This window comes from Nuphar pumila, chromosome 2 (assembly GCF_984573655.1).
Source record: "Nuphar pumila chromosome 2, dmNupPumi1.hap1.1, whole genome shotgun sequence".
NCBI lineage: Eukaryota > Viridiplantae > Streptophyta > Magnoliopsida > Nymphaeales > Nymphaeaceae > Nuphar > Nuphar pumila.
In genome coordinates, this window is record NC_143250.1 from 45,789,449 (window position 1) to 45,924,145 (window position 134,697).

General features: G+C 38.6%; 1 protein-coding gene across 1 annotated transcript; it reads right to left on the reverse strand.

The window, feature by feature from the left end:
* Positions 1–13,922: 13,922 nt before the first annotated feature.
* EMB2411 (DNA replication helicase) lies at positions 13,923–109,765 on the reverse strand. The gene is made up of 36 exons (XM_089987796.1): positions 109,469–109,765; positions 109,196–109,363; positions 108,241–108,480; positions 108,016–108,078; positions 107,628–107,837; positions 107,452–107,505; positions 107,300–107,361; positions 89,114–89,246; positions 88,861–88,971; positions 88,632–88,728; positions 55,310–55,392; positions 39,550–39,615; positions 39,072–39,227; positions 35,670–35,725; positions 35,471–35,528; positions 33,315–33,425; positions 33,178–33,234; positions 32,329–32,463; positions 31,982–32,239; positions 30,334–31,197; positions 19,045–19,119; positions 18,691–18,812; positions 18,518–18,590; positions 18,326–18,430; positions 18,000–18,167; positions 17,390–17,459; positions 17,156–17,307; positions 16,740–16,817; positions 16,557–16,649; positions 16,317–16,454; positions 16,090–16,129; positions 15,888–15,961; positions 15,183–15,320; positions 14,962–15,081; positions 14,199–14,348; positions 13,923–14,006 (listed from the first exon to the last, which is right to left on the reverse strand). The coding sequence occupies exons 1-36, from the start codon at positions 109,763–109,765 to the stop codon at positions 13,923–13,925; spliced, it is 4,959 nt and encodes a 1,652-aa protein (XP_089843922.1).
* Positions 109,766–134,697: the final 24,932 nt, after the last annotated feature.

The following is a 134,697-nucleotide window of genomic DNA, read 5'->3' on the forward strand; positions in this document are numbered from 1 at the left end:
TTCTCAGCTTCGGGTTTGGGGGCAAGAAATGCATGCTTGTGGGTTTCGAACTTGTGACATCTCTTTAACTTTAACTTGGTAACCTTCCAGAGTGCCCTTTACCCGATGAGTGGGGCCCACATGTGCTACACCGGACAATTTTTGTTAATGCATAATTTTGGGCATTATAAAAAAAATAAGGTGACCGATTGAAAATATTTGGAGTTCATGATTTTGGTCATGTTTGCTTGATGTTTACAAGGATTTATATTGTTATGCTTTTCACAAAAGATCGTGTAGATTCTGCCGTTCATCTTTTCCCAAGCATGCACAAACCATAATTTCACAAAAAATGGCTATATTAAAATTACTAAAAAAAGAGAAAAAAACATAGCAGATGTTGAATGGATGGTGCAACCATTTGTTGTGGCTCAGAATTAGTAGCTTTTTAACTAATCTCTTTGGCTAAAATAATTCTCTTTCTTTTTACCTAAGGTTTTTGGGAAATGAGTTTTGAAGGAAAAGTTAACTTTATGAAATTTGTTTAGTCTTACATTGAGTATTTTTTGAGAAATAAGTTAGATTTAAAATATGTAGAGTTGACTTAGAGGGCAAGGCCTTCAGGGAACTTTGGACTTGGGTTTAAACTTCGATTAGGCTTAATCGGGTCTGGTCTTGGTTTTGACCAATATTTTTCACTCTTTTTTTTTTTACTATTTTAGATCTCATAAAACCTTTTTAAAAATGATTTAATAGCTTCTTAAAAGAAATTTAACACAAAAAGCTGCTTGAGAGATTGACCAACTAGTCAAGGAACATTCTAGACCAACATTAGGTGGGACACCCAACCCAAGCCTTAATATCTAGCCCAAACGCTTTGTTGATGTTAGTGGGTGCATGCAACCAACATTCTAGACCAATATGTAGTGTTCTACCTAGCCTTAATGGTTAGCCTTAGCTTAAGTAAGTGCATGTAAGGCTTTGAGAGCCATTAAGAGAGTGCATGAATGGCTTTAAGAGTTATTACGAAACATGCTAAATGTTGTAATAAATGAACCTCTGAGGGCCTGTTGACTACTCGACTAACTCTAGAAGTTCCTTTAGTTCAAAGAGATAGAGACTTGGCATAGCTTGAGTACACTCCTTTCTTCTCTTTTGTTTTTTTTTTACTCTTGAATCAAAGTTGCTTTCTTTTTCTCTGTGGAGCTGTTCAGGGTTAGGGATGGCAGTGGGGCGGGGCGGGGGACAAGGTCTCCACCCCCGCCCCGCCTCAAGATTAGAACCTCCATCCCCGACAGGGATGGATTTTAACCTGCACCTTCATCCCCGTTTCATGTCCTCCATCCCCAGTTTAAACGGGGATGAGGCGGGGCGGGGCGGGGATCGTGGCTGGGACGGGGCGGGGAAAAGGGTACGTCCATCCCCGCCTCCATCAGCGAACGAGGATGGATTTTAACCTTTGTCCCCACCTCCATCCCCGTTTCATACCCTTCATCCCCAGTCCAAGTGGGGCGGGCCCCACTTTCCCCCGGTCCACTGCCATCCCTATTCAGGTTAACCATATCGTGGTAGTCAATATGAAATATAATCGAGAAAAACATGATAGGTGCGGGCTTGGAATCAGATCAGGTCATGCTGAAAATGAGCGTTTTTGCTCATGCGGGCATCTTGGCCATCCGATTTGCATTTTAAAAAGCTCAAAAGTCAACAAAACCACGTGGCATTCATCCAAAATGCAAACAGACGGCCAAGATGCCCGCATCAGCAAAAACGCTCATTTTCATCATGACCTGATCTGCTTCCTGCGGGCTTCGTTGTATCCTAGAAGCAAAGTTGCAATTCACCTTTACCCAAGCTTTTATCCCAAAGGGCAACTGTTGCTTATAAGAGAGCATCACATTACACCCCTCCAAATCAATCTTGTTATCACCATTGTCATCATCCAGATAGTGCAAAAATTCCAAAACAACCAACATTCAAAAGATGGTGTTGCATTGTGACACACGCCATGTCATGCTTTTTGCTGAATTATTAGATGGGCGTATCGTTCAAAGTCCCAATGTTGTGTCGGTATCGTTGCGAATCAGCCTGATTCATATCGTATAGCAAAAAAAAAAAAAAACAATAAAATGATCTGAATTGGCTTACTTTATAAATAATTTTAAAAAATATTTTTAATATTTTCCTAACACATGTCATCTTTTGGTTAAAAATTGGCCGATTCATCTCAAATCAAATCGGACATTTTAAAAACCGATTCAAGGTTGGATGATGACAACATCGATTCAAACCAATCCTGAAAAGTCAGAACTTGGAGCATGGCCTCAGCTAAGATTCAAACTTTGAAATGTGTAACGTTTGGAAGCAGGAAAATGCTGGGACAAAAAAGTGGCAACCTTTTCATTCTTTTCAAACTATAGAAAAAATTGTGAAAGAATTTTTTTTATTTATTTTGCCTTGATTTTAACAGGAAAAATTTGTCCATCTCATAGATGGGGGCATTCTTATCAAAAAAATTCAATTTCACTAATCAAATCACTCTGACATTTTCTCAACCCGATTTTCTCATCATCACACACAAAAAAAAGAAAAAAAAATCATAAAGAAAGTCATGAAGCAGGAAAAAATCTCGTAGGAAAAGAAAAGTTTTTGTACGAGGAGTTTTCATATGAGAGCTTTTGTTTTTGAAAATTTTATTTATCTTGTTTGTACAACATGAGAAAATCAGGTTGGAAATTTGTTAGTTTTTCTATTAGGCTGAATGCTGCCCTCAAAACTGAAAATCTTTTATATGAAATATTTTCCCCATTTCTAAGTTGAAGGAATTTTTCTAGACAAAATTAGGGCAAAATAGAAAAGTTTACCTTGCAAAAAATTTCTATTGTTTGGAACGATTGCCACTTTTCCTTTTCGAATAGCATTTTTCTTAGCATTTTCCTAATTTCCAAAGTGCCCTCGGATGGATCTGTTGAAGGATTGATCCGATTAAGATCTCAAATTGGTAGATGACCAAGCAAGGGTTTATTTCATATCACGCTAATACCAAGCTGGAAGTTTATGCACATTCTTGTCAGACACATCGCCAAAAGGCAATGGAGTTCATGATCTGGATCACCTCAGCCATGATCCCAAACGTTATAATTGCTGGAGTTCATAAACTTTGTCGTGCTTGCTGGGGGTTGCCAAACGCACAAATGTGCCAACATCTTCCATCTCACACAAATGGTGGGTCCAGGAAGAGGATCCAGGTCATCCATCCCAATATCACAGATGTTGGTATTTGTGATTTTCTTGGCAAGAAAAAAAAATCTCTCAATAAATTCTGAAGAAACGTTTTCTTGGGAAAACCTCAGGAAAATATCAGCACATGAAACATTTAAAAATAAAAGATATAAATTCTTTAAAAATAAAGACTGATAATATCATGATAAAACCAAGCCATTTTAGTAATAATTAATGATTGAAAATACCAAGATTTTACCGGCTCTTGAAAATATCACAATAAATTTGTGATTTTGTTGTGACTATGATACATCCCTTCGTTTCCACTTTCCAGCAACCTTATAACGTTACTCTTTCATCGCTTGAAATGCGTCCAAGTTCATAGGTCCGATCTCTGGTCACCTTAGCGTCATCCAAACAGGATCAGATCATAAATGCAAACCACAATAGGGATACCATTTGGGATCCAACTAAAACAATCAAGATCCTCAAAGCTGATAACAAGTTGCCAGGACCAAGGACTGAGTTTGGTTGGATCTGATCAAAGTCCAATCCAGACCTGACATATCGTAAACTATTCTGTTCTGGGTCAGCCCAATATCATTGAGGGACAAAACAATGGCTAGCAAAAAAGTGGATGTACATTGAGGAGTTTGAAATGGGTCAGATGTATATGAGGTAGATCATGGTTGTTCTGAACCTGAATCCAAGTCCAGATCTGAACTACATCTAATTTATTAACGTTTAATCTGAACCAAAAATTATACGATTGTAACGGATCTGATGGGCAAATAAGTTAGATAGAGGAATTTTACATGTAAATACGCAAACAGATTGAATGTGATTCAAATCTAAATACAGATCCATCCAAAAATACTGAAATAAATCCAAATCCAAACACAAAAGGATCAGATCATATGCATCTCTATATGATACGGATTCCGGACTGTGACCAGGATACATATTCCGATCTTGGTTTAAGGTTCATATCATAGTCATGAATCTCCTTCTCAGCATTTTCTGGGCAAAGGAAAATCTTGACATATTTCTTAGGAAAATCTGAAAAAATATTGGTATACTTAAATCTTCAAAATATATAAGAAAATAAAAAAATATAAGAAAAACATTGAACATATTATTAATGTGAATATATATATATATATATATATATATATATATATATATATATATATATATATAGAGAGAGAGAGAGAGAGAGAGAGAGAGAGATGCAACCATTATGTGAATGGTACCAAGTCCATGATGCATGGGTGTTCTCATTTACGTGAGGGGTGAACCACATCACATGCAACCATGTGAGGTGACTGCCATGACTGATATCATCATCAGATACAACCACCATGAAAATAGAACAAATGGAAAAACACCACTTAGATTATAACTAGTTAATATTCGTGGGAAAGAAATTACTGAAAAATGGTCGTGCTTGTGTGTATGTATATATATAATGTGTAGAAATCACTTTTTCTTCAAAAATTTCTAACTTTTTGTAGATCAAATGTTAAGGATGTGATCTACGTGGTTTGTTTAGTAGGAAACTTGTTTTGAATCACGTGATTGTGACCATACAAATGTTAAAAACCGCAAAATATCGTTTTCCAAAAACTTGTGAGAATTTGAAAAAAAATCACAAATCTCATATTTTTCGGCAAAATCTTGACAATAAAAAATAAATTAAAAATATATAAAATAATTTTCTAAGAAAATATTAATAAAAATTATTTAAAAATAAAAACACATGATTTTTCATGATAAATAGTCATTTAAAACGTAAATATCAGGTTTAAATCACGATATTTATGTTTTTTCATAAATCTCGCAGTATTTTGAAAATCTAAGAAGAAATTGCCATTTTAAACCTTCAAGCAATTTCTCATATTTTCACTATGATTGTGACAAGTAAATAGGTTTTTAAAGGAGTCTAAAAATCAATGGCTCATAATGTGCTAAAATTTCATAACTCAAAATATCACATTTTTACATTAAAAAAGCACGATCCAAGGCTTGATCCTTAGCAAACAAATCATGTTGAACACATATATTCGGTGAGATTGAGTCAAAACAACTTGCACCTATGATTTTTAGCTCATTAGTTCTATACCTTCATTAGTAGCCAATATTTATCTTATATATATATGGCACCAACTGTTTAGTCATGCATATGATATGGATTATTTAGTCATGCATGAGAATATGAACTATTGATATCATGCATGAGAACATGAGAAGGTTATCGTATAAGATAATGATATTAAAATGTGACCTATGACTTAATAATAAAGATAATCGTGAATCATGGGTCCATTTGAGGCATCGGTGAAGTCAAGCTCTTAGAGATGGCTGGGTTGTATCCCAATCTCATGAGATAGCTGCGTCTATCCATTTCTTTTTGTCATCCCAAGAAAGTGAAGAACGATACACACCTCATAAAACATATTGAGTTTTAAAGGGATGAAGGCATCTCTTATCCTCATCCCACGGAGGTTAGGGGATAGGTTTATTAATGAGTCCTAGGTGGTAATACCACAACTCTTTAGAGTTAAGAATACATGCCTGATTTTCGCTGACAATATTGGTTTGGCGCAGGCCAAGACTTGGGACCATGGGTTTGTTCTCCCAACCACTGCATTGCAGAGTTTAATCACTCGAAAAAGAACCAGTTAAGTCATAGGAGGAAAAAATAAAATATATACAATAATAAATACTCATATGATTGTTTCTAGATGTTTATATCCTCTTTTGTTTCAGATGTGTTTGAATAAACATGAGAAACAATGAATTTAATTTTTTAGAATCACTGTTATCGTATGCATAAACATATAGATACGAATATGCAGAGACTACTAAGGTTTGCATATATCATTGCATATGAATTTCACATATAAATGAAAAAGACTGTTTATGGTCATGTGATACACCTGTTGATGCAAGTCATGAGTTTGTTGATGCACGTGAGGTGCTCGTGTGTGTGAAACACACAGAAAAGGTCGAGTTAGGGCATGTTTCTTATATCATTTGAAATACAATATTTCATTGATATCCTGATAATGAGTTTGATAATTTGATAATTGAAGGAGTGTGTATCATAGTCATGAGTATGCTCTTTGGAGGAAAAAGAATGTGAATGCTTATATATGTCTTATTGCACTTGAAATATGCACGTAAGTATGCTGAGATGGTTAAATGAGACTTTAACCTATTAGTCATATGCATTCTTTTAGAAGCATATGCTATATTGTGAGGAACTCTAATGTCCTGAATTTTTTGAGAAGCATTAGCATGAGTTTTACGCTGGACACAGTCAAATGAGATTTGACCTAATTATGTTTATGAAAATATATATTAATTGTGTATTATCATTCATTTTTTGAAATTTATGTCATAAATATGAATGAATGTAATATATATTGCCATGGATGTTAATAAATGCAAATATGAATGTTATGGATGCAAATTACATAATTATGAATGCCATGAAATGAATGGTTATGAATGTTATGAGAGTGCTTGAATGAGGATTCCCTTGACTCATATTTTTTAAATGATAAAAATCACACTTTGGTTTTACCATTACAAACTTGATATGTATTCTTCAAGTTTAGTTTTGGTTTTTCTACAGGCAAATGGTTAATGCCCTACAATATTACAGATAACCTCGTTGAGAACTGAGGCGAAGTGCAGGTTGCTACACGACTGAAGGCTCCACTCTTACCTATTATGATTCTTAGAGGATCCAGATATTTTTTGTGGTTATAAACTTATAAATGATTAAACCTTGTTATTTCACGATGTTTATATTCGAAGACTTGTAAATATTTGGAATGAGAATTCTTATGAATGTCTTTCCATTTATGTGATGATTGCACGTATGCTTTAAAATCTCAAATCTTTATGTAACTTTTTTATTATCTTAAACCTTAAATGAATTTTGTCTTCCACATTTTCTTATGTGTGAAGATTCTTAAAGTAATAATCTCAATCGAGTTGTATCTATGAATGATTCTGTATTGGATCTAATATTGGTAGGCTAATATACACTTGTACTTGTGCTCAGGCGGGGGGCGCCCAGTATTTGAAACGGTTAAAATGTGGTCATAGATAAACTCGTTGACATATTACTCTCGAGAATCATACCAAACTTTATAATAAAAAGAAAGTTTTAATTTTTTCTTAAAATTTGGGGTTTGGAAAAGTTTTTAAAAAGGTTGAATTTTTTAGGGATGTTACACCCAAACCCATTGGCAGTACCGAATGGATCAGGTCTGTGTCTGACTTGGTCGAACCCGTTTCGGGACCCGCACCTGTTGGGGGTTTTGGGTGGACCCGGTCTATGCCTGACCCGATGGGACCCATGACTCAGTTTCCAATCATTTCTGAACCGGATCAAGTCCTTTCTAGATTCGGTTCAGACAAAATTGGTTCTTGGGTTTTTGAAACCAGTTCATGCATCATAAGACCTATTATGAGGTTTTCAAAATTAGTTCAAGGCATTTTAGGACTGGTTTAATGATGTTTGGGACCAGTTCATGTATCCTGAGACCGGTTATGAGGTTTTTCAGAATTGGTTTAGGGAATTTTGGGACTAGTTCAATGGTTCTTTAAGACCGATTCATTCTTTCTAGGACCAGTTAAGGGGTTTTCTGATCGATTTAGTAGTTTTTTGACAGGTTCAGTGGTTTTCTGAACCAGTTCAGGGTTTTTGTGACCGCTTCAGGGCTTTTTGGTTCAGGGTCTTTAAAGACCTATTTAAGTTGCTTTAAGACCTTAATCTCGGATATTGTAACGCCCCAACATTTTATCCCAAAAACATGAGGAATTTTTTTTAAATAGTTTTGAAATCATAGCAGAAATCATTTATAATAAAATTAAATAAAGAGATTAGGTGGGTTAGAGATTTATCAAACCATTTGCTGTATTAGATTGAATTTAACAATCATATAATTAATTGAATTTAGTCCCATTGTTTGAAAGTAACATCAGTCATAAATGTTCAAATATCAATAAATGTCCAATTCCAAAATTCTGTAGTTAAGGAAAGACTTGGCGCTGGTCCCGCTACAAATTTTTGCCATGGCAAAGATCCTCTATTCAATACGTACATGATATATTGGGGTCAGGCTCTCTAAGTTCCCAGTAGGAGATACTATTCAACGCAGTTAAATCAAAACTTGTATACATAAACATATTCTGATAAAATTTACACCATTATTCAGAAAGTTAACAATTTCAAGCATCTATAACATTTCAGTGCATAACATGAATATCATTCATAAACAATTACAATCTTATGCATGAGTAGGTAATTAATATATGTACTCACCGATGCAGAACAGATAACCTTTTCATGCATGAGTGACTTGCAATTTCTTTTCTTTTATTTTATTTTTACGTGATGCATGTCATGCTTAAATAAATTCATAAACAATTGTGATTTTTACTTCTTAACCATATGGGTACTACACAGGCTTAACCTGAATCAGGATTACGACTCAAAAATGTACTTTCAAACAATTTATGACTTAACCCTAGCCGAACACCTTTCATCAGTACCGAGTGAGGGATGACCTAGTCGAGAGAGACTTCCTAACACCAACATCCTGATACATCAGACGTTTCTCATGAGTTTCATGACCTACCATCTCGCAGCTAGTGTGAAGGCTTTCTCTATCTTCATGGTTGAGTATGAGCAACCTTCTGTGCTTAAAACACATTCCACGGAGCCTACAGTACCACTTACCCTCTCATTGTAAGCCTAATAGAATTAATGTTCACATGATTGTTCTTTTAATGCATTAATTCTAATATTTATCTATGCACATATAAAATGAATCTAATCTAAGATTTAAGCCTCCAATTCAAGCATATAAATGTAATATTCAGTGTCAACGATGCTATCATGCCATATATATAATTTGAAACACATCAAATACATTTATGCATTCATTTGTAGGCATTGATCATGATTAATTATATGCATCTATACATAATCATATGAAACAATACAATGCACAACATAGACAATTCGATAGTAGTGTGTACTCAATCATAAGCATACATAAATAATCTTTTTTGATGCCATGCTCATTAAGCACTTAAAATCTGCATATATATAGTATCACATGCTACATTTGCATGCTAATTTAAAATTTTAAAAAATAGATTCATATCAGACATTCATTCTATATGATTAATCGGTTCATAACCAGATCAAGACCCATTTAGGCCCATATATATTTTGTTGTTTCAATAGTCACTAATTTGTGCACAGATTGAGAATAGAGTTTATGCTTCTATATAATGTGTGAAATTTTGTCAGCTTTTCAACACCGTAAATCGTTCATAAAATTTTCTCTAGACAAAAGAGATACCAATGATTTAACGGACAAATGTCTGATCTTACCCACATAAACGTAAATAATATAATTCATGTGATACTGTATAAATTATTTTCTTTTTATATAGACGGCAAAACAAGTTATAATCTAAATCTATATATATAATATATATTGGGTAGAGCCGTACCAGCCCTGTGCTCACCACTAGAACTATTTACAGCCTATCACAGCCTGAATGATAAATACCAATTCCAATAAATAGAGTACATCCCAGTTGGCATGTGCCTCAGACCCCATCCACGTGGTTATCACATCCACAATGAAAACAGGCTGGGCCAGGCCCTATACAAATATGGTTCACATGCGCATGCAAATTTCGGGTACATGGACTGGTTTGGATCGGGTCATATTTGACTTTTGCCATATGAACATTATTGTGGCACATGCCTCTAGCCTTTGGCACAATTAGGGATGTAAAGGGTCGGTCTCAGGTCGGACTGAGTGCGACTTAATTGGGTATGGCCTAATAGGTTTAGGTTTCAATTTCAGAATCGGATGAAAATAGATAAAACTGAATAGGGATCCGACTAATCAAGTCAAGTTTTTGTCAGATTAGGGTTTGGGTTTGAATGCAAAACCCAATACTGAACTCAAATCTGATTATTAAGAGGATACGAATCTTACTATCAAACCTGATTAATGGGATTCAGATTAGGGTTGTATGTCCGGTTATATCTGACCCGTTGACATCCCTAGGCACGATACATCATGGTTATACATTTGCTACTGTAGTTTGTACAAGCAATCCAGTAAGAAAGGGATAGCATTTGCTACCGTCGTGGGTAAGGATCTCTTTAGTTGGAACTCATAAGGGGGAGATTGTTTTTACCAAAATCTGACACCATGGATGTGTTCAGCATGATCAAAATAGCAGGAATAGTCCTTTGGATCATAGTTTTTCAATGTAAAAATATACATTTTTGTATGTTTGAAAATTTCGTATAATGTAGGCCATTGATTTTTCAACCCTCATAAAATCTGACTATACGTCATAGAAAAATGATCCAAAGGACAGTTTATACTAAATTTAAAATGTAGATCACATCTCAAAAAATTTGAAAAAACTAAAAATATTACATTTTTTCTCTAGGGGTTTCCTTACCCACGAGTGTTGGAAACATTACCTTAGTAAGAAACACCATTTAAAAAAAAAAACATTTAGATCTAACCATATAAATGTATAGATGTGATTATATAGTTTCTTTAGTAGAAAACTGGCTTTGGATCATGTTTTTGCAACATGTAAGTCAGCTTGTCAAGGGTTTCAAAAATCAATGGTTCATAACTTATCAAAATTTTATGACTCAAAAATTATATTTTTTCAAGTGTTGAAGTATCAACCCTAGCATACAAACCATGATGAACACATTTGTGAGGTCAGATCGAGTGGATACAACTTACACCTATGATTTTCCAACTACATTGTACATACAGCAGCAAATACATATTCAATTATTAAGGGGGGCTTCGCTTGGTTGGTAGGAGCTGTCAGCCTGTCAGTTCACGCCTCCTTGTGGTGGGACTTTGCAGGTTCAAAACCAAGTAATGTGTTGAATAATAACTGTTGTGGGTTTGCCCAACCCCAACTTGCCTTTCAAAAAAAAAAAAAAGTTCATATATTGCCCACCAAAGTAGGAGCAATATGCCCTATGGGTGAATGCTTTTTTTTTTGACAGAGAAAGCTGGGGTTATGGGGACGCCTACCAGTTATACAACCATACCACTGCTAGGCTTTTAGGCCACATGAAGATTGACCTGCCACAGTTTGTATCTGATTACACTGTGATGATAGTGGTAAAACTAAACAGTGGGACTGCTGAATGGTGTTTGCGATTCTGTTAAGTCCAAGAACATCAGTCAAAAATATCCTGATATTTTGAACATATCACGGTTTTATCAGGATAATTTCAAAGGGTGATATTACCCAGAAAATCACGATATTGTTAAAATATTGCCCATTCCTAGACGATTATTTTCCAAGAGCGAGATGTTTGGTATGTTCAACAAATTTTTTGATAGGCTTTTTATTTTATTTTTATAGGCCGCATTTTTCTATAATTCATGGCATAGGATTAATGGACCCAACTTGGTTAACAAACTTCGAACAATCACTTCATTTGAAAGATTGTAACCAATATGATGGTTGTGTGGGAAAAGCACAGCCTGGTTGTTCCCCCATTAAGGATAGCCTCTTGAGGCCACAGGTCAGTTTACGGCAGGCAGAGCCAGCGTGACTAGGTCTCTGATCCTGAGGGCGGTTTTTCCATGTAAATAAAAAAATTCAGCTTCTAAAAGCTGAGATATACATCTGTAACATTTTTCTTGGGCACCACCCCTTGAAAGAATCCCTCTTGTTCCCATGGTTGGCTTTTATCCCCATCCAATGTTGTCCATCTTTCCATACAACCACCCCCAACAAAAAACAATGTTGTCAAATTCGGCCCAAAGACAATTCAAAAGGACCAGATTTAAGGTCGATTCAGTTCATTCTTTTTAATATTTTTAAGGGGTTAAAAAGAATATTTTAACAATTTTAAATTTTTTATAACAGGTCATCTAATAGTAAAAAGTGGCTAATTCAATTGAAGTCTATTTTTTGGTTTTTTTAAGAAATCGATTCACCTATTGAACCGATTTTAACATTGATAAAAAGTCTAATAGACTGCCTTGAATTGCATTAGTTCTGTCATAGCACATCTGGATATCAACGGCATCCGAAACATGTACAAATGAGATGTTCACCACTTAGATGGGCCCCACCATTTTTTCTGATTCATGTTTCGGATGGACGGCATAGGAGTGGTTTAAAATGAACGGCTCACAATGGGCCTTTACACTGTTTTGATGGGTGTAATTTATTTTTAAGATGAACGACATCCAAGGCGCCTGACATGATCCTCTCTCGTTGTTTTCTTTATGACGAGGAACCTGACTAGGAATGGTCACTCAATGAGTACCTCATGGACAGTAAACCTTGAGTGAGTGCCCTAATCCACAGAAAACACCCTCTGGGCAAGCCACCAGTATGATTACAGGGAAAATCGATCCTGAGCAAGTTGGTGCTCCACGAGCTTACCAAGAAGCATTCTAACCATCACCATTATGCATGTTCCCCATTCTGAGCTTTCTTTTTCACCTAATTGGTAGCTAATCTTGACATGCATTCGCATTTGCCAACCACCTTGATTAAAAGGTTAGACCAGTGTTGTCAGTCCTGAATCAGCCGATACATGTCATACGATACAATACTGACCTGAATCGGCTATTTTTTAATAAAATATAAAAAACATCTTAAAAATTTTAATATTATTTTAATAGCTTTAACACATGCCATGTTCTGATTGACACAATATTTTTTGGCCAATTCAGAATGATTCACTTGAGAATCCAAATTGGCCGATTCACCTGAATAATTGAACAAACGATACAGGTCCGATTCCGACACTGAAACATTGGGTTAGACCCACCAAGCACTAAATAGTTGGCCCAGTAGGATGGGCAATTTTGTCACAGACGGCATGGGGTTAGGATTGGTAACACACTAACACTTCATAGTCAAGAATGGAGGGTGGTGACCTGCTGGTAATGAAGTGCAACACTTGGAAAGGGACTTTGAGTACAACCTTTTTGGTAAAAATGGGGTTAGGCAGAACCCTATCACAGTTTGAATAATCTTTTCTAAATGTGAAAATATAATTTTTTTTTTCAAGTCATAACATTTTGGTGGACCGTGGACTGGATTTTTTAAGTTCTTGGAAAATCCAACTTGTGTTGCAAAAACATGATCCAAAGAAACTATGTATATCACATCAATAAGGTTAGATCTAAAAATGTTTTCATTTTTGTTGACTTGTAAAAATGTTTTCGTTGGTATCCCTACAAAACGTCGGTCAAGCAACCAAAAGATAAATTCATGAAACGACACCTTCTCTGCCATGCACGTAAGGTTGGGTGGTTATGTCCTCAACTCAGAGTTTTACCTCGCAGGAACCCGGGCCCATTAAGTGACCCAGCTCTCAAGAGGGTTTTCCTTCATCATAATAAAAGAAAAACCACTTTTACTTGTAATAGTATTAACAAATTGTATAAAGACTATAAACTTGTGCTCAAATTAATAATGTTACAAACGCACTTGAGAGAGGGAGAGTAGGCTCGCCAAGATGTTGATGCTGAAGCATCCTCTCCATTTGTGGTTACACCAGATAGGAATGTCGTATGATGGGACTTCCAACCAAAAAAAAATGAAAAAGGGAAAGACGAAATCATTTAAAGTGCCAGTTTTGACTAACAAAAAAAGTAGAGCTCTTACACCAAGAGGAAGACAGAACAGGGAAGGAGGATGTACACTGCACCCAAGCCAGCTTCAGAAAGGGTGGCTTGTTTTGCTTCCTTTGGCAACAAGGAAGCCTAATTAATCATCTAGCTATACATGTATAACAACCAGAGGGGCAATACTTCATTCCCCCCTTGGTTACTAGCAAGATAAGACTTAATATTAAGCCGACAGATGAATTTACTGACAACAGCAAAAAGAATGACTACAACAAATGGGAAATGAAAGACACTTTACTGTACACTCACTCGAGCAAATCTTTTGAGATCTCTCAATTGCAGGAGATCATTCTTGCTCATATTTATGGTTCCACCCAATTCATCCACTTTTTCTATCAGAAGCTTCAACAATGGAACTTTTGAAAGGGTTTTGCTCGACCCGACCATGATAAACTTTTTCTGCAACACAACCATCACATTCCTGGTTATCATAATTCAACAGACTAATATAGTAGCAAGGTAATTTGGTTGAATGGCTGACCTCATTTTCATCTGCAGAGATACTATCAAATGATAAATGAGATGACACAAAGGAAAGATCTAAAGCCTAGTTGAGCCTTAAAAGTGGAGCATCCAACTTAGTCTCAGACTGAAAGTGATCAAGATGGGCTAAACCCATTTACCAGATTCTCTACTTTTGGATGAGATCCACAACCCATGACCTAATGTCACAGAGCTTACCACATACGTCTAACATTTACCTCCAGTTAGTTTTGTGCCTAATTACATGCATTGAGAATGTAATATTACGAACAAGGAGACGAACCTTTGGCATTAGTTTCAACGACATAATTTAAAAGGGAAATAAACTAAACCACCAGTGAATGGCATCAGCAAACGTGTTCAAAGTTCAAAGAATAAACTCACAAATGTACAAACAGAGCTTGAAGACACCAAAGAGGCATCAAATCCCATCAAAACGGAAAAAAAAAATCAAGCAAGAAACAAACATGCCATGCACCAGCAAGCACCAAACAGGTGAAAGACTAGGGCGAGAGATCAGGTTTCATACCTTGGCCCGTGTTATAGCAACATTGATCCTATGCCAGTCCCCAATGAGGGAAGATGCACATGCCCGAGGATTTTCGCTTGATCTTACAAAGGATACCATGATGCAATCTTTATCTCTTCCCTGCTCAAACCACATTAAAATGAGATGCTACATATTTGGAACCCTATCCTAAAAGCATCACAAGAAGAATTATCCTTGTCCTGTTTTAATAATCACGTGACCTGATATTTGTCAATGGTATGTATCTCCACTGAACTTGCACACAAGACGTGTTGAATGAGATCCACCTGCGCATTGTAAGGGGTAATGATCCCAATCTCATTCGCCAGTATTCCTCCTTCAAGCAACCTCCCGGTGATCTATCCACATATAAGATATATGCATAAGTCTCCAAATACAATCATCAATGGACAATCTGCAACCCAGTTCTGGGCAGAAAAACACTATCAGAGGAAGTCGGGAATCACCATGACCTTCAACTGGAACCTAGTCGGTTCACATGTTTGATCGGACTTGACCTGGACCACAGTCACAAATATCTGTCTCATGATAGCATCAGCAAAAGTTTTTCTTGGGATACTTCAAACAAATGGGTTTTCTGTGAAAAAAACATGCAACATTTTGAAAAATAGAAAACATAAGAAATATATTTTTAATGAAAAATCAAAGAAAATTTATTTTGCAGTTTTTTTAATTTACAGAAATATTTTGAAGGTTTCTATCCTTGAAAATGTAATAAAAACATCTGATATTTGTGGCCATGAATCAAAGGTTGCCCTGGTCAGCTTTCTGAGCCATAAATGACTGGCTTGAGTCCTCAATCCCTATACAACACATTTCTGTGACAGAGCCATGAGTACTGAACATCCCAAAGTTTGCCATAAATAAAGGAGAAAAGGAAATTTTATCATGATTTGACAGAATACCTCTGATAAAATATTAGCTTCCACAGGATTTTTTATAGTTGTATGCTTTTTCACTTCCAGAGCAGGTAAGAAATCTAGAAAGCAAACGACTAGTAAGAAACAAAGATGGATATAATTTGTCAGGTGAAACCATTCAAGGATGGCATATATAATCATACAAAGGATAAAAAGGAAAAAATATGTAAAAATAAAAAGCATTAACCTGTATTGATAAATATTACTGGCCTGTTTGGATCCAAAGCCTACAGAATTCAGCAAAAGATAAATAAGCATGATTTATGCATATGAATGCACATTAATAAGCAGACAAACAACATTTATTGCAAGAAAAGCTAACCGGCATGCAAGATAACCAATACCTACAACATGTTCAGCCACATGGCACAAAGAGAAACTCATCATGAACAGTATGCCAGATGAAGTGATTACCTCATTTACCCATGATGAAAATGATTTTGCATTAGAAATATTTAGCGTAGCAATGGCTACTTCATCAGATCCACATCTAAGTCTATTCCCATATATCAGAGTGTTTGACAGCGCCATAATTCCAGCACACATACGGTACTGTCAATAACACATTCCACCCAAATTAAGTCTCACAACGTAAATCTAAAACCTTCTGAGAGAACTAACAGCCTTCAAATCAAAATAAATAACAATTAAGACCTGGCATTGCAAAGCTGAAATAGCTTGGGGATGTGCTTCAGAAAGCCTACAAAACAAACTGACCTCCATTCCGTTCTCCCGAGCCTCTGTGCTCTAAATGAATACAGGTACAATAATAGTCATGTAAATCAGAAGGGCTAGCATTTGATCTCTATTCATTTAAAAAGAAAGTGCCATTCATACTTGAACAAGTGGAGGAAGCTGGTAATGATCTCCAACAAGAACAAATGTTGATGCAAACATCAAAGGACCCAAAGAGACCTGCATGTGGGAAAGAAATCAATGAAAGAATATCTTTAGTGAACATGTTTATGAGTCATGCAAAGCTACCTAAACTAGGTAAAAAAGCGAAAAAGAAAAAACAACTACTAGTAATTATAAGTGTGAGGATGTAGCAAGATTTTGCCCATGAAAGCTGAAAAATATGCACTTTAACTATTATTCCTTTATTGGTTATCAGACAGGGTATTTAATCTCACTGCACTATTGGGTACTAGCATTGGAGGTCAAAATATGCATTCTAGGCAACAGTAAAATAAAAGGATATCCAAAACAACACAATATCACGATATCTTATGTCAACAAGAAGAAGCACATACAGGCAGAGTGATTTGTCCAGCTTCATCCATAATGCAAATATCAAACTTTTTGTTTGTAAGTAATGGGTGTGTTATTCCCAAACATGTGACCCCCACCACATGAGCGTCATCCATCTTTAGTTTAAGTTCTTTCACACTTTTAACATTGGCTGCTGAAGAATGAACAAGATCAGATAGAGCAAAGAAAAATCTTGTTAGAGAATAGAATAAATATGAAAACTGAACTGATCCAACCTGATAAACAATAATCTCGAATTTCATCATGTATAGCTTCATCTCTCCCAATTCTCACAAAATGTATGCCCTGCAACATCAGAAAATCACTTGTGAAAGCAGAAAAATCCAAAAACAAGCAAGTAGGATTAACATGATTGCTGAACATGGAACAAACTGAATGTTCCAAGACAAGTGCTGCTGGTCTTGGAGAAACATAGGGACAGACGTCAGTGGTCTGACAAAAGCAACATTTGTTACGGATACAAGGAAATTCAACTGACTGAGTGATAAGGGCACTATTTACATGGTTGACAACCTAGCAAGTCAACCCATGACTCAGCCAAGTCATCCCAAATCAGGACCTAGAGTCAACAGTCACATGTGACTTGGTTTATACCAAATTCATTTGAGTTTATTAAAGACTCGATTTGGTAAGGCCGACTCACAAGTCAATGATGACCCAGCTGAGTCATGTAAAATTTATTTCTTAACATCTAGGTGACAAAATTAAAAAAGAAACCTTGATCAGCAGCACAAAGGAAAAGTAAATACAAAAAGTGTTGGCCAAAGGATGTACATGTTTGGCCAGTAGAAACATGAGTTATAGCAGAGTATAAAATGAAATAACCTGATATTTCAATTTGATGAGCAAATTATCAACGGCTGAGTTTGTATATGATGTAAGTAAAATGGAAGCACCTCGCATCAGCAATGCTTTCACTGCATGCACGAGAGTTGATGTCTTGCCCGTTCCAGGCATTCCTAAAATAAGGGTGTAGTCTCTTGCTGTAAGTATCTGGAAGCATAAAAAAGTTCAACATGCTTCAGAAATTTAAAAGCATCCATCAAGTTACTGTGGGATAATGATATCTACTCACTGCATATCAGAAATGCATCCAGACCATCAGAAAGATATCACATTTGAGAAGAAAATGCACTTAGTGCAGGGAATACCTTCAGTATTGCTCTTCGTTGATCATCATTTAGACTCTTTTCTGATTTGATATAAGATATTGCTGGATCTTGACTAAGTATGACTCCACTTTCAAACCTGGGAACCTGCATACCAGGTCCAATGAATAGTATCAACAGTACCAGGCAAACATGGCTAGGATGACAAGATTGGGCCTAAGCAAGTATATTCACCTCAAGGTCAACAATTATCTTCCTAAGCCGAGTACTTTCATTGCTTGGACCAAACAGTTGCATTAGGTTCGACCTACAAACAAGCACAGGTAACACGTAAAAGATTCATGCCACAAGGAAGATACAAATTATCAACCAATAAATCACAGACAAGGCCGGATAATGGTTGAAACCTCATAATAGCATATGATGATGAAGATTCATTCTTGTCTATCCGCCAGACTTCCTGCTTGAATTCATTAACCTCGGCAGGGAAACAGCTTCCAGGAATCCTAAGCCGCCGAGATAAAGAAACCTATAATATTTAGAGAAAAATATGTGAGGGTGGATGTTACATTTAGGTGTGATAAGTTGAATGAAGAAGTATAAACATATAACAATTTGCAGAACATCTTCAACAACAGGTTTTGTTTTTTGGTTACATCACATGAGATATATACCGTTACGTTGTGATTTTTCGAGCCCAAGCATTTAATTCACATTTTTAGAAGAAAAAAAATTTAATGTAAAAAGAAAAAGGCTCCTACTGAAACATGATAGTTGTCGATGTCAACAATAACACCACTTGCAACAGCCACATGTCCAGATTCAGTGCTTAGTATCTGCATATAAAATGGGAACGCATTAGTAGGTCACAACAGTGACTAAGTAAAAACAAAGAACAACAACAGTTCAAAGCTTATATTGCTAGCATAACATCAGATGAATGCCATATCAATATTCAAACTTAAGGTTTCATAGAAGCATACTAGCATTTACAAGGGGAAGATATCTTGCAGGCAAAATGGATGGTTGTCAAAGAAAAAGCAAGAAAAACCTTTCACATATAAATGCCCTGTAAAATTAACAAAGGAGCCCAATGAACAAAAAGTAGCCCCATGACACATCATCATGATTAAGACATTACCATGTCCAGTACATACATAAAATCTAGAGCACCCATACTAAATACATGCAGTGATCAACGTTGTTGTCCAAACTGATGATCAGTAAGAAGGAACAAAAAGAATATTTAATTTGAATTGACTGAAAGTCCTCTAGAAAATTATGAAATATAACAACCCACAACTAAAATTATTCCACCAAATTTGCATTATTTAAAACAAGCAATGTATCAAACACTTGAACTACATGCTGGACGAATATCCCTCAACTTAATATAGAACTAGATGAACTAGACGAGAAATTCATGAATGAGCCGGACAACCCTATATAGTATGAGCAACACACGAATGTGGGAATTTTCAAGGCATCACACGTAATAGTCAATCATTCTTAACTGTATCGAGCCAACTTATTACCTTTGACACCGATTCAACCAAGGTTGTTAAATGTGATGAGGCGAAGCGAGGCGTTGAGCCTGCGCTTCGCCTCTGAGCCCCTCTCACAACGTGAGACTCTCAAGCAAGGTTGTAAATGCGATGAGGCAAAGCGAGGCGTTGAGCCTGCGCTTCGCCTCTGAGGCGTACGCCTCTCACAACACTGGATTCAACACCAATGAATTTCCCGCCACCACCAAAAAATATGTACCTCTAAAAGATTATGCACAAACCAACATATCATCCAACTAATGAGTGACAAGGCTGTGAATCGATTTATCCCCTCGCCACCCACATTTCATCCACTATGCATAGGTGGGGATTCTGAAACATATTCATTGGTTCTTTCGGGCAAACCAATTCCGGCTTCTATCAAGGAAGGGAAGTCCCTCGACCCTCAAACACTGTCTGTGGTTAATTATCGTCACAATCAACTAAAAAGTTGTTCTAAGCATTGCCATTAGACTTTCTTTAAAATGTGATTTTTCCCTTGTGGATATGGAAATCCCTGCTACTTGATCCTAGTTAAAGCATTGAGTGAGGGCATCTTCCATGAAGCTTCGATGTGGTAGTTTTTTGAAGAAATGTGAATAAAAGTTCTAACCCAAGGCAAGAAAGATACTCTTTCTCCATCTTCAACTAACCCTTCTTATATCCAACATTGGGAGAGGCAAGTATGGCAGCAGGGGGATACAATCTCCTTAGCTACTTTCTAATGGATAAGCGAAAGCCACTCTTTAGAATCACTAAGTCAAATTTGGCTTCTTATATTAGGGGTGTCAACGGGTCGGATTTACTCGGACCAAACTCTATAGCATCCGGGTATGGCGATGAATAAGAAGACTCGATTAAGATCCACATCCGAACCTGAAGCAATCAATGTACCCTTTTCAAGATTAAATAAGAGACAATACAAAAAAATACAAAATGAATATGAGAAGAGGAAGACAATGAGTGATTTTTGTGCAATCAATGTATCATTTTCAAGCCACCAAAAATGTAACGCCCCAAATTTCAAACTTGCGAACCCTTTTCAGAAAAACAGGCAAGAGACTAGAAATATCTCTTTCCTTCAGAGTTTGTTTATGTAATCAGCGAAAGATTTTTCTTTGGTAAATCATAAGGCAAGCTGACAACTTTGGGCACGTTAGCTAAAAGAACCAAAACTCACAAGATTCGGATATCCTAAGGGAAATCCGATACAAACCCAAGCGTCCAGGACGCGAGCTAAGAGCAGGAAGAAGAAGTCTTGAAGCCATCTTGCAATCGCGCCATCGCCCGTAGTGTACCTAATCATCACCTGTACCCATAGAATGGGTTAGTTTCGCGAAAAACTAGTAGGTGCACAAGAAAGACTACAAGGAACTGAATTAAGTACATTTAATTCAGTAGGCTACGCAGTTTAAAGCAGATATGCAGTTAAACAGGTAAGCAATGCAAGCAGGTGAATAGTGCAAACACGTAAGCAGTACAAGCGAATAAGGCGTGCGAACGAGTAAGTAGTGCACGCGAGTAAGCAGTGCAAATGCATAAGTAGTGCAAACAGTAAGCAGTTCAACGCAAGTAAGCAGTTCAAAGCAAGTAAGCAGTGCAACTGACCAACGCAGCATACGATCAATTTGATCGTAAGCTGTGAACTACTACGCAACAAGCTTGTCCTCGTTCCTAGAACGAGGTCTCTGCATCTAATCACCATCAGGACATCGTTTGTCGCTCACTACTTCTAACAAACGCTTTGTCCTGAACAACCTTAATCTATTCTCATCTCTCAAAGTCTTACGCGGCTAACTGTCACCGGTTATGACGCATTAAGGCGTCATACCTTCTCAGAGAAGCTCACCCTTCCGTAGAAGGTCCAAAACATGATCACTAACTCAAATCACTAACGATCTGATTATCACATCTGAGTCACGCATGTAATCATGATAAAACAGAAAGCCGAAACTATGAATTCATAGTTGGCTATCACAAACAATCTCAAAAGATCGTCACAGCTCACCATAACTTTTTATGGTAAGCGAAAACACAAGATCCACGTCGGATCGTTCGGTCCGGGAGTTATACGACTGGACAAGAAATTACCGCCCTAGAGGGTACACCTGATCTTGGACCCTACACTTCCTCACAGGAGTTCACCGTCTTTGCAGCTACCCATTCGTGGACAGTGTACATTCTCACAGAGATCTCCCACTCTAGCCAGGTCACCTGATCTGGGAAATGTATAACCTCACAGCGAAACCTTTGGGAAACCGATCCCCAACATATGCCATATCCAATGAAAATCATTGCGATACACGCATCAACACAAAAGACCGCTCTTGGAGTCGATAGCTACTAATACCAACAACAAGATCAACGCCGGATCACCTGGTCTGGGAAATGTATAACCTCACAAGGAATTCTGCTCTAGATGGTATACCTGATCTTGGACCATACACTTCCTCACAGGAGTTCACCGTCCTTGCGGCTACCCATTCGTGGACAGTGTACATCCTCACAGAGAATCAACCACTCTAGCCGGGTACCTGGTCTTGATCATACACGCCCTCGCAGATAATCCTTTGGAGATCAGGTGCTAGTCATACACCCTACTCGGTGATACACGCATCTATACAATCGACTGCTCCGAACAGTTGACTGCTCTCGAGGTCAGTAGCCATAATATGGGCACAAGCATGCATATAAGCAATATGCATTGTATCACTCCGCGCAGAAGCATATAATCCTACGCATCGTATGATTGCCACGAGGAATATTACAATCCTCAAATAGGCCCTCAAAGCATGTGTAAACGACACATGAGAACGCGCAGATATGGCAATTCAGTTGATTCTATGGGCGAAGGGTAACTAACTCTACCCGTCAGCCAAACAAAACAACTGAATAAGACAAGCACTCATGACAATGCTCGTAAAACATATAATTACCATAGAATGGCTCAGTCCATCAACAAGTAATTAAATTAATCGTAAGGCATAAACCATTACATCACAAACCATTCATAAGCAATCATACGGCAACATTTATATCACAATATGTAAGCAACTTATAAGACAAGCGGCCACATCAATCCTAGTTGCCACCAGTTCGTAGATTACGAGCTGTATGCAATCACATCAATCATAAGAGATGCAAGCCAACAAGTGCTACGCTACAATAAGCACCAAACAGTTCGACCAAAGGATAAAGCAAGTCACATACTAATATGTAGCAACTGGCATAATGCTACTATTATAAGCATTTAACTAGTATGAGAAACTCCTTATTACTCCGCAAAGAACTGCGTAAGCAGTTTAACCAACTAGAGTAACGCCTTGACAGGCGTGCACAGTTCAACGAGTAGCAAACTGAACTATCGAGCAAGCAAACAAATTAGTAGTGCAGGCGAAGCAGTAGTGCAAGCAAAGCAGTAGTGCAAGCGAAGCAGTAGTACAAGTGAATCAGTAGTGCAAGCGAATCAGTAGTGCAAGTGAAACTCACGACCCGTGACCAGTGTGAACAGACCTTATGTTTTGATAATTACTGGCCCGCGGGTACGCGCAGGCAAAACATAGAAACAAATGAGACTAGTTCGGGCGTCTGTTATTCTATGTATTTTTGATAACCCGAATAGCTAGTTGAGTCCGCGCCAAAGGGGACGGCATTAGCCGAGAGAGGATTGCCCAGAGGCTGAAAAGCAGTGCCACGGATGCATCCAACTTCTGCAGAAGTGTTGAGCTAACTTGTGTAGCCCCTATCCCCTAACTCCAATGACTGAGGAGGCCGGATCTTTGCCCGTGGGGTGGTTGTTAACAACCTGTCCATTGGAGTTTTTGTACCGATCTGTCCTCTCCCTTGACAGACAACCAGAAGCGAACAGGTGCGTTAGGGGTTGCTTAACTAACGACCCATTCTATGCTGTGGTCTTTAAACCACTCGAGCATCTTGCCTGTGAAGGCGAATGTGAGGCCATTTATGTGATTACAGCATTTTGCATTTAGCGTTGTTCGAGGTCGCACGACCGTCTCATCCGATCATCGCAGTACAAGACGTGTCGTGCACGACTACAAGTACTCTAGGATGAAGGGGGTATAGCTCCTCAATAGAAGCCTCAACAGGAGTGTTTCACAAAGATGTAAAGTTTATCAACTTTACTCTATCTTTTGAAACAGCAGTACCTTGTGCCAACATGATGCATGTGATTATCTCGAATCACATCTGCTATCGGGGTATCTACATGCTTCACATGACTCGATATCGGCCTCGATAGACGGGATACGGGTCTCTCAACAGAACACCCGCTAAGAAGTTCGCTTGAACCTCCAATTAAGGATCACCCAAGATATGCCAAAAAGGCAAGCAGAACCAGCCAGTCACATCCTTCCAAATGCTTCGATTTGGAGCAGTCTTTGATGCTTTTGCGCAGCTCCCTGAAACCTCAAGTCGACTCTGCAGTACTGCACGCACGAAGAGCCAGGATCCTTGCGAGGTACCCCTGTCCTTAGACGAGGATGTATCGCCAGCTCCCAACTGAACTCTTGTCGCAAGAGTGAGTGATAGATGTCTCTTGCATCCTCCACGAGGATGCCTTTAAGGCATACGCAAAGAGCACGAACCTGCACGTCATCTGCAAAAGCAAGGCAATACCAACACATATGCAAAAGCAAGAGCCTAGGCGCAACGACAAAGTAAAGGCAGTAAGCAGAAGTGCAACGCAAACCCTCGCACAACTCGCGACGACAAGTAAAGACTATAAGCAGGAGTGCAACGCAGAACCTTTGCACGATGCGCAACGGCAAAGTAAAGGAACTGTAAACAAGAGTGCAACACAAAACCTGTGCGCGATGCACAACGGCAAAGTAAAGGACAAGGATCGCGAAACTGCGTCCTTGAGTTAAATGTGTACTCGTATAAATATATATGATATATATATGTATATATATTTATTTAATTGCCCTTTTTAGTTAATTGAACTCAATTCAATTGTCCAAGTCTTCTGTGCAATCTTCCCCTACCTTTGAGAATTGCAAGCTTGCTGTCGTCTGCGGATGTATGCGATTGGGGGCTCGGATCGCAGAGCGCGAGCGGGATCCGTCGTATGAGCTGCAAAAGTAACGATCTTAGCAAGCTAATACCAAAATAGAAAGTCAGAGGCACTATCGCCGCCCTGACGTAAGGGAAACAGAGGCAGGGGCATCGTGCGCACCTGCTATAAGCGCAAGAAGCAGAAGCAGGGGCCGCGAGCCCCTGCTGACTTGCTGTCGGCGGACTCCGAGGAGGCAGGGGGTTGCACCCCTACCCTCATAAAGCGAGGGCAAACAGGGTTGCGCCCCTGCCTGACAAAGTAGAAGAGAGGCAAGGGCAGAGCCCCTGCCTGTCAGCAACGAAGGGGAGGCAGGGGGCTTCGCACCTGCCAGACGACATACAAAGAGGGAGGCAGGGGGCCTTGCCCCTGCCTGCCGAAGAACAACAGAGGCAGGGGTGATGCCCCTGCCTAAAGAGAGAAAAGGCACAGGGAGGGGGCTCGACCCCTCCCCTGAACGACGAGGGCACAGGGAGGGGGATTGACCCCTCCCCTGACCAAAAGAGGAAGCAGGGAGGGTTCGACCCTCCCCTGCTGTCAAAGGGAGCAGGGAGGGGTCGACCCTCCCTTGCTGTCCAAAGGAGACACAGGGAGGAGGGGCTCGACCCCCTCCCCTGTAAACACAAAGAGCAGGGAGGGGGCTCAGCCCCTCCCCTAAAGTAACACGAAGCAGGGAGGGGGCTCGGCCCCTCCCCTGCCGATCAAAAGGGCAGGGAGGGGGCTCGGCCCCTCCCCTACCGATTAAAAGGGCAGAGAGGGGGCTTGGCCCCTCCCCTGCCGATCAAAAGGGCAAGGAGGGGGCTCAGCCCCTCCCTGCCGATCAAAAGGGACAGAGAGGAGGGGGTGAGCCCCTCCTCTACCGATCAAAAGGGCAAGGAGGGGGCTCAGCCCCTCCCTGCCGATCAAAAGGAACAGAGAGGAGGGGGCGAGCCCCTCCTCTGCCGTAATAGGAGGCAGGGAGGAGGGGCTCGGCCCCTCCCCTGCCGTGACAGAGGGAGCATAGAGACGGGACAGGTAGAGAGGAGAGAGAGAGTGGCGAACGAAAGAGGGGGAGGTGCGTACCTGGTGGTCGCCGGCGGCGGCATCGTCGACGTCGGAGGGAGGTCGCAGGTGGCGGCGGGTCGGCAACGCAGAGGAAGGAGACGAGAGAGACCGAGAGACGAGAGGGGGAAGGAGGTTTCCAGAACCTCCCCCCCTTCGTCGCTGCGTGCTTTTAAAAGCACGCAGCCGACTTGTTTACCCGGGTCGGATCCGGGTCCGGATCCGGCCCGGATCCAAACATAATTTTTTTTTTGATTATTACAAAAAAGATGCTAAAAAAAAAGGTAGATGTAAGAGGTAGAGGAAGAGAGACGATACAAGCATCATTCAATATATATAGAAGGAAGGAGATGGATAAAAAAGTGAGGTATTTTTATTTTAATTCACGTCTATTTAAGGCAGTTAAAAATCCTTATAGGAAGGGTTTAATTACTTCACTGGCAAATTGTAACTTGAGTGGTTATGTACCTTCAAGCCCAAAAAGACTACGAATGACAACTCTTGCAAAAGAGAGGGAAAATGTTAAGAGATTGTTAGAAATTAAAAAAAAAATCATGAAAACAAAATGAAGTTTTCATTGTTTCTGATGAATGAACGAATATTCAAAGGCATTCACTAACTAATTTCATTGTTTCTTCACTTAGTGACCCAATATTCTTGAAAGCAGTTGATGCATTTGGGCAATATAAAAATGTTATTTAAAGGGGTTATTTATAGAAGTAATAAAAGAAGTGGGTGATCAGAAAGTAATGCAAATCACTAAAGACAATGCTCCAGTTTGTAAAAGTACAATATTGAGTTTGAAGAGTAAGTATTCTTACATTTTTTTTTACTCCCCGTGTGGCACACAGCTTGAATTTGACCCTCAAAAGCATCTTTAACCCAAAAGAGGAAGAAGATTTGCATGCATATGCTCTATGTTCGTGGAATGAAGAATTAAAAAAAATATCAAAAGCATTAGAAATTTTGTTGTCAACCACCGTCAAGCTAATGCCAAATTTAATAGGCATTCTTATCTAACATTGTTGAAGGTTGTTGAAACATGTTTTGTGTCCATCATTGTGATGATAAAAAGAATTAAGGAAGTCAAGAGTGCTTTTGTTAACATAGTGACAGATGATAAATAGACATTCTATCGTATTTATGATGTTGTCAAGGCCCAATAAATTAAGAAATTCATTGTTGATAATGAGTTTTGAGATAAAGTCATGTACTTGAGTTTATGCAACCTATTTGAGAAATGCTAAGAGAAGTTGACAATGATGAACCTATGATCCACAAATTTTATGAAATATGGGATAATATGATTGAAAAAATTCAAGTTGCAATTTTAAAGCATAAAGGAAAAAATCATGCACAGGATGATTCATAATTTTCTAATCATATACGTTCAATTTTAGTTAGAAGACAGGATAAGAGCAACACTCCTTTGCATTGCATGGCACGTTCTCTCAATACCAAATATTATGCAAAGTGGCAGGAAGGTGGTGTTGGTCGTGTCCGTCCAAATTTAGACCCAAATTAAGGCATAAAAATATGTGTATAGCAAGACTTTATTGAAAATTAGAGTTTGGAAAAAATTTCTCACCGAGGTTATATGGACAGGCATTAATAGCGACAGAGGAAGAGGATATAGATCATATCACATGCTGGTTAAAATATGGATCAGAAACACCTCTTCTCCAACGTCTTGCATTGAGATTGTTATCCAAACCTACCAGTTCATCTTGTTATGAAAGAAATTAGAGCACATATGCTCAAATCCGCAACATGAATAAAAACAAACTCACCAAATTTAATCTTCTAACGCCCCAAAATTTCAAACTTGAAAACCTTTCAGAAAAACAGACAAGAGACTAAAAAAAATCCCTTTATTTCAGAGATGGTTTATAAAATAAGTGGAAGACTATTCTTTTGTTAATTTCAGAACCTGTCTTAACAACTCAGTGTGCTCAGAGGGGTTCATGCGATAAGCGGGAAGGTTGGGTAGACTCGACCCGGGCACAAAATCAATGGCATGTTGAACCACCCTTGTCGAAGGTAATCCATCAGGAAGGTCATCCGGCATAACGTCGCGGAATTCCTCGAGAAGAGGGGCAACATCCGCGGGAATGGACACATGCAAACTCATCACTGGCTTAGCCACCAGGGCATAACAATAGCCATCTTCCTGGCAGTGGTCCAGGAAAAGCCGGTACGAAAGGCCTGCGAGTCGGGGGACTCGCTCGGGTTTGTCAACTGTGGGGAAACCTATCTCCCGGATAGGTAGAAGGACGATCTTATGGCCGTTAAAGATAAAAGAGTAAGTGTTCTTGCGGCCATCGTGAGTGGTTTGGCGATCAAACTGCCAGGGACGTCCCAAAAGAATGTGACACGCATGCATAGGGGCCACATCACACCACACCTCATCGTGGTAGTGTTCCCCCATGGAAAACCGGACTAGGCAACGCTGAGTGATGGGAACCTCATTTCCTTTCTTGAACCAGGCCATCTTATAGGGTTGGGACAACTTTTCGGTGTTGAGTTTCAAGGTAGACACCACACTCTCAGATACCATGTTCTCACATGCTCCGGTGTCAATGATGACATCACAAACGTGACCTTCACAGTTGCATCGGGTCCTAAAAATGTTATTCCTTAGCCATTTCGATGGGGTCAATTCTCGGGGTATGGTCAACACATGACGGATGGACAACAAACTTTCGACGTTGTCGTCGAACTCTATAACTCCCCGCTCATCCTCAACCTCCACTAATGAATTGTCCTCACTATCACTCTCACTTGCGGACTCTACAATCCCTTCAACCAGATGGGTGTTCTTGCTCACGGTCGGACACTTGGACGCGACATGTCCTAACTCTTGACACCTAAAGCAACGAAGGGTCGACTCAGTAGGTTTGGCTTTAGACCGGGTGTGGAAAGCTGGACCTGACTGGTCAGGTTTGCTAAGGTCGGTCCTAGGTTTTGAATCACTAGGGGAGCTTGCTCCCCTGGTTGGGAAACTCGGCTTGGGTCGGCTAGAGGGATCATTACGGGTCGTCCGATATTCCTGCCTCCGCTTCAGCTTGTCCTCGATGTTCATGGCATAACTGCTGGCTTGATCTAATGTTTCGACTGTGACACAACTAAAATCATCAGAGATAGCAGGGCGGAGACCCGAAATGTACCTCGTGACCTGCTGACGAGTTGTTTCTTCGATCTGCACACGCAGGGAAAGACGATGAAACTCCGCGGTGTACTCTGCTACAGTTCGGGAACCTTGGCGCAGGGTCAGGTATTCCTTGTAGGCTCGCTCGGCGTGATCCGAAGGCACGAACTTTGACTGCATCAGTCTTTGCATTTCCTCCCACGACTGTACGCGCTCTAATCCCTGCCGCTCCCTTGATCGTTGTAGCTCCACCCACCATGTCTGGGCTAGGCCCCTCAATCGTGTAGAAGCTAACGAGACACGACGATGTTCAGCAACTGTGTGATAATCGAAGAAGAACTGCACTGCATAAGACCAGTCGAAAAACTGTTCCGCGTCGAATCGCCCCGCAAACTCCGGAAGATCCAATTTCACGCCATAGGTGGAAGAGTGGTATGGCGGTCTCTGTTGTCGCGGCTCCACTATCCCTGCAGGATGCTCATTCCAGAAAATGTCGCCGTCCCAAGCTGCTTCATTGCCCATATGGCGGTATTGCTCGTCGGGATGCTGGTGCTGTCGAACTCTCCCGATGGGGGGTCGGCGGTCGGGGCGCGCCGGTTCCTGCTGACATTGCCTCGGTCGGGTTTGCCCGTGGGCGGGCACCATCTACGGCCGGTATTGTGGTACTGGAATGACGGGAAGTCCAAGGTTCGGGGGAGGGTTCGGTTGAGGTTCTGGTGCCGGACGAGTAGAATTGGTATAAATATGGTTGTGGGTTAGGAGTATGGTGTTGGGCTGGATATTGGGTTGGGTTTTGGGTCAGGTTTGGGTAAACAGGTTGGTTTGGGTAGGGGTATGGGTATGGGGTTTGGTGGGTATATGGATGGGTTGACTCGCCCGATGGGATGTGATTCGGGCCCACTCCTACACTACTCGTCGGACCCAGATATGAGTGGGTTGGATCGAGGTTCGAGTTGTGGGGATAGGAAGCTTGGTTTGAACTCGATCCCCGATCCATAGCATTATGGGTCTGGTTTTGACCCGGCTCAAATCCAAACTGGAGCTCTGTCCGAGTCCGATATGGGTTAGGGTCGGTCTGAGGTATCTGTTGAGGGTCGGAACTAGTGGGTTGGTTCTGGCCTGGGGCTGCCCGCGAACCGGAACCAACTAGGTAGGCTGGGTAAGGGGTGTCTAGACCCAAACCCGTTCCCTGAGACCCAATGGTTGGTCCCAGTGACACAAGCCTGGGTCCTGTTGCATTACAAACTGGATTGGGTCTTCTTGGATCTGGGTCCATCAACAAAGGTTCACCCATTCCAACTCGCACGGATGCGGCTACGGAGCCTCCCCGTGTGGGGTCGGGGAAGGAATGCTCGTCTCTCCCAAACTGGACTGATAGGACCGGGCTAGCAGCAGGGTCCAGCGTGACGCTGGGCCCCTGCCGACTCAGCTCACCCTGCGACACAGCCCGAGCGAGTCCCTGCCACGATCCTGGGCCCGCAGGTGGGCCCAGCGCAACACTGGGGCCTTGCAGGCTCGGGCCGACCCTCAGCGCACTTGTGGTTGCGCCTGGCCACGCGCCCTGGCCTGCAGGTGGACCCAGCGTACCGCTGGGGCCCTGCAGGCTCGGGTCCACCTGTGAAGCAGGCGATCCAGTCAACCTTTGTCGGGAGTGGGGTGCTCTTACCAGGGCATCGTTGTTCGCCGGGATCCCCTGGTGCTGTCGTGAGGTGTCCGGACCATACACGGATGCTGGAACTGCTGGGTAGGCCGGACCCTTCGTGGATGCTGAAACAGGTACAGTCACTCGCTGTAGAGGTATCGGCTGGTGTGATTCAGCCCCTTGGAGGTTCAGATTTGCAGACATGCCATCATCGACGTCAACACCTGGTATTGCGCACGTCCCCTTGCGCGACTCGAGTGCTGCCAAACGATCGTCCATCCCATCCAGCCTTTTCGATAGGCCTGCCACATCCCGGGTCACGCGCAACACATTCTCCTGGATTTTCGTCAACACCTCCATGACACGCAGCATGGGATCTTCGCTGCTCGCCTCACGCACTTCGCCTTGTACCGGATCGGTTCCCTCCTCAAGAGCCATACCGCTGATGAAGTTGGAACGCCCGCTGCTCTGATACCACTTTGATGCAACTGCGTTGGAGGAGGAGTGAAAACTAATGGCCCACCGTGAATCGGTGTGGCTGAACTTCTTTATTAACTCAGAAATGTCCAATAAAACAATGGGAATATGCAATAACAGTAAGGAAAAGTAAAGGGAAAACAACAATCAAATAGAGAAAAGAAAACTGCAGAAGAGAAGTCGGCTTCGGCTGGGGTTGTTTTCAATCTTCAATAATGCTTCACGCAACCCTAGACAGCCTCTTAAAGACTGTTTACTGGACCGGGTCGTGGGCCCAGATTTGGATCCGACCCACAATCTGGTTCAGTCTTCCTTTGCAGCTGGTTCTGGGGCGTGAGAGCTCCACCACGCCTGACGTAGGTGCGCAGGGGTACCTCCCTGCGTCGTGGCTCCGTCCCTGCAGGTGAGTCATCTTCACGGGGTCTTTCATCTGCCCTGTGTGGTGGATCGAGTGGCACGATGGGCCCAATCGGGTCCTGCCCTGCATCAGAAATACAAGTAACGACATTCGCCAAATTTGGAAGGATGACAGGAGGCAGATGAGCTACACACAAGCAATGTCAATACATTACAACCACCGAAACAACCAATATATATACTGCAAATATCGCCACAACGAAAGGTCTTAATTGTTGTATTAATGTAACAAGTTACAAGTATGAATTTAAAATTGAAAAAAAATGATGAAATTAAAACAATCTACATTTATGTAGGGTAATATTGATTTACTAGTCAAACTAAAAAGTAAACAAAAGCAGAAAGAAAAGATCCATACCACTAAGTCTCCATGTTTAAGAGCAGAACCCATTTTTGATGATGGAGGTGCCAGAGACAGCGCATCCAAAGGGCCTTCATTGTTCAAGTTAGAACTGTAAGTAGATAATTCTTGAGAAGTAAACCTATAAATAAATTGGCCATTCTTTAGAGATTCTGTGAGTTTGAGTTCTTTTGAGACATCAAGAATTAATGAAGAAAGGCTAGAGCCACATTCTCTCTTAGAATTATCTACATGCCAAAATTTGCCCTTTAAAACCTGCATTGCAGAACATGAAATCAACAGTAGTATCCAAGACAAAATGCAACCAAATTCTAAACCCAGACTTCCAAGGATGACTATTTTACCTGGGTCTCTTTAGCTTCCAAATCAATCAATCGACCCCAATGAAGAAGGAAATCATAGTGACGACCAGTTAAATGGTCAACATTTAAAGAAAACAAATCACCAAGTCCACTGCTTTCTATATCACCACCATGTGTCTGCAATACTCATAGTACAATAGTTCTATATCAAAACAAACTTCTAGATACATGCAACTGAAGCTTTATCCAACAAAATGAAAAGCAACAAATATTTCAATGACTAAATAAAGACAAGCAATACAGGGCTATCCACATTTGACAGCATTATCAATTTCGCTTGCACAAAAATGTAATATAACTAATAATTAAAAGTTAAACTGGGTATTCAGCATAGTCACCAATCTCAGCATTATTCTGAAAACAAGTGCACTTTTAATGTATTTTTTACTCAAGCTGTTAAAATATCAACTTAAACTCACATGGACATACAGGTCTAGGTAGCTAGAAAACCACAATATGTTGAGAGGTTCACTACTCCGTTTGTATGCACATGGATGCCCTCTAAGACAGAACTTATCTCAACATTACACTAACTTATAAATAAAAATACATATAGATTCAAACATAATCATGTCCCGCTGGCAGACCATGAATAATAATAATAATAACAATAATAATAATGATGATAATGATAATAATAACAAGTTAATAACATTAACCTCTCTTTGCGCATAAAACAAAGCTGACATGAACATGAGTAAGCTGATTGCAATGCTAGGACTCTCCAAGCAAAATGGCATACAAAGAACACCACCAACAAAACCAAAGTAGAATAACATGTTAATAAAATGAATTGGTACCTCATGCCATTATCAAAAATTCCATATTTACCTTATGATATACAGCACACACATTCAAGTGGCGACAACCTTCACAAATTTTCAGATTCTGAAATGGAAGATATAAGATTAAGTGATAAGATAAAAATAGCACAGATTCACTTCCTCAAATAATATCAAACTGAATACCCTTAACATAGGAGGGAGAAGCTGGGTAGCAGATGCCTTCAATACATCACTGGCATGTTCATTACGGCGCATTATCAACCCAACCAAATCAGCCCTCTGAACTGTAATTCCCTGAACAAAATTGAATTTTGTCAAGATTACAATAATTAAAGAAGAAAATGGTATGACCAGAACATGAGAAGAAAATTATAGTATTTTACTGGAATTCAAACGATTTCAAAGAATTAAAATTGATTCTTAGAAACATAAATCATCACAAGCATGACATATTCAATTCGTCATTAGATGTTTGATGCAGCATCCTATAAAAATACTAGAATTAATTAACTGAATCCTGTGATCAGAATACAACATGATTAATTGTAGGGATTATCTGACACAAAATCTACGACACACACTTGAAAGACCATATTTTGAATTGAATGAACAATAGAAAAGAGTCCTAACAATACCATGTTTTAATGTTCTCAAACATGAAACTGGGGGAGCTATTCAGAGGTAAGGTAAATAATTGAGTATGAAAGACTTCAAGCATCAACCACCTTCCAACAAGAAATGGACCAGACTAGCTTGACCAACAAAGGTACATTTGGCCATGGCCAGAAAACTTGACCACGACTAGTGCGGCCTACTAGGTTATTAGGGCTAGGCCTAGCCTTAACCTTTAAGCAGAGTTTATCCATAATCAGGCTTGGGGGAAGAATGAGACTGCTCAAGGTCAAGCCATAACTTTGCCACCTGACAGTTATGATGAGATAACCATAAAGCAGAAAAAGACAGATGAAGAGAACAGAACAAAACACATAAATTCTTCAAATAGGATAGACTCACAAAGTAATAAATAATGAAGACTTAAAAGTCGAATATAACAAATAAATGTTTCTTGTTAAAAGATTGCTGGCATAATCCTGTTGCCAATGTTTTTCCTCTATAAGAGGATAATTGGGACAATACTCAAATGGTTCATGATCAAGTCTTCATGCTCCAGAAAGAAGTTATTTGTTAATTGAAAGTTCAATTCCCTATGCTTAGAAAGTTTTTTTTGTATTCAGATTATTGTCCACCACATAAAATGCAGGTAGATATACTCAATCTTGATTGATTGGTTACAAAAATTCATGTTTTATGTAACGTTCATTTTGCAATCCATTCATGACTCATGTTTATTATTTTGTTAATAATTGACATCTGATTTTAGTTAACTGAGTCCTTGTTCATGGCTGCAAAATGTCATTCATATAATCATATGCATGAGTAGAAATGTAGGAGAGGTTTTTGGTAATCTTAAAAACAGAATAAATACTTTCTTGATGAGATTTGTGTCGACTAAACTCAGCAACTCTATCATTTGTTATTGTTACAAAGAACTGAACAGAAACCTGTGCAAATTTTTGGCATACCAGAAACCAAATATAATTAGGTACAGTCTGCATGGTCATGTCCAAGATGCATACCATCATATGGTGTTTAACATGACACATATTTGACTGTATAGTATTGGCCCAACATCGCTTTTCATATATTTTTCTATGAACAATAGAATGGATGGTTTTAATAGCATGAGTCCACTAATAAACTCCACAGGCCATGGGACAAAAAGAGAGTGATTGGTAGATACCAAAAAATAGAAAAAGTAGCAAAATTAAAATATATAAAAAATTTGATGTAATCTGGTGATATTTTGAAATTATCATAATATTTTTCTGATATTATTGGTTTACTTTGAAATATTGATAAAATTATGATATTTTCAAAACATTGATGATATCAGTGACTATATTTACACATAATGCAAACACTCAACAGCAATCAATCCAGCTGGAGATGCCACGGGTGATTCAAAACAAGCAAAACATAATCAACAAGTGTTCCAACATGACAAGCAACGAGAGGTAGAAAATGAGTGCAGCATATGCAAAAGCCTAAGAAATGAAAATAAGACCAAAGGATAACTAGCACAGTAGTACAAAATCATAAGAATGTATCATTCAGTCAACAGCATGCCTGCATAGGATCAATATCCAAAGAAACACATTTCATGTATCTGAGCTAAATAAGATACTAATATAACAGAAGTAGGGTATACAAAAGGTAATGGCATGCAGCAGCATGTTGATGCAAAGAGAGCAAAATTATGTTTAGCCAATTGACAGCACCTGTGTTTGGTCAGTATTGAGATAATATAGAAGACCCGACTGAATATTGCACATATATCTGGAAAGATGCATCGAAAAAAGTTAGCATAGAGAATCACCATGACGACCAAATAAAGTTCAACCGTACACAAAAGTTTAACAAGTCTTTACTCATGGATTAGGAAAATCAAAATGATAAAGATAGACATGCAGGGCAAACCTGTCAGACATCAGAAGTGTGTATAGGACTACTTGAGCGTGATGTTCCAATGCAGTCTACAACAATAAAAATAAAGAAACACGTGAATAAATATAACATAGAGACAGCATCATAACATTGGCCAGAAAAGAATCTCGGGAAAATGAAAAACATTTCCAGGTTGAAGCAATGTCCCATCTCATGATATGACCTTGAGACCCTTCTAAAAAAATTGAAAGTCAAACCTTTGAATAATTATCCACATCTAAGACAACAAATTAGCTCATTAAGAAAAAATAGCATTTACAGAATAAATGTTAATCGGCTGATGATGCTGCAAAAGGATTAGAGTCATACAAAAAAGTCAAAAAATGAGAAGTACATGAAGAAGAACAAAATTGAATAACCCATCCTTACTCCAGTTAGAAAAATCTCTTATACCTCCAAAATATTGAGAAAATGCCATCAAATCTTGATAGAATTATCTTAAGGGCACTTTGACGCAATATTTCAAATATAGTAGCTTTCCAATAGGCACAACAATAATGACATTGACGTTTTAATTTCTACTTTTTTTAATTTAAATAAGATCAAATCCCTTATTTTGATAAAATATTTTTTCCGTGTTAGGGAGGGGGAGCGGCAGGGTTAGAAGCAGCAGCAGCAGCAGCAGCAGCAAAGCCCCATTTAAACATAAAGAAAACAACAAAGAGATGCAAGAGTAGTAGCAATGATGAGCAGTTATGATGAATGGACATTTCACTCTTACTTCTGTACAATATCTCCTCATATACTTCATAAATATGGCCATATCACCACAACTCCTTACAGTATCTGCTTAAATACTAGTTATATTGAAAAACCTCATAATTATGGCCATATCCCCGCATCCACAGCCATATTCATGTGACACAGATGCATGCACAAACACAAATCGCCTTTAATTTTTTTCATATAAGACTGATACGATGGTGTCCCCCACCAAACTAAGAGCAGCATACATCTCCACACTAAACATCATTTCCTCTGCCTTTCATCCAAGAAGCTAAAAACAAATTTCTCATTCTGATCCTCTGATTAGTAAGACACGAAAAATCTAGCCAAGTTAAAATGAAGATTTTTTGGACAATAATGTTTAAAAGAGGCAAAAAGGTGAGCCAAGGTGGTAAGACTGGTTTAAGGAAAGGCACACGCCTCAAGGAGTACAAAGGTGCAAATGTTTGAATGCACCAAGGCATAAGGCTCAAAAGGTAATATTATAATAAAATCAAGTAGCATTGACCTAAGTAATAATAAAATAAAAAAGATAACAAAGCACAAAGAAGGCACAACTAATCGAGGCATTTTCCAAAATCATAATTCTTTTCCCGCAAATTGGAATGATTTATCTTGAAAATTCCACAAAGTTTATGCTTCTTTAAACAACATATAAAAGAATAATACGAAAATAAATATGATCAGGATTTCTCATTGGAGAAGAAAGTGGGACATCTGCTAACCAACAAAGAAACTATTCTTTTCCATTTAAAGAGTGTCAATTGTTTGTCTAAAGGCACCAGCCAAGCAAAGGCAACAGCCCAAGGTGAGGGTCCCTGACCCCATATATCTTTTTTTGAGAAAAAGATGCCAAGAGCAATTAGCGAATGCCAATAGAATTTTAGTACCAAAGATGCCAGACCTAACAAAGGAATTCAAACCAATCACTGACATCCAATGAGAAATGTACTCCAAGAGATCAAGCCAGTCCTTGATTCTGTGCCAGTTGGGTGCCTTCTCAAATTACCTCCTAGCCCCTGGGTTCATCCAGCAATCTGCAACCTTGTTGTTCCTGCATCTACAAATCTCACAGATGTTGAGGAAAAAGAAATACAGTGTCAGTCCGGGTATCATTTGAGTCAACATTAGAACCACTACCAAGTTTTATCATTATTATCTCCTCCTTGAAAGCACCAAAAGACTTAACCAAGCCATTACACAGGGCAGAACAAGATTCCTAACAACAATTCCCAGCCCATTTCCACGACTGCCCTTTGAGACCATGCTTCTCCTTCAACAGTAATGTCCACCATCCATTCTCCACAGCTAATAACCACCACCAGTTTATTGCATCACTTTGCAGAAGCCCGCAACATATGAACCTTGTTTCACCTAACTTCGTGACAATGATACTTGACCCCATCAAGCAAAGCAAAGCCTCTTAGAGTGACCATAACTATATCAAGAGAATGATTTTATTAATTTGTTGATTCCTTTCAGTTTATTGGAGAACTCTGGAAGTTGTTAACATGTGGAAAGGGATTCAAGAGAGAATGTGTTTAGTATAACAGATTTCCCAGTGATTGAAAGGTATTTGATAGCCCATGCTTGGAATCTACTTACCATTCTATCAACAACAAAATACCAAATGGAATCCTTTTGAGCATTCCTTGATGAGAGGAACTTTAAGCCACTTCATCAGAAGGGATCCCAACTCACAACCACATATAAATGAAATATTTTGAAGCACCTTAGCACTGAAGACCATAACACCACCTTTTTGTAATGCTGAAGTCTGTGAATCATCATTTATGGCACAATGTTAGGGATTAAAGAGAAAAGAGAAGACAAATCTGATGGGCTACCTGGGTGAAGATGTTGGTTGTGATACCATGTGAGAAACCTCAAAAATCGGGCCTCCAAAACCTACAGCAACATGTTTGAGAGAAAGAGGAAGAAAAAGTTGGAACAATGTAGAGAGAAACCCACGATTTCTGTCTCGGCTGAATCTTCTTTTCATTGGTATCAATATTAGTGATTAGGGTTCAGGTCTGACCTGATTACCATTAATACAAAACAAATATTACATAAGAATACATTCTATACAGGGTGGATCGGGTCCAATATGACCCCATCCAAACTGAACACATGTGACTCTATTTTCTTACAAGGTTTTGACGTCAATAAGTTCTTCCAAGTAGAATTATCCATTTGACTTGAATTGTTCGTATCAGTTCCTTTGCAGTACCTGCAACTGATAGACCACAACCAATTCCTCTAGCTTCCTTTACTTCTTTAAGAAATGCACTCAAACCACAACAATGAAGTAAAGGCACACAAACTCCATGTTGATTTTTTTCAAAAAGCTCCCCCATAATATGTCAAATTATGAGTGCAAAATCTAGATATCCATCCACACCAATACAGGGTAGAATAGTAAATGTTTTATCCCAAATGATAAATAATAGGACAGTATCTGAACGCCATAAGGAACATTTTCATTCAAAGATAGCCAAACAACAAGCAACTAACATGATTAGCTCTATTGCATAAAGCTACATGAAACTATGTAATCTCAATCTGCAAGAAAAATCTAACAGGATCATGTGATCAACAATTTATTTGTTTGTTCATAAGCATAGGAAAGGCAGATGGAATGGAACTTGCCTGACCACTAGTTCTCTTTCCAGTCTTGAACTCCAACGGCATGATGCACTCTTCAACCCTATCCATTTTTGGGTTTAATCTAACCCTAACAGAAGCATCAATCATTCCTTTTAACCCATAACTTGGTGACCATGCCATCTCTTCAATGTCAACAACCTTCACAACAAATCAACTAAAAAGTTGTCAAGGAACAAAACAGAAATTATTAGTGAGATTGAAAAGAATTGTGGAATGATTATCAAACTGAAGCAAAACCATGGAATGCATACATACTGAGCAGGATCATACATACCTAGCTAGACAACTACAAGGCATGAATAAGATGCATAACTTTAGCCAAAGTGCATAAAAATTAAAAAATGTTTTTTGTTGCAAAAAAAAAGAAAACTATTTGAAGCTCAAAATCTATGCTTTTTTTTCTTGGGAAAAATATCTATGAAGGTATTTAACAACACAAACTTAGTGAATAAGACATTGCCTCAATTATGTTGACCTCTTTTGACCCATCCTTTGATCCAAAATCAACTGAAGGCGCCTTAGAAGCCTGCAAGCAGTATTTACATGAGAGTCAACAATTTGCTAGAAAAGAAAATAAATAATTGTCATTCTCGTAATCATCATCCCACCCTTAGTTGTCAAAGGCGCAGCCCAACTGCATGGGCGACCCGGTTCGGGTAATGGGGCCTTATATTACCGCCTAGGCATGTTTTTTAGAGCCTAAGTTTTTTTTTTGAAGATTTTTTTTTGAAGACATCATTTGTTTTCTTCTTCAAGGAGGAGGAGAATAAGAAAAAGAAGGAGAAGACATGTTATTTGTCCATTGCTTGTATTATGTTTGTTGTGGAGGAGAAGAAGAAGAAGAACGCATGTTATTTGTCTATTGCTTGTATTATATCTATTGTTGAGAAGAAGAAGACATTATTTGTTTATAGCTTGTATTATGTCTATTTGTTATTTTGTCGTATACATGATTTTATTTTTTGTGTATTATTCTTCACATTGTTAGTTGTATTGTTTGTTTATTCAATTAATTTATTCTTAATTTGTTTGAGAAAGTTAAGGTTATGTAATATAATTGCTTTATAGTGCTTAACAACATATTATTTGTCTATTGCTCATTGTTGAATGATTTTATGTTGTATACATGTTATTATATTTTTTAGGTTTTTTTAATTTTTTTTATTCAAACTACCCCCGCCTAGGCCTTTTTAAGGGATCACTGTAATGAAGTATACGGAAATGTAACCCAAGTATGCTTAATGCATTTACAATGTCCAATAATGAACAAGCACTAAAGCACAAGAGAGAGAGAATAAAGAAGTTCATTATGGGACAATACAAAAAACCTTTAAAAGGCTTAAATGAGAAAATATAGAGAACTTTATTCGAGGAGAGCTCCACAAGCTTAAAAATACAAGGGGGAAAGCCCCTATCTATACACAATGAAAAAGGAGAAAAGGGGGAACCATTAGGGGCTCCCAAATGGTGTCGTTGGGAGCCCCAAACGGTCATATTTATGACCGTTGGGGGTCCCAACGACTCTATGTGGGACCCCCAATGCATATAAAAAATAATTTAAATAAAAAAAGGAAAAAAGTAAAAATAAACTACCTATAAAAATAGTTGTTTCTAGAAACAACTATGTAAAATAACCAAAATACCCCCATCGGGTATTGTGTGTGTGTGCGTGTATATATATATATATATATATATATATATATATATATATATATATATATATATATATATATATATATTAACACCCCCCCTCAAACTTTATGGGGGGGTTGACCGAAAGTTTGCTAATAAGAAAAATAAAACGTGAAGCAGGAAGAGGAAAAAGTCTACCAACTGATACTCTGATGTGACATATGACAGGGTAACCGCTTCTCTCAGATATTCATCACGTACATAGTGACAGTCCATCTCTATATGTTTGGTGCGCTCATGGAAGGTGTGATTGCTGGCAAAGTAAATTGAACTTTTGTTATCGCAGCATAGCTTCAAAAGATCGAAAATGCCTGCACTCATATCTTTGAGAAGACTTCGTAACCAAACTAGTTCCACAATGGTAGTTGTCATAGCTCGGTATTCGAACTCAGTAAAGGATAGCGAAACTTTTTGCTGCTTCTTGCATCTCCAGGCAATCAGAGAATCTCCTAAAGAGACATAAAAACCAATAGTTGATATTCCACCATTAAGGTTTCCTCCCCAATCAGCATCAATATAATCAAGTAAACTTAATGATGAGGATAGAAATAGACCTTTAATGATGGTATTCTTGATGTATCTGACGATTCTTAGCACAACACTCAAGTAAACAATTGTAGGAGCATACTGAAACTGATTGGTAGAGTGAACGACATGAGCAATATTTGGTCGGGTAATGGACAAATAGGTGAGAGAGCCAATGAGTTGTCTGTAGGGTTTGGGATCCTCTAGAAGAGTCCCATCTTCCGGTCTTAATTTAGCATTGATCACTTCAGGAGTTTTCCCCTTCTTATCATCTAAAATTCTAGATTTGCAGCAAGTTTCATTTGAGAAAGTATATATCCTCGGGGAGAGTATGCATCTTCAATTCTTAAAAAATATCTTAAAAATCCCAAGTCAAACATATCAAAATTATCTTTTAACATAATTTTAACATTACGAACACCAATTTGATCATTCCCTGTTATAATCATTGTAATGAAATGGTGGATCTTCCATGAATGCACTCGGATCACTAAAAAGGAAGGGTCTAAAAGACACTTTAAGCAAGACCCATAAAAGGATAAAAGCGAAAAAACATAAATAAATAATGCAACTTTATTGAAGTAGACAAATGCTTAAAAAGCATTTGAAGAAGTGATTTTAAAACAGGGGTTGCACCCCTATTTATACAAGAGCAAGAAGGAGAGCTCATAAGGAGCTCTCCCTTCTAGCCGTTGGACTAGTTCTAACGACTAGATGTTTGGTCAAGCTCCGGTTGAAACTTAACCAAACTATATTATCTAGTTCTATATGAACTAGATAATATAAAATACATAAAAATAAAAAAAATAAAAATAAAAATAAAATGGGAAAATATATATAATATAATAATATTATTATTATATTATTATTATTATAATATATATATGATACATTTTAACACTCTCCTCAAACTTACGTACAATGAGCGAAAGTTTGTCTGAAAGGAAGTAAAATTTGGGAGTTGTGAGAGGTTTGATGAAGAAATCTGCTAATTGGTATTCCGATGTAACATATGACAGATCAATGGTGTCATGCACGTATTCCTCTCTGTCGTAGTGACAATCCATCTCAATGTGTTTGGTGTGTTCATGGAAAGTCCGGTTGCTTGCGATGTAGATTGCACTCTTGTTGTCACAACACATTCGTGAGGCTTGTGTTGCTTCAGCTCCCATATCAGAGAGCAACCGCCTGAGCCAAACAACTTCCATTGTGGTGGTTGTCATGGCTCAATATTCAGCTTCAGTGGAGGAAAGGGAAACCTTATGCTGTTTCTAGCACATCCACGATATTAGAGATTCACCTAAAAACAGAGAGAAACCAGTGGTTGAGTGCCTACTGTTAGGATCATCTCTCCAGTCAGCATCAGTATAAGCAATTAAATCTAAAGATGACGATTCAGACAAAAAAAGTCTGCGTGAGAGAGAACTCTTTAAATATCTAATAATGCATAAAACTGCTCCCATGTGAACGGAGGTCGAAGCATGCTAAAACTGGCTAGCTGTGTGAACGGCATGTGCAATGTCTAGTCGAATGATAGAAAGGTAAGAAAGTACTCCAACAAGTTGTCTAAACGGAGTGGGATCCTCTAGCCGTTCGCCATCATCAATTTTCATTTTAACATTTACTACTTCTGGAGTGTCAACTTTCTTAACATCGATAATGCCAGACCTGCAAACAATATCAAAAGCAAATTTAGATTGAGATATTAAGTACCCACGAGGGGAATAAGCAACTTCTATTCCTAGAAAAATATCGTAAAAGTCCTAGGTCAAACATTTCAAAATGAGTTTTGATATTGGCTACTCCTTATTTGTCACCTCTAGTGATGGTCATATCATCCACAGAAAGAAGAAATATCCTCCACATAAAGAAGAAGAATGATGATACTTGCATCAGATTGCTTAATAAACAAGGCAGTGTCAGTCAAACAAGAACGAAATCCAATATCAGTCATAACATGACTAAATCTGTCATACTATGTTTTTGGTGCCTACTTAAGACCATAAAGGGCCTTCTTAAGACGAAGATATTTACCCTTAGGAAGACTGATACCAGGTGAAGCTTTCATGTATACTTCTTCAATAAAACACTCATTTAAAAAGGCATTTTTGACGTCCATTTGAAATATAGGTCATTTTTTTATAGAAGCTACAACAATTAAAGTTCGAACAATGGTCATTCAGGCCACAAGAGCAAAGGTTTCTTCGTAGTCAATGTCATACTCTTGAGCATAACCTTTGGCCACAAAATTGGGCCTTATATCTTTCAAGTGTCCCATCACTTTTGGCTTTGACTCTATAGACCCATCTACAACCTATAGGTTTCTTTCCAAGCGGCAAGTATTGAATGGACCAAGTGTCGGCCTTCTCTAATGCATCTAATTCAGTTTTCATAGCTTCAATCCATTCTATATGATTTTTGGCTTCAAAGTATGAGGAAGGTTCAACATAGGATCGAATTAATACAAGGGTTGCCTCATACGAAGAAGAAAAAGATTCATAAGAGACGAATTTTCTGGGAGGTCTAGAAATTCTAGAAGTCCTACGAAGAGGAGCTTCAGAAGATTTTTCTAACGCACATGGAGGGTGTTGCTCTCTAATTCTTCGTCTTGAATATTGTAAACCAACATCCCTATTGGTTTGGTCTTCACTATCATTTTCAGAGCCAGTAGGACTTTGATCACTGTCAAAATTATATTTAAAATCCTCTTCGTTGGATTTTGAAGTTAAATCAACTAAAAAAGAATATTCAGTAATATCTTTGGATTTTTCACTTTCAAAGAAATTTTCTTTTACAAGAAAAGTCAAATTTCTTGACACACAATTTACCATTTTAAAGATCATGTCATCTGTACCCTTTTTTATTTTCAACATATCCTAAAAAAGCACATGGGATTGCTCGAGGGGAGAATTTATCGTTCTTGTTTGTAAATACAAAACATTTGCAACCAAACACTCTTAATCTGGAGTGGTCCAGAGTTAGATCATAGAGTTTTTGAATTGAAGATGTATTTTCTAAAGAAGAAGATGGCATTCTATTGATGAGATAAGTGGTTGTTAGATCTGCTTCAGCCCAAAACCCTTTTGTCACTTGACATGCAATTAGCAAAGTCCAAATAGTTTCCATAATATGGCAATGTTTGTGTTCCACAAGACCATTTTGTTGAGGGGTGTTTGGGCAAGATCGTTGATGAATAATGCCATATGAATTAAGATAGTTTTTAAATTCTCCAGACATAAATTCTTTCTCTGAATCGGTGCGAAAGATGGAAATATTATTTTGAAATTTGTTTGTGACCATTTTATGAAAGATTTGAAAGTGAGCAAAAACTTTGAATTTACGTTTAAGAAAATAAATCCAGGTATATCTAGAAAAATCATCAACAAAGATGAAATAATATATATAACCGCCTTTAGAAATAACTGGTGTGGGTCCCCAAATATCCAAATGTATTAACTCAACAAGTTTGGTAGAAACAAAGTTTCTACTAGAAAATGGTAATCTTTTCATTTTTCCAAGAATGCAGTCTTTACAAGCAAAATTTTCATATTAACAAAATTTTTCCAAACTTGAAAAGTATTGAATGGCCAAGTCTTTTGTGCCATAAGTCTGTTTCCAATTTCTGAACATTTAAACAAAATACATTCTTTGGAAGTTCCAAAAAGTCCATGTAATATAGCCCTCCTTCTTTATGGTCTTCCCAAATCAGCTTCCCTGACTGGCGATCCTTAATCAAGCAACCATCAGAAAAGAAGAATATATTACATGTAACGACCCCAACTCATACCTTTGAAAAATGCAGAATTTTTTTTTCTAAGAGTTGCGGAAAACTTTCCAGACACCTGGGATCCCTACAGTTCCAATTTCAGTTGGATAACCACACACCACAAACAAACTTACATTTATCATTCATAACCAACCAACTAAACTCTTTTATTAATGAATCAATAAGAGTCGCATACTCAATGTCAAAAGTGAAATAACAACTTGCAGGAAATAAAAACTAAAAGAAAACAAAAGTAGAGGCACTCTGTCCGTAAATGAAGCCGTATGGGAAAACCAATAAAATGAGAGGGTCAGAAATCCGAAGAATTCTGCGTACAGGTTTCCCTAATGAATCAAATAAGAAAAAGAGCATAAATAAGATCCATGTAATATTTTGAGGAATACGGTTATAATCAATTCATAAGACAATTAACCATTCATGCAGAATTAAACATTGAACATGAGGGAACACGAAGAAGTAACAGTGATCATAATTTAATCAATAAGGCAATTAAATGCAAAAGAGATCAACATCATGCAATGATCAACATATAACAACCAAGTGAACAGATGAACATGCATGAGCTAATGCATAACAAGAATATGCATAATTTATGTGTAATGCATGAACCATTTATTATCTTTCATTTAAGCTTCCCTCTTTTCATATGCATGTCCTATTAAATGCACACAATCTTTAAATTCCTCTTTTTAATTTACCATTGCCCGCGGACACACCAAACGGATACAATCCCTGAGGTCAAGTAAGGTTCCTGGGGTATCTTAACACACAATTTGTATTTTAGTACCGGGTTCCAAACTTAGCCCTCGACCGATATCAAGAAACAGCATCATCCATCGGAACCTTGGAAAACAACATCCAAAGTCGGGGACACCAGGAAAAACAGCATCCACTGGCGCCACTTTATTGGTATACCAAAACAACAACAGTTGTGTCAAAACACACCACCCCCAGGAAAAGTGACGGACTCTCCCTAAAACCGTGGCCAGGAGAAGAACCTCAATATCGGGTTCAGGGGCAACCATACGCACACGGAGTTTTTGTATCCTCACGGTTTTCCCCAAAACCGCCACATCAAAGATTCCCTACACTAAAGCAAGGACATCAAGGAGTAAATGAATTACACTGTTCTTTATTAATTATTATTTTTTTTCTGGTTATTAATTCATCTCCCAGGTGGATTGTTGTCAATAGGTTCTTCTAAAGAGAAGTCTTGAGAGTATCTGTTAATAGCAGGTTGATGTTCATTTCCTAACCGTCGAATATATACATTTATATCATTAAGATTTTCATTTTGGGAAACATTATCATGTTGTGGTATATCATTATAATGTAAAATGTCATCACAAGTAGTATCACAAATAATTGCCTCAGGGGACTCAATTCTAGAAGCTAAGTCAAATAGAAAAGAATAGTCAATGTCTTCCCTAGATGTGTGGATATCGAAACCATTTTGTTCTTCAATAAAGTTTACATTTCTCGACACATATAGTTTATTGTTTCGAATATCATAGCATCTATAACCTTTTTTATTCTCACCATAGCCAATGAACACACTTTCAAGAGCTTTAGGTGATAATTTATCTTGTCCTTGACTAAGTACGAAACATTTCCATCCAAAGATTCTTAGTCTATTAAAATCTGGAGTAATTTTAAATAATTTTTCAAAAGGTGAAACATTTTTTAAAGAAGAAGAAGGCATACGATTTATAAGATATGTTGCGGTAAGAAGAGCTTCGGCCCAAAAGTTTTTAGGAACATTTTTAGACACAAGAAGAGTTCTTGTGGTTTTGATTAAATGTCTATGTTTCCTTTCCGCAAGACCATTTTGTTGCGGAGTTTTAGGACAAGATCGTTGGTGCAAAATTCCATTTGTTTTAAAATAATTTTGAAAATCTTTAGACATGTACTCACCTCCCGAGTCAGATCTAAATATGGCTATATTGTGTTGAAATTGATTTTGAACAAGAACATGAAATTCTTTAAAATTATTGAAGACATCGGATTTATTCTTAATAATGTAAACGCATGTATATCTAGTAAAGTCATCAATAAAAGAAACATAGTAAGAATAGCCCCCTTTGGACATAACGGGTGTCGGTCCCCATACATCGGAATGCACAAGTTCAAAAGGCCTTTTTGACACGAAATTACTATGTGAATATGGAAGAGAGTGAATTTTCCCAAGAATACAATCATTGAATGTAAATGTATTTGTATTACAAAATTTTTCCAAAAATGAAAAGAGATACAACTTCGAAATACTAGGGTGTCCAAGTCTCTTATGCTAAGTCTCAATATCTTTAGATTGAACATGATTACAAAATAATTTGGATGGGAAAGACAAAAAATCCATATAATAAAGGTCCCCTCTTCTATGGCCTTGCCCAATCTGCTTCCCGGACCGGAGATCCTGCACATAGCAATGAGTTGGTGAAAAAGAGACATTACACTCAAAATCGGTAATTTCAGAAACAGAAAAAAGATTTAAATTGAGTTTTGGAATAATTCGGATTTTGGGAACAAAAAATTCTTTGTTTTGGTCATAAGTTTTCTCAAGATTTCCAATGCCTTCAACATTCAAGGATGTTCCATCGGCAGTGGATACATATGATTTAAATTTATTGAGACTTGGTTTTGACAAAAGTGATGCATTTGGAGTCATATGGAAAGAGGCACCCGAGTCAAGAATCCAAGAAGTCATGCCTGGAAAGGAGGAGATGGCGGCACCGGAAGTGGAAGGTGAAGATGATGATGTAGAGGAGTTCATCTTGATAAATTGTTGAAGAGTTTCGGTTATGAGCGATGGACTCATTTATGTCACCATCCTTCTTTGAATCTTCATTGATGATTGGAGGAGTTTCTCCCACGGAAGCCACCTTTTTAAATTTAGGGCAATCCGGACGAATATGGCCCGGTTCATTACAATTATGACAAATGATTTTTCTTCCTCCACCACCATTATTCTTCCAAAAATGTGGAGGTTTATATGATCTTACATTGTTGTCGGGTCTAGACACAGCATGAACTTCATCAACATCTCTTTTCAAGGCCAAACGGATTTCTTCTTGACATAAGTCGGCCAAAATATCACTTAGAGGAGTAGAGGCCCTATGAAGAAGAGATCCTTTAAGTTGCTCAAATTCAGGACGAAGCCCATGAATAAATTGAAAGAACCTCTCTTTTTCCATTTGCTCTTGTCTCATGGCAATAGCACTTCCTTCCCATTGCGGTTCGAGAAGAACAAGCTCATCCCATAAAGAGGATAGAGCACTATAGTAGTCCCTAATACTCATATCACCTTGCTTGGTGGCTCTTACCTTTTCTTGTAGAAAAAAATGCCTAGCAAGGTCTCTTTGGGTGTACATGCCTTTCATAAAAAACCAAGCTTCATAAGTCTTCTTGAATTTTGCAATATTTGCACAAATCTTCAATTCGACATTATTCATGAACCATGCTAAGATTTTAGCATGCTCACTTTCCCAATCTTCCATTTTAGAAGAGTAATTAAGAATAGCTTTTTCTTTTTCTTCTTCGTTCAATGCTTTTTCCTCATCTCCTTCAAACTTAGTTAACTTCAATTGTGGTTCCGGAATGGTTCCACATACGTAACCCCAAAGTTTTTTACCTTTGAGATTATTTTCCATAGAGGCCGCCCACAAGCGGTAATTGGTCCCATCCAATTTGAATGCGAGATCGATTTTTGCATCTTTGTTGGCCATTTATAGAAAAAGAATTTTGAAGACAAGAGAGAGGAGAGATATTACTTGTCAAGAGAGAATCCGATGAAGCCTACTCAACCAAGGCTTTGATACCATGTAATGAAGTGCCAAATGAGAGAGGCGAAATCTCCAAGAGAGAGTATCGAAGCACGCACATACACAAGAGGCCACTAATGGGCAAAATAAACCACAAAAAGTGGTCAAGCACACAAAGAGGTAAAAAAATATATTTCACTCATGAAATGCTTCATAAGAAGCTTGAAGAATACATGGGGCCATGCCCCTTATTTATACACAACAAAGGACCCAAGGAGGGGCTCCCATAGAGTCGTTGGAACCCCTCCAACGGTCATATTTCTGATCGTTGGAGGGGTCCAACGACTCTATGTGGACCCCTCTCAAACAATAAAAAAAAGGAAAACTAAAAAGTAAAAAAAGGAAAAAGAATAAAAGGGAAAAAGAAAAGAAAGCATATCTAGGATATGCGTGTACAAGTGAAATGACATAATTACCCCTATCGGCTATTACAAAATAAATATATATATTTATATATGTAGATAGACACATAGACATATATATGATAATATATATGTGTATGTGTCATAATCTATATATATAGATATATATATACATCATATTTTAACATCTCTTTCTTAGTAAGGGATAGTTTAGGTTCCGAATCGGAACCATCCACAATCCCCCATAAGCCTTTACCCCCATATGTGGTGCTTCATGATTGAAGCCCATGTTACATAATTTGTGTCACTTAATTTCATGGGGAAGATGGTGACTTTATCAATCATCCATCGTTAACAAGAGGAGAAAAAGAAAAAGATAGAAAAAAAGAACAAAAAAAAGAAGTGGGAAGGGAAAGAGATACAATACAAAGATGTTGAAGCCCTCCAAATGATGCAATTTGACGTCGATAATGAAGTGATAAAACACTTCTCTCTAAGTGATGAAACACTTTGCAAGAACAAGATGATGACACACCTTTTGCAGAAAGGGCACGAAAACCGAGACAACTTTCTCCAAGATCTAATAATCTCGCGGCTCTGATACCATGTAATGAAATGGTGATCTTCCACAAATGCACTCGGATCACTCAAAAAGAAATGTTTAAAAGATGCTTTAAGCAAGACCCATGAAAGGGTAAAAGCAGAAAAACACAAATAAATAATGCAACTTTATTGAAGTAGACAAATGCTTAAAAAGCATTTGAAGAAGTGATTTTACAAGAGGGGTTGCACCCCTATTTATACAAGAGCAAGAGGGAGAGCTCATAAGGAGCTCTCCCTTCTAGTCGTTGGACTAGTCCAACGGCTAGAAATTTGGCCGTTGGATAGTTTCAACAACTAGATGTTTGGTTATTATCTAATTCTATATGAACTAGATAATATAAAATACATAAAAGTAAAATAAAATTATATATATATATATATAATATAATAATAATATTATAATATTGTTATTATTATTATATATATATGCTACATTTTAACAATCATATCATCTACATAGAGTAGAAGAATAACAATACTAGTTCATGCATTTATCACAAAGAGATATAACATGAACAAAAACCCATACTAGTCATGACATCACTAAATCTATAATACCACGCCTTGGGAGCCTGCTTAAGACCATACAATGCTTTTAAAAGTTCAATAGTTTTTCCATGTTCAATGTTAAATCCCGGTGGAGGATCCATATAGACTTCTTTATTTAGTTTTTCATTAAGGAAGGCATTTTTAACATCCAATTGATATATAGGTCATTTTTTAGTTGATGCAACAACTATTAGGATCCTAACACTAGTCATTATAGCCACGGGTGAAAAGGTTTTCTCATAATCAATGTCATATTCTTGTAAGTATCCTTTAACTACTAATCTTGCTTTATATCGGTCAAAAGTTTCAGCACTTTTAATTTTAACTTTAAAAACCCACCGACATCCAATAGGTTTCTTGTTGGGAGGGAGCTTAAATACTTCTCAAGTGTTAGCTTTCTTAAAAGCATCTAGTTCTATATTCAAGGCTTCAATCTAATGCGGTATATTTTTGGCTTGATTATAATGTGTGGGCTCATGATGGGAGTGTAAAGTTATTAAGAGTAATAGTGTTTCATAGGATACAAACCTATTTGGTGGAATAGATTCTCTAGTAGATGGTCTAAGAGAGGTTTCTTCTAGAGACTCATTGTTTTGAGAAAATCTTTCTAAGGCACTAATGGGTTTATTTTGCTCACACCGAGTATAAACTTAAAGGTTTTTAGAATTATCAATGATGTCATCACTACTTGGTGATGTTTCAATATTAGAGTTTTCATAATGTGTATCATCTATTGTTTCAAAATGATTCAATGAATCATCACTAAAATGCGTATCTTCCGTTAAAGAAAGATCATACAAAAACATATAGTCAATTTCATCTTTCTTATCAAGACATTCAAAACCATTTTCATCTTCTAAGAATGTCACATTTTTGGTAACATAAGGTTTGTTATTTTTTAAATCAAAGCATCTATATCCTTTATTTTCACCGTATCCAAGGAAAACACACTCAATCGCTTTTGGAGACAACTTATCTCTTTTATGTAAAAGTACAAAGCATTTGCAACCGAAAACACGTTAGCAATTGAAGTCGGGTGCCATGTTGAGAAGGATATTTTTCAAGGTGGAAGATGGCATACGATTTATTAAATAAGTGGAGGTTAAAACGGCTTTGGCCCAACAATTTTTGGGAATATTTTTAGAAATAAGTAATGTTCTAGCGGTTTCTACGATATGCCTATGTTTTCTTTCCGCTAGACCGTTTTGTTGAGGTGTTCTAACACATGATCTTGGATGACAAATTTCATTTAGCTTTAGGTAATTTTGAAAATCATTAGATAGATATTCTCCACCCGAATCGGATCTAAGAATAGATATATTGCTTTGAAATTGATTTTTAACTTTTATGCAAAACTCTTTAAAAAAAGAGAACTTTTTGTTTAAGATTAAGAAAATAGATCCATGCATACCTAGAAAAATCATCGATGAATGTTACATAAAATGAATAACTAACCGGAGATGGACCCCATACATCTGAGTACACCAATTTATCTCTTTTATGCAAAAGTACAAAGCATTTGCAACCGAAAACACGTTAGCGATTGAAGTCGGGTGCCATGTTGAGAAGGATATTTTTCAAGTTGGAAGATGGCATACGATTTATTAAATAAGTGGAGGTTAAAACAGCTTTGGCCAAACAATTTTTTGGAATATTTTTAGAAATAAGTAATGTTCTAGCGGTTTCTACGATATGCCTATGTTTTCTTTCCGCTAGCTCGTTTTGTTAAGGTGTTCTAGCACACAATCTTTGATGATAAATTTCATTTAGCTTTAGGTAATTTTGGATAGATATTATTCACCTGAATCATATCTAAGAATAGATATATTGCTTTGAAATTGATTTTTAACTTTTATGCAAAACTCTTTAAAAAAGGAGAAAACTTCTTGTTTAAGATTAAGAAAATAGATCCATACATACCTAGAAAAATCATCGATGAATGTTACATAATATGAATAACTACCCTTAACCGGAGATGGACCCATTCATTTGAGTACACGAATTCAAAAGGTCTTGATGAAACAAAGGTTCTAGTTGAAAATCGAATAGATTTCATTTTTCCAATAATACAATCTTTGCAAGTCATGTCTTTTTCTTTACAAAATCCGTTCGTAAAAAGAAAAAGATACATTTTTGAGTAGCTAGGATGTACAAGTCTTTTATGCCAAGTTTCAATACTCTTGTCTTGAACATATGTACAAAAGGAGTTTGAAAGAAGAGTCAAATAATACATAAAGCAAAGGTCTCCTTTCCTATGGCTTTTTCCAATCCACTTTCCAGACTAGAGATCCTGAACAAAGCAACCATTACATGAGAAAGATATTTCACATCCATGGTCGGCAATTTGAGAAACCGAAAAAAGGTAAGTTTAGTTTTGGAACAACTCTAACTTTTAGAATAAAAAATTTTTAAGAATTTTTAGAATCTAGTGTTTTTATACTCTTTATTTTTTAAAAGGTTCTATCGACCGTAGACACATGAAATTTTTGAATTGGTGCATACATCTGTTAAAGCATTTTCATGGGGAGTCATATGAAAAGATGCTCCCGAATCTAAAATCCAAGAATACATACAGGGTGATCATGTGGAGGCAATGGCGGCACCCGATGTAGAGATAGCTTTGAAAATTTGTTAAAGTGCCATGGAAATTTGCCTTCATCTTCTTTTTTGGTAGTTGATTCTTTAATGAAAGCAACCTTATGCTTGAAAGTTCCATTCAATTTGGGGCAAGCGGATTTAATATGACCTGGCTCATTACAATGATGACAAACAATCATCTTTCTACCTCCACCGTAGTTATTATTGTTTGTATAGTTACCTTGCCTCCCAAAATGTCGGGGTTTTTATGTTTTAACATTGATATTGGGTTTAGACAAGGCTAAGACCTCATCAACATTCTTACTCATGCCAAGCCGAGTTTCTTCTTGAAAAAATTCGGCAATAGCATTCTCCAAAGGAGGAAGAGTAGATCTATGTAAAAGGGAAGATCGAACTTGCTCAAACTCGGGACAAAGCCCAAATAGAAATTGAAAAAACATTTCTTGTTTCATTTGTTTTTTCCTAAGTTCCACATCCTCAATGGCAACCCACTTAGGCTTTAAGAGTGTTAATTCATCCCATAGAGGATTTACAACACTATAGTAATCTTGAATACTTAAATCACCTTGTTTGGTGGTTCTCACTTTTTCTTGCAAAAAATATGTTCTTGCAAGATGTTTTTGGGTATACATAACCTTCATAAAGAACCAAGCCTCATTGGCTTTACGAAATTTGGCAATATTAGCGGATACCTTGAGTTCTACATTGTTCATAAACCATGCAAGAATCTTTGCATGATTGTTCTCCCAATCTTCCGTTTTTTTTATGTTCTTCAATGACCTTGAGGCGAGCATCTCCCACAAGAGCTTTCTCTTGACCTCCTTCTATCTTGGTGAGCTTTAGTTGAAGTTCGAGAATAGAACCCATTATATAACCCCCAAAGTTTTTTTCCTTTGAGATTATTCTCAATTACGGATGCCACATCATGTAATTCTTGCCATTGAGCTTGAAGGAGAGATCAATCTTAGATTCCATTATATGGACAAGATATGAAAGAGAAAAAAGAGAGCGTTGTCACGACTTCAACTCCAAGAACTGTATGGCTCTGATACCATGTAATGAAGTATGCGAAAATGTAACCCAAGAATGCTTCATGCATTCACAATGTCCAATAATGAACAAGCACTAAAGCACAAGAGAGAGATAATAAACAAGTCCTCTATAGGACAATACAAAAAGGCTTTAAAAGGCTTAAACAAGAAAATGTAGAGAACTTTATTCAAAGAGAGCGCCACAAGCTTAACAATACAAGCAGGAAAGCCCCTATTTATACATAATGAAAAAGGAGAAAAAGGGAAACTATTGGGGGCTCCCACATGGTGTCGTTGGGGTCCCAACGACTCCATGTGGGACCCCCAATGCATATAAAAAATAATTTAAATAAAAAAAAAGAAAAAAATTAAAAATAAACTACCTATTAAAATAGTTGTTTCTAGAAACAACTATGTAAAATAACCAAAAATACCCCCATTGTGTGTGTGTATACATACATATATTTTAATACTCACCGCCTAGGCTCTGCCTAGCGCCTATGACAACTAAGATCGCGTCTATCCCAACTACATGGGGTCGGATTTATGAGCCCTATTTTTTCATTCCTTGGCGATATGGGGCACCAAAATCATGCAGCCTATGTTGCCAAAGCCTCCGCCGCCCTGACAGAAATTCATTCATCATAAACCATCTGACCCTTAAATGCATACCAACAATGAACATAAATAACTTGTGCACATCAACTAGTAGTCTAATAGTTTAATATGTTATTGCAGTTCCTTATAAGTTGATCTATTACAAATCCAAAGATTGCAAAACAGGTTGGATTGATAGTATGTGTACGAGATAGGAAATTCAATGTGTTATGGTAAAGAAACACAACCATGTTGTTCATTAAAAAGTAAATCAAGAGGCAGAGTCCCAATTGTTGAGTGCTCACTTATGATGGAGCATAATGCTATACCAATTCAATGAATCTAACAATCAACAAGGTATCCAACAGTTGTTTCTTTTGCTTCCTCCACTCAAGTTTGAAACAGTGTCTTGATAGGGGTGCAATTATGTACATCAGTGTCATTGTTTTTGTTAGTTGATATATGCCTAATTCAACCATTAATCAAAGATATTTTTAAAATCTTGATTTTGTTTTAAATAATGAATGATGAAAGTGATCATAAGGCATGTCTCATTACCATTGCACACTTGCGCGCACACACACGTGTATAATAGCATACTAATACAAGCAGGGGAGAAGGAAAAAAAGGAAAAAGAAAAACCCTACCAATGCAGTACCTCTAAATCCCTAAGTTGACAGATCCATGTCAGCATCTTTGGAATCGCTTCAAACAATGTTAAAAGTATGTCATTTTCATCAGCTGCACAATCAAATCAGCAAGTTTTATTACAGGAGAAAACAAACTAGAAAATTATTAACATATGAATACCACCAGAGCAATGAGAGATAATCAACTAAAAAACAACAGAGCAGGACCAGAATAAGGTTAATAATTTGAAGACAACCAGAGTATATGTTACATGTATCCATTAGCTTGTGACCAAGAGAGTGGAAACCAGTCCACCTGCAACCCCTACCACACTATGGCAAAAACAATAACAAGAACACAATTGTTTCCCAGTAGTGCCCTAAACACAGGAGGGTAGATTTTGGATTTGTTTTAGACCATCCAACATTTTTTATTGTCATGACTGACATTAACTTGACCACAAACTAATTACCACTGGCAGCATAAGCCGATTAAATTCCACTGAAGCTGGTGTTTGACAATGTCAAGAAACACTGGAGTGCATGTGAACTTAGTAGACTAATGCGTGTATGATTATTAATTAACTGCAATAAATAGTTGTGACTGATGACAACAAAGACACGGTATTGCATCCCATTTTCTCAAACATCGACCTCTACAAAGCTTATAGAAGAAATCAACAAACAATATTGTGTAACTTAAACTTCTAACCCTAGTTGCCAAGCAGGAATGGGAATCAGTAAGCAGTTGTTTCAAATTTTTAGAGAATTTCAGAAGCAAAGAGGAAGCAATATGTGAAATCACGTGAACATAGAAATTGGGATTCCTAAGAGAACAAGATTCCTGCCATGGGCATCCAGATTACTAAACATAGGAACCAGGATTCATTGAGATTTGGGATTCCCATGTAAGGGAAGTGGGATTCTCATATTTGGGAAACAGGATTTCATACTGTTTCTGCTTCTCGCTTTCTAGGAAACACAATTCCTACTTTAAGTGCTTCCAGTAACTATGCCTCTACCACAAAGCTTTTGTTGTCAATAAAAGTTACATCGTAGAAAAAAAACAAACATTAATATCATCAATCTTCAAATATGAATGCTAAAATGGATTTTAGTCCCAATCTTTCTATAATGTCAAGTGGCACATAACAGTCTTTCAAAACACCATCATCACCAATGTGTAAGAAAACGAATTCCTCCTAAGATGTTCACCAAATCATCAAAGTGGATACTCAAAAGAGTTCCACCAAAGCACCAAAAGAACACACACAAAAGCCTCGAAATGAGCTCAGACACCAAATCCACCAAAGGTGGCCTAGATAAGTTAAAAAAAATAATATTTTATTGAGGCTGAATATATGCAAGAAGCATTACAAAATGATGGGGTTTTGCCCCATATTTATACACAAGAATGGAGACCCTAAAGGAGTCGTTGGGCGTCCAACGGCTCTAAATAGAGTCATTGGACCTCCAACGACTCTATCTTTTAACTAGTCAACAAGTGTTGACTAGTCCCATTTTAACAAAAAATAAAACCTAATCTAATTCTAGTTACTACCTATATATATAGATATATTAACACTCTCCCTCAAACTTACGGTTGGATAACCGAAAGTTTGTTCAAGAGAAAGTGAAATCTAAGAGCCGCAAGAGATTTGGTGAAGAATCCGCCAATTGATATTCTGAAGTAACATATAGATATTTCTTTGGTACATAGTGACATTCGATCTCAATGTGTTTGGATTGTTCGTGGAAGGTCTGGTTGCTAGCAATGTAGATGGAACTTTTGTTGTCCCAACACATTCTGTTAGATTTTCAGATCTCCAGTCTTTTACCTGTAGAAAAAAGAAAGACAATAGAAAGAAAGAAGCTACACGAAACAGGGAGGGAACCCAGCCACCTTGGGCGTCCTTTCTCATTGAATATATGGATCTTACAAGACGTATTAGGGTACAAGTTTACCCTTAAACAATAATTAAAAATTACATGTTCACCTATAAGTGACGTTTGGAATATTAGACATAAAAATGATTGAATCTGGATCTTAAGGATCTGGTTCAAGATACAAAACAAACCAATGTTATCTTTTCACCCTCCCTCAAGTTGTACATGGCCTTGTACCATGGACAACTTGCCTTTTTGTATCCAAAATTTGTCCTTTGTTAACCTTTTGGTGAATAAATCTGCTACTTGATCTTCAGTTCTCACAAATTGAGGTTCAACATCCTTGTCTTCTACCTTTTGCCTCACAAAATATTGGTCTATTTCAATATGTTTAGCCCGCCTATGATGAATGAGGTTGAAAGACATATTAATTGCACTCTGATTGTCAGACAATAAGAGTGTTCGTGAAATATGTTGTTCCACTTCAGTCAATATATGTTTGATCCAAGTGGCAACAGCCATTGATCTATATTCGACTATTGTACTTGATCTTGCAACAGCCTTTTGTTTTCTATTGCTTTATGATATTAAGCTCAGCCCAATATAAACATAGTAACCTGAAACTGACCTTCGTTCATCGGGATCTCCTCCCCAATGAACATCGTTGTAGACAACAATCTCATGTTTTGTCGTTCCTGACAAGCTCGGTTTATACAGAAGACCATCTCCAATCGTACCTTTTAAATATCGAATGATCCTTTTAATAGCTTCCATATGCCCTACCCTGGGTTCATGCATAAACTATGAGACCTGATTGACAGAGTAAACTATGTCAGGTCGAGTAAAGTGGGATACTGGAGCATGCCAACCAAGCTTTGATATCGTGTAGGATCTTCATATAAATCTCCATCTTCTGAGCCTAACTTTTGGTGAAGTATGCATGGAGTGCTAGGTTTATGTTCTTTCATACATGCCTTAGTCAAGATATCCATGGTGTATTTATGTTGAGTGAGCATTAGGACATCTGATTTTCTGTCAACCTCAATTCCAAGAAAATATTGCAACTCCCCCAAGTCTTTCATCTTAAACCTTTGACTTAGAAGTTGTTTGACCTTTTCAATATGATCTCTAGAGTTCCCAGAAATAACAATATCATCAACATATATGAGCGGCAAGGTGATTACATCTCCCCATCCAAAAATAAACAAAGAATGATCTAAGAGTGATCGTGAGAAACCGCGCATTTGTATCTCTACAGAAAAACTGTCAAACCAAGAATGTGATGCCTGTTACAATCCATAAATTGCCCTTCTTAACTTACATACATACCTTTGTGGATCTCCTTCAGCATATCTTGTGGTTTGCTCCATGCAAACTTTCTCATTTAGATCACCATGAAGGAAGGCATTTTTAACATCAAGTTAACTTAGTACCCATCCATGCTCAACGGCTAAAGAGAGAATAAGTCGAATTGTCCCCATCTTTATAACAGGACTAAATGTTTCATCATAATCTAGCCCTTGTTCTTGGGTGAAGCCTTTGGCCACAAGCCTCGCCTTATATCGTTCAATAGTGCAATCTGGCTTGTATTTGATTTTGTATACCCACTTTGACCCAACAACATTTCTATTTGATGGTCTTGGAACAATCTCCCAAGTTCCACACTCATGTGGTGCCTCTATCTCATCATTCATGGCCTCAACCCACTCTCTAGAATGTGTTGCTCAATAAAAAGTAATGGGTTACCCATCTCTCAACTGGATGTCGAATTCGATTAGACCTTCTAAGATGAGGATTTTGTGAGGATGCATGACCAAGCATAGTGGTTGTTGGTCTGTGCTGCTCTCGTCGAGTATATACAATGTCCCTGTACCTGCCTAGTTGTGGTGAGGTTTCTGCATTTTCCTGGTGACTCCAATTTTCATGGTGACTCAAATTGTCATGTTGTTCAACCCTCTCTATTACCTGTCTACACTCTGCAGGACAACTGGTATCGGCTTCAGTAAATAATTCTAAGTTCAACCATGGATAGTAGAATTCAACAGCACTCGACAAGGGATCTATGAAGCCTAAATGAGAATCAAAACTCACCTCATCGAAAATGACGCGTCCGAAGACTTTGATGCGCTTTGTCCCTAGATCATAACACTTGTAACCCTTGTAGTCATCTGCATACCCTACAAATCTACACTTTAGAGCATTATCTTGAAATTTGTGCCTTAATGAGCTGTCAACATGAACATAGCAAACACATCCAAACACACGTAAATCATGATAATTGGGATGGAGTCCATGTAGAGTAAAATATGGAGATTTATTTTCAAAATATTCATCGATAATTTATTTATAATATGAATTGCAGTATGGAAGGCTTTTGTCCATAAATTTATGGGTAAATTATTGTCGTGCATTATGCTCATTGCAGTTTCCACAATGTGTCAGTGCTTCCTCTCAGCAATTCCATTTTGCTGAGGGGTGTGTGAGCAAGACACCTTCCTTCCTATTCCATTATTCTGGAGAAAACTAATAAAATCACTAGAAGAAAATTCACCTCCCCCATCGGACTGTAAATACTGAATATTTTCGGAGAAGTGGTTCTTGACAAAAGAATGGAATCTTTAAAACAAGGGAAAAGTTTCTGACTTATGTTTCATGAAAAATATCCACGTATAACGAGAATAGCTATCAACAAAAATGAGATAATATCTAGTACCAGAACAGGAAATGACCAGAGCAAGTCCCCAGACATCTGAACAAATAATTTCAAAAGGCCTTGAAGCTAGAACATTTTTGTTTGTTCTTTTCAAGACTCAGACTCTTCCTAGAAATAAGATTATTAGTGACAAGCTTTTTAACAAAATGATCACCACAGTGACCCAACCGACCATGCCATAGATATGGCTTATTACAATCTGAGACACTGAAGACAAAATAAGAGGAGACAAAGGAAGACACACACGAAGGCTTCAAGGCATTACAGATTGGTCGACGACATGTAGGAGGATCCTCTTGAAAAACGTACATGTTACCATGTCGCTTCCCTTCAATGAATGTTTTCTTCGAGTGGAGATCCTTAACATGAACAGAAGGAGTGAATTCAACTGAGACATGACTATAATCAACAAGCTTGGAAACAGAAACAATATTCTTTTTGATATTTGGGACATGAAGAACATTGAAAAGTTTGAGAATGGACTTGGACATAGGGATAACCGAATTTTCAACATGAGAAATAGAGTGATGGGATCCATCCCCAGTGACTATACAGTTTTTGCCAAAATAAGAAATAGGATTTAGAAGCTTATCTGCATCTCCAGTAACATGAGTTGCTGCCCCGGAATCAACATACCATGTTCCCTGCTCATTCTGCTTCAAATTCAACGCTGCTAGGGCTGACATGAGCAATTCTTTTAATTCTCCATTTGCTCATTGCTGGCTTTTCCCTTTATTCTGTGGATTAAACCAGCAGTTGGTCTTAACATGACCCCTTTTGTTGCATATGTAGCATGTAGGCACGTTTATCTGTCCTTAAGAATTCGGAAGAACATTAGGAGTGGGCAAAAGCCCACGCCCCCCTGATGCGTTTCTGCCCTATCCTCCACGTCCTCCAAAACTGTATCCTCCTCTCCCTCGTCCATAGTTGACTCCTGTAGCAAGAACATCCAGAGTGTATCCTTGCGTATGAGATTCATCTGGCAAACCCTTCAACGACATCTCATACTGTAACAACTTAGCAGGCAGATCCTCAAACTTTGGTAACTCGCAAACACGGCAATGAAGTCGTAAGGACATGATAATCAGCCCCCAATTCACTCAAAATCTATTGAACCATCTCCTTATCGCTAACGGGGCATCCAATGATGGCTAAGTGATAAGCTATGCTTTTCATTTTATTCAAATATTCCATGACGGTCAAAGAAGCATTCATCATCATCTGAAACTCACGCTTGAGAAATACAACTAGAGCCTATGAAATCTGAGAATAAGTGCAAACCAATATGTCCCATAATTGTACGGTTGTGCAATCATCTGGAATGGCAAGGAGAACCTCCTGTGATAGAGTCGAAGTGATATAGGCCACAAGCAACTGATCCCGTTTTTCCCAAGTAAGGTATTTTGGGTTCTTGACGAGAACAATAGACGTTGCCCCTTTGTCATCCTTATCTTCACGAGATACAAATTCTGGAGGGGCTGGCACGGATCCATCGAGATGACTCAGGACACCCTGACTCCTTAGAAAAGGAATTATTTGTCTTTTCCAGGTCAAAAAAATTGAAGTATGTAGTTTTTCAGACTTAAGTTGGTTAAGAAAACTCGCGGAGAGACTGGATTGTGCGGCTGGGAAATCCATAGGAAATAAAAATAATATGGAAAGGAAAATATTGAGAGAAATGCTGCACTTCAACAATATCGAGTTGTGATTCTTGATTTGTCCCATTTTTTGTTGAGAAAAAAAGCAAGATTGGGCGACAAGCAGATCTGATAATAATCAGATCTGGTGATTCTTTGTTGAACAAATACAGAAATACAGAAATCGTTAAAAAAGAGGAACGATATTCAGCGAAAAGGAATATAGGTGCAGAGAGCAACAATTTCAGATCTGGGATTCACAATTCCAGATCTGGAGATCTGACGCAAGAAGAAAACTTTAGATCAGAAATAAAAATCAAATCTGCGACATCCTGGAACCTATGTCACAAGGATTCGGCTAGCAGGGTGCCACACCAGCGTCGACGCGACTCGACGCGGGTGCGGTCAACCCGATCCTGGGTGCGTTCACCGCAACCAAGATATTTAGGTTTTTTTTTTGGATTTTTTTTTTAAAAAATTGCCCTATGAAATGGGCTGCAAATTTTTTTAAAAAAAAAATCTGCAGACATCTGCTGATGGTCTGCGAAATTTTTTCTGTTGATAGCTCCAGTCAGCTGCTAACAGCTCCTGTCAGCTGCTGAGCTCCTGCCTTTTCAAATCCTTTTTTTTGTAAAGGATTTTCTCAGCTGATAGCTCATGTCAGCTGCTGACAGACAGCTCCTGCCTTTTCAAATCCTTTTTTTAGTAAAGGATTTTCTCTCTCCCCTTTATATATATATATATATATATATATATATATATATATATATTTACATTTTTTCCCCTGCCGCACCACCGCACTCGGGTTTTTCGGAAGTGCAGAATCCCCGCACCCGCACCCATGTGACATAGCTTGGAACAATTCAGATTTGAAGTCAAAAACATATCTGTGACAAGCTGAGATGAAAAGACCTTTCAAAACTGCCGCAGAAAAAAAAATAAAGGCAAAATAGAACAGTGAAAGAGAAAAATTTTAGGACGGGAAAAGAAGTTTAATAGAAGAGAGAGAAGACCATGGTTGCCAGTCGAGGAAGCAATACGGGAAGCGAGGCACTTTCGAAAATTTAGGAAGTGGGAAGCGTGGGACTACTTAGAAGCGAGTCACGAACCGTCTCGGAAGCGAACCGGAAGCGATCTAGGAAGCGAAAAAAGAAGAAAAATAAAAAATAAAAGGGAAAAAAGAGGGAAGCATGGGGAAGCGTGCTTCCCATAAAAGGGAAACGTGCTTCCCAAAAAAGGGGTCGTGCTTCCCCCACGCATTTCAAAAGCATGATGTTCCGCGCTTCCGATGCGCATATAGGGGAAAAGTGCTTCCCCTACTATAGGGGCACTTCCGCTAACTCTGGTCGGCGGCAAGAACAAGGCAAGGGGGCAAAGCCCCTTGCCGGAGAACAAATGAGATGCAGGGGGCAAGCCCCTCCTCGAAAACAGGAAAGCAGGGGGGCTTCGCCCCCTGCCAGCAAAACGCAGGAGGCAGGGGGACAGAACCCCCTGTCGAGGAGCAACAGGTGAGCAGGGGGGCTCCGCCCCCTGCCGGGACAACAACATAAGGCAGGGGGTGAAGCCCCCTGCCGAAAAAACAACGGCAACGACAGGGGGGCCTCGCCCCCTGCCGGGAAACAAAAGAAGGTAGGGGGCTTGTCCCCTACCAAGCACAGAATGAGGTAGGGAGGCAAAGCCCCCCCCCCCCCCGCCCCGCCCCCCGACAAAGGACCCCAAGAGGCAGGGGTGAAACCCCTGCCGAAAAACAACAGGGGGGCTGAGCCCCCGTGTCGACCCACTGCAAAGAGGCAGGGGGTAACCCCCTGCCGACAAGAGGCGACAGGGGGCTCAGCCCCCCTGTCGACCAATTGCAAAGAGGCAAGGGGTAACCCCCTGCCGACAAGAGGCGACAGGGGGCTCAGTGTAAAAATCGCAAAAAAAAAACTTGTTTTGGACCCGGGTCGGGTCGGGTCCGGACCCGACCCGGGCCCCTTTTCTTTAGGGTTTTAATAACCCGACACAAGAGAAAGGGTTTTGAGAAAACCCTTTCTCCTGTGCGCCGCCCCCCACCGCGCCTTCAACCCGATAAGGGAAACCCATCGGGGTTTCCCCTTTTGTCGCCCCTCCCCGAGCTCTTTAAGAGCGTTGCGGGAGGGGAGGATCGATGCCCCGCCCCCCTTCTCGTTCCCTGCAGGCGAAAGCCTCGCCGACAACCCCGACCGCCGCCTCTCCTCCTTCCCTGCGCACGCCACCGACCACCGCCGCTGTCAGTCTCCTCCCAAGTACGCCGTCTTCTCCTCCTCCCTCTTCTCCTCCTCACCCCTGTGGGTGATAGGGAAACCGACGGGAGGTCGGTTGCCCCCTGTCACCCCCGTTTCGAGCTCTCTCTCTCTCTGGCAAGGGTTAGCCCCCTGCCGCCTCTCAATCTCCGGTAGGCAGGGGCAATGCCCCTGCCGTTTCCTGTTTCCCGGCAAGCAGGGGCTCGCCCCTGCTGCCCCTGGAGTTTTGGCACACAGGGGTAATACCCCTGCCGCCTTCCCATCTCGGCTGGCAGGGGCTCACCTCCTGCCGCCTCTTGTTTTCTGGGAGGGCAGGGGAGATCCCCCTGCCGCCCCTTGATTCTCGGCACGCAGGGGGCTTGTCACCCCCTGCGGCCCTGTGAATTTGTCAGGCAGGGGTCGAGGCCCCTGCCATTTGTTGGTTCTTCAGGGAGGGGCCGAGGCCCCTGCCATTCCCCGTTCTTCAGGCAAGGGGGCCGAGGCCCCTGCCGTTCTCTGTTCTGCGAGGTAGGGGCCGATGCCCCTGCCATTCTTAGCTAGCACGCAGGGACCAGTGTCCCTGCCACTTGTTACCTTCGTGAGGCAGGGGCCGAGGCCCCTGTCGGCTGTTTCGGCAGGTAGGGGCCGATGCCCCTGCCATGCGTGACCTTGTTTGGCAGGGGCAGAGGCCCCTGCCCTTCGCTTCCTTGTCAGGCAGGGGTCAAGGCCCCTGCCATTCACTTTTTGGCAGGCAGGGGCCGAAGCCCTTGCTATTTTATTGTTCTGTCGGAAGGAGCCGAGGGCCCCTGCCGCCTTGCTGTTTTCGACAGTGGCTCGTCCTTGTCGCCTAAACCTACCCATGTTCTCGTCGCACCATTAATTATATTAGCAAAATTGAATATTTAACACTTGGATATTTACGCAACAGGTCCCGATCGTGCTCCGCGGCTCAACCCTCGTATTATCCTCACACGTAGGCGTACGCAGCTGCACGACATCCCAAGGTAGGGGACAGTTGCGCAAAAAGGGCAGTATATGAACTGAATTAAATTGAAATAACTAAAACAGTCATGCTAGATATGCCTAAGTCATACTTTATTTCCTTCCTGTACTTATCTGCCTTGCGTATTTACTTGCTTGCACGCTTATTGGTTGAGATATAGATTCGTACTGTGTTCCTTATTTGCACATTTACTTGCTTGCTTAGATATGTGACTGATGTATGGTTTCGTACCTCATGCCCTGTTTGCATAGTTACTTGCTGGTTTAGGTATTCAATCGATGTACAAAATTTATACCTCGTGCGGTTTGCTTATACTTCTTTCGCTCAATGTGCGATTTTGCATGTCGAGTATTACTTAGTACTTTGCTATCACACTATAATGTTCTCATGCTCGCAGTTATGGTATACAAGTCGATGCAGCCTTCTATCCTTGCTAATTTTTGAAGGATGCGAGTTACGCTTGTGCACAACAGTTCCTTTTAAAAGGATTCCTTAAGCAAATCCAGTTTTCAGATGCACCGTTTTGCAAAGGCGAAAATTGGAAGTCTTGCAGGTTGCGAAAGTGCGACTAAGTTTTTTCAAGACAATACTTTCGAATAAAATGTTTTACAACTATAATCTGATATTTTAATGTGATTCAGAAACCCTGAAAAGGGTCACAACTTATCAAGGGTGCAACCTTGCAAAGCAAGCTCGAAGGTTTTGGGAGTTTCAATATATATCAAGTAAGTCTCTCAAATTGCCGTGTCTTTGGAGAACGGAAGCTAGACTCGCAACGATCTCCTGCATGCAATGTTTATCGTCACTTCAAAAGAGTGATTCGAGGCAAATCTCGTATCGTACAACATGCCATTGTGTTAATATAAATTAAAAGACTTGATTTTATGAAACAAAATAATTATTGTATCACTTCTCTTATAAAGGATAAATGTTGGGGTTTCTTTTGAGAAATCGTTTCCCCCGTTTATCGTAGTTGTATCTTTTAATAGGTATGGTCGTACCTTTGGACAGGTATGTCATGTTGGTGTTACGATGATCGGTTGAGAGGTATATGGTAACCTCGAAACGTGTTTTGGCACCTTATTGCAATCATGTAATGTTGATGATCGCCTAACAGGCAAGAGGCTCGTGAGGGTCTAAAGGACTAGAACATGACAAATATGAAATTGAATGATTGTACTGTGTACTTTTACAAAGCAGATGTGTTGGGGATTTCGTATGAGAAATCCATTCCCCTCTCATCGTGATTGTACTTTTGAACATGTACGTTGTGTATTACGATGAGTAGGATGAGGGGTCCATGTTTACCTCGAACGTGCAATGGCGCGTATAACACACATAATGGTGATGGTTTCGCCTTCACAGGCAAGATGCTCGAGTGGGTCGAAAGACCAGAGCATGTAGAACGGGGCGGCGGTTAAGAAACCCCCGTCGTGCTCGTTCGACATGGTTCGTCAAGAGAGAGGACGGATGGTACAAAACTCCGATGGACAGGTCCTTTAATGGCAGTTACGGGCAAAAGACTCGGATTCCTCAGTCATCGGAGTTAGGGGAAATGGGCTACAAATGATAGCTTACAGTTGGATGCATCCACAGACCACCTATGCCTTTAGGGATTTACTCTCTTGGTCACTGGCCATCCCCTTAGGAGCGGACTCAGTCAACCATCCGGGTTATCTAAAACACAGCATAATAAACCCCTGGACTGGTCAAGATTGTTTCTATGTTTCGTGCCTTGCGCGTACCCGCTTGGCCAGTTAATATCGAAACATAATTTAAATCTGATCACACAATTTGTTGAGTTATGCCCATATGAAAGTTATAGTGTGTAACAAGTTCAATACTTATGGAATTTCGTGTGTGGTTGATGTAGCATTGTATGTTGCTAGTTAAATTTATTATGAAGTTCTTTGCTTGTAATAGTTAGCCTACTTGTGTTAGTAAAATGCTTGTAAAAATTCTAACATCGTACTCATGATAGTTTTCTCCATGACACTGCTGAAAGCAAATTGCTATTTAATTGCCTGTCTACTTGACATATTAAATTATTCTGCTTAATTATGTTTAATATTGTCATGTCTGTGCACCTACCAGTTTTTAGCGAAACTGACCCATTTTATGGACAGGTAATGGATAGGCAATACAGTCTGCGATGACATGATGGCGTGATGAGATCAAGATAGAGCTCTTTTCCTGACGTTTCGCTCCTGAGGACATGTTGATAAATTTGGTATAAAGTGTGTTTCAAAATTTCTCTTTTATTAAACCGTGAGTTAATAAAACTGTTTTAGTAAGCTTCTTCTTGGTTTCAACAAACGAATTCTCAATTATTGAAACTCCATTTCTAAACCATTTGATTTCAATGGTTGTGCGGGATTTGACAAAGGAAAGTTTACGCAGTAATGCGCTCAAGGTCCATCGACTTGTGGTTTTAAAAATATCATTTTCCGCTGAAGTATTATTTAAACTCTAATTATTGTATGATTTCAAAGCTTTCTAAACTATTCTAAAAAGTTACAAGTCCTGGATTTTTGGGGCGTTACACTCAGCCCCCCTGTCGACCAATTGCAAAAAGGCAGGGGGGTAACCCCCTGCCGACAAGAGGCGACAGAGGGCTCAGCCCCCCTGTCGACCTACCCTACACAAAGGAGGAGGAGAGGGGAGGGTTTACCTTCGAAGATCGCAGCAACGGGGTCGTCGAAGGGGTTCTCCGGAACAGGGGAACAATGGCGGCTGGAAGGGTGTCGATGACTTCGATCGCCGGCAGCAGCAAAGGTGGAGGGCCGACAGCAAGTCGTCGGCATCGGCTCGAAGAGGAGAAAGGCCGACGCGAGCAGAAAAAGGGGATCGGGGCTCACCGGAGCTTAAAGGTCGCCGTCAGCGTCAGTCGTCGGCTGACGAAGGTCGTCGTCAGCATCAGTCGCCGGCTGACGAAGGTCGTCGTCGAGGTCTGCAGCAACCCAGACAAGGGTGGCAGCCGGCGGCGAGTCGCCGGCGTCCTGCGACATAGGAGACAGCGAGGGGTTTTTACGAAGAGGTGGCCGGCAACGAGTGGCCGACGTCGATGGCCGCAGGGAGGATCGTTGGTCTTCGGGGAGGCTTGCCGGACTGAGAAAATGGAAGAGACGAGAGGGCGGAAGGGGGAGTCGATCAGGGAAGAGAGACTGAGAGACGAGAGGAGGAAGGAGGTTTTGAGAGCCTCCCCCCTTCGTCGTTGCGTGCTTTTAAAAGCATGCAGCCGACTAACTTACCTGGGTCGGATCCGGGTCGGATCCGGGTCCGGATCCGGCCCGGATCCAAAAAAATTTATCTGATTATTACAAAGAGGGAACCAAGCCACCTTGGGCGTCCTTTCTCATTGAATATATAAATCTTACAAGACGTATTAGGGTACAAGTTTACCCTTAAACAATAATTAAAAACTACATGTCCACCTATAAGTGACGTCTGGAATATTTGACATAAAAATGATTGGATTTGGATCTTAAGGATCCAGTCCAAGATACAAAACAAACTGACTTTATCTTTTCACATTTGTCATGCTCTTTTAATCTGAATGCCCATGTCAGCCAACAATCTCCTTAACCAGACCATCTCCAGAGTAGTTGTAGCCATGACTTGGTATTCTACTTCAGTTGAGGAGAGAGAGACCTTTCCTTGTTTCTTACATCGCCACGAGATCAACGAGTCACCTAGGAAAACACAAAAACCCATGGTTGAGTGACGGTTATTGTGATCACCTCTCAAGTCAACAACAGAATCACCTCTCATGGTTGTGCACTATGTCAAGTCTCGTAATTGAAAGATAAGATAGTACCTGATAAATTGTCTTTATGGTGTTGGGTTCTCAAGTGGTTCTCCATCATTAATTCAAATTTTGATATTAACAACTTCAAGAGTGTCAACCTTCTTATCAGCTAAAATTTAAGACCTAGCAACAATATCAAAAGCAAATTTAGATTGAGTCAGTAGATACCATTTAGAAAAGTAAGCAACTTCAATACCAAGAAAATATTTTAAAAAATTCAATTCAGTCATTTCAAAATATGTTTTGAGAAGTTTTTTAATGTGTTCAACCCCCGGTTTGTCTCCTTCAGTGATTATCATATCATCCACGTAGAGGAGAAGAATAATAATACTTGCATCAAAAATCTTAACAAATAATGTTGTGCAATCAGAAAAGATTGAAATCCAACATCAAGCATAATTTGATTAAACAGGTCATACCAAGCCTTTGGTGCTTATTTAAGACCACGCAAGGCTTTATCTAAACAAAGAGCCTTCCCTTTAGGAATAATTATATCAGGTGGAGCTTCCATATAAACTTCTTTAGCCAAATTCCGATTAAGAAATACATTCTTAACATCAATTTGATATATAAGTCATCTCCTCACAGAAACAAGGGTCATTAAGGTTCTAACTGTGGTCATCCTAGCAACTGGGGAAAATGTTTCTTCATATCTACTTCATACTCTTGAGAATATCTCTTGGCAACTAATCTGGGTTTGTACTTTTTAATAGTTCCATCACTCTTAGTTTTTACCTTATATATCCATCGACAACCTATGGGTTTTTTTTCCTGGGGGAAGATCTTGGACAATCCAAGTATTTGCCTTTTCTAAGGCATCTAATTTTACCCTCATGGTTTCTACTCATTCAGGATGTTCTTTTGCTTCAGCATAGTCCGAGGGTTCTATATAGGAATGTATTAACGCAATGTAGGCTTGATGCTTGGGTGAAAAAAACTCATAAGACACAAATTTTTCAAAGGGTTTTGATACTCTAAATTACCTTCTAGTTTGTATTTCTACATGGTTTTCATCATTGGTATATTTTTCAAAGGCACATGAAAGTTCATAATAATTACACCTAGAATAGTGGATATAGTTTTGATCCCTATGAGGTTGTTTTCACTCGTCTCATTAACAAGAAATTCTTCTTCACTTACTATATTAATTTTGACTTCCTGATCTTCATCAAAATCAATATCACAATCACCAAACTTTGGAATTAGATCTAACAAGAAAGAATACTCAGTTATTTTCTTAGGATTTTCAAATTCAAAAAACCTTTATTTTTCTAAGAAAGATATATTTCTTGAAACATACAACTTTTTATTTTTAAAATAAAAACATCTACAACCTTTTTTATTATTTGTGTTGAGAATAGGTGGTTTTTAGGTTAAAGTTCTTTTATATTAGAGGTGTTTTGAATTTTTGTTTTCATAAGGACTTAGTTGTATTTTTTCGTTTTAGCCTCTCTCTATTTAATATAGAGAGAAGCCCTACTCCAAAGAAACGAAATAAGTTTCTGTGCAGCCGACTCTCTCTCTCTCTCTCTCTCTCTCTCTCTCTCTCTCTCTCTCTCTCTCTCTCTCTCTCTCTCTCCAGGTGGTTGCTTCCTTCTACATGGTATCAGAGCACTCGATCTCGGGCGTGATCACGAGAGGCTCATCATCACCAATGAAGAAAGAAAAACCCCGACTACGTGAAATCAGGTTAGTTGTTCAGCGATTGTGGAAGATCTGATAACAGATCTGGGATGTTACCCAGATCTGTCGTCAGATCTAAGGATGGAGCTCCCAGCGAGGATTTCCTGGAGCCGTAACCTCTTTTTTTATTTTGGAATCTGGAGTTTTTTTCTTCGTGATCTCCTGTCGTGATTTCCTGGACATTGACGAGTTGTTTTCTGATGTTGCGTGCCTGCCGTGACTGTTGTGTTGTTTATGCCATTGGTTGTTCCTGCTAGACTGTTTGTGTTGTTGGCTGTTTGGGTCAAGCAGCAAGTCTATGTGCTGCTTCGTGCCAGCCGTGATTTTTCATGTTTTTCTGTGTTGATTGAGTGTTTGTCCTGATTCTGAAATTTAATTCCTATACTTGTTGTGTGTGATCGAGATATGTTTGATCTCTTTCATTGTCCTCTGAAGTCTTATTGGCTATTGTGCCTTATATGGTTTGGGAACAGCAGTTGGCGTGATCATCTGTGTTGCAACTTAATATTATCGTGGTGTGTTTGGTTACAGCACTGGTCGTGACTCCCTGCTGTGTCGAGTTTTGTTTTGTGCTTTGTTAGTTCAAGCTATCCCTCTGTCGTGAAAGCAGCTAGAGTGATTCCCTGCTGGTTGTGGGCTGTTTTTTTTAACAGCGGGACTGATTTCTTACAGTGTTGAAAACTTCCACTTGAATACTTGTTGTTCAAATGAACAGTACGGCTGAAAATTCAAAATGTGATTCTAAAATGGAACATATTGGGGAGTATAAGGCTTTTGCCAACCCATTCTCGTATGGCTCTTCCGTAAGGTTGAATGAAACCAACTATGCCAGATGGTCCAGAACTTTTATGATGTCCGTATCTGGACATCGTCGAAAACATATTATGTTGGAAGGAGAACCCACTGAGAAATTGAGAAAATATGTTACTTGGGATGAAGATAATGATATAGTTATGTCATGGATCATGAATAGTGTCGAACCCCATATTGCAGATGGATTGATCTACTATAATACTGCCAAACTAATGTGGGGCAATCTTCGTGATACATACTCACAAGAAACAAATGTGAGTCGTATCCTGCAAGTCGAACAGGAAATATATAATTTGCAACAGGGAGATCAGACATTGGCCCTGTACTATGCCTCTGTCAAAGCTGCGTTTGAAAGACTTAATGCTCACAGGCCTCTTTGTTGCTCGAAGCAAAAGGATCATCAAGAACAAACCATGGTTGCTCGTTTTCTTACAGGTCTTTCTACAAATTTTTTTGTTGCAAAAGTTCAAATGTTGAATGGATCAGATGTTCCCACTCTTGTTGATGCTTACAATCGTCTTAGTAGAATTGCGATCTCTCTGCCACAATCTCAACCTGTGACTCAATCACCTGCTCTTGTTGTCTCATCTGGTTATGGGCGTGGAAATATTCAGAATATCAGAGGACGTGGACGTGGTATGGGAGGCAGAGGAAAGCTTCAATGTACATTCTGTGGAAAATCTGGACATTTAGAAGATCGTTGTTGGGATAAGCATGGTCGGCCAACCTCTTCTTCATCAAAGTCATATACTCCTAAAGCAAATGTTACTACTATCGAGGCAACAAATGTACAAGAGAATATCTCTGCAAATGAAAGTAGTATCGACCTTAGTCGTGCGAAATATGATGAGTTGATAGCTCTTCGACCTTTGAGTTTCATCCCTCCTGTAGCTGGTGTTGCCTATTCAACCGGAAATCATCTTCATCCGACTGATAGTAAGTGGGTTATTGACTCTGGTGCATCCAGACATTTGTGTGGAAATTCACGTGTTTTTTCAGATCTAAAGGATATTAAGGCTCAACTTGGAGTCTCATTAGCCGATGGGAGCTCCTCCCCGGTTGTTGGTCAGGGAAATATTTCTATATCCTCCACATTACAGTTGAAAAATGTTCTTCATGCTCCAAACTTTCCTCAAAGTTTACTCTCTGTTAGTTGCCTTATAAAAGAATAAAACTGTAGAGTAATATTTGATCCAATGGGTTGTCATTTTCAGGATTTGCTGACGGGGAAGAAGATTGGTGGAGGCTATGAAGAAAATGAAATTTACTACCTACATCATCCAATGGGTATTGTTCATGCTGCAGTGGAACACTCATTCAGTCCTGTTCAGTGGCATCGTCGTCTTGGTCATCCTTCATTGTCAAAGCTTCGGTCGATCTTTCCTCAGATTCCTTCCACCACATCATTTCAGTGTGAAGCATGTCAGTTGGGCAAGCATCATCGAAGTTCGTTCCCTTCGAGTCAGAGTCAGTCTAGTAATAAAGTTTTTGAACTTCTTCATGCAGATATATGGGGTCCTAGTAAGATTCCTACTAGGACTCAGTGTCGTTATTATCTTGTTATTGTTGATGATTTCTCTAAGTTGTCATGGGTATTTTTAATAAAAGAACGATCTGAAGTTCCAAGTATTATCAAATCCCTAATTCTTGAAATAAAAACTCAGTTTGAATCTATTGTCAAGATTGTTTGCACTGATAATGCTCTCGAGTTTAAATCAAAAGGTCTGTTACAATTTTACCAAGATCATGGCATCCAACCCCAAACTTCCTGTGCCTATTCATCTCAACAAAATGGGTTGGCTGAGCGAAAACATCGGCACCTGCTTGATGTTGTCAGGACCATTATGATTCAATCCAATGTTCCTGCGTTATACTGGGGTGATGTGATTACCACTGCTTGCTATCTGATCAACCGCATGCCTTCGTCTTCTGTGGGTGATCAAATTCCATTACAAATCCTAAAACCTAATGCCCCACTTTTTTATTTTCTCACCAAAAATATTTGGATGTGTTTGTTTTGTACACAAACTTGGCCCTGACCATGATAAATTAGCCGCTCAAGCTACAAAATGCATATTTATAGGTTATCCAAAAAATCAAAAGGGCTATCGATGTTATGATCCTATTTCTCGCCGAGAGTATGTCAGTGCGGATGTATCTTTCTTGGAATCCTCTCCATATTACTCTATTTTCGGTTCCCCGCTGCGGGTTGATCCAGCTGAGTCTTTTCCATTACCTATACCTCCTTTTCCTTTGGAATCTGTGCCCTCATTACCGAACCAAACTTCATCATCTTCCAGATTTAATAATCCTCCATTGGTATATGTGCGTAGAATTCCACTTCCGCAAGAGCCTTCATTTTCTTCTTCTCCTGAGGTAAGTTCTACTGACAATAGTGATCTTCAGGATGATGATAACAGGCCTATTGCTCTACGAAAGGGGACACGACAATGAATGCTTTAGTATCTCAGCATACATGGGATCTGGTTGATTCCCCAACAGATGCTGACATTATTGGATGTAAATGGGTGTATACAATAAAGTACAAATCTGATGGTTCTGTTGAAAGGTACAAGGCCAGATTAGTAGCGAAAGGATATACTCAGACATATGGTATTGACTTCTTTAAAACTTTTTCTCCGGTTGCACGGATGGGTACCATCCGTCTTGTTCTCTCAGTTGTTGTTCAGCATGGTTGGAGCCTGTGCCAATTAGATGTAAAAAATGCATTTCTATATGGTGATCTATCTGAGACCATTTACATGCAACAACCTCCAGGATTCGAGGTTGAGGGGGAGTGTCAGAAAGTGTGTAGATTGAGAAAGGCGATTTATGGCTTGAAACAAAATCCTCGTGCATGGTTACAAAAGTTGTTTGAAGTGATGTCAAGCTTTGGCTTTAATAGATCAGCAGCAGATCATACACTATTTATAAAGAAAACTAACTCTGACATAGTTGTTATGGTGGTATATGTGGATGACATCATTCTTACAGGAGATGATGTGAAAGCTATTGAAGCCACAAAGGCTCATCTTCAAAAACACTTTGTTACAAAAGACCTTGGTTCACTCAGGTATTTTCTGAGTATAGAAGTTGCTAGGAGCTGTGAAGGGATGGTTTTGTCTCAACAGAAGTATGTTCTTGACTTATTAAAGGAAACGGGCATGTTGGGAGCTAAACCAGCAAATATTCCCATGGACCATAAAGTTCAGTTGTTTGAAGAAGGGTCAAAACCAGTTGATAGCAAAAGCTATCGCTCCCTAGTAGGGAAGCTATTATATGTAACTGTGACCAGGCCAGATATTGCTTTAGCAGTAAGCAAAGTTAGCCAGTTTTTGGACAAACCAACTGAGGTACACTGGAATGCAGCCATAATGATTCTTAGATATCTAAAATCCTCTCCTGGAAAGGGGTTATTGTTCAGGAAAGGTGGAACTCTGGAGATAGTAGCCTATTTTGATGCTGACTATGCTGGATCTGTAGTAGATAGAAAATCTACCACAGGATTTTGTGTGTTTTTGGGAGACAACTTGATTTCGTGGAGAAGTAAGAAACAAAATGTGGTTTCCAGGTCGAGTGCAGAATCAGAATATCGGGCTATGGCCCAAACAACTGCTGAATTGATGTGGGTTCGCATTGTTCTTCATGATCTCCAGGTGAAGTTTTCCTCTACAATGTCCATGATGTGCGATAACAAAGCGGCGACATATATAGCAAACAATCCTGTCTTTCATGAGAGAACAAAGCACATTGAGGTTGATTGCCACTATGTAAGAGATATGATTCAAGCTGGTCATATCACTACCAAATACCTAAAGTCGGAAGACCAAGTTGCACATATGTTTACAAAGCCTCTTGCTAGGCCAAATTTCTCAAAATGTTGTGACAAGCGGAGCATGATTGATATCTATGCTCCAGCTTGAGGGGGAGTGTTGAGAATAGGTGGTTTTTAGGTTAAAGTTCTTTTATATTAGAGGTGTTTTGAATTTTTGTTTTCATAAGGACTTAGTTGTAATTTTTCCTTTTAGCCTCTCTCTATTTAATATAGAGAGAAGCCCTACTCCAAAGAAACGAAATAAGTTTCTGTGCAGCCGACTCTCTCTCTCTCTCTCTCTCTCTCTACACAGGTGGCTGCTTCCTTCTACAATTTGCATATCCCAAAAAGACAAGAAATCGCACAGAGAGAAAGTTTATCATTTTTATCTATGAAAACAAAACATTTACACCCAAAAACTCTTAATCTAGAATAATCAAGGGATAAGTTTAAAAAGTTTTTCAACCCGTGATACATTTTTCAAGGAGGCAAATGGGCATTTTGTAAATGAGATAAACTGCAATTAATGTGACTTCAACCCCAAAAAATTTAGGTACTTGGTTTGAAATAAACAAAGTTCTTGTGGTTTTTATGATATGCCTACGTTTTTTTTTGGCTAAACCATTTTGTTATGGAGTGTAAGGACAAGATTTTTTATGTAACAACATTTAATTCTAAGTAATCTTTAAATTCTTTTGATAAAAATTCTCCCCCTAAATTAGTGTGAATGGTAGATACATCAGTTTGAAACATATTTTTGATCAAATTATAAAATATTTGAAAATATAAAAAAAAACTTTAAATTTGTTTTTAAGAAAATAAATCCAAGTGTGTCTAGTAAAATCATTAACAAAGATTACATAATATGCAAAACCAAACATCCAAATGTATTAACTCAAGCGGTCATGCAGGGACAAAGATTTTTTATTGAAATGGTAATCCCTTCATTTTGCAAAGAATACAATCTTCATATGTAAATTTTTTAAGATTACAAATTTTTTTCATATTTGAAAAATGCTAAATTTTGGATACATTAAGATGGCCAAGCATTTCATGCCAATAATCCAAATCTAGTTTCTAAACACTATAACAAAAGGTATAATTGGGTATTTCCAAAAAAATCCATGTAGTATAAATCTCTTTCTCTATAGCATTCCTCAATCAGCTTCCCTCACTGGCGATCCTGCATTCGACAACCAATAGAAGAGAAGGAAACATTATACCCATGATCAGATAATTAGGAGACATAAAATATTTAGATTTAATTTGAAAATATAACTAATTTTTAGAATAGAAAACATTTTTTAGTTTTGAAAAATATTTTCGAAATTTTCTATTACCTTTATCTCAAGAAATATCCTATCGGTAGTAAATACATTTGACACGCTTGAGTTATGACATTCGAAAAAAATATCACCATTTGGTGTCATATAAAATGAGGCACCTGAGTCAAGAAGCCAAAGAGATTTAACACAAGAAACCGCGGCTTCAGTCGATGAAGCTCCTTTGAATAGGGGTTGAAGGGCTTCTACAAGTTAAGTCAAGGTCGTGTTCCCAATGGTAGACTCTTGTATAGTTTTGAATTCACTTGACTCTTATGTAACCGAGGCAATTATTATCGTAAGGTCTCTTTAACTTAGGGCAATAAGTTTTGACGTGTCCAGGTTCGTGACAATAATAGCAAATAAATTTTTTCCTCTCAAACTCATTACCTTATTTTTCATAGTGATCATTGTTTGGTCTTTAATAGTGTGGTGGTTTGTAAATATGGAATTGGCTTCCCGACCTAGATACGGTTAGAACTGAGTCATCGTCATTCTTAGAAGTCTTTTTTTAAGTCTGTTTTCCTCCCTACTTAGCTCTTCAATGGTATCCTCAACAGAGGATACTTTCCCTCAACGAACAAGAGACGATTTTGTACACTCAAACTCCGATCTTAGGCCATTGATGAATTGATAGAAATGCTCCGCATCAATTTGTCTTTGGCAGAGATTTATATTTTTAGAACAATGCCTTCTAGGCTCAAGAAGAGCCAACTCATTCCAAAGATCGGATAATTCACTAAAGTAATCTCTAGCAATTCTTCCTCCTTAGGTCATAGTACGAATGTAGTCTTGTAGATTGAAGACATGGGCAACATCTTTAAAAGAATACATTCTCTTAAGATAATCCCATGACTTATTTGCACGTTCGAATTTAGCAAGATTAGAGAACTTCTTAATATCAACACTACTAATGAGCCAAAACATAATCTTGGAAAGTTTCATTCTTTATTATTTCCATTTTTTTTAGTAGATGACCATAGTACTGGTTTTCTCAACCTCCGTCAGAGGTAATTCCTTTTTCATCTTCTATTTTAGTGAGAATTAGTTTGGGTTTCGAATCGGACTCATCCACTAATCTGTAAAGAAACAAGTCTTCTAATATCACGCAATATGTCCACCAAAAATTCAAGAGAACAAGCACAACAATTGTCCACAAAAGACACACTACCAAAACCCACACAAAGGGTATTCACAAGAAGACTAAAAAATAAATAATATTTTATTCAACATCAAATGCAATAAACACATTACAAAGAGGAGGGGAGATAACCCCTATTTATATACATGAGAGAAGAGTGAGGGAGAGAGACTCAATAGAGTTGTTGGAGATAGTCCAACAAATCTATTTATAGTCGTTGGACTAGTTCCAACGGCTCTATGACTAGTCATCATAACATTTATAACGACCTCAACTAACTCTCGTAAAAATAGTGAAAAAAAATTTAAAACAATCATGGGAACTTATAGAAGGATCTAGGGCACATCACAGATTTAATATACCAAACCACAAACCAAATTGTGCATTAAATCAACTGAAGAATAAATCAAACTTTATAAATTTTAAATCAAAGAGTCAACTAGTCTAAAACATGAAAAATCGATAATATCAAATTGAGCCATCCTTTCAAAACTCAGACACCAATCACAACTCTCGTAGCCTCCAGCCAGTTAGTCCAGGATATCACTGAGCATCTGTACATGTAAAACGGTTTTAAAAAAGAACCGAAGTCCGCGTACAAATTTTTCTAAAAATCCAAACACTAAAGTAAATAGCATAAACAAATTCATGCATAAATTTCAAAAAACTCACAAGCAATAATTTACCACAACTATTTTACCATTCAAACAATCAAACAAATATCAGAAAGAAACAAATATCATATGAAACTAAATAAGCATGAATGCATGAACTAATGTTGAACAGTAAAATATGCATGATTCAATGCACATACATGAATAACTTATTATGTCATTTATCAGAGTTGCATTTGCATGCATGTCACTATTAAATGCATACAAGTATAACTTTCAGTTTTCCTTAAACCCACGAATACTCAAAACAAGCACAAATTATCGAAGTTCAAATTAGGTACTCAATTGCAGCTTAATACACAATTTGTATTTTATAATTGGGTTTCATACTTGTTCCTCGACCGATATTAGGAATCATCACCTTCTATCGAAAGATTAAGAATCATCACCTAATGTCGAGACATCAATGAAAATCCTCAAACATTGATGTCGAGACATTAATGAAAACCCTCAAAAATAAATTTTGCAATGCATAAATAAAATTAACAACATTTGAAGCAACACCTACTCCGAGCCTACACAGCCCGCAGTGGTTAACATCTGACCACCAACACGTCTCAAAAGTAATTTATACAACTTGAAAAATTTCAATGAACATGCAACACAATGTTTCTAAACATGTTCACAATCCATATTCAAAACACAGAAAATGAATGCATATTAAGCCAAGTACATATGCATGCAAATAGATGCTTGCAGGATACACCATTCATGATCAATTTCATGCATAATCAACCAAACATGCATATGATCACATTCATACAAACATCTAATTAATTTCAAATTCATTTGTATGATATGCACAATTACAAACTGATCAAATCAGGATCAGATTCATGTATCATCTTAAAAGAATACATATTCCAATCAGATTTATGTACATGACCAATTTCATATACTCAAATCAACTATGCAGTAAATTTACCATTGTTGATCCGGTTCATACCATAACGAGATAAGTGCAATCAACGGATCAGATTCATGTGCACGATCAGATTCATGTACATGAATCGACCACTAAATAATAAACATATCATTGTTGGCCCGATAATCAAGCCAATAGTTGGGGCTGATCCATGTACATGGGCCGGCCAGGCTGAAATATACATATTGACAGCATGTTGGTTCATCCATGTACATGATTAAAATCATGTACATGGCTCAGCCAGAATACAAATACTCATGTACCAACCTGCTGGTTGATCCACGTACATGATCTCAATCATTTACATGGGTCGGCCAGGCCAAAGATATATATATATATATACAACAGCCTGTACAACATGTTGGTTGATCCATATGTACATGGGTCGGCCAGACCCAAAAGTATACATATAACCTGTACAACATGCCGGCTGCATATATACATGAGTATGAAACTCGATAATCTGAAACACCTAAATATCCCGAGGCATGAGTATCAACTTGACAAAATCTGAATCTAAAACAAATATTCAGATGCATGAGCATATAACTCCACAAATTCTTAATCAAACAAAATATTCAGATGCATAAACATGTAACTCGACAGATCTGAATCAAAAGAATCTATTCAGAATGCATTGATATATATATATATATATAACTCGACAAATCTGAATTAAACAAATATATTTAGATGCATGTATATGTCCATAACTCAGCAAATCTGAATAAAAATATTCATATGTGACTCAGCAAATCTGAATAAAAATATTCAGATGTGCGAGCCAAACTCGTTAAGCCTGAAACAGTGAAAATATATTGAGATGCATGCATGCTAAACTCATTCAGTCTGAAACAGTGAAAATATATTCAGATGCAGGTATGCTAATCTCGTTAAGTCTGAAACAGTAAAATATATTCAGATTGCATGGACAACAAAAACCGATAAATCTAAATCATAAACTCCATTCAAATGCATGAACAAAAAAGGTCATCAGACATACATACATACATACATGCATGCATGCATGCATGCATGCATGCATGCATGCATACATACATACATACATACATACATACATACATACATACATACATACATACATACATACATACATACATACATACATACATACATACATACATACATACATACATACATACATACATACATACATACATACATACATACATACATACATACATACATACATACATACATATATATGTTAAAATGTATCTAATATATATATATATATATTCTGTATATTACAAAATACCCAATAGGGGTAGTTTTGTAATTTCACATAGTTGTTTTAGAAAACAACTATTTTCAGTTTTCATTAAAATGTATTTTTCTTTTTTATTTTTTTCCTTTTTATTTTTATATTTTTTAAATAAAAAAAAGGGGCTCCAACATAGAGTCGTTGGAGCCCCCAACGGTCACAAATGTGACCGTTGGGGGCTCCCAACGACTCCATGGGAGCCCCCTTTTGGGCTCCCCTTTTGAGGCATTTTGCCTTCTCTTCTCTCCTCTCCCTTTTGTATAAATAGGGGTGATCCCCTTGTATATTTTTCATTCTTGAGAGCTTTCTCTCTTCTCAATAAGAGGCTTTTTATATTGTTGCCTTCTTAAAGGCTTGTGCTTGTATTGTCCCTTTGTGGACTTGTGATATTGTCTCTTTTATTCATTGCTGTAAGTGCTTGCATGCACTCTTTATATTTCCGCAATATCTCATTACATGGTATCAGAGCCACTTGATTCTTGAAGGAAAGGTGTGGTTCGTGTCTTTTAGATATCTTCTCACTTCTTGGCAACATCATGGAGACAAAGATTGACCTTTCTTTCAAGCTCAATGGAAAGAATTATATGATGTGGGCATCGGCAATGGAAAATAATCTCAAAGGGAAGAAGCTTTGGGGTTTTGTCATGGGTTCCGTTCCGGAACCTAAACTTATGCTCACGAAGATTGAAGAAGGTCAAGAAAAGGCTCTTGAAGGAGATGCTCGCCTCAAGGCCATTGAAAGTCATCAAAAGGAAGTGGAAGATTGGGAAAGCAATCACGCAAAAATCCTTGCGTGGTTTATGAATAATGTGGAGCTTAAGGTATGTGCTAATATAGCTAAATTTCGTAGAGCCAATGAGGCTTGGTCCTTTATGAAGGGTATGTATACCCAAAAGGATCTTGCAAGAGCATACTTCTTGCAAGAAAAGATTATAACCACCAAGCAAGGTGATTCTAGCATTCAAGACTATTATAGTGCTTTAAACCCACTATGGGATGAATTGGCTCTCTTGGAGCCAAAATGGGTTTTTATGGAAGATATGGATTTAAGGCAAAAACAAATGGAACAAGAGCGATTGTTTCAATTCCTTTTTGGGCTACGTCCTCAATTTGAGCAAGTGAGATCTTCACTTCTCCATAGATCTATTTTTCCTCCTATTGAGGATGCTATTACCGAAATCACTCAAGAGGAGACAAGGCTTGGCATGAGTAAGCATGTTGATGAAGTCCTTGCCGTATCCAAACCGGGTAATAATGTTAGAACCTATAAGCCTCCTCATTTTGGGAAACAAGGAAACTACAATGGAGGAAGAAAAATGATTGTTTGTCATTATTGCAATGAGCCGGGTCACATTAGACCCGCTTGTCCTAAGCTTATTGGAACCTTCAAGCCTAAAGTGGCTTCTCTTGAGGAAACCACCACCAAAGAAGATGAAGGCAAGAACAATGACATCAAAGAAACTCTTGGACAAATATCTATGGCTCTCCAACAAATGCTAAAAGTTTCTTCTTCCACATCGGGTGCGGCTATTGCTTCATCATCTTCACCCGGTACGTATTCTTGGATCCTTGACTCCGGAGCTTCTTTTCATATGACCCCTCATGAAAATGCACTTATTGATGTTTGCACCAATTCAAAGGACTCTTGTGTCTCTACGGCCGATGGAACCTTTTTAAAAATTTCAAGTATTGGCTCTTTTAAAGATTCACAAAATTTTTGTGTTCCAAAAGTAAGAGTTGTTCCTAAACTAAATTTAAACCTATATATATATATATATATTCAGCATGTATGGGCATAAAAAAAATCGACAATATGAATTCAGATATATGAATATCAAAATCGACAGATTTGAAACTTCATGCATATTTTTAGATGCATGGCCAAGAAAATCAAATCTGGACTTCATAAGTATTTTAGATACAGGTTTAATGAAATAGATAAACCTAAATACATGTGTATCTTTACATGATCACAAATCAAAACTTCTACATATCCATATATATTCAATGGCATCAACAAGGGAAATTGTAAGCATGGAAATATATATATATACACACACACACATATATATATATATAATCGATAGTACATGTAATATATATAAATATACAACTTTAATATCAGATTCCCCTTTTTCCCAGCTAAACTTATGCTTAAATTAATTTATACGATTCTCTTTCCCGTGCGAATTTAGAGAGAAACCCATACCTTGATTCAAAAGGTGAAAAAGATAGAAAATCGATGGACGCTTTGAAAAATATTTTCTTTTCTTTTTCTCCATCCTTTTCTTCTTTTCTTTTCTTTCTTTTCTTTCTTTTCTTTCTTCTCTAAGCCCTCACACAATTTTTTTGTTTCTTGTTTTTCTCAATCTCTCTCTCTCTCACCCACTCTCTCTAGAACACGAGTTCTAGAGAGAGGCTTCTATCCCACCTTTTTATACTTTGTGTTTTAGTCTAGAAGGGGGTGACGTCCCCTCTAGATTTATCCTTTATTTGAGTAGAGTTCTACTACATATAGAACTCTACTCTATCTTATCTTCTAGATATTATTTATTTTATTAATTGTTTTTTTATTATTTAATTTAATATCTCAAAAGAATATTCCAGAGGGTGACGCCCCCCTCTGGAAGGCTTCATGGGGTAAAGTTCTACCCCCACGTAGAACTCTATATTATCCTTTAACTCTTCCATATGAACACATCGATAATTCATTTGACGTAGCTCATTAGATGAACTTGTCATATGGTTATTAAAATCTAGGAAGTTCAAAAAAATGAGGAAAAAGTAGTGAAAACAAATGGTTGTAACGAAACACCAAGAATGCTTCAAATGTCACTTGTGGACAAATACAATCTCAATGACCACTTATGGGTCAATTACATGAACACAAATTTACACAAATCAGCCACTTAAGGGCACACAACACACATAAAAATATGTATTAGTATTGAGAAAATACTCTAAACAAAAGCATAAATGAAGAGGGGTTTCAACCCCTTTATATACAAAAGAGAGAAGTCATGTAGTCGTTGGGACCCCAACGGCTAGAAATGTAGACGTTGGGGAGATCCCCCTATATTTAAATGTACAATAACAATAAAAAAGAAAAGATAAAATAAAAAGAATATGTACAAAGACCATAATACCCTTATACGAACAAAAAGCCTAAAATACCCCTATGCATACAAACATTGACACTCTCCTTCAAACTTACAATGTGATTACCAAAAGTTTGCCTAATAAGAAATGAAACCTAGGAAAAGGAAGGGCTTTAGTGAAGAAGTCTGCAAGTTGATATTCAGATATGACATATGGCAGCGAAACAGTCGTCTTTAGAAATTCTTCTCTGACACAATGGCAGTCCATCTCGATGCGCTTAGTGCGCTCATGAAATGTATGATTCCCAACAATGTATATGGCACCTTGCACCTTTTTTATCACAGCATAATCTAGATGGTGTTGTTGACTGTACTCCCATGTTTTCTAGGAACCTCTTCAACCAAACAATCTTTGATATTGTGGTGGTCATAGCACGATACTTGGCTTTTGTAGATGACAGAGACACCTTTTGTTGCATTTTACATTTATAGAACACCAGTGAGTCTCCTACAAAAACACAGAAACCAGTGGATAAGCATCAATCATTGGGATGTCCTCCCCCGTCTGAGTTAGAATATGCAACTAATTAAAGAGCGGAGGAGGAAGATAATAATAATCCTTTCTTAACAGAATTTCTTAAATATCTAACAATACGCATAACAACACTCATATGAACTGGGGTAGGAGAGTGTTGAAATTGAATAGCAGTATGTATTGCATGGGTTATGTCTGGTTTGGTGATAGTCAAGTATGTCAAGGCACCGATAATTTGTCGATATGGAGTGGGATCGTCCAATGGAGTTACATCATCGATCTTCAACTTTGAATTGATAATCTCGAGTGTGCCCACTCTTTTCTCGTCAATTAGTCTAGACTTGTCAATAATCTCAGTAGCAAATTTAGATTGAATTAACAAATATCCTTAGGGAGAATAAGCTACTTCAATCTCCATGAAGAATCTAAGAAAACCTAAATCAGTCATTTCGAAATTTTGTTTGAGTACATGCTTAATATGATTTCCTCCATGTTTATCTTGTGCTATGATCATGCCATCAACATAGAGAAGCAAAATTATAATACCTGCAATAGATTATTTAACAAATAAAATAGTGTCAGTATAACATGAAAAATATCCAAGACGAGTCATAACAGAACTAAAGAGATCATACCAAGCCTTCAGTATTTGTTTGAGACCATACAAGGCCTTTTTGAGAGGAAGAACCTTTAAAATCGGAATATCATAACAAGGTGGTGGATCTATATAAACTTTTTGAATTCTCCATTAAGGAAGACATTTTTTACATCCATTTGGTAGATAGAAAAATTCCGACTAGCGACCACAGTTATAAGTGTTCTAACAGTAATCACTCTAGCGACAGGGGCAAAAGTCTCATCATAATCTATCTCATATTCTTGTGAGTACTCTTTGGCTACCAATCTGGCTTTATGTCTTTCCAATGTTCCATCACTTTTAGTTTTAACCTCGAAGACCCATCTACATCCTATTCATTCCTTCCCAAGTGGTAAGTTAATCAATTCCCAAGTTTTAGATTTTTCTAATGCTTTTATTTCTTCACACATGGCATTTTGCCATTCTGAATAGTTTTTAGCTCGATTATATGAGGTTGGTAAAAAATAGGAGAAAATGTTTGCTAGACGAGCTCTGTATTGAAGGGCAAAGGATTTATATGCCACAAATCTATCAAGTTCTTTATGTTGTCTTTCAGAGTACCTAATGTTTCTAGTTTCTTGGTTTTCTAGGTTGGAATACCTTTTCAAGGCATTAGGATGATAGTTCTCTTGTCTTCTTTTATATTGAATGATTTGAGAGTGATCCTAATGTCCACGAGTATGTATTTGAGGTTCATCATTGTCAATTTGATTCTCGTCTTATATCAAATCACTATCATTCTTAGAATCCAATTCAAAGAATATATATTCATCTTCTTTCTTAGGCACATTTTTATCAAAAAAAACACTTTTTTTAAAAAAAAAAAAGTGATATTTCTTGAAACATATAATTTATCATTTTCAAAATCATAGCATCAAAATCCCTTTTGACTCTCACCATACCCAAGAAATACGTAGGTGATGGCCCTTGGAGATGACTTAGCATTTTTATTGGTTAAAACAAAATACTTACATTCAAAAGGTTCTTAGTCTAAAATAATTAGGAGAAACTTTGAAAAGTTTTTCATATGGAGTTATATTTTGAAGTTTTGATTATGGAAGCTGAATTATAAGGTAAACTGCAATAAGAGTTGCTTTAACCCAAAAATGTTTTGGAACACATTTCGAAATGAGAAAAGTCCTTGCAGTTTCTATTATATGTTTATGATTTCGTTCGGTTAATTCATTTTGTTGAGGTTTGTTTGCACAAGACCTTTGGTGTAAGATTCCATTGGAATCAAATAACTTTTTAAATCATTTGACATGTATTCTCCCCTTAAATCAGAACGAAAGATACGTATGTTTGTCTTGAAAAGATATGTAACTAATTTATGAACATTTTTGATGTTTTAAAATACTTCACTTTTTGTGCCTAAGAAAGTAGATTCATGTATAACGAGAATAATCATCCACACAAAAAAACATAATATACATATCCACCTTTATATTTCACTAGGGTCAAGCCCAAAACTTCATAATGCATTAATTCAAGCAGTTTCGAAGCAAAAAAGGTCCTCTCTTGATAAGGAATGGTTTCATCTTTACAAGTATACAATCATCACATTAGATTTTTTTCATTGAAAAAATTTCTCAAATGAGATACATTTGACAGCTTAATAATACTAGGATGACCTAGTCTTTGATGCCACAAAATTAAATCCAATTTTTATTCATTGAGACAAAAATGTTTATTTTGAATAATTAATTGATCCATATAGTAGAGGTCTCCTTCTCTATGCCCTTCCCCAGTCTGCCTCCCGGACTGGAGATCATGTATTAAGCATTGGTCATATACGAAGAAGACGGATCGGTGATTTGAGAGACAAAAAGTAAGTTTAAATTGAGTTTTGGAATAATTCTTATTTTGGAATACAAAAATTTGGAGATTTTTCAAAATTTCTAATTCCTTTAATATCAAGAGAGGTTTCATCCGCAGTGAAAACATTTTTTCTACTTGAATCAATACTATGATTAGTATGCATGGAACCATTGTAGGTCATATGAAATGAAGCACCAAAATCTAGGAGCCAAGGAGTCATATCTGGGGTGATAAAGTGGAGACAGCACACGAGTTATGAACTTTTGAGGAGAGGTTGCAAGGCTTCCATCAATTGTGATAGTGACATGTTCCCTATGGATTTACTTGAATTTTCTGTTGACTTGAGAAGTACCCACCGAAGCGATTTTTCTTACATCTTTAGATTTAAATTCCGGACAATACGGTTTGATATGTCCAGGTTATCCTCAGTTGTAACAAACAATTTTCTTCTTTCCATCTCCTTTTTCGTCATAAGATCAAGGTTTTCAAAAATTGTTGTTTGGGTAGAAATGTGAGAGCTTATATGCATGAGAATTAGCACCTGGTCTTAAAATGACTAGAACATTATCCTTTAACTCCTTTGATTCGATTTAGGACTTTAACCTTTTGGGGTTTCCCAAATGGGTTCCATCTTGGCCATTTGAACCATGGTTGCCAGTTGAGGAAGCGGGAGCGGGAAGCGATACGGGAAGCGGGAGCGAGAAGCGAGGCACTTTCAAAATTTTAGGAAGCGGGGAAGCGTGGGACCACTTAGGAGCGATTCGGGAAGTGTCTCGGAAGCGACCTAGGAAGCGTCTCGGAAGCGACCTAGGAAGCGTCTCGGAAGCGAGGGGGAAGCGAAAAAAATAAAAATAAAAAATACAAAAAAATTGAAAAAAACAGGGGAAGCGAGGGGGAAGCGAGGGGGAAGCGTGGGGGAAGCGTGATGGGAAGCGCGCTTCCCATTAAAGGGAAGCGTGTCCCCCATTAAAGGGAAACGCGCTTCCCAAAAAAGGGGGACGCTTCCCCCCACGCTTCGGAAGCGCGACGTTTCGCGCTTCCGAAGCGCGCTTCCCCTTTCAGCTAGGCGCTTCCGGTAACTCTGATTTGAACCCACAACCGTTTTAGAGTCTCATAGTACTCTCTCACACTCTTTTCTCCTTACTTGCAAGCATGAATTTTGTCTTGCAATTCTCATCTATATGTGGCATCATTTTGAGTATAAGTTTGTTTGATAAAGAGTGAAGCTTCATCGGCTCTTTCAAATTCCAATATGTTTTCACATGTATATTCACTCATACTTCCCATAAATAAGGAAATGACCTTTGCATGTCCAAATTCTCATTCTTTCATAGCTTTCTTATAGCTCAAGAGAGCCTTCTCTTTCTCTTCTCCTTTAAGAACCACATCTTTAGTAGTTTTATCCTTTTCACTAAAGGTCTTTGTAAGAATAGGTTGTAGTTCCATTGAGGAACCATCAACATATTCCCACAAACCTTTTCCGATTAGGATTCTTTTGATGGCGGTGGCTCATAAGTTATAGTTATTTCCATCAAATTTAATAAGGATCACCGTCACCACCTCCTTGTCACCTATTAAAGAGATAAGAGAGAAAGCTAAAAAAATACAAAACCAAAAAGAATAGAAGGTACTTATGGCAAAGATCTACAATCTTCAAAGAATTAGCCACCCGAGCATCAATCTTCAAGTGAGGCTATAGGCACGCTTCCCGAGGTTTTATCTGATCTTCTCGATCTCCTAGAGTCTTTTGAATATCTCAATAACCCCAATAGAGCACCATGGCGCTCGTACCATGTAATGAAATACCAAGGATGCTTTAAATGTCACTTATGGACAAATACAATTACAACGACCACTTATGGGTAAATTACATGAACACAAATCAGTCACTTAAGGATACACAACACACATAAAAACATGTATTTGTATTGAGAAAATGTTCTAAGCAAAAGAATACATGAAGGGGGATTTCAACTCCTTTATATACAAAAGAGAGAAGCCATGTAGTCATCGGGATCCCCAATGGGTCTATGGCCAAAAGACCAAAAAGCTCTATCCCATATTTAAATGTACAACAACAAAAAAAGGAAAATAAAAATAAGAGGATTATGTACAATGACCATAATACCCCTTCATGAACAAAAAGACTAAAATACCCCTATACATACATACATTGACAATGCCAGATTCCCACAATCGGAAGTTAGTACATTTTGATTATTTAACCCATAAGTACATCATCAACAATAATTCTCTTAAATGCATTTTTGAAGAAAATACAAATGAGAGAAAAAGGCAGAAGGTAAAATGATAATGACCTTCAATGGCATATAAGTTCTCAATGTTTTTCTGAAGCACCATGCTTGCATATTGTTCTAAGTAGTCCTTTGTTGGCAACTCATGTATAAGTCCAGCCTGCAGAACAAAAAGTTGCCTTTTGTTGTCATTATGTACCAAATAGATGCACCAGTCATTTTTCTAACAAAGGAATATATATTTACATACTAGAATGCAGCTAATGCAGTGACTTCTAATAAGCATGCCAACCTGAAAGACGTGATGAAGCAGAGTACCCACTAATGCTGCAGCAGATTGGCCCCTTGACTTAATCCTTTCATCAAGAACAGCCCGTCTAGGACAGCTAAAACTAGCTGCAACCTGCAAGAAAACTATTTCTTATTTCACAGAACCTAAGAGATAAAGACTCTTCGATATTGTGTATTGATAATAGAAACCAATAGGTGCTTGCGGAAAGCCTAAGCTAACATCAACATGAGAAAAAACATCAATAAGTACTCACGCGTGTACCGGAGACTAGTATATCTGGATGAATAATTATGATATTACTCTCATGATCAACAACACATTTTCCCTCATTGTCAAATTCACCAATGATATTTATGGTATCCCCAGGTCCAACCAAGCTAGAAAACCTGAAACAAACCAAAAGAGAAAAAATAAAGAGAAGGAATGCACTAGTAGTCTAGTAATTTATTGTTGTTCCTCAAGTGCAATAAGATGAAATCAAACATATCCCCATCGTGAATCATAACAAAAATGGCTCAAAAGTATCAAATGCCATTAACAGAGAGAAAACATAAATGACAAAAAATTGTCAATAAAAAAAATAAATAGCTTTCACCTTCATGGCAATGTGATTGACAATCATATCATCAATCATACTGGCAGAAAATATACATGTCATTCTAAGTACTTAACGGCAAAAACATATATCATAAGGTTTCTCAATAAGTCATAAAACAATAAAGTACACGTAAAGGTAAAGCATAAATTATCTTAAGAAATCATAAAGATAAACGCCTTGAAAAAGAAGCTAACACCAACAGCCCACTAAAGAGCTAAACATCATATTCTAACACAACATGAAGAGAACACTATGAAAACTAAAAGTTCTAAACAAATAACATAAGGGCCTATTTGGAATCTAGAAACTGGGATAAGAATTAATGCATTTGGCAAAAAAGTTGGTCAAACTACCACCTGGTGGCTGTTTGGAAACTGGTAGCTGGGATAGGAGTTAATGCATTTGGAATGGGAAGTGGCATTGTAATTACACTAAAGCATGGAATTGACAGCTGCCACTTCCTGAAATGCTACTTCCCATCCCAGCTACTAGTTTCCAAACAGGGCCTAAAATTACTTGCAAAGATGTTGGCTCAGGTCAACAATCAGAAAAAATAGGTAGGGGTGCTTACTGCTTATTGTTAAGATATGATATACATATATGTATATGTATATGTATATGTATATATATACATATATGTATGTATGTGTATATATTCCACTGTAAACTGAAATACCCAGCAGGGGTATTTCGGTCTTTTAACCTAATAGGTGGCCGACATTTTTATCTTTTGTGTACTTTATTTCTGCTTTTTACAGTCTTTTATTTTTGAACTGTATTTCTGCTTTTTACAGTCTTTCTTGACTGACTGTGAAAGGGACAGCTCCATATAGCTGTTGGAGCTGCCCCAACAGTCACATATGTGACCGTTGGGTGCAGCCCCAACAGTCATATGGAGCTGCACCCTACAGCTCCTCAATGTATTATAAATAGGCCTTATCAGCCCTTGTACCCTTGTGTGGGTGGATCGGTGACTCAATCAAGTATTCTATTTGATGGAAAGTGAGTTCGTGCATGTGTATTGGATTCTATCCATTTGATTACATGGTATCATAGCTTTGGTGTTCCAAAAAACGTTTGTTTAAAAAGATATTGTGATCAAGAGGAGGATCGTGGACTTGGTGGCACAATACATCAAAAACTCGATTGTTGCATCGGGAAGCGGACCATCTCCAAAAAAGTCTTGTATTCCATTCTTTTTCTCTCTTCCTCCTTTCTCTTTCATTTTCACTCGTTGTAAATGGAGAATAAGAGGGCAATGATAGTCTCCATTCCCGTATGCCTGAATGACACTAATTATGGGATGTGGGCATCCATAGTTAAACATAAAATATGGGAAAAGGGACTTTGGGGGTTGGTTGACGGCACCGAAAAGGAGCCTAAACTCATTCTTACCAAATTGGAAAATGGAAAAGAACTTGCGCTTCAAGGAGAAGAAATGGTTTTTCGAACATGAGAAAAGATGGAAGGAATGGAGGATGGGTCATTCCAAAATTATTGGATGGCTCATCAATAGTGTGGACATTCATAAATGTTCTAGTTTAGCAAAGTTTGATTTCGCTATCTTAAAAACATGTATAGTCTTAAGAATATTGCGCATATATGTAATATCCAAAATAAAGTAAAGACGATGACTCAATAAGAGATGAGCATAAGGGAGTACTACAATGCACTCTCTCTCCTATGGGATGAATTGGCTCTTCTTGAGCCAAAGTGGCATTACCCACAAGATGTTGAGCTTCGCAAAAATCAAATCAAGGCAGAGCATTTTTATCATTTCATAAATGGGCTTAGGCCCAAATTTGAAGGAACTAAATTCGCTCTTCTTCATAGAGGAGGGGTTCCTTCCATAGTTGAAACCCTTGAAAATTTAACTATGAAAGAAAATATATTGAAAAGACCATCCACTTCTAAGGATGAAGAATTCATGCTTGCTATGTCAAAGCCCGAAAATCACACGAAGAGTTATAAACCACCTGGTTTTGTAAGAAATGAGAATGGTAAAAACCCCAACTATGAAAAGAAGGGTGATCATGATTCAAAACAAGGTGAAAAAATTATTTGCTACCATTGCTATTAACCAGGACACGTCAAGCCTTTCGGTCCCAAAAGAAAGGAAGACTATAAAGAATACAAAAGAGTGGCTTCGGTTGAAAGGAGTGAAGTGGACGACTCCAAGTGCATCGGTTCACTCTCCTTAGCTCAATTAATGGAGGCATTGCAACCTATCTTTAAAGCTCAATCTCCTTTGTATTCGGAAGCGGTCATATCAACAAGTGACAACCATGGTAAGACCTCTTGGATCCTAGACTCTGGTGCTTCATTTCATATGACTCTTAATGAGTCCATATTAACCGAATGCACGTTTAACTCAAATGATTCTTGTGTTTCAACTATCAATGGCACTTCTTTGAAAATCAAAAGTTATGGTATTTATCAAAAAACACTTATCTTTCACGTACCAAATATTAGAGTAATACCAAAATTAAATTTAAACCTCTTGTCGGTTTCTCAAATTGTGGACTATGGTTGCAAAATAGTTTTATCATCTAATGATTGTCTAATAAAGGATCTTCAGTTAGGGAAGCCGATTGAGCAAGGTCATAGAAGATGAGACATCTATGTTATGGACAATCTAGAATTACTGAAACAAAGTTTTTGTAATTTTATGGAAAAGAAAGATATAAAAATTTGGCACAAAAGACTAGGACATCCCAGTGTGACCAAATTACAACTGTATTTATTTCTTTCAAATTGTAAATGGGAAAATTTTGTATGTGAAGATTGCATTCTTGGCAAAATGAAGTCTTTACCTTTTGAAACGAGGCATCTTATAACTAAGAATTCATTTGAATTAGTGCATTCGGATGTATGGGGACCTGCACGGTCATATCCAAAGGAGGTTTTCTTATTATATTGTATTTGTGGACGATTATAGTAGACACTCTTGGATATTCTTTTTAAAACAAAAATTAGAAGTATTTGATTATTTTTAAAAAAATCATAATTATATAAAAAATAAATTCAAAACCAATATTCAAATCTTTAGAACTGACTCCAAGGGAGAATTTGTGTCAAGAATTTAAAAATTATCTTGGCTTGAATGGGATTATACACCAAAAATCATGTTCATACACCCCTCAACAAAATGGTCTCGTCGAAAGAAAGCATTGAAACCACTAGAACACTTCTAGTATTTAGAAATCTTCCAAACGATTTTTGGGCCGAAGCCGCCCTTACGATGGTCTATTTGATAAATGGAATGCCTTCAAAAAATATTGAAAACACTTCTCCTATTGAAAAACTTTGGAAAACGTCTCCCGATTACAAAAGGCTAAGAACCTTTGGGTGCAAATGCTTTGTTATTACCAACAAAAATGATAAACTCTCCCCTAAAGTTATTCTTTGTGTATTTTTGGGCTATGCCGAAAACCAAAAAGGATATAGGTGTTATGACATTGAAAGAAACAAATTATATGTTTCTAGAAATGTTACGTTTCTTGAAAATGAAAACGGGTTTATCAAAGATAATATCCAAGAAAGTTGTGATTATTCGTTCCTCTTTGATCTAGTCAATGATGATAGTAAAAATATATATGAGAGACACGACATACATGAGGCAAATAAGAAAGTGATTAGGAGTCTTGATAGTGTAGACCTATCTCACAATAATTTATAAACCTATGCTCGACGTACTGAAGGTCACCCACCATGTGCACTAAAAAGATACTCCCAAAACCAAGAAAAAGATCCTTCTATCCTTAAAAAATCCATAAGAATTTCAAAAGCTCCTAGTAGATTTGTATCATGTGATTCTTTTGAACCAAGGTATAGATCTTGCCTAATGGTCATTCACTCATATTTTGAACCTCAATCATATCATGAGGTTAAGCGTCGTCATAAATGGATTAAGGCCATGAATAACGAGTTGGAAGCATTAGAAAGAGCAAAAACTTAAGAAATTCAAACATTACCTAAAGGAAGAAAAACTATAAGATGCAAATAGGTTTACAAGGTAAAAACCAAGTACGATGAAACATTAGAAAGATATAAGGCTAGATTAGTGGCCAAGGGATATAGTCAAGAATATGGGATTAACTATGATGAGACATTTGCCCCTGTTGCTCGCATGACTACAGCTAGAACCCCCATTGCTATAACACCGATTAGAAAATGGTCTATATTTCAAATGGACGTTAAGAATGTCTTTTTAAATGGTAATCTAGATGAAGAAGTGTATATGGATCCTCCATCTGGCTTAACTTTAGCACATGAAAAAACTCTTTTATTACGTAAGGCCTTGTATGGCCTAAAGCAAACTTCAAAAGCTTGGTATGATAGGTTCAGTGATGTGATGACACAACTCCATTTTAAATCTTGTTTTAGTAATACTGCATTATTTATTAAGTCTTCTGATGCAGGAATGGTGATTCTACTACTATACGTAGATGATATGATAATAAAAGAAGATGATAAGCAAGGAGTTAACCATATCAAAGATGTGCTTAAAGTCAACTTTGATATGACAGATCTTGGTTTTTTACAATATTTTCTTGAAATAGAAGTTGCTTACTCACATCGTGGTTATTTTTTGTCGCAAACTAAACATGCAGCAGAGATCATTGAAAGATCAGGACTCTCGGATGAAAATTTGGTCGATACTCTAGAAGTCATAAATGTCAAAATGAAGATATAAGATGAAGAGCCCTTGCAAGATCCAACCCCCTACAGACAGATGATTGGGGCTTTGTCTTATCTTTCTATTACCCGTCCTGCTATATCTCAGGTTATTCATTCTGCTAGTCAATTTCAGTATGCTCCAAGTACAATGCATATGAGTGTTGTAATGAGAAAACTTAGATATATTAAAAAATCTCTTTCGGGAGCTCGGGTTGTCGGCAGGGGGTTTTAGCCCCCTGGCGTCGGCGGTTCGTCGGCAGGGGGGCTGGCCCCTTGTTGTCGTCGGTGTGTCGGCAGGGGGCTTGGCCCCGTGTCACCGACGGAGTGTCGGCAGGGGGTTTAGCCCCCTGTCGGCGGCGGTTCGTCGGCAGGGGGGCTGGCCCCATGTCACCGTCGGTGTGTCGGTAGGGGGCTTGGTTGTCTGTCACCGACGGAGTGTCGGCAGGGGGTTTAGCCCCCTGTCGTTGACGGTTCGTCGGCAGGGGGGCTGGCCCACTGTCGTCATCGGTGTGTCGGCAGGGGGCTTGGCCCCCTATCATCGACGGAGTGTCGGCAGGGGGTTTAGCCCCCTGTCGTCGGTGGTTCGTCGACAGGGGGTTTGGCCCCCTGTCGCCGTCGGTCTTTCGGCAGGGGGCCTGGCCCCCTGTTGCCGTTGTGTCTTTCGGCAGGGGGCTTGGTCCCATGTTGCTGTTGTATCTTTCGGCAGGGGGGCTGGCCCCCTGTCGCCGTTGTGTTTGTCGGCAGGGGGCCTGGCCTCCTATTGCGATCTTGATTGCCGACAGGTGGCTTCACCCCCTATCGCCGTTCTGTCTGTCGGCAGGGGGCTTCGCCCCCTGTCGTTTTTGTTTGTCGGCAGGAGCCGGAGCCCCCTGTCGTTGTTCGGCTTGCTGACAGCGGGCTTCGCCCCTATCCGTGTTCTTTTTGCCGGCAGGGGGCTCCGCCCCCTATCGTTCTGTTTGTCGGCAGGGGGTGGAGCCCTCTGTCGTCATTTCTGTTTGCCGACAAGGGGTGGAGCCCTCTGTCATCCTTTCTGTTTGCCGGCAGGGGGCTCCACCCACCCACCCCCCTGTCATTTTTGTTTGCCGGCAAGGGGCTCCGCCCCCTGTTGCCGTTGTGTGTCCCGGCACCGCTTCTGTCAGTCGGCAGCGGGCTCCGCCCACTGTCGCCTCTGTTTGACGGCAAGGGGCTCTGCCCCCTGTCGTCGTTGGTTGCCGCTTGTCGCCTGGGTTGTTCGTCGGGGGCCTTGTTTGCCCGTTTTTCCTTGGCGGCCAGGCCCTTGTTCCACCTTTGTCTTATGCTAACCTCCTTGCGTTTACAGGTTGCACGACAGAGCGTACTCGTGTCTCGTGGTCTGAGACTCTTCGCACTTACTCTCGCAGGCGTGCAGGAACTCGCAACTCCCCAAGGTAGGGGAAAGTTGCGCGAAAGGACTTTGAATAAACTAAACTAAACTAAAGAAAAGATAATTAAACAATGTATATATATACGTATACATATAAGCTATATGTACGTTCTTTAACTCAAGGACGCGGTTTCGCGATCCTTGTCCTATTTACTTTCCAGCACTTTACTTTTTGTTGTCGGCGCGCTATATGTGCCCAGGCTTTCTGTTATGTTCTTTAACTCAAGGACGCAGTTTTGCGATCCTTGTCTTGTTTACTTTGCAGCACTTTACTTTCTGTTGCCCCGCGCTTTATGCGCCTTAGCTATTTATGTTTCAGCACTTTACTTTCTGTTGCCCCGCGCTTTATGCGTCTTGGCTATTTATGTTTCAGCACCTTACTTCTTGTTGCCCTGCTTACTTATGCTGACTCACTTCTTGCCTGCGCTATGTAGATTACGATTATGTTATTGTTCAACCTTGCAGGTACCTCTAGAACTTGTTGTCAGCATTTGAGCTCGTTTTTTGTGTTTTCTAGTGGCTTGTGGTTATAAACCTAGCCGCATTTCTTGGCAGTGCTATGTGATGTTATGATGCGTAGCACGAAGTGAATAGGCCTCATGTTCTGCAAAATATCATAATTTGGATATCTCACTAAATGTTTATCATGCGCCTTCACAGGCAAGATGCTCGAGTGGGTCGAATAGACCAGGGCATATAGAGCAAGGCGATGATGATGAATAACCCTTCATCATGCTTGTTCGGGCTGGTTCATCAAAAGAGAGGATGGATGGTACAAAACCTCCAATGGACAGGCCATTCATGGCTATTTCGGGCAAAGATCTGGCTTCCCCAGTCATCGGAGATAGGGGAAATGGTGTTACCATAAGTATCCTAGGTGGTAGTCGTCCGGCATTTCTGCAGAAGTTGGATGCATCCTTGGGCCCTCTTTAGCCTTTGGGACTTACTCTCTCGACCACTGGTCGTTCCCTTAGGAGCAGACTCAGTCAGTCCTTCGGGGTATAATAAAATACATAGCATAATGAACCCCCGAACGGATCTCGGTTGTTTCTACGTTTTATACATTGTGTGTACCCACAATGTTCAGATAATAATCAGATCACAGTATGGCATGCTCACAGCTGTTGTTCGTTCTTTCCTCGTACTGCATGTTTTTACCTTGCTATTAGTTTGTTAATTGCAATAGTTAGAAGGCATGCATGATAAGTCTGGTTGTGATTGTTTACAGTTAGATTGTTATCATTGTAGTACTAGCTTGGTTGAGCTCATGATATCTTGGTTAGCTTGTTGTTCACCTGCATATGTTGTATCAGTTTCTATTTGCGTATATTTGAGCATGTTTTAGATTAGTTCATCTTATTCCTTTTGCGTACCTACCAGTTTTCAGGACTGACCCCATTTTTTATGGGTGTAGGTGACAGGTAGCTCTTCTTACTAGCGGTGGTGCAGATGCTACGTGGTCAAAGCCCCGCCTCTCTCGTCGGCATGCTGGCTATTCGGTTTTGTACTTTTTGTTGTTTTGGGTGGATACCCTTCGGCTTTGTACAAACTAAACCCTCTTTATGAATATACTCTTTTCTACCTTTTGCTCACTATGTTGGCTTAGGAAATGGGCTTGTGTTTGTGCTGAGTCTTTTTGCTAACGTACTCAGAAGAATCGACCTTGTTTTAAAACCTTTGGGATCTTTAAAAATCTTTGCTGCAAACTCTGATTTTCGAAGGTAAAATTTTATTCAAATCTTCTTCTCTTAAGTCGAACTTCTAGGGCATTACAACTTTGTGCTTGTGTAGTGCTTTTGTGCTCTTATATTGTCCCTTAGTTGGACTCATGTATATGTATGTGCACTTTCTGCTTATGATCTTATAAGCCCTTAGAGGCCCTCATTTTGTATTTTTGCATATTTCATTACATGGTATTAGAGCCAAGAAATATTTCTTGGTATTTTGCCTTTTTAGGGTCTAAGGATTTTTTGGTTCAAGTTTGCAGTTCATGAAGGATTTGTAAACGTTGTGTGACTTGGATTCAAGGGAAATCTTAACCCGGTATGTATCTTATATCTTTAGTGTTACTTGAGTTATTTATCTCAAGCATTATGCATGAGAAAGCACTCATTTTTATTATCTTTGAAAAACTATTTATTATTTTTGTTAAAAACTAAAATCTTTAAATGTTTTTAATTATTGTTGAATTTATTAAAGTTTATAATATTTGTTTGATCTTGTGAAGTTATATATGTGAATGCTTTTATGAGATCTAGTTTGAATCTTAGTTTTTTGAGCTCGCCTTATTTAATATGTATGTATATGATTTAGTATTCTTGAGCATCTATTGTTAGCAGTTAGATGCTTTATTTGAACACTTCATGGTTACAAATGTCAAATAATGTTAGTATTTATTATTGAACTTTGTTTTGTTTCTTTTTTAAAATTTGTCAAATATTTTAAAATAATTTGAAATGGTGTTGTATGTCATTTACAAGTATGATCTTATAAGATTTTGCTTAACTTGTGTTTGATTTTTTTCTTTCTTTGCTCTTGATGTATTATTATTTGAATCCTAAAATAGATTATGAAGTACCAAAAATTATATGTGGTTAGGATAGTAGTGATCATGGATACCTAGCTATTTTTGAATTTTGAATAACTTATTTTTGTATTGATATCTTGGTTGTCAAAGGTGACGCCTAGTCGGACTGGTCACAGCCCCATCGCCTGGGCGTTACAGTTTGGATGGTGGGACCCTACTTTTTCGCCTAGGCGCCTCCTAGCATGCCTAAGCGGGGAACGCCTAGGCGGGAAAAAAAAAGTCGAATAGGACTTTTCCCCATTTTCTTTTCATTCTGACTCTCTCCCGTTAGAGCACGAAGAAAAAGGTAACTCTCTCTCTCTCTCTCTCTCTCTCTCTCTCTCTCTCTCTCTCTCTCTCTCTCTCTCTCTCTTCGTTTTTAGTTGGAATGATTTTTGTTGCGGTTGAATTTGTGATTGTTTGATGAACTATTATTACTAGGGGTGGCAATCGGGTCGGGTTGGCGTGTCAGCATACCTCAACCCGAACCCGACCCGTTTATTAAACGGGTCGGCTGTGGCAAACACGAGCCCGACCCGTTTAATAAACGGGTAACCCGACACGACCCGCCAACCCATTTAATAAATGGGTTGGGTCGGGTAAACGGGTTTTCAGGTTCGCGGGTCGGGTTGGCGGGTTGACGGATCGGGTTGGCAGGTAGGCAGGTTGGCGGGTCGGGTTGGCGGGTCGGGTTGGCGGGTTGACCCACCCGTCTAACCACTTTATTAAACGGGTCAGCCGGGTTGGCGGGTTGGCATACCCCCAACCCGAACCCGACCTGTTTAATAAACGGGTTACGCGGGTCGACCCGTTTATTAAACGGGTTGGCTTAAGCCCAACCCGAACCCGCCTAAGAGGCGGGTTGGTGGGTCGGGTCAGAAATTGCCACCCCTAATTATTACTTATTAGTATCCATGTAATATGTTTATGTTTCTTTGATTTTGTGATTTAGCTGAAATGATTTTTGTATGCTTTTTTTTTTGTTTTGTTTTTTTCGGGTAATGCCTAGACCGCCTAGGCCTCAACTGGCCTTTTTAGGAGGCTCAAGGCCTAGGATCCGCCTAGCACCTATGACAACTAAGATTGATATAAATGATCCTTGTGCACTTGTGATTGTCTTACATGATGAATGAGATTATCTATTTGTGCACAAGGTATTGAGCATGATTTCTTATGGGAATAATGTAATACCTGGCAATTTTTCCTTTGCTGACACTAAAGTGGATCCTAACATGGATCTTGGACTCGTTGCCAAGATCCATGACCCAATTATGATAAGGTAAATTAATTTTATTTTATTTTAAACCACATTATATTAGTGATAAAATAATAACACGATAATATATGTATATATATAATACATATATATATAAGAGTTCGGTTCAGGAAAGACTTCTATTTCCTTGGAAATAGAAGACTTTCTATTTCTAAAACAAAAGAGACATCCCTCCATAGGTCCTAGTTGGGTTACTAATAGGCATGTTTCCCCTCTCTCTCTCAATATCGATTTTGAGAAAGAGAGAGAGGAAGCTGAAATTGTGTGAGAGAGAGATAAGAGAGAAAGATCGGCATGTGGAAGGGTGACTGCAGCTCCTTTTTCGTCAAAGGCTTCTTCTTTTCTTCCCGAAACAGCAAAGGTACGGGTTTTTTCCTCTTGAAATTTGATAGGAAGGGGGTTACCTTAGGTTGAATCGAGCATAGGTTAAAGAAAAATAAAATTTGTTTCCATACACAAATTTTTCCAGAACTGGATTTTTTTTCTTGGTTGTTTCAAGCATCGATTTTGATTTGGACTTTGACGGTTCTGAACAGTCAAAACAAAGGTAGTTTAAATATTAAGTATGGTTGTGGTGATTGTTGTGTTAGGTTTGATTTATATGTTTAATCTTTAATCAGCATTTTTTTTTGGATAAATTGCAGGAACAAATTTTTGTTTGACTGAGTAAAAATCTAACATTGTTTATGGCCTGATCAGATTTTTCCCATGCTCAGACTATCACACATATTGATTTTCCCCAGGCTAAGACTATGGCATATATTGAATTCAATAGCTTGTTCAGATTTTTTTTTATTTAACACGTTAGGTTTAACATGCATGCCCAATTCAATAAGTGTGTCAGTATTTATAAGTATGTTGGATTTGCTGTTATTATTCATATCTGCTAGTTCTGGACTGAATAAGGTAACACTCCTTGGTGATGTTAAGCTCCAAAATACATGTATATATCTCACGGTTTAGGTTAGATTTCTGTGGGGTTATGTATAGGTTTTTCTTTGCTGTCATGTTTTTTTTATACTGTTAAAGCATGTTCAGATCGTCGTGTAAAAATCTGGAAATTTTCCGTGTGTTTGATTGGATCCATATTAACCAGTTTGGGTGGTTGGATCAGTTTAACCCTGTTCAAAACATGGACAGATTTTGCATGCCCATAATTTAAGTATATTCAGATTTTTTTTTTGTATGCTCAGAGTTTCACATACACTGATTATGTTTCCCATGCATTGACGGTTGTTTTAATGCATGTTTTGTAAATTTGTTCATTTGTGATTTAGGTATGCTTATGCTTGCTAATTGAGACACTTATGCATGATATATATCATGTTTATTGTGGAACTTGGTTATAACTGTCAGCAGTTCATCATGTGTTAGTTAGCTCAGGCATGTAATTAGATTGATTTTATTTAGGGTTAAATTGCATATATTTTTTTAAATCGTGAACCTTGGACATGCATTTGATTATGCTATTGTCAGCAGCTGTATTCAATTTCATTCGTTATATATATATATATATATATATATATGTGTGTGCGTGTGTGTGTGTGTGATTTTTGGTGGACAGGAACTTTGGTAGTTATATCTCGGTTTGGCTGAAAAGATAAATTTGATTTTTGGTGTCATTTGGTTTTAACCTGATTGTTTATATATATTTGGCATTGAGCATTGGGCTTAATAGGCTATGTTAAAATTGCTAAATCTGATGTTACATGAACTAAAAATCTGATTTGAAAATGTTTGAAAAACTAAGATTTGTCTTATGTCGACGAAAAAGTTTATTTCCATTAAAAAGAGTTCAATGCCGGTCTGTTTTAAATATCTAGCAAAATCTAAAATCTACACATGTTGAATTTGGTCAGTATAAACAAAATTTGGATGTGTAGCTATTATGATAAGTTGAATTATGTCTTACAATATGTGCTATGATGTGACATCATAAATACAAATTTGAATATTTATGTATGATTATTGTTGATTGAAAAACTTGCAATGCGATTTAAATTACATTGAATTGTGGAGTGGTATTTTATGAACCATAGATGGGCCATTGGAGGTCAAGAGCATGTGTTGCTTGAGAAATAATGAGTTTTAAATACATTGCAAAACAGTTTTGTATTGCTTTTGAATGAATTACACTATTAAAATTGTCAGAGAAAAAGCCTGAATTTGTTATTGCATGTTGATTTGCAGAAAATTTTTTATATAAAGAACTCTTAATTGATTACGAATGGTAATTCTTTGGTGGCCGCCTAAAAGAATGGAAACCTTTGATGGTGGTCACAGGGGACTGTGAGAATACTAAATGTCGTGTGCATTATTTTTTTCAAGAACCTAATGTATGGTTCGTGTTCTCAGCCACGGTTGTAAGGAACTCCCGCGACTTTGCCTAAGGTGGTGTTGTTAGACTGAGTTGCAGTTATTAGTATACTGAGAAAATGGCGTCAATGGATGTTGATTTTCTTGTTGTCTCGGCATTAAGTGATGATTCATAATGTTCCGATTGATGGTTATGATTCTTGTCATCGATCGAGGAACATGTATAGGACCCAATAATGACAATACAAATTATTTTAAGATACCACTGGAAACTGCCTTGAACCACGAAAATTTGGCTCATTTTTAGTATCTGCAGGGTTTATATAAGTGAAAACTTAATTGTGTGTATTAAGTAGAAACATGCATTTAAAAGCAATATTGATAATTAAAATTAAAAAGTCATTCATACATGTTGCATTGATTCATGCATCCCTAAATGATTAATTCAGCATGAGATTGTTAGTTGTTTTATTTGAACTGCTTATATTGCAAGTATGTTATGAAAATGTGATGTTTGTAGAGCTCTCTTAAAATTATGTTTGATTTGATTTATGATAATTTTCTTACAGATGGATTTTGATAGGGTATAGCACTTTGGTTCTTACCTCGTTTTTAAAAACTTTTTTCAAGTATTGAGGTTCAGTGATGTTTTGGGATGAAGGCGTAGTTGTTGTTGTTGTTGTTGTTGTTGTTGTTGTTGTTGTTGAGATTCAATGATGAAGTAACCGGCTTGATGGAAGGAGAGAGGGTTATGTTTTTGCTGGTCTGCATTCTGACAGAGTTAGGAGTTTTTGTTTTGAGGAAACATGTTGAAAAGTAAATGGAGATTATTTTACTAAATTTAATTCAATATAAATTCATAGTTTTATTTATTCTATGTGTGAGATGTATGTTGAGTTGTGTATATTAAACCTGTAATGTACCCCGAATCCCTGGGATATCTTTCCGCAATGGTTTAAAATTATTTATTTGTTTAAAAAAATCACAAAATTTTTTAGGGTCAGTTTGGGGTCATTAAAAATCATTCACTTTTATGAGTGCCTTTTAAATATGTTCCTTTTTAAAAATTATTAAAAATAGTTATGTTATTGGGTGTTTCTCTTGTTGGCCCCTTTTTTAGGGTCAGTTTAGGGTCAACAAGAAACACCCAATAACATGACCATTTTATTAAAAATGAACATATTTAAAAGGCATTCATAAAAGTGAATGATTTTTAACGACCCCAAACTGACCCTCAAAATTTATGAGATGTATGTTGGGTGGTGTATATTAAATTTGTAATGTGCCCTGAATCCCTGGGATATCTTTTTGTAATGCTTTAGAATTATTTGTTTGTTTTAAAAAAAATCTGCAAAATTTTCGAGGGTCAGTTTGGGGTCGTTAAAAATCATTCACTTTTATGAATGCCTTTTAAATGTTCCTTTTTAAAAATTATTAAAAATGGTCATGTTATTGGGTGTTTCTCTTGTTGGCCCCTTTTGTGGTTATTGTAATTGTGTCATTTTTTTAGTCTCATGGCTTTTTAATGAACATTATCTTACATGTTTTTGTATGTGATTTAAATATTAAGCTTTTTTACATACTTGATTTAAAAAAAATATTTTGAGAATTATGAAAACCCTTGTTATGTTTGCCCTTTGTGAGTGTTATAAGTGTTTCCTTCGTGGTTCACTTTAGCAAGTGTCCATTAATAATGGATATGCTTGTTCTTAATTGAAGACTCATTGGTGGACATTTTATCGTCATATGATTGCATGTTTTTACTAAAACTTATTTGTATCATGATACCGCACATGAGTTTTAAGTGTTATGTTTTTATTGCATAATTATGATATTCAATAAAATATCATTTTTTATATTATGAGCCTTCTTGTGTACCCCATTGTGGGTTTTGTGAGAATGTTCCTTAGAGAACATTTTTTGTGCTTAACAACTTAATATTGATGGACATTTCGGTTCATGATTGAAGGCACTATAATTGCATTACTTGAGGATTTCCTTGACTTGAAATTTTTTGCCCTATCGTTCTTGTTCCTTGGAATGTGTCTTTCAAGGTTTTTATTAAATCCATCACTCTTCTTTCAATGCATCTATTATTATTTGTTTGGCCTTATCGAGTTGAGTTGTATGCACTTCTATGTTGGGACAAGAGTTATTTGTTGAGGCAAGTTATGTGTGCATCTATGTCTTCTTGTCAGTATAGAATGCCAAATGATGTGGCTCTGACTGACGGTTGATTAACCTCCGGTTCTATGACTTTGTTGTATCACTCATTTGTTTCTTGTGCACTTCAATGTTGTGGAGCCAGAGTTTGTCATTTAAATTGTCAGTGTTTGGCTCTAACTGAAGGTTATTTGATCTTTTGTTCTGTAAGTGAGTTATATCACTCAATTGTTTATTTGGCCTTTATTGTTTATTGGATTATCGTATCATTTTTTGTTAAGTGAAGGCATATTGATATTTGATTGTGACCATTTTGGTCCTTATGAATTAAATCTCATATTATTGCAAAAGTTATTGTTTTGATTTGAATATTGTTTTTCAAATCTTCTTACTTATTGACATCATATTGTCATTATTACAATATGGTTACCTTATTGTTTTCTCCTCTCATGCCTCTTATTTAATTATCATTTTATATAGACAAGAGATGTTATTTTAATGTGGTGAGTTATGTGCACCCATTGGTTATTCACACTTTTTGTGTCTTTGTATTATACTTTTGTTCTAGTAGTTGATACACTTGAATATTGAGCTTTGCCTCTTATTTAAATCTCATTTTATGTAGACAAGAGATGTTTTTCAATATGGTGAATTATGTGCACCCATTAGTTTTTCATACTTTCTGTGTATTTGTTAAGCTCATAAGTGGCATTATGACTGTGATCTTGTTGTAGTAGCTAATACACTTAAATTTTGAGGTTTGGGGTTCTAGTGAGGTGATTGCTTGGGGTGGTCGAACTATTGTTGAGATTTGCAAATATCATTCATTTTATTGTGGGATTTTTTAAAATCTCTCCATAAAATTTCTGAACTTTTTTTACTTTTATAGAAAAATGTTTATTAATAAAATTTAACCTCTCTTATGTGCATTTCATTATATATATATATATATATATATATATATAAAGATTGATGTTTAGTCATTTGTGCTTAAACTCATTCTAGGTTATGTGAATAAATCATAATGGGTTGTGATTTGTGAGATTGCTTTCTTTCATTATTATTATTATTATTATTATTATTATTATTATTATTATTACTATTATTATTACTATTACTATTACTATTATTATCATTATTATTATGTGCATTAAATAAGCTTTAATTGCATGTTGGATATATGTGTTTCACATTGATTATCTTGTTCACATTGTTGTATGTATGAATTTAATTATCTCCTCTTATCTTGAGGGCTTTTTTGAATTGTTATATTTTATATGCATGTTGTCCTTGATGGTTTGTTAATTCATTTGAAATGCTTTTCAAAAAATCCTTGGGATATTATTTATGCAAAATTGTTTATCTCTTCTTGATGATTTATATGTCATTTAATGATCAAATTCTATTATGATCAATATTTATGTTTTCTTGAAAAATATGTTTAGTTAGAACCTTTTTTTATTCTTTATGCAGGTTCTTGAAGATGTGATGGATTGAAAAATAAATATATTTGATGCATCATAACATAAAGATGGAGATAATTGATGAAGACGTTTGGGAACGATCACCAATGAAAATATTCGGAGACTTGTATTTACACAATTCTCTGATGTGTCGTAAAGATGGAGACTACCAATGAAGATATTTTAAAGACTTTGTTTTATTCTCTCTGCACGTTCTTGAAGATGTGATGGATTGAAAAAGAAATATATTTGATGCATCATATCATAAAGATGGAGATAACTGATGAAGGCGTTTGGGGATGATCACCAATGAAAACATTCGGAGACTTAAAGACTTTTGAAAACTTGTATTTAATTAAGACCTTCGAGGACTTGTAGTTTCAAACTTTTGATTGTCATACCGTAAATTTGAGGGTGTTAAAATATATATATCCATGTGTATAGATATAATCATATATATATATATATTGTATGTTATGTAATAGGTAATGCTCTTTAGTTATTTTCATGTAAATAGTTACTATCTACCAGGGGAAATATTGTATTTTTGTTATTTATTTGATTTTTGTCTTTATTATATAGTGTAGGGGTTCTATATGATTGATGGAACAGTTCAACTAATTGTTGAGACTGATACAAAAACAGTTAATGTTCTCTTAAATGTCCATCTTGGCTCTATATATAGAGTTTTTCTAGTCTTTGTAAGATAATGCTTCTCTTAAGCATTCATGCTCAATAAGATGAATATTTTTTATATTTGTGTGTTCCTCTCTTTAGTTCTTTGATGTCTTGAATGCACTTAGTGCCTTTGTGCTCTTGTATTGTCCCTTAGTTGGACTTGTGCATGTGCACTTTATCTTCATGATCTTATAAGCATCATTTATTCAGCTCAATGACACGGAACTGTTATACTTTTTCCAACATCAGCAACATGACAAACAAAATGGTTTTCCAGATTAAGATCTTTGACATAAGAATTCATGAAGGAGTCTGATCACAATGCTGGCAACATTACAATTCAAACTCATCTTTAATCTCCATGACTCAGCATACCCTAATATTCTCTGTTTTTGGGCAAAGGAAAGCCTGCCAAATGTGGGGCAGAAATAAATTTGTGAGTTTGGATTCCCAAATTGAATATCAATTAGCATTTTTCAAAATGCTGGCAGCACAATATAAGAATCTAAAAGATCCTGCACAGGAAACATGAAAACACCTAGAAACCCTCAAAATATTATATTAAGGACTTAAACGTTGAAAAAACAAAGTTTATCATGCACCAGTCTCTAGATAGCAATTCCAATTGTACCCACGGTGATTGGAGCCTCAAGTAGTGGACTATCTACTGAGCTATGTCACAAAGACACTCCATTTTGAACTCTGTACCCGTGTTGACATGCATCGACGCATGGACATGCCATTTTACCTGCCCGTACATATAAGTTTGTATTCAATTTATAATTTATGATTATATTTTCAGTTTATAATTTTATATTTTCAGTATATAATATATATTTTAGATATAACATATATATTTAGTTTATATTCAGTTTATTTCGAATTTATTTTGTATTTATATGATATTTAATCTATATATATAACTGTGTCCTCGTACCCACATTTTTGGGGGATTACCATGTCGTACCCTCCGTACCCGCACTCGTACCCAGGTGACATAGTTATTGAGACAAGACCAGTGAAGGCAAGATCAGCTAACCAGACCTCATCATGATCAAAACCAACATAATGCACAATTAATCATTTGCCTTAAATCATATATCACCTTTCTGTGGTCTCAAAAAGAACAATGCAGCTATAACAATCATGCATCTCCTTGCATAAATCACAATTTAAAAAAAAAAAGATGGTTCACGAGCTAATCTCATGAATGATCAATGTAAAAAATATGAAAAAGATGCACTTCGTCCAAGCCAATAACACAAGCACAAGATTTTTGAGTGAAGGAAACATTAACCATTCGTCATGCAAGTGCACCGTCCTTTCTACACCACTTTGTTCATTGAGGACACGAAGATCCTTCAAAAAAAAAATTTATTAGCAAACTGCTCAAGTTTTGTGACATAAATAAACAATGGAAAGGAAACCAATTGGCCACTGGCCAGGCACCTTAAAGGTTCTTTTTTCACGTGAAAAATCAGTGTTCCCATGCTTCTCTGCAACCTAATAAAAGATAAATATATGGTGAAGAGTAAACAGAAAGGGGAGGACATTTAACAAAAAATAAAGGAACACGCTAAAGACCCAATTTAAAGAACGCTGGAATGATGGGAAAATGGACAAACCTCCAGTACAAGAAAATGTGAATCTAAATTACAAGAACCAATCCTCATTAATGGCATACTTCCTGATTTTTTCCCTACAGAAACTTCTTTGATGACCTTAACATCACTCAGTTCATCCTGATCCATAAGTGAATATGTCCCCGAAGTATTCAACTGTGATTCGTCAACAGTAATGACATCTTCCACTTGATCTAAAAGTTCAAGCAATGCCTGCATATAAGGATGGAAAACCTCATAAGCATGCAACGATACAGTGTTTTCATCATACTAAGAGAAGTATGCTTGAGACAAAACAAAGTTTCAGGGAACAGTTTACATCACAACATCAAGAATACGAACAATTAACAAAGGTAGATTAATTAGCACTACTATTTTCCTTTAGACGAACCTTTCTGTGTTGCCGTGCAGCAAGCTGGTTGGATGCTTCTTTACCAGTGCAACCATTACTATACTGCATATCAGAAGACAAAAAATAGCAGTCATAAGAAAGAAGTGAACAAAACAAAGTGATTTGACTTTCCAACGGGCACTCCAAATTTATGAGAAATATATGAAAACGAAAAGTAACAAGGCTTCCTGACAGGCATTCCAAGTTACTCAACAGCAAAAATACCTCACAAGAACCGTACAACACTGAGGGTGGCGTCCGAAATGGACTCTGGCTGACTGCACTCGCACAAACTGAATTTTCCCCATCCGAGTCCTCAGCATTAGGAACGTTCTTTTCATTTTCTGAACCGACTTCTTGAAACGAAACTTTCTTTACAAGTTTTGTGGATTTCCCATGGGCCCTTAGTGTTGGAGACGAAAGCCACTTCTCAAGCTTCCCAAGTGAACCAGGAGAATTTTGCACCTACATTGATCATTGTCACAGTTAATTCTCTGAATTAAATGGCAAAACAATGAATAAATATGTGCACCTTCATTCATCATTGTCACAGTTAACTCTCCAAATTAAATTGCAAAACAATGAATACATAGCTTGTACAAAGTGGCACCGACAAGCCACAAATCAGGAGATGAATTATTTGCCAACGGATAAACCATGCACTCTCCTAAAATAAAATATGCATCAAGTCTCTGTCATGAATCATGTGGCCGCAAGAAATCTACAAAAGTGTTACAGTCTCAGGCAAGTGAACGAATAACTATAAAAACAATAAGAATTTTGGAAATGCACCGAATCATAAACAAATACATGATTGTTGCAAAACGCAGCCTGTGCAAATGGAAGCACGCAGAGACAGCAATTGGTTTTTATCAACTTCCAACTGGAATGCTTGGCAGTTAGGTTTTGATATCAATCGGTCGCATTTTTCTTATCATACATGTTATCAAGCATTGGTCTTTCTTATTCCCTTTCCTCTTTCTCATTCCCTTTCCTAATTATCCCTTCTCACGATGATTCTGTTTCTACATCCACCGTCACTTTCCCCCAATTTCCTGCTTTTTGCCTGGTCAATCCGTGCATACAAAAAAAATAAAGGAACAGGGCAAAAAATGGAAGATTGAGAATTTCATCAAAAGGTAGAATGATGAAGAAATCCGCGAAAACGTATAGGCCGTACTTTCTTCTGCGAGCAAAGTCGGATGTTAGAAACATTGAGCTTCGACGCATCGGACAGAACCCTCATCATATCAGACAGATTCTTCTGTGGTGCCTGAAGCCGCTCGTTCACCGGAGAAATCTTCCATGTGACCTCATCGCCCCCATCGTCTTGGCTCTGCGTCATCAACTGCACCACCACCACAATCGATCACCACACATAACTTGAATCAACACACAAACAAAAGAAAACAAACCCAACAAAGACAACGACTAGGGGTTCAGCCCATCTTACAGCTCCGGGAGAAAACTTAAACCGCTTGAAAGAAGCGCCGTTGGGGATATCAGGAGATCCATCGAGCAATTGTTTGCGGTCGTCAGCGGGCTGCGCGGGAGGAAGATCCGCTGGGGGTGTCCGATTCTGAGAATCGGGGACGGCGACGAGATGGGGCTCGCGTTGAGGGTTCTGGGAAGCGGAGACAACCTGGGAGTGGCGGTTGAAGAAGTGCTCGATGCCGAACTTGGATGGCTGGGAACAACCGTCCTTGGCAGAAGACGAGGAAGAGGAGTGCGGCTTCTTTCTGGGAGCCATGCGATCATCTTCTTCCCTCCGTCTCTCTCAAGCACACAGAGAGATAATAATAAGAAGAAGAAGAAGAAGAAGAAATTAGGGTATGGAAGAGGAGGGGGAATCTTGGGGGTGTGGAGGGAGAGGGGTGAGCGCTTCCAAGAGGTTTCCCGCCATTTCTCCAGGATGAAAACGCGAGGCGGCCGATCGCTTTTGTTTTAAAGGCATTGAAAATTTCTCAGGAACCCCTTTAGAACACATAATTTCTCAGGTACCCCTTCTTTTTAGCGATTCGCATCTGACTCCGGGTTTATTACCCAACCCGCCCGATAACCTATAAACGGAAAATTTTTCATCGCATTCATAGGTTCCCAACCCCCTTCGTTGAAAGTCATAAGAGTACATAGTTTTAACCGGCCCTAAGGTGGGGGTTGGCGTAGTGGGGTGGGTCCTTGGCAGTTTGACAGACAGTCAAGGTTCGATTCTCATGGGCACCCCTCGAAGCAAGCCAATGCATGGCATAGGCCCTGGGGGCACGGGGTCCTAACCTTGGAGTTTTAAGCTGCCGACATGATAATTGTAGGTATGTCAAGCTGAGCCAACGCGACCAGGTCTTCATGTGGGTGCAATATCTTTTGGTTATAAATAAAACAAAAAAAGTTTTAACGGTGCCCCCAAGGGGTTTGGTGCAGTGAAGCCTAAGATGCTAGAGGGGTGGTAGAGGTTTGAATCCCACAGGCGTTAACCTTGCATTATAGCCCAAACAAAGTGACTCCCTAGAGGCAATGGCTGCAACCGTAAGTTGGCAGACATTGACACCATGTCTCTTAATGTAAGGGTGGTTTCTCCATTCTTGGTATATATATATATATATATATATATATATATATATATATATATATATATATATATATATATATATATATATATATGTGATTTTAGTAGAATATGACCTCTTTGTGGTCAGAAATAGTAAGAATCAACATTTATATTGTATATTTACATTGTAAAAGTGTAATCTTTTTAGAGTTTGAATTTTAGTACATTGTAAACCGAAAAATATGACATACGCATTTGGAAAAACATGATTTGAGGTTGACTACTAGACTTATTGATCATGCCAGCCAGTACGGATGTCAACAGGTCAGATGTAACCCGGATCTGATTAGTCAGACTCTGTAACCAAGTTCGGATCAGATTAGAGATTGGATTCAGGTTAGGCATTGAGTCTTTCATTGAAACATACCTGGATCCTAAGTGTGAATATTGGATCTTAAGCTAGTCACATCTGGATTCGGTTCTAACTTTTTCATCCGGCTCCAAATCTTTTTCCACCTGAATCGGATGTGAATCCGACCCTTTGACAACCCTATCAGCAAGGTTATATTTGTACAAATAAATGAAAATTTTAATGTATTCTTTTATATCATATTTCACATTGTAAAATTATGTTTTTTTTAGTGTTTGAAATCTAGTATAATCTAAGCTATTTTTTTTAACCTTGCAAAAAACTGGCCTACGCATTAAAAAAAACGTGATCTGAGGACCAATTTCTAATAAACAAAGTATATATATGCCACGTATGAAAGGTTAGATTTGTACAAATAAATAAATACAAAGTTTTTTATTAGTGGGATTGACCTCATAACTAACATCTTTATTCATAGAAAGTGTAAACCATTAAATATTAGAACCATGTTTCACATATGGATGGGCTTAGGCCGCTTGAAAGGCAATCTAGGTTCAAATTCCACAAGCAAGCTGACGCAAGGGAACTCCATGAGGGTGAGGGGTAAGCCCCCACGGAGTTTTGTGGTAGCAGGGCTATAAAACCACCTGACAATGTCAAGTGGGAAGATAATACAAAAACTGCGGAGCTGGTTATATGCTCTCACCGGAAGATGCATTGTTTGCTACAATGCATATTCGGAGTCTCAATGAGTGCCACGTATATAAGCACGTGGGGTTCGTATCTCCATGTGTGTCAACATCACTTAGCGTCGAAGTCCGGTGTCATTGCAAAGACTTAAGTACCTTTTCATAACATTCTCGTCATGAAACGACGGTTCGAGAAAATGACAAAAAACTCTTCCATAAAAAAAAAATGACGGCTCGAGAAAACGATAAAAAATGACCTTCGTCTAGAAAGTCGAGGATGATGTTAACTCTTAAAATTTCAAATGTTTTGTTTGCACCATTTGCTGCAATAGGAGCACCCTTTGATGATGCACATTTGTCGTCGTCTGCTGCCATCGGAGCACCCTTTGTCGTCGTCTGCTGCCACTGGAGCACCCATTGCCGTCGGAGCAACCTTTATCATTGTCTGCTGCTGCCAGAGCACCCTTTGTTGTCGTCTCCTGTCGTCGAAGCATCCTTTATCGTTGTCTACGTAGTGGCAGCATCGTCGCCACCATCGGTTGCGTCTACCTTCTGAGTGTTTCTCCTCCATTGTCGGATTACCAAAACTCGTATCATTTCGGTGAGTTTTGTTTACGGTTTCGTTATGTAAGCAAAACGATTTGTAAATCTAAATGTTAAATCTTACAACTGATTGTACTATTCATGCTAAATAACACTTATTTTAGTACAAAAACAAATCAATTTGTACCTATCCACCTTCTGAGCAACAAAAAATAGTTAGCATGGTTTGTTCTTGTGAAGGCCAAACATTTCAACCATATGTACTTATGAAGGCTAATTTTCTAAAATGATTTGTATGTTGGAATGCAGCAATGATTTACACATTTAATGCACGAGCGATTTGTATGTTCGATGCAACAACGATTTAATGAAATTACCACGATTTGTATGTAAGTTTGATAAATGGTACAAGAATGTTTACGTATGAAGCTCAAACATTACAACGATATGTACTTATGAAGGTTGCAATTTCTACAACGATTTGTAAGTTTGAAGCAACAATGATTTGTATATTTAAAGCAGTAGCAATGTGTATTTATGAAGTTACCTCGATTTGTACTTAAGTTTGTTAAATCTTACAACAAAGTTTACTTATAAAGCCAAATATTGTGACGATTTGTAACATTTGTGATTGTTTAACAAATGGGATAATTTGTATTATTATATACTTGAAGAGACGATTATAACATATAATGATATGGTCAAAATTATGTGTTGTGCAGGTTAACAATGTCTAAAGCTCATCAAATAAAAAATCCTTTGTCATTCGATGGGATGACTATTAGAGAAATTATATGTTGATCACATCTATATGAACGTTATGAAAGGTACCAAAATATAATGAACATTGAGAATGATGAAGATAGGGACAAAGCGTTGAAAATGTATAATGAAAGCATTATCCATCAGATATTGAGGCTGAAGAACAAAGGAAGCACGAGGAATAACTAAAGATGAAAAAGGAGAAGGATAATGAAGAGAAGGAAAAACAAAAGAAGGAGGAGGATAATGAAAAGCAAAGGAAGAAAAGGTAAAAGAAGAAGGAGGAGGAAAAAAAAAGGCAAAGGAAGAAGAAAGATAATGGAAAACAAAAAATAAAAGGCAAATAAAGAATGAGGATGATGAAGATAAGTAAAGGTAATTGAAGAAAAATAAAGAGGAGAAAAAGAAGGAAAGGCAAATGATGAAGATAGAAGAAGAAAGGCAAAGGAAGAAACATCGAAATGAGGAAGAGAAGGAAAGGCAAAGTAAGGAGAAGGAAGACGAGGAAGATAAGAAAAGGCAAAGGATAGAGAAGGAGGACGATAAAGATAATGAAAAGCAAAGGAAGAAGAAGGAGGACGAGAAAGAGAATGAAAGGCAAAGAAAGAATAAGGAAAACGCGAAAAATAAGCAAAGATAAAGGAATAAGTAAGAGGAAAAAAAGAAGAAAAGAGAATGAAAAAAGTAGGAGGAGGAAGAGAAGGAAAGGAAAAGGAATGAGCGAGAGGAGGAAGATAAGGGAATGAAAAGGAAGGAAGAAATTGAAAATGGGAGGAAGGAGGCAAAGGAGCGAAGGAAGGAAGAAGAAAGGTAGATGATGGAATGAGGGGATGAAGATGATAAAAAGTATGACCAAGGTACGTAAGTTGATCATGCCTGTCACGATTTACTGTGATAGGAATTATTATGTATAGTGATTACTATTATAACGATTACTATGCATAGTGATTACTGTGATAGCAATTATTGTATACGATTTATTGTGATATATATTATTATGTATAGTGATTACTTTGATAGCGATTATTATGTATAACAATTACTGTGAATAATTAACTTTTATAGATATGGTTATATATAGCGATTACTGTAATAACGATTACTATGTATAGTGATTACTATGACAGTGAGTGTGCAACAATGCTTGAATGTATGAACGTTGTTGAATCAGTCATGCATAACCTTTGTGAAGGTGTCATGATCGGTATACGACTGGACCGACTGGGCAAAGACCCGTGTTGTATCCGCACGACTAAGCAAAACTCAAAGAGTTGTCCTTAGATGTGTGGGATACGGATGTGCCAAGTATGAAGACTTGAGCTAGACATCCATTTGAGACGCGAAAGTGGTCAAGGCTAAGTCGTGGAGACTTGAGCAGATGTTCAACTCATAGCCCTGACAAGGCTCTTGCGATGTACGCTAAGTCATGGAGGCTTGAGCGTCGTTATTACGAATTGCGACCCTGAGTGGTCATCGTATATACTTGAGTTGAATGGACGTATGATTGTTTGCTTACCAGACCATCAGTGGTTCTGACCCCGTTTTATGGGGATTTTAGGTGTTGGATCTGCATTGCGATATGCGGAGCAAGGCGACATCGAATTTCAGGGTTGCTCTAGACAGAGTTATACTGCTTCCTTTTATTGAACCTATACTGCTTTTTTCAGCAGTGATGTTGTAATAAACATGTGGTTTTCGATAAAATGAAACACTTCGGTGGTCAATGAGTTGCTTTGCCACATACCTGCAACGTGCTCGGATTTTTCTAAAGTTGATGACTCATTATCGTCTGATTCCGCAGCTAAAATACTTTTTAAGTTTCGTTGCAAAGAAAAAATAAAGAAATCCATAAAAAATGTAACTTAGCATGGGTTTGGAAATTCGGGACGTTAAAGAATTGGTATCAGAGCATGTGTCTGAGAAACCTGATTCAAGATCCGTCGTGTTCACGATATCGCACTGTAAGTATACGTTTTATACTTTTGTTCTGATTTGGGTGCATCTTTGTATAAATGGCAACTCATGACTCACACGGTTATTGCTATCGTTGCAAGTTCATGCACGATGGGTGGATATGCTCGTATGAAGTCAAAGACTGTCAGTTTTGTGGCAATGATGGACATTCTGTTAACGAATGTCAAATGAAATATACCGCAGATATGGGTCGGCAGGCATCAAAGGGTCTTAAGGATGAGACTTCGCGTGTCAGTGGACCGCATCACTCTAGTGTTGGGAGCAACCATACCCCAACAACTTCTGATGGATCACCAAGGCTGAGAGACTTTGACTTGAACTTACTTGCGAAAGTTAATCACTCGTCAAGCTACCATCCGGCATCACATACGCCGAGCTTGAATGACAGGAATAAAAGAGAAGATTCCTTTCATTCATCGATCATAATTTCAGACTCCCAAAGTATTGATACTGCCAACTCGGAGAGTGGACCAACTTCCCTCATCTATCCCCAATATTCGCTTGAGAGTGCTGAAGTGTCGCCCAAACCGATTATGGTTGTGCCTACACCAAGGCCATGTGGCAATAGATGGACTTTTATGAGTTCATCATCATCAAATAAATTTAGGTCTTAAAGAGACCGATGATGTTTTGGAGTCAATAGACTCATGTATATAGTTTCTCAATGCCTAAAGTCTGCCAGTACAACATGATGTTTTGTTTAAGGTGATGCTTGTGTAAATGAATGTACATAAGTAAATAAATATTTTACTTCCTCATATACATTGAGAAACTAAAAACAAGTGTTTGTGTGTAAATATATAAATGACTCATACGACGAGGAGAACCATGCTGAGCGAGGAGTCCCATATGCAAGAATTCCTGCTGGAGACGCTCAACAACCTGGTTACAGCCATCCGTGAAACGAGACCAGAACCAGTCACACCTCGCAACGAGAACTTAAGAGGAATAACCTATGAGAAGTTGCTCAAACTAGACCCGTCAGTTTTCATCTATAAAACTGATCCAGAACTAGCAGAGAGTTGGATCGAAGAAACCGAATGTGTCTTCCTGGTATTGGGAGTACCGAAAGAGAAAAAGATAAATTTCGGCACGTACCGATTGAAAGATAATGCACGGAGGTGGTGGGATACCACTAAGCTTATCCAATTCTCACAAGTCGAAGTCGTTCCTTGGACTGACTTTTAGAGAACTTTTATGGATAACTACTTTCCGTTGCATTCCAGAAACAAAAAGAAGATAGAGTTGGAGCATGGCGGTATGAGTCTGATGGACTATACCACCAAATTTCAGAAACTAGAGCGTTACTGCTCTGGATTGTTCGAAACAAACCAAAAAAGAGACGACAAATATGTGAATGGTCTATGCGAAGGGCTGCGATCTCGAGGGATAACGAGCATGCCTTGAACTTTTCAAGCTGCAGTAGCAGCAACTTCAAAAATCTAAGAGAATTGGGTGCGATCTAAAGTAATCATAGTAAAGAAGCTCATAGTAAATTATGAGAATCGTAAAAGGACGTTCCCAAGTGAACAGGGTTCATGACAACCCTTTCAAAAGAAGAAGTTCTAAGGAGGGAACACCACTCAACAAGTCGTGAGGCAAATACAGAACGCGACTCTAAATGGTCAGCAGTCCAGTTTCAGCTGTCTGAAATGTCGTGTCAACCACCCTGGGAAGCCATGTCCTCGTGACATTGGTGGTTGCCTTTATTGTGACAGTATGGGTCACTTTATAAGGGATTGCACCAAGAAGGATGCAGATAAACAGACGAGTAATGTTGGATCTGCCGGACCTTCTCGACAAGCATCGCAACGCTCGCAGTTCCAACGACCTCCACCTAGGGTAGAACAAAAGCCTGTTGTCGGTCGTGTATATGTTGTAACGACTGAACAAGTCAAAAAATGATGACCTGATTGAAGGCACCGTACCTGTTAATGGACTTGCAGCTTACATCTTGTTTGATTGTGGTGCTACTCATACCTTTATCTCCGATAATTTCACCGAACAACTCCATGCTTCGGTGCAACCGGTTGATAAAATGATCGAACTCGTTGGGCTCACGCACCAAATGTATCCGGTGTGTGAAAAACTTGGATATTGAGATAGCAGGGCAACACTTGCCTACTGACGTCATCCTGATCAATATGATACAATACGATGTCATTATTGGAATGAATTGGTTGGCTCAGAAAAATGCCAAGATTTTGTGCTGCGAGGGCAGATTGATTCTATCTCGACCCGGATTGCCTAATATGGAATACCGGTTATCAAAACCAGTTCCACAAAAAGGGCTCATATCAACACTTAAGGTACAAAAATACCTTATGAAGGGTTGCGTGGCCTTTCTGTTGAATCTCTCGGTAGAAAATCCAATGAACAACCCCTTAAGAGTTTGGAAGTGGTGCGAAAGTTTCCTGGTGTATTTCTTAAGGAATTGTCAGAACTTCCGCCACTTAGTGAGGTTGAATTTGGAATTCAATTTTTACCTGTAACAACGCCAATATCCAAAGTCCCATATCGAATGGCGTCTGCTAAACTCAGTGAGTTCAAATGTCAACTGGAAGAACTAATGAAACAAGGGTTCATCCGTCTAAGTGTATCACCGTGGGGAGCCTTGTTGTTATTTGTAAAGAAGAATGATGGATCCCTTCGGTTATGCATCAACTATCAGATGCTTAACCAGACAACCATTAAAAATAAGTACCTGTTGCCTCGAATTGAGGATTTATTCGATCAACTCAGAAAAGCGAGAGTATTCTCCAAGATCGACCTTAGGTTCAGGTATCATCAACTTAGAGTTAAAGAAGAAGATATACCTAAAACTGTCTTCTGAACGAGATATGACCATTATGAGTTTGCAGTAATGCCCTTCGGACTCACTAATGTGCCTGCTGCCTTTATGGATCTAATGAACCGGATATTCAGACCATATTTGAATAGCTTTTTCATTGTCTTCATCGATGACATTCTCGTATATTCAGAGAACAAAGAACAACACGTGGAGCACTTAAGAATTGTCTTGAAAATCCTTCAAGATAGCCAGCTTTATGCCAAGTTTCCAAAATGTAAATTCTGGCTAGACAAAGTGATGTTCCTTGGCCTTGTGATCTCCAAAGATGGAACCCAGTAGATCCTGCAAAGGTGGAAGCTGTGATGGACTGGAAGCAGCTAGAAAACATCACTAAGGTCCGTAGCTTTCTTGGACTTGCCGGATATTATCGGAAGTTCATACAAGACTTCTCTCAAATCGTCGTACCGATGACAAAATTATTGAAAAAGGGAGTTAAGTTCGAATGGACTGACTAGTGTGAGGAGTGCTTTAAGGTTCCCAAACAGAGTCTTACCACTGCCCCTGTCCTTACCTTACCTTCTGGTCAAGAAGGCTTTGTAGCTTATACCGACGCCTCGGGAACGGGTCTGGGTTGTGTACTGATGCAGCATGACAAAGTAATTGCTTATAAATCCCGTCAGTTGAGAATTCTAGAGAAGAACTATCCAACCCACGATCTCGAGCTTGCCGCAGTGATATTCACACTTAAAACCTGGCGACATTACCTATATAGAGAGAAATTTAAGGTCATATCGGACCATAAAAGCCTAAAATATCTTTTTTTTCAAAAAGAACTCAATATGCGGCAATGGCGATGGCTGAAATTCCTCAAAGACTATGAATTCACACTTTCCTTTCACCTTGGAAAGGCGAATGTCGTAGCAGATGCCCTTAGTCGCATGACTGTTGACACTCTTGTCAGCCTCGCAGGACAATGGAAGTTGATGGAGGATTTCGTCAGTTGGAAGCCATTTTTGACTGATCCAGGAAAGATTTGATTGTCATGCTTGATGATCCATATCAAGATCCTCGATCGCATCATAACCGAACAGTTCAAGGACCCCCAGTACTTGGAATTAAAAGCTCGTGCTGAAAAGGATGATATTTTCTTCCATTTGAAAGAAGATGGAGGAATATGGATAAAAGAAAGGATTTGAGTTCCAAATTACCCCGAGCTCAGAAGGAAAGTCTTCAGGAGGCTCATAGTAGCAAGTACACTATCCACTTTGGAGGTAAAAAAATGTTCCAGGACTTACAGAGAAAGTACTCGTGGAGGTGTATGAAACGTGATGTGGCTACGTTTGTCTCAAAATGTTTGATCTGCCAGCAAGTTAAAACCGAACATCAACGACCTGTGGAAAAATGCAACGGATCGAGATTCCGGAATGGAAATGGAAGGCATTACGATAAATTTCATCGTTGAATTGCCTCGATCGAAGAGACAACATGACTTAATTCGGGTGATTGTGGACAGACTCTCCAAGTCTGCTCACTTTTTGTCAATCAACACTCGGTATTCAACGGAACGATTGGCAGAAATCTATGTTCGGGAAATCGTCAGACTCCATGGAGTGCCGATATCGATCATATCTGATCGTGACCCAAAGTTCACCTCTCACTTTTGGGAACAACATTAGAAAGTTTTGGGGATAAAGCTCAAGTTCAGCACAACTTTTCATCCCCAAACTGATGGGCAATCTGAGTGGACCATACAGACTCTCGAAAATATGTTGAGAGCCTGTATGTTGGAATGAAATGGTGATTGAGATTTCCACCTAGCGTTGGCTGAATTTGCTTATAATAATAACCACCACGCTAGTATTGGGATGACACTATATGAAGCTTTGTACGGGCGACTCTGTCGATCACCAATCCATTATGGTGAAATGGGTGAGCGAACCTTAGACTCGCGCATTGTGTTGCAGCACTACACTAAGCAGGTGCACATGATAAAAAATAAGCTACTGACTGCTCAGAGCCGACAAAAGAGCTACGCAGATCGACGACGTAGGGAGCTCACTTTTATGGTTGGAGATAAGGTTTTTATCAAGGTCTCTTCAAACAAGAGTGTGTTTCGTTTTAGAAAGAAGGGGAAGCTCAGCCCCAGATTCGTTGATCACTTTGAAATTTTGAACTGGATCGAAAAGACTGCCTACCGAGTAGCATTGCCACCGCAATACGCGCAAATACATGATGTATTTCACGTATCAATGCTTAGGAAGTACGTTCATGATCCTTCTCACGTCATTCAATATGAAGATATTGACATTCGAAAAGATATGACGGTAGAAAAAATGTCAGTAGAGATCATGGACCGGTGGGAGCAAGTGCTAAGAACGAAGGTCATTCCACTTGTTAAAGTGAGATGGCAACATCATGAAATCGATGATTGCATTTGGGAGCCCGAAGCTGATATGCGGGATAAGTATCCTCATCTATTCACTTTGTACTCTTAACTGAATTTCATGGACAAAATTCCTTTAAAGAGCTAATGATGTAAGACCCGTAATTTTTTAGATGATTTCTGAATAAAATTCATGAGGCATTTACCGGTGAAAATAACATTTTTTCTCAGAATGCGAAACAAATCAATTTCTGCGAGCCAGTTATACTTAAGATATTCGTCGCTTTGCGAATATATGCTCAAACACTCTAGAAGCCATAACTTCCTACCTGAACAAAATCAAAAGATTTTTTTGAGCCAACTTTCTTAGTTACGCCAATACGAAGAGATTGGCGTACTCATAATTTTTCGGAAAAAATCGCCCAAAACCCAATTTTTTTGCGGGACCCACGAAAATGTTGGTGGGACCCACAAAAATATTTCTTTAAAAATGTTCTAAAATATTCTAGAATATTCCAGAGCCTTCCAGCACCTTCCAGTAGGGGTGGCAATCGTGTCGGGTTGGCGGGTCAGCATACCTCAACCCGAACCCGACCCGTTTATTAAACGGGCCGGTTGTGGCAAACACGAACCCGGCCCATTTAATAAACGGGTAACCCGACACGACCCTCCAACCCATTTAATAAATAAGTTGGGTCGGGTAAACAGGTTCTCAGGTTCGCGGGTCGGGTTGATGGGTCAGGTTGACGGGTCGGGTTGGCGGGTTGGCAGACGGGTTGGCGGGTTGAGGGGTTGACCTGCCCGACTAACCCGTTTATTAAATGGGTCAGCCGGGTTGGCGGGTTGGCATACCCCCAACCCGAACCCGACCCGTTTAATAAATGGGTTAGGCGGGTCAACCCGTTTATTAAACTGGTTGGCTTAATCCCAACCCAAACCTGCCTAAGAGTCGGGTTGGCGGGTCGTGTCAGGTTTTTTCACCCCTACCTTCCAGCACCTTCCATGGAAGGAATTTTTGAAAAAGCCAAAGGGCAAAAGGGATATTATGAAACTTGGGGCCCAAGTTTCAGAATCTATAAATAGACCCCCCCTCTCTCTAAGCTCTTTCTCTCTTTAGAACCTCCCCCAGTAGGTCTGAGCCTCACTGACCTGTTCCTAACCCACCTGACCTAGGTCTGAACCTACCTGACCTAGTTTAAACCCAATTGACTTGACTTAAACCTAGTTAGGTTTGAAGTCAAAGTCAAAGTCCTTTTTTCGTCTGAAGTCCAGAGTTGATCCTTTTTGAAGTTGAACCTCGTTCGAAGCATCAAAGCATTCCATAGTCGTTTCTTCCTTAAATCGAAGTAAGTTCGCTTCATTAATCTATCTATCTCAAGTATTTGTTTATATATACGTATACCTTCTGAAGTAGTATCTTGTTTTAGTTCTTGGTTGAGCCTCTTTTGGACACTTCGGTGTTCACCCGCTCGCCTCGTAACTATCGTCGGATATATATATTCTAATACGCAGTATATGCGTTCTTAAAAATGTTATCTCGCCTTAGTTCTTGGTTGAGCCCTTTGGAACACTTCGATGTTCACCCGATGGCCTCGTAACTATCGTTGAATACAAATCTATGTGTATATTTGTTGATTCTGCCGATGCGTCTTATATCGCATAGGCTATGTAATTTACCTTTGCCATCGTGTCGTATGATGTCAAGGCTCACGCAATTTCCGCTTATGCATTTACTTACGTTGTCGGGTTGAAAGACACCAAGGCTCCTACTTTCTGCAAATATATATGTATAATATTTCGTTCGGTTAAACACCCAAAACAATAGTATATGCATTTCTTTTCGTCGTCGCTGTATAAAGCATATGATTCTGCTTATACTACATATATGGCGTGTAAAATGAACGTTCAAATGGAGATCCACTCCAAATCGCCAATGTGATTCCCTTACCGCTCCTCGTTTAAGATTTTGCTTGATGAATGAAGCTCCTATTGAAAAGGCTTAGCTTTTTGGCAAGATGCATTTTACGTAAGGACTAAGTCAATTACGTATAGCCTGACTATGACCTAGGGTTCTTGCAACCTTGATAGATACAAGGTACACACAACGATGCACATCCATTTCTCGAGTTAAGCGTAGCAATTTCCCGCCAAAGATGGAAGATGCTGCTGAAATTAGTAAAAGAAACGCACGCTTCCTCTGTTAAAGAGAGGAAGTGTTGCTGAAATTTCTAAAGAAGCTAAGAATAACTCAGAAGGAACGTAGCAGGATACTCTGTGATATATCAGAGTGCTACCCAGTTCATGGAATGCCTTTTACAACGTAGAAAGGTTCGTCGTACCACTGCCGATAGAGAAGGGGAGGTGTTGACGAAATGGTTGGCATAAGAGCTGTCAGAACTAGTTGAACGGCATAATGATATCCGTTGATGGAACGATGTCAGAACGGCTAGTATCCCTGTGCCTGCGAGGGCACCTTGCTCGTAAGAGCCGCTGAGTCGGAGTAGAGGTTGCGCCTTGGCTAGGTTTGAACTCGTTGCGTAAAAATACGCCGAGTAGCCGATCTATTTAGATCGAGTCATATGCATGCCCATTGAGAACGGTTACGCAACTACACTCGTAAAGGTCGAAAAGACAGAGTGTGTTGTTTCTACAAAAAGAGGTGTGATGCTGGTGGTGGTCGTAGTGCCAAGAGCGGTGTTCTGCATGCATATGAATAAGACTTAAGGTCACACATACCCGCGGTTGAAAATCGTGTTAGGGGTACCCCCCTCAGTTAATGACGGTGTTGGGGCAGACTGAATGTGGTCGGGTACATACTCCCGTAGTGTTGAGGCACGAGCTTCCTAAATGACATGCAAATATATGTCCAAGTAATTGTAAGACTGGCAGAACCCTTCAGGAATTATGCTCACTGTGAAATGACAGTGATGGTACATTCTTTAGTGACACGTATTTTACTATGGACCTGATAAAGTCCACGATGGCCTCAGTCACTCTTGGGTTTTGAAGTCGTGGTTATCCTTAAGATCTAAGTATTGAACCCAACTACTGCAAGTAGATGATGCATCCGAATATGTGCCTAGTAAGGTTCTCCCAGTTGAAACACACTGCTCTATTATGGATAGGGTCAACAGGCCTATGAGGTATCTAAAATACATAGAATAATCACCCCCAAGAACGTCGAGTTGATGTCCGGACAATGCTTCGCCTACGTACCAAGGGTAGAAGAAGTTAATTATCGAAACAATGCATTCGCTATAGGTTCAACGATGCTTGAAATTATGAGTGTATGGACGTTGTTGAGTCAGTCCTGCATAACCTTTGTGCAGGTTTCATGATTGATATACGACTGAACCGACTGGAAAAGACCCATGTTGTATCTGCACGACTAAGCAAAGCTCAAAGAGCTGTCCTTAGATGCGTGAGATACAGATGTGCCAAGTATGAAGACTTGAGCTAGACATCCATTTGTGACCCGAAAGAGGTCGAGAAAACTTGAGCAGATGTTCAATTCATAGCCCTGAGGAGGCTCTTGCGATATACGCTAAGTCTTGGAGGCTTGAGCGTCGTTATTACGAATTGCGACCCTTAGTGGTCATCGTATGTACTTGAGTTGAATGGACATATGATTGTTTGCTTACCAGTCCATCAGTGGTTCTGACCCCGTTTTATGGGGATTTCAGGTGTTGGACCTGCTTTGCGATATGCGGAGCAAGGCGACATCGAATTTCAGGGTTGCTCTAGACAGAGTTATACTGCTTTCTTTTATTGAACCTATACTGCTTTTTTCAGCAGTGATGTTGTAATAAACATGTGGTTTTCGATAAAATGAAACACTTCGGTGGTCAATGAGTTGCTTAGCCGCATACCTGCAACGTGCTCAGATTTTTCTAAAATTGACGACTCATTATCGTCTGATTCTGCTGCTAACATGTTTTTTAAGTTCCGCTGCAAAGAAAAAAAAATCATGAAAATTTTAACTTAGCATGGTTTTGAAAATTCGGGGCGTTACACAAACTATAACGCAAGGGATAACTGCACGGCCATTCTAGGAATGTCGATGGAGGACTGAAGTCAATGTATTTATGGTTGAAGCAATTCCACATCGATGAAAGTTTCTTCCTTTCATAATAAATGGGAATGTTGGTCCGCTACATGTGCATCTGAAAGAGCTGACCAAGAGTTGTGTGACTTCCTTTTTTTTTTTTAGACTTACTTTATTTTTTGATTTGTCTGGTTCCAGGATAAGTTATATATGACTGCAATTCTTGGAAGACTTAGTTAAAGTTGACAACTATGCATGGGGTGTTATTATGTTTGCACACTTGTATAATCAACTTTACCATGCGAGTAAGGGTAAAAAAACCGTTGCAGGGTTTTGGTCATTTGTTCAGGTAATTGTTTATTACATATTTTATAGTTGTAGACTAAGATTATTGAAGGTTATAGTCTTACTATTATATTGATTTTATAGGCCTGGTTGTAGGAGCATATTGACGCCTTGCATTTTCAACGTGTTTCTGTGATTTGTGGTTTTCCAAAGATCGATTGGTGGGCTAGAATAAATGCCAAAGAAGATAATGCTAAGTTCATTTAGATGGTTTGTAATTAAATAAGGTAATTGGTTTAAAATTGTTTACAATCGATTTAGTATTTAACACTCATTAGTATAAATTGTTGAAATGTTTAGCATTATTAAGTAATCATCGTTGCAGGATTTTATTTTCGTTAGTACAAATCATTCTCATGTTTAACATTCTTAAGTAATGAATGTTGCAGGATTTTGTATTCCTTACAACAAATCGTTATCGCTTTAGCATTTAATTTTCATTAGTGTAAATCATTGTAATCATTAGCATTCTTAAGTAATGATCGTTGCAGGATTTTGTATTCCTTAGTATAAATCGTTATCGCTTGAGCATTTAACTTTCAGTAGTGTAAATCATTATAATCGTTAGCATTCTTAAGTAATGATCGTTACAAGTTTTTTCCTTCGTTAGTACAAAGTGTTATCTTTTTAGCATTTAGCATTCGTTGTTGTAAATCGTTATAATATGTTGCATTCCTTAGTGTAAATCATTTTAGTACAAAGCTCTCATTAGTAAGAGTCGTTATAATATATTTAGCACTTGTTATTATAAATCACTTTAATATTTAACATTCATTAGCCTGAATAATTATGTCTATACCTAAACCAAAATCTCCAATGTACAGATTGTGTGTAACGCCCCAAAATCCCAACTTGTAAATTCTTTGGATTTTTAGATAATTAATTTTTTTTTGAAAACATTACGCAAGCAAAAAAACTATAAGGGTAAGATAAAAAAAATGGATGATAGAAGAGAAGGTCGTCTGGGGTGTCCGAGAAGATGATCGGTCTGGACATGGTTCAGGTCCAGAACTGTCACACACATGCCTGCGACAGGGACCTAACTTGGTCTGGCCTGGGTCAAAGTTGCATCCATTCGGTTAACGTCGACACCCAAAGGGTTGGATGTGCAGGCTACTGTCAACCCCAGCTGTAGAGCTTGCTGGAAGTCACGTCCAGACAGAAAAAAAATGAGGAACAATGTGGGGAGGGCCTGAACCGACAGAGCTCGGCCTGGACTGGGTTGTTCCGGCAGCAGGCTTGTAACTCCCCAAAATCCTAGACTTGAAACCATTTATGATATAGGTTGAAAGCTTTGAAATTAGTTATTTATGAGAGTTTAAAAGAGGAGTTTAGCGGAAAATCAAGTTTAAAATAGCAAGTCTCTGGACCTTGGTCGCATTACAGCACAAACTTCCATTTACAAACTGATCTGCAACTCAAATATATATTTATTGAAATGAAAAGAAGAACAAAGTTTTGGTAAAACATTTTTAATAATTCAGAGTTTTAATTAAAAGAGATGCTTTCAAAGAAACTCTATACCATATTTACCAAAATGTTCTGAGGTGCGAAACATTAGGGAAAGGGACTCGCCTTGAACTCATCGTGTCATCATGCCATCGCAAGCTGCCTCAACCTGTCCACCACCTGCCCATGAAATGGGTCAGTTTTGCGAAAAACTAGTAGGGGTGCAAAAGACAATGAGGAACAAAGATTGCAATAAACAAGATAATTGCTCTACTAAATAGGAGAAACAAAATAGAGCTAACAATACATGTTGTCGAGTATGGCAAGCAAAACTCTAGTAAAGCAAGTAGTAACAAACAAAGTGCTAAACAAGCAAAATAAGCAACCATAGGAGTGTGACAAACTCTACAGGTAGAGAGTAACTAACTCCAACAAGAAGTCAAGCATAGTAAGAAGGGTAACTGAATAAGATAGCAATCATAACAAAGCTTACCATGCTTGCAATAGCCGTCGAATTCTTTAGTTTATCGACAAGTAGCTATATTACCCATAAAGTGCAAGGCATTGCACAACAAACAGTTTATAAGATATATGTGATAAGCAATCACACGACAACAATTATATATAGACTGCAAAGTGTAGGCAACTAATAAGACAAACAACTGCATTAAATCTAGTTGTAGACAGTTCGTAGATTACGAGCTATGAGCAGCTCTATTCGTCGTAAGAGACGTGAGTCAACAAGTGTTATATTTCAACGAGCATGAATAATTCCACCAAATAGTAAAGCAAGTCACATGCGTAATGCTATTATCCTAAGCATTTAACTAGTACAAACAACTAGTTAATAATAGCAAGAAACTGCGTAAGCAACTCAACCAACTGAAGCAATGCCACAACAGGCATGCATTGTTCAACGAGTGGTACACACTGAACTACAGGGCAAACAAGCAAGTCATTTCATAGTATGCATATCTCATAATAAGGTGAGCAGGTTACATTTATATTCTCATTATTAGCGGGCTACTGTGGGTACGCACAGGCAAAATGTAGAAACAGACAAGATCGATTTGGGGGTGTATTATGCCATGTATTTTATGATACTTCGAATGACTGACTGAGTCCGCTCTTAAAGGGATGACCAGTGACCAAGAGAGTAAATTTTCAGAGGCATTTGTGGCCCATGGATGCATCCAAACTTCTGTAAAAGTAGCCTGAAGGTTATCTTTGTAGCGATTCTCTTAACTCTGATGACTGGAGAAGCCAAATCATTTGCCCGAACTAGCCATTAATGGCTTGTCCATCAGAGTTTTGTACCATCCATTATCTCTCTTGATGAACCATTTTAAACGAGCATGATGAGAGTTTCTTAACCGCCACCCCATTCTACATGCTCGGGACCATTATGCTCGCTCGAGCATCTTGCCTGTGAAGGTGCATAGTCACCATTATGTGAATTACATGCGCTATTGCGCGTTTAAAGTAACTACACACCTCTTATCCTACTCATCGAAGTATATAACGTACCTGTTCAAAAGTATAACCATGATGAGAGGAGGCAACTCATAGTGAGGGTGAAGATGTCATCATTTTAATGATCACAAAATGCATGCCATTGCATGTTTGAGGTAAACATAAATCTCTCATCCTACTCATCGTATTACGCAATGCATCTGTTCAAAATTACAACCGTGGTGAGAGGGGTCAACTCATAGTGAGGGTGAAGACGTCATCATTTTGATGATCTCAAAACACGTGCCATTGCACGTTTGAGGTAAACACAAACCTCTCATCCTACTTATCATAGTATGCAATGTACTTATTCAAAAGTACAACTACAATGAGAGGGGCGTGGATTTCTTGAAAGGAAATCCCCACAACAATGCTTTACCGATAAGATATGGTGTAACCATTCCAGTTTAAACTTGTCATGCTCAGGTCCCTTTAGACTGTCACGAGCCTCTTGCCTGTTAGGCTAACATCGATATTACATACTTAACATAAAGTGTCAAAACACGCATCGAGGTTACTATAGACCTCTCATCCTCCTCCTCCTTATAGACAAAACACATCGTACATGACTAAATGTACGACTATGAGGAGAAGGGCATGGATTGCTCAGAAGAAAGCCATCAGCAATAATCTCGCGAAAGAAGGTAAAGCGCGAGCTATCTTAGTGTGGCTGAAAAACCCAAATAACTAGGTCTCACCTCAAGGGTGACGTAGCACCGGTCTAGCAATAGCGCAGGTTACTCAGTAGAACCTTCACCCATCTCATGCATACTTAAATAGGGTTATCCGAATTGTATTGGATACACAAATTGAAGTTGTAAATACTTCCCCTCAAATACATCAATTTGGGAGATCCAACCACTGTCTCACAAAAGGCTTTCAAAATCTGCTTTATAAAACTATACATTTCGAAAATATATTGGAGCTCAAAAGTCATCCTTTGGAGAACCAAGTGCATAAGTGTGCATTGTGTCTTTTAAGATAAATGAACAAGTTGAAATATGATCGAAGTTGCACTCAATGAGAGCAAGCATGTGCACGTTATAGTGCGCCGATAGAGTACGATCGATCCACAAAGTGTGAAGCTGTGTATCGAGCGCAAACCTCGTAGGCAGTGCACAAAGTGCAAAATTGTACCTCAGCTAATCAATCAAGCAGATACATGAACACTCAAAGAAATGCATGAGATACAAAATTGTATCTTAGCCAAATCAAACATGCAAGCAAATGAGTACACAAGACAATGCACGAAGTACGAAACCATACCTTGGCTAAACAAACATGCAAGCAAGCAATATGCAAGGTAGAAGTGCATACTGAAAGAAAAACCTTGGCATATAAAGCATGGGGCAAAAAAATGAAAGTGTAGAAAGTAAATGCAAAACAGAAGCCTAGGCACATAAAGTGCGACGACAAAGTAAAGACAAGTAAAAAGCCATGGCGCATAAAGCGCAGGGCAACAACAAAATAAAGTGCATTAAGATAAAAAGGACAATGATCGCGAAACCGCATCCTTTAAATAAAAGACATGAAAGGTAAAGACACAAATTAAAAGTCTGGGCACATATAGTGTGACGGAAACAGAAAAAAAAGTGCGAGAAAAGTAAAGAGAACAAGGATCACAAAACCGCGTCCTTGAGCTAAAAGACTTACGTATATATTTTATATGTATACATATATCATCGTCCTCTTTCATTTTTAGTTATCTTTTCTTATTTTAACATGTAATCGTTTGTTGTCCTTTTTACTCAAGAATCCCCTACCTAGAGGGGTTGCGAGTCTTGTATGTCTGTGACATAGGTAAGCACGAGCTCAAGCTACAGAGAGTGAGTCGGTTCCGTCGTTCAACCTATGATGCTTAGAAAGTTAGTGATATGCCATTAAAAGAAGAAACACAATAAGCACAAGCCGAGCTCTAACCCATTATCACAATATCAAAAGGAGGGGCTCAGTTCCTCGCTTGCAGGCAGCAGAGGCTGAGACTCTGCACCCTGCATGGCAAAAAGCAGTAGGCAAGGAGCAAGGGCTCCCTGCCCGCTAGGACAAAGAAGGCAGAAGAGGGAGCAGAGGCTCCGTGCCGAACCTGCCATAACAGGACAGGTGGTGATACCCCCTGTCGGAACACAAATTAGGACAGGGGGCGTAGCCCCCTGCTAGAAATGAGACAAGCAGACAATGGTAGGATCAAGGTTGAGGGACAAAGCCCCCTACTGAAAAGCAAACGAGATGCAGGGGGTTTTGCCCCCTGCCTAAGAAAATAGAGGCGACAAGGAAGGCAAAGCTCCCAAACGAAAATCGAGAGACAGAGGGCAGAGCCTATCACCGAAAAGAGCACACAGAGGCAGGGACTTCCCATGCCAGACGTGCAGTGATAGGGAATGGCAAGGGGGGTTTCGCTCTGGCCGACCTGCCAAGAATGGCAAAAGGCGACAGGGGCTCGACCCTTGCCCGCTTGCCAACAAGAAGAACATGTGACAAGAAGCTTGGCCCATGTCGACCCGTCAGAACCATATAGAGGAGGAGAGCTCTGCCCCCTACCTGCGTGACAGGGAGGACACAGGGGCAGAGGCTTCGCCCCCTGCCTGTTGGAAAGGAGCAGAGATAGGGGTCTGGCCCCTGTCTGCTCGACAAAAGCAGAGAGATAGAAGAGAGGAACAAGGAGGGCTCGATCACTCCCCGCCAACCAGAACACAGGGAGGTGGCAGGGGCTCAACCCCTGCCCACCCAATCGAGAAAAAGAGAGAAAGACGACGATAGGGCTCGACCTCTGCCGTCGTTTCCGGACTCAGGGAGGTGGCAGGGCTTGACCCTTGCCAACCTACCGAGAATAAGAAGAAGAGAGGTGGCAGGGGCTCGGCCCCTGCCGACTTACCTGAACAAGAGGGAGACAGGGGCCCCTTGCCACCCTGCCGACCAAGGCATAAGCAACCACTCTTCTGGAAGCCCTACGCCTGAGAGAGGAGGCGACACAGGCGGCAGCCCTTCCATCTGCCGAAAAGGAGAGGGGGGAAAGAATAAGGGGAGGTGCTTAGCACCTCCCTCCTTGGCAGACCCAGAGCCACCACGATGGTGGCTTTGGTCCACTGACCCTTGAACAAGAGGGTTGAGGGAGACAAAGAGGAGAGAAGGAGACATCGAGGAGGGGTGCTCGACACCACTCTCCTGTAGACTCAGAGCCACCCACAATGGTGGCTCTGGTCCACTGACAACAAACAAGGAAAAAGGGGGAAAAGGGATGGGGTTTACTTGGGAAGACCGCGATGACAGAGGAGTCCACGAATGGCACAGAGGAAGGCGATAGCATCAGGGATGTAGTCCGAGCTGTTGGAGCAAGGGCGATGACAGTCGGTGGTCGGACAAGAGGGGAAGATAAAGAGAAGAGGAGGGGGGATGACGACATTGTCGTCGACGTCTTCCTATCGCCGGTCATGGGTGGCGATCGTTGGATGAGCCACAGAGAAGAAGCAGAGCGACGATGGTGTCATCAACTATGACACAAGGGGGAGAGGGCGACGAGGATAGGGGGTTGCCGACAAAAACAGGAATGAGAGACGGGAGGCAAAAGGGAGGATAACAATGGTAGTGGCAGCCAGACAAGAGAAGAGGCAGCGAAGGAGGAGGGTCGCTGATGGCTCCGATCATCAATGGTCGCAGAGGAAGGGGGATGTGGGATGGGGACGGAAGGCAGAGAGGAGAGTGCGAGAAGGGGTGAGGGTTTTGCCCCTCACCTCACCGCCTGTGTCTTTAAAAGATGCAGGTTCTCGATCCTTCAAGAAGTTGGGTCAAAGGTCTGGGTTGAGGTCAGGCTTGGATCCGATCCGGGTCCGCTACCGCAGACCGACATCAACACGTGTCTAACACGTGCCTGCCACATGCTCGACATGATTTTTTCATGGGCTTTGCAAGGTTGGCCGAAGCCGAACCCTAAAGAGGAGCCCTAGCTGTCGGAGAAGTGCCAAACTGAGGCGTCACAACTGCCCCACGGTCTGTTGCTACCGACAACCTAGGTTGCTACCATTTTTTGAGCAAAACCTATGCTCGGCCAGCAACAAATACCAGGTGTTTTCTGAAACATCCGAACCACCGCCAACTAGGGTTCAAAAAGGGGAGAAAAGAGGAAGAGGGCGGCAACTGTGGTCACCCTACTGCAGACCGACCCGACATTGGGCGGTATCCCTGCGGTAGGGTTAAGTCCATGGCTGGAACTAGTGCAAAAAATGAGCCTCATGGTTCAGTCCATGCCCACTAAACAAACCTTGATTACATCGAAGAAAGATGCACCAGGCCACCCCTTGCAACAAGGATGAAACACGAAAAGGCACCCATGTGTGAGCAAAGAATGTGCGTAGCATTATAGCGATTGAAGAGAACTAAAAGCAAATATATGTATAAAATGAAAGACAACTCTAATCTGCCATTTCCCTTACATTTCAAAAAAAAAAATGCAAGAAAGGGTAATACGTGGCTTCATGCTACCATACGATTTTTCTTTTCAATGGAATGGATGCTATGATGGAAATCTCGCCAGCTATACTTCTAGAATGATGGAGAAGATGGTGTGCCTCCCTTGTGTAAAGTGTAGAGTGGAGTCCCTATGTGGTACCCAATGCTACACCCTATCAATGGGAGGGAGGTACAACCAACGCCCAAGGGGAGAGAATCCCACGGTCGGGAGAGAGAAAAAGAGAAGGAGACGACGATAGGGATCGACCCCTGCCATCGTTCCCGAACTCAGGGAGGTGGCAGAGCTTGACCCTTGCCAACCTACCGAGAACAAGAAGAAGAGAGGTGGCAGGGGCTCGACCCCTGCCGACTTACCTGAACAAGAGGCAGACAGGTGGCCCTTGCCACCCTGCCGACCAAGGCACAAGCAACCACTCTCCCGAAAGCCCTATGCCTGAAAGAAGAGGCGACGCACGCGGCAGCCCTGCCACCTGCCGAAAAGGAGGTATCTTCATAAGTGCCACCTGCAGCCCTGACACAAGTGCGACTGAACAAATCATTATAATGTTCAACCTTCATAAAAAAAAAATTGAAGAAGCATTTAGCGTTGTGTGTTGCGCAAATTATGAATTGCTTTTACGAGGTATCTTCATATCGAGATTTATACAAACATTGATAAAAGGCTGAAACGATTTGTACATATAAAGACTATGTACTATCATGATTTGCTTGATTCTGATTGCCTTGCAACCAGTTCTATAAGGCATTGTGATTTGTTTTTTATAGAAGGTGTTCTATCATGATCTATACAGCCATCCCACCAAAACCCGTTAAATAATCGAACCAAATCCATTTGAATATCCTATTGCGATTTGCCTTTATGAGCTTTGTCTAAGCGAACGATCTGTTCCATCGCGATTTACACAATGACTGATTCATAAATGACGAAAAATAAACAAATAAATCGACACGATGTTTAGACTTAGTAAAGAACAAATCGAGTTAACTTCAACGATACAGACGTTATTATGTAAATTGCTCTCGGACGATATCTGGTATAACGATTGAGATACAATATATGTACAATGATTTGTCTTATCGTGATTTACATAATGACTCATAAAAGGTGAAAAGTAGAAAGAAAAAATAAATCGACACAATGTTTATTGGTGAAGTACAAATCTAGGTAACTTGATAAATACAAATCGACTTAGAACCACAATTCCTTAAGTTTCATAATATAATAATATTTTTCAGGTCACGATTTACTTTTATGAGCTATGTCTATGTGAACGATATGCATTATCACAATTTACACAATGACTGATTCATAAAAGGTAGAAAAGAAAAACAATAAATAAATCGATACAATGTTTTGACTTAGTGAACTATAAATCGTGACTTAGTTGCAAATCGATTTCACTGTAACGATACGTGTTATCGCGATTTGCTTGATACCGATTGTCCTATCGCGAATTAATTTTATGAGCTTTGTATATGTGAACAATATGTTCTATCGCGATTTACATAATAACTGATTGATAAAAGGTAGAAAGGAAAATCAATCAAAAATCGACACGATGTTTATACTTAGTAAACTACAAACTGAGGTAACTTCAATGATACATCATGACCAATGGTTTGACTTAAATACAATATATGACTATCATCATCAAAGAAAACAAACATCGTCAGCACCATCACCCCACGTCCAAATAGTGATATGCTTCGAATGCAATCCAAGTGCGTATGAAATTCAGCTTGCTACTGCAAAAAGCTTCGAGGCAGAGTTGATAAAGCTTTATATGGTATGGATTCCAACAAGCATAAATATATCAATGCAGAATATCTATGCTTGCTCTGGTATGGCGGCAACGATTGAGAATAATTATGTCATTATATTTTGCATAAGCTTTGATATATTTCATGATAAATATGCCACAGTCGTATAAGTCATGAATATATCGATATATACACATAAGATAACCACCATAATCATCATCGAAGATTATATAGATCTTTTCTCACGACGTGAAACAACTACGTTATCAACATCAAACCCCATCTACCAAGCACAGGTAGAAGGAACACAGAAGAACAAAGAAGAAAGAAAAATACAAGGAAGAAGAAGAACGAGAAGAAGAAAGCGGAGGAGAAAAAAGAAGAAGAAGAAGAAGTTGCGGTGCCACAGAAAAGAGGAAGAGAGGTTAAATAGATTAGGTTTTAGACCTAGGCAATGGGTCGGGTAGGGTTTTGCATAGAATAGGGTTTTACACAGATCTATATTAAATTTTTTCAAACATATCGACATCATTCACAAAGACAAACAAAGTCATATTGTTATCGCGGTAACTTCATAAATATAAATCGACGTCCTGATAATTATTTGCTGGGATTCTACAATTCTTTGTTGTAATTCTATAATTCGTTTCTATAATGTGACATTCTATAAGTGTATAAATCTATTTTAACAAGTGTAACACATAAATGTCACATAGCAAATCGTTGTAATTATCAGCCTTAGTAAATATAAATGGAACAAGCATTCAACGTTGTGTACTATGAAAATTATGATTTGCTTTTACGAGCAATCTTCCTATCGTGAATTACACATTGATTGATAAAAGGCTTAAAAGATGAATTTATAGACAGAAACATTGATAGTGCAGAAAGCTTCGATGTAGAGCTGAGTAAAACTGCAGAATGCATGTGATCACATCATCATCAATATGTTTTTATATGCAGAGAAGATGGAGTCGCACGATTGTAGCACATTTGGCATTGTTATATTATGTGTAAACTTCAATATACTTCACGACAAATACGCAATA

Coding starts and splice junctions, on each gene's coding strand:
- EMB2411 (XM_089987796.1), bottom strand. CDS start 109,765: ATGGCTCCCAGAAAGAAGCCGCACTCCTCTTCCTCGTCTTCTGCCAAG. Junction 108,481..109,195: donor GACTTTGCTCGCAGAAGAAA/GTACGGCCTATA, acceptor TGATCAATGTAG/GTGCAAAATTCTCCTGGTTC. Junction 107,838..108,015: donor CTGCACGGCAACACAGAAAG/GTTCGTCTAAAG, acceptor CCTTATATGCAG/GCATTGCTTGAACTTTTAGA.